We start from the raw sequence: 144179 nt of genomic DNA, 5'->3' as shown, positions 1-144179 counted from the left end.
AGAATTTTGTCTGACAAGTTGTGCCTACACAAGAAGAGAACTTGCTCCCTGTTAATCCCAGAACAACCTTTGGTAAGAAAAGCTCAAAGAGTCCAGCTGTGTCTCGTGTTTGCCCTGTAAAGTATCAGTGAACTTCTCTTCCCTGCTCTGCTCCTGAGAGCTCCCCACTGCTCAAGTGTGGTCATATAGGGCTAGGCCTGCAGAAAGAAGATATGGGAGTGGGGCTACTTTYAGTGATCAAATCACAGGCTGTCAGTCTGCAAGGCAGAGGAATCCACCTAAGAGTCACAGGAGCAATATTATTGAACATGAGAGAGGTCAGTTTGCAGTCAGGTTCCATTTGCAAATTGTTCATAAAGAGCTGACAAATGACCGAGCAAGCTTTTAATAAGTGATTGTGCTTCAGTAATAAGGTTAAACAATTATGACATGGAAACATTAGCAACAAATACTAATTGAATTTCTAATACGCTCATAACAATATGTATTGTAAATGGCATAGACTTATAGAGAATCAGCATTAAATAAAACCTGTTAAACTAAATTGGCTCCTCACTCTTCCAATAGCTTCATTGATGTTACTGTTTTGTCCTGTCAGGAAGACACAGCAAAGTAAGAAAAGGTTGAAGAGGTTGAACCTCTTCAACAGCAAGGTAAGAGAAATGTTGAAGAGATTCCTTTGCCTGTCCTGTACTGTAAACGATAAAAGGTTTCTGGCTTATGTGCACCTTGAGACACATTGCTTTTCCAATATTTATAATCTCAGTGGCAAAGTGTGGTCCAACAGTCAAACGTGCCCTCTTGGTCATTGGAAGCAGAGGTCCGATTTCCTGCTCCACTGCAGAACACCTGTAAGACCTTGAGGAGGTTGTGCTCTTTCTGTAACACCTAAAGTACCGTTTCTCCATGGTGAATCTGCACCAAAATTTTGAACTTGCTTCGATACAGCAAAGAAAGACCTCTGGAAAAAAAAAWTCTTCATTTCAGGGGAAACTGTATTGCTGTTCTTATTTCAATAAGAATCAGCATGACATATTGAAACTAGCATTGTATTTTTTCTTTTATCTTTGCTAAGAAATGACAGAAATATAGRAATAAAAAGTGAAAGAAAGTGCAAACTCAGTTTCCAGCATGTCAGAGGACTGTGTGATGATTCTTCAAATGAAAGGTCAATTGAAACCAACCCGGATGGAATTATAGACAAGTCTGTTTTGTAAAACAATTCTGCATAGCCTCTAGCTGTGCACTGAGTCCAGATTATGTATTTGTTCTTTTCCATCTCAGGGTTCTGTGATGTTATTACAGAGTCCTGAGACAAAACTGTGAAATGCTTGATGCAAAGCCAAATTGCTCTGGGGTAAGAAATCGCCTTTCCCTTTGACAAAAAATAGATGTCTCAGAGAATACAGGAGAGGATGAAAACAACATCAGTAATTGTGACTTTGCAAAGAAAATCTCCAAGGCCAGCTGACTTAATTATGCTAATCACCCTATCAGTCTTAATAGAAGAGAGATTGTAATCCTACAAACACTGTCAGTGAGGCACCAAGAAAATTCCCAGTTTTCTTGCCTTTACTAAGGCCACTGATCACATGGCATTGTTATAAAAGTATCACCTTGCTTSAGATCCATTCAAATGCCCAGGTGGAGATGGCTGGCACTGGCTGCCACACGAGATAATGAGGTGGCTCCTAAAGCTTGTTATGCAAAAATCTCACAGAGGAGAATAGAGCCAAACTTTTGTTAAACTTTAAAAAGGCTGTGAAACCTCTCTTCTCTTACATTCTGCCCCTTTCTGGCTCCCTCGTTAAGTTCTTCCCACTTTTGTGTATTATCAGGTAGTAATATAATTCAGACCATGGGAAGAATATGCAGCCTGAGCCTCTTGAGGAACGGTGCTTTGACTCAAATTTCAAATCAAGAGCTGTTATTAACAATGGAGGTGAATTTTTCTGAAGAGGCACACATATCTCAGTTCTCTGCCAGTTCTAAATGAGGGAAATAGCTGTGAGCACGGAGGGGTTAAAGGCTGCTTTTCCTGCCTGGTAATGAAGGGGGAATGGGAACCTCATTTGACACATGATCAAGGTTGTTCCTAYTATTGCAGAGAGAGACACTGTGTCTGACATATTAATTCTCCAAAGGGATCATCTCAATTTACTAAAAATGCTTGCATAGGACAATATCTGCCCAATGGAGGCTATAGAATGGGGGAAGAATCTCCTTCAGCCCTTGAAAAGGTATTTCCATCTTAGTTCTCTTCTTCAGCTACCTGATGAATGCTGGTGGTACATAAAGTTTTGGCTCCCATCTAATTTGTTCCTTTATCTCTCAACTCTCAGGAAAAGTCCTGCCACTTCTTGTCAGCTCTGATTTGGTCATGCTACAGGCAGCAGCACAATTTTAGCAAAAATTGAGTAGTGTTTATGGCTTTTTTTTTCTTTTTTACAGAATCGGAGAATATGCTGAGTTGGAAGGGACCCACAGGGATCTTTGACTCCAAGTCCTTTTTGAAGAATGGAATGGAATGGAATGCAAAGAGAAGGTCACCAGCAACTATGGGAATGAAGGGATTMATGATAGGTTATATTTATTCTTCTCTCAGCTTGTTTCAGGTTGGCTGTTGAACAGAAGCTCCCAAGATCTTTTTTCCCTGAAAATCATTTTCCCAGATCTGTTTTCAGTGATGTCTATCTTGTGCAAAACAAAATCATCCAACAGCTTTAATTTGAAATTTGAGCATGTCCAAAATTCAATCCACACCAGGGTGGGWGGCATTTAAGCTAAAGAGCTGGAGAGTGTATAGAAGGACTCCATATTTAGAAAATGTATCTCCATTTCTACCTCAATGGTGATAATGTCACACGAACTGTTCACAAACAAATAAAATTAAAATTTAGGATAGGGTTTTTTGATCACTTAGGAGTCTTTTTACTGTCTTGCTCCACCTAGAAGAATCAATTTTGTGCTAATTTAAAACCAAGATAAAAACCTTGGGTTTTCTAACAATTATGTTCATTATTTATGTCTAATAAACTCTACAGGGCACATTCTAATTTTAATAAGGAATGATGATGTTTTCAAAAATGCATGGTGATGTCTAAACAAACAAAAATTTTAAAGTAATTTTAAATTTTTATTTTAAAAATAATGAAAATATGAATGATAAATATATGGACTGAAACTGTTCTAAGTTCTGCACAAATTAATCAACAGTTTTGATTGTCTTGAAATGGATCATATTGAATATTCAATTCACTGATGTCTTCTCTGTGGTGACAAACAGGACATGAAGAAAGGCTGAATCTGTGTCAGSAAGGTTTAGKTTGGATATTAGAAAAAGGTTCTTCACCAGAGGGTGGTTGAGMACTGGWACAGKCTYCCCAGGGMAGTGTGAGCAGCCCCAAACCTGCCAGAGTTTGAGAAKTGTTTGGACAACGCTCTCAGGCACAKGGTGYGACTCCTGGAGATGGTTCTGTGCAGGACCAGGAGCTGAACTTCAATGATCTTTGTGGRTCCCTTCCAACCCAGGATATTCCATGGTTCTRTGATTCTGTGAGTAGAGGTGAAGAGGCAGTGAGAGGAGAAATTTGGCAAACAGAGCTGCCTTAATATCCAGGAATCAAAGCTGCACAGGGGGAAAAACTGGGTTCAGCCTGTGAAAGAGCTTAAGAATCAACTGTGGATATATCAAACCAGGCTTGATCGTCCCTGTCCTCTTTGGAACCTTTTCATCTGGCCACCTGCACACAAAGCAAAACTTCATGGCAATTCACAACTTTCTCAGCAACAGAGAAATACATAATGTTCTCATCCATTGAGTACTCTGAGCTTAGTTAAATTACATCTGCAGCACATACAGTCCTGTACAGGCTATAGAGAGAGCAGAAACACCTTTGTTTCCTGTGGTGCAATTGCAATGAGTTCAAGGTACATTTTACTTGAAATGGGAGAATATTTTCAGAAGGCAACACCTCTAAGAGAGCACTCTCAGCAGAATTCACTTTTCATGTGTAGCTGTAAGCTGTTCTGATGTGCTGACCCAAACACCCTCATAAATTTAGACTATATGGAAGGCACTGAATGTAATTATCTGAACCGGCTAGAACATTTATTATGATAATTAAAGTCAATTACTTTTATGACAGGACCAAAAAATAAACACCACCTTTAATGCTTCCCTCATTTTCCTATCTCTTGCACAATATAATATTGCCACAGTAATTACTGTATCTCACCCCCCTCCTAGCAAATTCCAAAGGCATGGACATCTTAATTCACTTGGCTAGTTTCCTTCCACATGACTGCTTCACTTAGCAGCAGTAGATGGATATCTTCCTTAAAATGCTGATAGCAATCCTGACTTGGTTTGCTTTAARAAATGAGTAGTTTATTGTTGTCAGAACACCTCTGGATAATGAAGGATGTGGTTTGAATTATTGCAAGGAAATTATTAGCTCATAAGCAATTCTAGACACGTCCTAATGAAATGGGATGTCATTATTACTATGGGAACAATTTGAGTCTAAGAATATCCTATACCATTCCTTTCTGTGTAAATGTCTGCTCTGTTTGGAGATGGAGCAGAATAACAGTCTGCTAAAATAATCACAAACTTCTTTTCCTCTTGGGATTATATTCAGGGCCCAATTAACATATTAACCAACTTACTGACAGTGTTTAGAAAGTTTGATTTTCATACTCCTACTGAAATATACTTCATTTTTAAGGCAATAGATGCTGCAGTTATGTCAGACAAGGTCCCTTAGGGAAATGAGATGATGAAATTTGTTGCCAGCTATCCTGTTCAACATCATCTGTCTGTTTCTCTGTTCTTCTCTTGGCTCAGAAACAGTAGTTATGTATATCACAACAAAACCTCTTCCAGGCCTCRTGTCCAAGGTCACAAATCCTTAGCGCTGTGGGCTGAACCTACACTTTCTGAGAAAAATTCCTCTCCAATGTTTCGTGCGGTTTAAACAAAGATTTATGGAAAAAATGAGGAAAAAAAACCACAAAACCTCAAACCAACAAACAAACCTCAGTACAATGAAGCTCAATCAGTGTCAGCTGATTGCGGCTTTTCACACGTAATGGAGTCTTCTGCTGGGAGGGGCATCTCCCCAAAAGCTTTATGAACAACCCTTGATKGACTCAATGATTCAGCAGCACCTGAAGAAATAGACAGAACTCRCTGTATCGATATCCCAGAACATTATTTTAAAAGACAAATGGACACAAAGGGCTGCACTGTTGATATGGGATGATGTAGGAGTATAAATCACATTATGGCAGTGAAGTCATGGGCAGGGAGTGACCAGGAGCTGGAGATACCTGCAGGGGGATGAGTTTTCTGTCATATTCTTACAGGACACTCACACTGGGGCAGTCAGCAGTCCTGCCAAGCACCTGGGATGTGAGAGACTGCTCTGCTGCAGCCAGGGTTGGATTGCCAGCAGTTTGATACCAGCCCTGGCAGCACGGGACCACTGGTGGGAAGAAAGGTGTGCTTTTCTGTAAGCTCAGCACRGGAAGGACAGGATGCACAGCCTGCCTTGTCTGAGATCCCTTTTTTGATCCATAGGAATGAGAGTTTTGCAGAGGGCTGTGGTGCTGGGAGACTGGAGAAGGAGGCCTCAGCTTCCTGCCCCAGCAATGCCAGAGGCCATGAACAGGAGCAAGAACTGAGATGGATTTATTGAGCATGGGGATAATGTAAGCRTGTGGAATTTTTTTCCTCAGGCTGCACTTCAAAAATACATGTGTAAAATAATATTGAAGAGACTCGGGATCCAGGAATATGGAATTGCTGTAAGACCCTATGATTTGCCTGCCTGTTAGAAAGCAAAACTCAGAGTCTTGGGGTCTTCATGTTCCTGAGCTAATAGCCAAAATTAATTAWCAGGTCCTGCTACAGGTTAGGCTGCAGCATTAGAGATGTCTTAGTGTTGTCCACCCTGTGAGCCATTTCAAAGACAGGAATGGCCACACTGTGATGGATAGTGACCCTTAGAATTCCCTCTGATCCAGGCCATGTGCCATTCTATGAGTATCCATGCAAGATAAAAATAATTGGGTAAAAGCCAGTGTGAAGTGCAGTAATTGACATTAGATGATCCAAATTTCTTTTCCCCCTTGACCAGTTTTTCTCTTGCTCATACCCTGCTAGTCTTTTGGTCCCATTATATTCCATACTGGGGCAACTTAATTTGAATCTTTTCTTCCCTGAAACTCCCCAGCCTTTCTTAGGAAGAACTTCTTGGTGAATTAAGCTATTCTCTGCTTATACATCAATATTTTTTTTTAAATAATAGGACATTAACTCAATATATCAATGCCTCTATTTGTAATGTGAATGTGTCAAAAAAAGAAGTGTTCAAACTCTGATTAATGAATTTAATCATTTCCATAGAAAATGTCAGAAAGAATGAAAGCTCATTAGAAAAGAGTCTGTGAAAGTAAATATTTAGCCCAGCAAAGTTTCTTGGGGTAACTCAAGATCTTAAGGACAAAAAATATCATAAAACAGACTTAACTCCAATTACAGTGCTGTGTTTGTTGCTGTTGCTTTTACTACTACAAAGCTGTGTTTTCCAAACTCATACAGGAAAAGATACAGCTAGAAAATGTTATCTTGTAATTGCAAACTTGTAAAACACTAAGAGAAAACCCAAGTCTGGCCCCCAGTTGTCAAATATTTTCAGTCAGACACAGCAAAACAATGAAAACCACTCCCTATAGTGATGCATCTCCTATATTTTATACCGTTCACAGGGACCAACACTTTCAGCATCAGTTATGACCGCAAGGCAACCATTCTAAGACTGATCTATGTGGCGAATTCTCTGTCTTATTTTTGTGTTTTTATTTCAAGGTACAAAAAAATTTATCAAACTAATTAGAAAAAATCAAAACATAAACAACTAATCTTCCTATATCAAGTTGTCACTTGCTGCACAGCAACAAGATAACAAATTGTACTCCAAGGAGAAGAAAAAAATTGAGTTTTTAATTGTCAGCCACAGTGTAACCTGGACTTATTTCCTGATTTCAGTCAGCTGAGCCAAAGAGAATGTACCAACTGGCCATTTCAAAATGCCACCTAGGTGATGAGATTATGGAGAGAAAAGTAAGGGAAAATTTTTAGGCCACTGTGGTGCTTTAACACCAGCAGGAAATGAAACTCATTAATACCTGGTCACAATGCAGTTGTTAAAAAAATTAGATCCTTCCAGAAGAAGTTGTCAGAGCACATCAAAGTCACAATTTAAAGTAGCAGCTTGATGGGAAATGTATTGTGAGCTCAGGCTTTTGGCCAACAGTGTTGCTGACACCGTACCTCAACAGAAAATGTGGCATTTGACACATCCCAGCTCTTCCTGCCTTTGGACTCTCTGTTTCAAGGTATTTTCAGGCCCATATCAGTGGTTTTAAATGAAGCCTGCCCCTGATATTACTGTGAGGACAACGAGATCATAGGACAGRTGGAATGGATTTTAAAAGTACTGTGTCCCCTCTCCATTTACAGGGTCAATACTTGAACTGAGACAGGTTATTTTCAACAAAAAAAAAATTAAATTTAGTAAGTTGAGGGCTGTCAGTAAGAGGCCATTGAATTGCATGAAAGGTTTACCCACATTCCTAGTGAGCTTAATCCTTGGAATTTAGAATTGTCTTGTCCCTCCGGACAGAAGTAGCTGCAGTGGCTCCATAAAACAAAAAAAAGAGGCAAAACCTGCTGAAGGTTGATCACTCAGTATTAGACATCAAAAATGGGAAGAAGAGACTGCAGATGGCACTTGGTAACTTGCTGTGATTCTGGTCCTGTGAAAGGAGGTTGTAATAACATCAGGAACTTACTTCTCTACTTACTTTTTTTTTTCTTCTTCTTCATTTTCAGATAGAGTGGTTCACTTTATTACTCCCTCCAGTGGAAGACAAACACTCCAGAGGAAATTTAATTCAGATCTTTATATCTAATGATAAGGGTGGGAAGATGTTTTCAGATAGTGGGGAAACAACAGTGTTTAGGGGACTTGTAATCAGAGAAACTGATATGTTTTGAAGGMTTTTATGCTTCTCCACACAGAGTTTACACCCCCAGTGAAAAGAGAAACATTTCCCCTTAAATATTCATCTTGTGTGGATTGAGGGTCAAGCTGCTTTTCACCAAAGAACAAGACTTGTGGAACAACATAAAATCTGATTAGTTAGCAGTCTGAAATGGCAATATTTTTTTTTTTTTTTTCTGGTCAGAAACTGAATGAATCAAATCAGATTAAAAAGAAAGAAGAGTTGAAAGAGAGGTGAAACTTTGCCCACCAAAACTTGAGGGGAGAAGAAAATAATCACACTGCAGRGAAGCCAGGCAGGGAACATTCAATTAACTGGTTGGCATTTATGCAGGATCCTGGGATAAATGTCCTTTGCAAGCTCTCTGGCAGTAGTGTACAGGCTATTTCTGTTTGAAGGGCTTCAGGTTCACAGGGGCTGAGGGTTTAGTGGGATTTTTTTTACCATTTTCATGCAGTCAAATAATGATGACAGAAATGTCAAGAAATGAGATCAAATGTATTTTGGGTCACTACTGCTCTTTCACCAAAGTGCTTCTGGTGTTTGGCACCCAGACCAGCTCAACAACACATATCAGAGGTTAAAGAAAATAATAGCCTGGRCACTGTGGAAAATGATAAGAAACAAGTAGCAGGGTGGCAGATAGCACTGTCTGAACCCGGTGTTATTTCCAAAGGTTAGGAGAGAATGAGTATTGCTCCTTTTTTTAAATGTCAATTTAATCTGAAAGACACCGAACCTCAAATAACATTTCAAACTAATGTAGAACTTCTGAAAACGAAGTAATTGCTGATCAGGCAGACAGGGATTTCATCTTGAACTGACTGTATATTTCAATACCCTTGTTGTGTTATAATGTAAATATCAGTAAAAAAAAAATGCTGTAGGAAGAGAACGGGGAAAGATTTGAGAAGCTGCTGAGCACTTAGAAATGGTGAGCTGCAGGAGCTGATGGGCTGAGGTTTAAAGAAGGATGAACTACTGTCTGTCTGAACATTTTGTGATCTTCCCTCACTAAACAGAGCAACTGCTACAGTGAAAGCTTTTTGTGCCTTTTTGATGAGAAATCAGACACTTTAAAGAAGTAGGGCCTTGCCCAAGGCTACACGGGAAACCAACAGTACAYCTGAGGAATCCAAATTCAGGGCTTCAGTGTTGGATATTTCTTTTAAATGTTCTACCTACACCATAATCAACAATCATATAACTTTTTAAATGTCTTTAAACATGCTCTGCACCAGGGCTGAGACACAGTTATATGCTTCAGTTTTGTTTTRTGAAGCAGAAGATGATGAGTTACAGAAATTTTCACTATCAGTTGATGCAGCCAGAGATGTTCAGCTTCAACATTACAAAAAAATTGGCCAAGGAACTGCAGGGACAGGCCATGCAGAGGGACTGTGGAGTCTCTCTCTGGAAGATTTTTCAGACAGGGAGACAAATATTTCTGTAAAGAGACACAATTATTCCTGCTCTAGGAATGGAGATGTGGACAAGGCAGAGCACTGAATCTGCTGATGGTTCTTTCAAATAATAAGAACAACACTCTGAGTTCAAAGTTCTCACTCTAACTTCATGCTCTAGATACCTATGCAGGGTTTCAGGCTCTAGCTGAAAAGCTTTCTTTGCAGAACCACCATCTGATTAAGCCAATATTTTTTTTAAGCTCCAAATCCTTTCAGTCAAGCTAACATTTAATAATTAAGTCTGTCTGTAACTTAATAGTTGAAAAAGCTTTGTTGTCTTTTGTGTATCAGCACAAATTTAGTATCAAATCCATTGCTTCACAAATAAATTGGTTGACACATGTAGGGCTACTGCTCTTGTAGGTTCATGCTTATTTTGAATATCATCTACAAATTAATGGCTTGCAGTACATAATCCAGGATTCAGAGAAGTGTGTGTGTGGTGACCTTTTCCTTTCCCACAATGAAAAATGGCCTTTATACAGAAATTAATGTAACACTTTCACCAATATTAGTCCTAGTCCTATTTAGGCCAATAGCAYGATGAAAGGAGCTATTTCTGTTTGGGAGCATGGGGGAAGGCATGCAAGGAAGATTCAAAAGACTAGAGAGATGCATAATGCATTGGTACAACTTTGATGTATAACTGTGCTGCAAACCCATCTGAACATTTTTTTATTTCTGTATTAATTTAAGTTCTCTGGAAGTGTTGATTGTCATCTTTAATAGAAATAAAAAGGGCCCTGCCTTCATCCCCTAAATCAATGTTGTAAGAAGAAGTAGCAGTGCAAGGTTCTGCACAAGCCATTATCATTCAACATGGTCCAAGTCCTGCACATCCCGTGAGGCAGAAATCATCTGCTGCCATATTTCAAGAGAATGATCTGCATAATAAAAGGGGTAAGTGATGATGGCATTTTGTGATGTATGCAGTTCCTCAACAGGAAATATGCTAGGATTCCAGATCCARAGCTTCACATGAATTTTTAAATAGCCCTCACTCCTTCAGGGACCCTGCATTGGATTTAGAATGAAAATTTAAAATGTAAATGCACCTCCTCTTGCATCTCCTTTAGGGCTTTGAAGGTGAATTTTATTCTGTGTTCACATGCTTGTGAGTATTGGTTTAGAACTGCACATGCACTGATAAGAAATCCTAATAAACCCCCTTGATCAGAGATGGAAGTGATACATTAAAACCCTTTGAGAAGGAGAATGAGTACAAGATCATCYGAGCACTCACCATTCTTTCTTTTCTCCCTCCTACAAGATAAGYAGCATGAGAAAATGAAGGAGTTGTTTTTCTGTTAGTTGTGAAGATTAAAAACACTCCTGTGCACTGTGCTCTGAAAATGCTTTTTTTTTTTTTTTTCCCCAAATATATTTTTAATAAAGACTGCATGTACCTTTTCAAAGAAACTGGTGGTAGTCCAGGAATCATTTTGAGGACTCTTYGGAAGAACAAATTTACATTTATCAAATCTGAAAACCAGGAATCTGATCAAAGTTCCATAGCACCAGGATGAATTTTCCTATTGTCTTCCACTGAAGTTTTTAGAGGTTTTAGAGCTTGTCCTAAGCCCGTCTTCAAGGCATGACAGCCTAGCTAYTAAAGTTTATGGGGCTGTATCTAGGTTCATTTAGTTAACTGGCTTTTAAAATTTTTTTTTTATTTAATGACAGTTGATTGATTCTGGTCTGACACGTGGAACAATCTTTACCTCCAACCATGTGAGCAGGAAAACTCATGCTTCCATTTTGGTCACAGATAGCCAGTTCTGAAACAGGCCTCCAACAAACCACAAAGCATAGATTGCATGGACAAAATAGGAAAAGTTGAAGGCGAAAAAAAAAACCCCAAAAAACAAAAAAACAAAACCAGGTTTCCTATGTCTTCTAAATACAGTCTGACTTTTCTGATCTAGAATTCAGCATTATAAAATGGAGCTTGTGACAAAAGTAAACCCACAAGTGAGCCATGAATCAGATGCCTTCACAAATTATGAAAAAGTCACAATCAGACAGAATCAGCTTTCAGTAAGTGGATCCCATGATGAGATTTTAACCATAAAAGGCACCTTTAGAGTTAGAGGATGATATAACACATTATGCAACATGCTGCAGCTCTGTGTAGAATCAGGGAGGTAKTTCTGAAGGGGTAGGAAGTGTCTCCTCTGGATCCTGCAGTTTGAAGAGCTGACATCTGATCGTACATGAGTAGCTCAGACTTTGATCAGATCTTTAACTGTGTTTGTGTTTTGTCTTCTATGAGAGGCATGTTTGCTAAGTGCTTTATTTACACCGTACAGCAGGAGATAATGCAGAACAGGAATTGGATATACTTGGCACCCTCTGATTTGTGAACATGCTGTCTGTGCGGAATATAGCTACAAAGTCTGCAATGTTGTATTTATACCACRGAAAAAGCCAGCTTCTATTTATTACTTAGGCTGAATGCTGAGAGCTTCCCATGTTAGATCCACTCAGCTATAAATTCTGAAAGGTACAATGGGAATGAGTTAAAGCATTATGCCACCATTGCAAAAACCTTATTGGGAGTGAGTTATTGATACGTCATCCATATACAGTTTATTAGATATGTATCARTGACAAATGTATACTGCTGATAGTCTTATAAATGGATCCACCCTGCAAATTCTCTGTTATCTCTTTTGAGATTAGCGTATCTCATCAATACTTTATCCATGTATATGCACATACTCATTAATAACTGCCAGAAGAAGAATAAGATTATGGTGTCTTTTTATACAAGGAGAATATTCCCAGAATTTGTCAGGTTTGGATCAAGCATTGGTCAAGCATTTTCTGCTCTTCTCCACGCAGAGCAAATTCAATGCCTGATGAAACACTGGACTTTTAGGAAGGCTGTTGATAAATTTCTTCCTATGTCAAAATGCTTGGCAAAGGGAGAAGCTTTTTGTCCCTCCTTTCTTGTTATGAACACACCACACCCCTTTCATTTCAAAGGTGTTATTTTTAAACTCAGGCTCCCTCTCAAAATATCTGTTTTCTGGTTAAATAATGCACAGCTCCCATTAAAGATCAGACCAAGAAGCTGAGATTCCAAAGTATTCACATTTCAAACATTTTTATGGGGTAGGTTTTCAAGGAATGCTTCAATCACAGCAGAGAAGTTTTGGTAAGTCCAGGAAAAGTTGTACCTCTATATACATATTTTTGGATGCATTTCCCCAGGTTGTACTGTATTCCTGCATGTAGAATGGAAGTTTGGCAAGAGGACTTCCTAAGGAGCAGCAGGGAGGTGATTTACAGGAGAAGTAATTTTTTGYATTTATTGTTGTATTGCTGTGACAGCTTTATGGCCATTTTAGAATAATGTGCTTGATTTGTCTCCTAAATGCAAATATRGTCACAGCCCTCTGCAATATTTGGGTGGTAGATTTTGTGGGTAGGTTTTTGTTCCTGTACTCTGCATAAAGCTGARAAGTCTTAGCTGAATGCAAGAAAATACTGCATCTGAATGTTAAATTAACTGAAAAAATCAGTGTTGAACATACTGTCACATGGTAGAAAGGTGAGCACATGTTTTAGCCTCTTACTTTGTGTTGTTGCATTCCTGTTGAAAAGAGAAAATCTGTGTTCCAACTGAGTTACAAAGGTCAGGGACTGGCAAATGAAATCGTAAAACAGAAGCAAATTCTTAAACTTTTTTAAGTGACAAAGAGAGCACTGACTGAGAAAAGACAAACTCATGTTTACATACCTTGTACGTATATATCTCAAAATATAGACAGTGTTATTTGAAGCTCTAGAGAATGACTTTAGGAATTGAAATTCAGCATGTAGCCCACTTCCTTAGGAATCTCACAATACCAATCCTAATATCGCAGTTAAAAACCCATGCAAAAAATCCTAGAAGTAGCAACCTGCCTATATGTGAAAGAATATCTGACTTTGGATCTTAACACTTGCACATTTTCATCTATTTATAACCCTGCCAAAAGATTTCCTTGGTATCTCATTAGTCCTTTCATCATTATCACAGCACACATTCTCTGCTACTCTCTTTAGATCAGAAGACAAAATAAGCTACTTAGAACTTGAAGAAAAAAAAAAAAATATTTAGGAAATCTGGTGCTTAAAGTTGCCCTCTTCTGCAACATGAAGAGCACACAAGCGTATTTCCATTGCTGTTGGAGTAAACACTACCATAGGTAGTTAATTTAAGGTTAGCAATGCACCCTGGATCCAAGTACCAGAAAGAATGAGATGCAAATAACAATGTAAACAAAGCAAGAAAGCCAACTGATTGTCTCACTGTAGGAAGTTACATGATTTCCAGAGGGAAATATCTGAATTCAAAACGAGGAGGTTGTTATCCTCAAGCTCAAGAATGCCCAAAGACATCCGGAACTTTTCTATCTACTGCCATAACCAGTTCAGAGGGCAGATCCCACAAYGACAATTAGGAGAACGGAAAATTTTCAGATTTGCTGGAATTGTGTTAGAATTATGACCAACAACCCTACGAATTACATGAAACTATATAATCCACAGAGTATGATCCATTTTGGCATTTTGTGTGGTGCCTTTTTGTCACAGTGGCTCTCCACTACTCTGTCCCTTAAGCAAGGAAAGCTGTGGCGTTCAATCATTTCCAGCTCTGAGTCTGGTTCTTTAAAAGGGTTATGATTTTACCYTGTTCATCAAACACTGTCAGCACCTTAATTTCCCTGGAGTATGACACAAGTAGCAGTACACRGGCAATGAAAGTTTTGATTCATTAAACTCATTAGCATTTTTTTAGTTTCTGTTGAGCTTGAGCAATTACTAATAAAAGCAGAAAKACTGTCCTTGACAAAAATTATCCTGAAATACTGATGCAGCCAACAAACCGATGGCATGGATTCTACAATGGCAATAATCCATTCTTCCCATTTATTGAAATTCTTTCCACAATAATCAGTGTGGAAATAGTCGTGTGTAATACGTATTTTTGGAGGTTGGCTAAAAACCACAGATCTACATTAAAAAAAGCTCACAGAAAAGAATCAAATTCAAACAACCTAAGTATATGTTCCGTGTGAACATAAATTTAAGAATGTCGGATTTCTGTGGGATTTAAACTTGTACACCAATTCTTAACATTCATATAAAAATGGAAAATATTTTATAGAATGAGGTTTTTCATGGACAAGAGACAAAGAGTTTTGGATTTTGATAGGGAAAAATCCACAATAAACATACTTTGCAATTTGTGTAAACAATTACTACCTCTGAATTTGCTTCTTTGGGAAGGGACTGGTAGATCCCACCAGCCATTAAAGATTCGTTAAGGTATATGGCACCATACAGGCAACTCTTAGTCAAGCAAAAACTTCAGCCTTTATGAGGATTGCTGTCCTAAGGTTTGCAGGACCACAGCCTTTTTCTTCTGGTCGATTTTAAGGTACAGCAGATCCATTACATCAGCCTGAGTCTGCCCTTACACTTGAACAGGATCAGTGATGGAAATCCAACCCAACCACACTTGAGAGAATCACACATTGTCCYGATTTTTCTTCTACTCAAAGTATTTCCTAATGTAAAACTGACATTTTCCCAGCAACRCCCTAAATCTATTAGCCTTGTTCTGTCCTTGATGACTCAAGAGAATAATTGGTCTCTCCTCTCTCTACTATCCCTTTATCTATGTATAGACAGTTATATCTCCTAAGTGCTAGATGTTCCACCCTCTTTATCACCCTTACAATTTCCATTTTCCAAGTCCTTTATCATTTCACTGCTATTCCCCTCTGGACTTCACTCCATTTGTCTGCAAGGTCCTCAGTAATCCAGCACGTAGAAAAGAGCAGCCCTGACACCTTTTTCTCTTACCAGATGATGGCTACAGGAACATGCCATGTTTCACTTGCAAGATGGAAATCACCTCGAGTGGCTACTTCATCCGCATTCTTTTAGAAGTCATTGAGGTGTTCTGGGTAAAAGCGAAAAAACACCTCTTCCCAAAAATAAAAAAAAACCAAAAAAAAACCAACCCACTTGTTAAGCAGATTTCCTGACTTTTTCTCTTGCCAAACAGCAGTACTATGTTGAGGCAAGGCAGCTCAGRCTCACAAGCCCTCCTGTTGCAAAATATCTAAAATGAAGTTTTACAGCAAGCAGGAAAAGAACAGGAATGACACTTTCTCACTGAAAATAAATATGCCGTATTAAGGAATMAATTCTCCTCTGTTTGTGGGTGGTTAACTATGAGTTTTAGTGCCACTCTTTTCCAGTTCTGAAGGTCAAAATCTTTGGCTGACGTCGTCACAGCTGAGAAGTGCAAGCAAATGCATTAACCCACATAAAGGAGTTAAACTGCTCACATCATATTTCATGACCAGACCATAACACAAAGCAGCAGGTTTTCAATTTTTACATATTCCTGCTCTTGCATTACTCCCACCCTTTTCTCTAAAATAGCTCTAACCCTAGGAAAWCATTAACTCCTAATTCTTCCCCAGTGTGAAACACAAGTATTTATCTGCCACACAATTAACAAAAGACTTTTCTCATTGACAGTGGTTTAACTTTTGAACAAAATATGCAGAATTAGGCATGTTTACAAGCTATTCTTTAATTTCAGTGGACCATGGACTAACAAGGCATTCAAAGAATTAGTAACAACTACCTATTTGTGACAAAGTTATTCCAGCATGAAAATAGTTTTATTCCTTTCATTCTTATAGCAGATCTCCCACATGCTCTTCATATTTTCCAAGTCATGTTTCAGTTCAAATGTCAATGTAGCTACACTACTCCAATRTTACCTTTGGTTATGTTAGAAAGGCAACAACTTTGAGAAAATCTGTTTTGAAGAAACATTTTTTCAGTCAAAGCATGTGGAACATTTGAAATACTTAATGAGTAATCAGCCAGGACCTWTTTAAAAACATAAAATCCTTTTGTTCATGGGGTTTACAGATTACCAGAGACTCTGGAAAGCAGCGTTTTACCACATGAGAGGAAGGACTGTGAGTCTCAGCCTCCTGTTCAGCTACAATGGTCATTGCTACTGTATTACATAGACAACATAACAGGGGGACTGAAACATAAAAGATGAACAGCACTTKCCAAAACAGTTTCTCTGGTCTCTTTTGGAAAGTGAATTCAACAATCACACAAGGAATTATCTGCTAAACTATAAATCAATGGCAGTTACATTCTATTAAAATAAAAAGGAGATATTTTCCTTGCAGACACAAGGAAATAATGGAGGTTGTCTGTAGGATTTGCCTTGTRTTTTATAAAAGACATTTGATGACATAAATAACACATTTGAAGCATTTTGAAGCTAGCCAATATTCAGTTATAGCAATAGGATTGAGCAGGAAATTAAACATGGCAAACTGCAGRAATGCACTGGGATGTAGATTAAGAAACTTGGTCCCTAGCTAGTTTTGTTCMTCATATTTCTATTAACATAAGTGGACTGGTGTTTTTTAAGTTTCTTTGGCAGAAGGAAAAAAGACTTATTAAAGTAGCACTAGAATTTAAGAACCTTTCTCCTTGAGGRAGAGTTTGTTTCTTTGGAAACACGACCATAAATCATTTTTCATGGAATTCATTTAGACATTCGTGAAATAGCTCATTAATAAGACACTTTATCAGAGGCAATGAAATTAATACTTTTAGCATGTTAGATTGATAATAGCACTCCACATTTGTAATATCCCCTTTCCTGCCAGGATCTTCAATCATCTTGCACCTCTTTATTAAGTCTTACACCACATTTGGGAGTCAGGTATAGTGTTTTACATTCCTTGTGGCCAATCTTCAACAGGCCACAGAAAATTCCTGTCCCCAGAGAATGTTTCCTGAGGATGTTTAGACTTTCTGCTAAGCAAGGTACAAATATAGTTCATCCTTCTCTCTGTAAAGAGTCACTTCAGTTAAATTAGGCTGTGGATTCCTTTTTCTTGGTCTACCCTTCTGTTCCTCCAAATCACCTGGTCACAAAATCCTTCCCAAGTGGAACATATGTRACAAAAATTATGGTTGCTTGGCCAAGTAAGTTTCTCTCCCACATGAAAGTTTTGTTGCGAAGAAGTCATGAAAATGGGGAATTGTGTGGACATCTACCAAACCCAAACACACAGAAACTCTTGGGTTCAAACCCAGAGAAAATGAGTATTATTCATTCTCTCTCTTCCRGTATGTGCCCTCACACCTTTGAAGCTAAATAATATAGGAAATAGATTCCCATAAATAATAAAGGAAATAGATTCCCCGGGTTCTGCCAGGTGTAATCAGATACTAGCAAGAGCAAAAGGGCTCTGCAAAGCATTTTGCCTCATGTACTAGAAATGTACCTGCTAGGGCTTGAGAACCAGTCCTTAACCCCTCCACAGTAAGGAATATTCCTGACAGAGACCCCTGGGGCTCCTTTTGYAAACAGAAACTGTGAGAAGAGAACAAACCTAATAAGAAGTGCCAGTAGAAAYAAGCAGTGATGAACATTTCAGTTCCCTAAATATAGTTGCTCTTTCCTAAGCTACAAATACCAATTCTTGCACAATCACAAGTGCACCCTCACTACAAATATTGATATTCTCCTTGTAGGAAACTGTGAGAAACCCAGAGCACCTTCGCCCCTGCATCAATACCTTAGGACCTTAGAGAGAGTAGGGAGCATGGGGAGTCTCTAGAAATGGAACTGTAGATTACCCTGCTGCTAGGAAAGACGTCCCAGTGATATCCAGTATATAGGTAGGTTCCAGCCTGAACCACAAGATTCTCAAAATAAGTTGTTACCTATTTAGAAAACCACTTAACCTAAAATCCACCTAAAATTAAGATTGAGCTTTTAATCTCTTAACATCTCACGATTGAACTAAATAGCTGCTCATCCTTTTGCTTTCCACCACCCTTCAGCTCCATCCCTCTCACTAAAGTGTTGAATTTCAAAAGAACCTACAAGATTTACTGTGATCCTAACTCCAAACTAGCACATACCTTTCCTTTAAAAAAATAACTTTGCCACTAAAAATGAAAAATCACTTAAGAAAGGGGACTTATATAGGGTCCATGCCTYGTGTTCCAGTGTATTATGGGAATTGGGAGGCTATAAGTTTCAGATGTTGCTAGTTAAGGCTTTTTGTGCTTGGTAACAGCTGTGGGAGGAAAGGAAGAAAGGAGCAAGTGGGTAAGTAAGCATGATAGGTACCAAGATAACTACTTGCAAATATAGTTTATTATCTAGTGAGAATTTATATAGAGAGAAAGATTTATGCCTGTTAGAAAGCTGAGGTTGTAAAGAAGATAGGTAAGGACAAGCAAGTGGGTTTCATCAGTAAGAAATATTTCTGAAAAGGAACATACATGATTTTGTGCAGTGTCAGGGGGCTGTCTGATCACTTATTGTTGTTTGYAAGCTTGTGTTTCAATTTATTCTGAGATTTATAAACTGTCTTACCAATACTATTCAGTACCAGTAAATCTTTAAAAAGAGATAGATTATCTTGAGAATCAGGGCAGTGTGAGAAATGCACAGTGATGCCACTTACACATTCTCAGTCATAGCTCAAAGAAGGTAGAATAATTTCCCCCTCAAAATAGGTTTTATTACAATGAATTATGATGAAGCAATCTTAAGGAGTGTTTTCTATCTGCCTTACCCTAACCTATAGGTAGAGGTTGATTTTGGACCTTCACTTTCTCATCTATACATTTTTTACCTTAACTTTCCTGCCTATGTATGTAGGAAATGATGCATTTCTCTCTGAGGACAGCTCACAGGTGCCTGGTGACTTCTGCATCCAACATTATTACTTTGGGGTGCTACATTTTAAGCAGGAAGAAAGGCTCAAGCACAGCAGTGTGTTGCCTGGACTGTTTGCTTTCTGTGGAATATTAGTTGTGCACAGTTCTTGAGACGTGGGTGTGCTTTCCACAGCTCAGCTTGAAATGGGGGCCTTTATTTCTGTGTGGAAATAGTGACTTACTGCTATTATAATAAGACGTTTTTCAAATGAGATATATCTGGAAAGCTGATTTTATCAGGCTCTCTGTAAATTCACCTTTGACAACCTTTTCGTATCAGGTAAGCATGCAGAGTATTTCAGAAGAAGACTTAAAAAGGAAAAAGACAAATTCTCCAATTAAGGGCTCAGAGAAACAAAGTGCACTGTGCTCCTGGCATAACCATTGATGCCTCAGAAGGGTTAAAAGGCAGCTAGARGAGGCTTTAAGAAAATGGCTTTAATATACAATCCTCAATATTTTCTTCAAGAGAATCACACTTGATATTACACCCATTGCACTTGAAGCATGATCTCCTGTTCCACAGCCCATGATCAATCCCTTTTCCAATGCAAGGATCAACACACCATAAAATCCTCCTTTTCCAATGCAAGTCCCTGTAATTTCTGCCCTGACTTCCTTCACAAGCCATCCTGAACCTAAACATCCTCTGCCTGTTACCTGTGACAGAAACTGGGCTTGGGGGGAGCAGCAGGATGGTGGGGTGAGATTAGAAGGGGAGCCTCACGTGATGACAAGAACCTGCCAATTTATGAGTGGTGAGTGGTGGGTGTGTTTGCAGCCCTGAAGCGATGCCTTTCCATGGCAGTTTATTGCCACCTGTAGGGACACAACCCTTCCATTRTCGCAGCTCCTGGTGCTTATCCTCAGCAAGGTCAACAGTGGTGTTTTGTAAGAAAGAGCCACTTCCTTGTGGCTCAGGAAGGAGTGATCTAATCTCGACCCCAGGAGCTACATGCTGCTCAGAAAATGTTTAGCTGATGTGTTTTTTGTGGCTTAAGGAACCCTTTCTGGGTGCACTTATGCTTCCCACTGTATTTCCCACCTGCTGTCTCCTCTCTGACATTTAGCTTGCAAACCATTGGGGACAGAACACACTCTGGTTTTGTGAGTTTGCACCAGATAGTCAAGGGAGGGGTCTGGTCTTTGATTAGGAGTCACAGGTGCTGCAGAAACACAGGTACACAAATTCTGGCCTGTTTTCTTTTTGTGTGTGTGACTGAATTCAGAGCTAGCAGTACTACCTGAATATTTTGGTTGGAAAAATAATTATGTGCAAATATGTTGAATTTCAGACAGGACAAAAGGTGAATGAGCTGTAGTGTGAGTGGAAGAACTGAGCTGCTCTTCCTGGAAGCACAATAAAAAGGAAGGATTGATGTGTCCCAAACTCCCTCTCTTASTAAGCAAAAATCAGGAACCCCAGAGCTTTCTTCAATCACTTTTTATTWTCTCCCTTCTTTTTGTGAATGATCTAGTTCTTCTGTTCTCATCCATTTCTTCTAAAACCAGGACATGAGATTTGRCTATTGTCTTTAGACTGTTTTCAGAATAAACACATTATTACATAAGCTCTAATTTTAGGAGCTGTTTCTTTAAAAGTTTAACGTTATAGATTCCTTTTTCTTTGAAAATCTAGGTGCAGGTATTGAGTTAAGATGTGCAGAGTTTATTGTGGGTGAGGAAATGAAATTTTAAGAGGTTTAGGCCATAAAAAAGAATAAGTTTGTCTTTGGAAATTTGATTTGGTTTTAGACCAAGAGAGTGTGGGGTGAAAAATGAAAATGAAAAAAAAAATTGAATTTTTTTCTGAGGATAAAAAGCAAGGTTATCAAAGATACAGACTGAAGAGATGCATTTTATGACTTCATCTGCCCCAATCTGAAACAAAACCATGACTTCCTCTAGAAACTCTCAGATTTATATGTTTGTCTCTAAGATGTGTTTCTCTGGACAGCAGTTCCAGAATGCAGAGCTTGCTGGGTCCCTTGGTGGAAGAACAGGATTGATATGTAATGCAGATTTCCACATCTGCAGTTAAAATGAATTTTTAAAATYCTAGTATTATAATCTTTACTCTCTAACTTGACAGACAAAGTCAAATGCTCTTACCCAGAAACACAAGTTCAACATTAAAAGGCTTAACAGAAATGTCAGTGCAGGAGATCAGGATAGCAGGACAATCCTGGAGGGACACAGGTCTGAGAGCAGCCCTCAGGAGAAATTTCTGCAGCATCAAATAATTGTTGTGAAGTATTTTCCTGCAGCATCCCCAGGGTGTATCTGCAATAGCAATCCATTTAAACAACAAGAGCTGCTGTAGAGCAGAGCGGCGCAGTTCAAGGACCTGTCATCCCCAGTGATCATTTGTGCCACCTAGGGCTAGGCTGCTAATCTTATTTCAAAGTCTGATTTTGCAAACTGGGATATGGGATATTGCAGTCATGGTCTTTGCCTGCCTGTTAGGTTTGCTGGTGTTTGGCTTCCACAGAGCTTTCTCTGGGGAAGCTCCAGCTGAGGTCAGGCAAAGCACAAACTAAAGCACTTCAAAAGTAGACAGGAAGGAGGTTTGTGTCAGAAAAGTACTGACAACTACAAGATAAATTGCTAAGGAAGGTGCACCCTCTTTCTGATAGTTGTTTCGGTTCTTTTCCTGRCACATTGTAAGAAAAGTATTTTATTTCATGTGTTTTAGGGCTGTGTAGGGGGCTATTCAGTTGATGTGGTAGCTGAAACTGCAGCTATTTTCTCAAAAGCCTTTTAAATGTTGCTTGCTGCATGCAGTAAGCTGGCTGCTTTGACTGATTCTCTGGAGCTGTCTCAGCTTCTTTTATGCTCCTGCTGGTTCTCCCACTCAGGTTTTCTCAGTCTCAGGAAGARCCTGTCCCTTGCTTCCCTGCCTGTGGAAGGGCAAAACCTTTGCCAGGTGTTGACAGCCCCCCAGGTTTGTGTCACACAGATTGGGCAGCCTGAGAGGGCTTACAGGTTCGATTCTGCACTGAGGGTTGAGGTGCAATGCCAGGATGAGTGGAAGTGTTAACATGAAGACTTTGGTCATAAATTGCTGTGGAAACATGGTCATACCCCTAAGATAAAAGACCTTCTTTGGAGAAAGCCCACAATGTTTATTAATATTTCTTTCACGAAATGCACACTCAATAGTGATGCAGTTGGCTACAGCACCTTGACATTATTTAGCATCATCAGTGGATATTTCATTACTTTGATGTTTAATTCACTCATCAGTGTCATTTAGACAATAACATGGGCTAAGCAGAAAAGACAGGTCTTTGTTTCCAGAGGSTGATCTGTGCAGTGATGAGCTGTGCCTCCTCAGTTATTCAGATGTTTTCTGGGTGACACTGACACACCAACCTCCTRCTCTGCTCAGGAGGGCAGAGCTGCAGTGCCACGTTATGCTCAAATGAGCAAATGCTGCCATCCWGTCACAGGATTAGCCAAAAGAAATCTTCTCAACTGCTTATTAATTTATAGCCTTGCAAGCTGCTGTTTGTGTAGGGATGGGCTCCCCATTACTGCCAGGGCTGGGGCATGGCTGCCCTTAGAAACTTTCCCTAATTGCCTGCTTGCTCTGACTCCTGACTGGACTCGTTAACTCTCCAGCGAGATGTTCACTGGGCTGTTATTTTGTCATGGTGTTTTTAAGAGCTGTAGCTTGTTCTGCAGACTGCAGTACAAGGAGACAAAAGGAATCGCCCTACCTCAAGCAATTTTCAGACTACATGTAACACAGGATGTCCCTTGACTCTTTATGTAATATGAAAATACAAGTTTAACAGTCAGGGATTAAAAGGAATAGATTGTCTTGTACAACAGTTTCATGTGTAATGTTTCCACAAAAAGAACTGATGCAACTTGGAAGTGCAGTTTATTCCAGCAATATAAGTTTTTGACTATGTGTCCTTTTATAAACACCAATTGCTTTAATATCCTGTGCTTGAGACTGGAAAATCTCAGTCTGTAAAGTTAATAATTGTTCCTTGAGGCTTAACTGAGTTCTGGTTGAAGAAGCTGAAGGAAATAGGAGGGTTGAGAAGAGTCAAATACAGAGCATTTYGCAAGGAATTACCTCTTAGATTTGTCCACTTTGTTCCATCCTGGACCTTCCTTTTCTCCCTCTACCCTGTATCTCCTCTGTTCCMCTGAGCTCACCTGGAAAATGCTTGTGATAAAAAGGCAGATTTTGCTCAGGAATGGGGAGATCGGAGGAGTTATTGCTCAATAGGCTTGAAAACATTCAAGATCTCTGTGGCACTAAAACAGGAAACAATTCCTTTGGTCTGCCTGTGCTTCACCTTGGCTTGGCTGCTGCAGAATCCCCCAGCTGGACTGAGCAGAGCAGTGACCCTGCTGCTCTGGACTAAAGCCACTGCACTGATGAATTCTGTGAGGCTCTGGTGGTCTGTCTCCCTTCCAGCAGGTCCCTCACATCTGTCTGTATGAAAAGATGCAGCAGTTGCTTTCTGGTATTTTTGGGGGAGAAGGGTCAGTCTGTATTTAGGGTTGCCTACTGTGGTGCTGTGCATTTGCATTTCACAAGTGGTTTGAAAYTTGTTTAAATGAAACTATCCCATAAAGTTTTGCTTCCATAGCTGCAAGCTTTGCTAAGAAACCAGACTTTATCTCTGAGGTTTGCCAGTGCTGGTTCTTGCTTGTCTGATTGAGCAGGGAGGAAAAGGGAAGGTTGCAGTCACTTTTATAAAAATAAATWACAGTTTGAAATTCCAGAACAGGATGCTTTTAATGGCATTCCTTGCAAGAGCTAAGCAGACTCCAAGATCAAAGTTATCTACCCACTCATGTCTTTTTAACAGCAGACTATAAYCACTTTAATTCCCTCCTGAGCATTGATTAGATGTGGTATAAAGCCAAGTGACAGCCTCCTGCCTCGTGAACACTGGCAGAATGTGCAGTCACAATATTCACATAGGGTTTGTCTCCAGGACTCCTCAGGATGAACTGGAAAGAGTGGCTTTCCACATCCTCAACAATATGCAAATGCTGACTTTGTAAGGCAACACAGCTGTTTTTAGGCAGAAACATAAAACAAACTTCAAAACCATTTTAATATCCAGATCTCAGTACCCCAAGTGACTCCCAATTAGGCCTGGAAATAGGTGACCAGATGAGGCATCTGCAAATGCTGCAAGCTGATGGTTGCTGGGCACTTTGAAAATCTGCTCTGATACAATCTGAGAACTTTTCTTCACTCGCTTTTCGCTGCCAAGGATTGTGGGTTGTTTTGCTTTTCACAGGCTCTGTTTGTCACTTACCTCAATGAGAGCTGARTATTAAAAGTAGTGCAGTAAACCCAGAAATAAAGATTTCTGAGAAAATAATGGAAACCAGTTGCTTAATGTACAAATCAGCTCCAGGACTGGGATTGAATTWAAAAGATTTCGATTTTAGTATTTGAAATAGATTAGTTATTTATATTAATGGGGACTCTGACTAAATTTTTCAGCTTTGGAAATCATTGTTTTGATTCTCTCAGCTTTTAATATTCTGCATTTATGACATTTGAAGTTCCTCAGGTGGGATGCAGACACACAACAGGAGTTAATATATCCTCCCTGACAGTAATGAAATCTGCCAGCAGTGGGGATGCTCTAGTGACCATATTTTCAAGGAGTTGAGGGAGAAAGATGCTCTTTGTTGTCCTGTTATCAAGACCACTTCATTGCCCACATTTGCAGAGTACATGTAAGGTCAGGCAGACAGCTATTCACTAAGCAGAATAAAATGTGTAGTTAAATAAATAAAATCTGTAAGTGACTTTTTACACTGACTGGATAAACAATGTGAAGTTGATTTATGCAACAAAGGATTCGTGCTTGGCCAAACCAGCATTTGTCATGTGTGGTTTTTCTCTCAGTTGCCTGCAYGAGGAGAAAAGCCATCCATGGTGATCCCTCTTTATCCGAGGGCTCAGCAATGCACTCTGAAATCTCTTACACCAAAGACCTGAGCAGAGAGAGCACAGGCAATTGCAATACACTGCCTACAAAATCACAGCTGAGGATTCCTCACACTGGAGATCACGACTGGGAGGGGTGGTGAGAAATAGAGAGGGCAGAGGACCATTCCCACTGGGGCTGCTCCTGATTAATTATAGCCCTGAGTGTGCACTGTGGTGCCAGGATTGTGCCCTGGGGTGCCCAGGTGAAGGAATTGGTGATGCTCTTGTGATGAGAGCTCAGTTTTTGGGCAGGCTCAGCCCTATGGGGTCTGTGGGGTCTGTGCTGTGCAATGAGTGCTGTGGGCTCTGAGTGGCTCCTTCCTGCACAGCCACACTGACCCCAGGAAAATGGGCACAGAAACACGGGATTCAGTAAGGGCTAAACCCCAACCTCAGCTTTTATGTTTCTTCTTTAGATTCCTCTTGTGTTTGATAGTTAGCTTGTAATCTTTTAAACACCSTGCTTTAAGTAAAAGTCAATTTTATTGAAGAGGGAAGAAATACAAACTTTTCAAAAAAGTATTCTGTTGTGATCCCAAATCTCCTAGAAGATGAAGGCAGAAATTTGCCTGCAATTATTGTGCTATGTGGAAATTTTGCATAAAGGCATTTATATGGACTATTCCTTCAAATACAAAGAAATAAATTATGTGAGTAAATTACTTGGATCACTWAAAGATGCCAGTTAGGATGATTCCCAAAGATTAATCTATTGCTCTAAAACACCAAGAAGACAATTAAAATTTGCATTCAGCATTTAGCAATCCTAATTCTTTGGCTAGTTCGACCAGAAAATAATCAAACAAGAAAGAGTTTGTCACAACCATCATTATGTTGGAACAAACAAACAAACAAGAAGTTCTCTTTAGCTGGTTTTTTTTTTCCCCAACATCCCTCAAAGTAGGGGAAAAAATGCAGGACTGTAAGCTTCGGCAGTAATTAGTTTAACAGATGCCTGAAGGAAATACACTGGGCCAATTTTCAGTGCTTTCCTTCAAGTGAAAACAATATTCCTTCAATATTGAAGCAGAATGAACCGTATCTTTTTACTGGAAGCATAACAATGTTCCATATTTCAGCTGAACAGAGATAAGTATGTTTTCTACAGATGTAAATAACTTTCACTTCTCTGGTCTGGTAAGAGTCAAGAAAATAAGTTGTTATGTGATGTTGGAWGTGAATGAAGTTCAGAATTGGATTAGAGGTGGACTGGAAAAACAGAATGGCATCATGGAAAATTACAGAGGTTTTGGAATTCCAGCTGGATGTGGAGTGAAAATGAATGACAGTCTTCTTAAAAAGAAAATAATTAAAAAGCAAGCTCTGCCTCAGTCTGAAAGGTTGCCTGATGATTAAGTCACTCTTCAGACTGATTTTGGCGTCTAGACATAGAGAAATTCTCTAAAAATCACTAAGGATGCCTGTATCTAAAATCTGAAAGAACAACTCCCTCAGCCTGTTGGTGATCAGTGATAATAGGACCAAAATGGCCTGAAGTTGTGTCAGGGAGGKTTAGGTTGGATGTTAGAAGAAGATTCTTCACGAAGAGGGCRGTTGGGCACTGGAACAGGCTCCCCAGGGCAGTGGGCAMAGCACCAATCCTGACAGAGCTCAAGAAGAGTTGGGACACTGCTCTGAGGCACAGGGTGTGACCCCWGGGGACAGTTCTGAGCTAGACCTGATGATCCTTCCAGCTCTGGATGTTCTATGATTCTGTGATTTGGGAATGTCTGTATTAATGTGCAACTTGCTCCAYTGTTTGTTAAGCATAAACCCCCATCAAGCTCTGGGAACAAAAGCTCTTTTATGGGATCAGTGCTTTTTGCTTTAAAYATAAAGGCTTCAGCACTTTAGGTAACAGCAGGAGTCCATTATTTTGCAGCAGCATTTTTATCCTACTTATAAGTACATGTTTCTGATCATGCTTGAAATGTCAGTTTAGCTGCCTTTGSTGGTGTCTGCCTGTGATGTGAAGTGACAAAGCTGTGGCTGTGGTTCAGGTCCCTGTGTTCACAGCTCTGTGGGTCCAGGGGTTGTGGGAAGGGAAGGCAGCGCTGGATGAGCTGAAGGGGGTGGCTCAAAGTGGTCAGGGGCTCCCTGGGTTTTTTTAGGGCTTCATACTTCGTACCATGGAGGTCTCTGAGGTTTTTCTTCATGGAACAAACAGCAGTGCTTTACCCATTTCCCCAATACACTCTTTATTTTCTGATGCTTAAGCATGCTCTAGAGCCATGGTGAATTCCTGCCCTTGTGCATTAAGGGGACTTCTCTTGTCACCCCGAGCCCTCAGAATCATATCAGGTGGTAGTTTTGTGTAAGAAAGTTACAGCTTTTTGCAAGGTAATGTTGTATTTTGGGTTGCGGGTTTTTTTGCCAGTTCATAGCAACTAAGGGTTCTCATTTTATTAGGACTGTCTTTACAACAAATWGCTTTTTCTTTCTTTCCTTATATCATATTCTCTTAAATCTCAGTTGTTCTCCCCTCTGCCCACAAAAAAAAAACCTTAATACAAAATTTTCTGTTTACATCTCCCAACAGATAAAAAATCATGGGAGTTGCCACCATCTACAAGTTTTTCTTCTGCAGTGGTGCAGTGTCAGCTGTTACAGACAGATTGGATGTTTTCTATGGGTTAAAGAGAAGGTATGTGAATTTATTCTACTAGTGGGTGGCTCTGAAGGAGAACATTGTCTCCTTGAACTGTCTGAGACTGCAATGAATTTTTTTTTCTAACATTTAGTTGTCAAAATAAGCTACTCAGGATTTTCCCACAGCAATTATTTCCAATCACATTTAACTGGGAAAAGAACTTTTTGTTGGGTCACTGACTCAGTTCAGTTTCTGCTGTTACTTGTATCTTTTTTTTTTTTTTTTTTTTGTGTGTGTGTGTAATAATCTCAAATTTGTACACATCTGGAAACATTTACAAAGCTCATTCCTATACATATTGAAATCCACTGTGTATTTTTWATTTCACTGAGATGTCAGCGACTTATCTCCTTCTTTGCAAAAACGCATTTTAATTCTGACTTGGAAAATTCACTGCACAAATCAAAATCAATTCCAGCTTCTGTAACAGTTGGCCAATGTAGGCATAAAATGGCATATGAAGTGGGAGAATACTGACTAAAGAAAACTAATGATGTTATCCTCTTGTAAAACACTCTGATGTGTTTTTCAGAGTGGGGTGGTATTGGCTGGGGTGAAAACACATTTTCAAAATATTTTTTCTCTCACTTTTCCTTATTTCCTGCCTAAATAGAAAAATGCTAAGGAAGCTGAGAAAAAAGGGATGATTTTTCTAGGAAAACACTGTCTTTTTATTTCAAAACAGTATTTGCTTTCCAAAGCCTGGGAATTGCACATGCTTTAGAAGCATACTACACTTCCCAGAGTTTTTGACCAAAACTGATAATATGTTTTCATTGCCTTGTTTGGCAGAACAACTAAAAATGTCTTCCTCAAAGTGCTCTGATGCAAAGAGCGGTATGAGGAACCATGCCAGAATTGCTTGCTTCTCTTTTCTAAAAMATGGTGGGATTTGTTGCTTTTTTTCTTCTTTTTTTTCTTCCTATTTTTTTTTTTTAAGAGGGGGTTGAAGTGGGCTAGCTTCACTTTTGCAGTTAGGAAAGGTTTCTAGATTATTGCTCTGCATTTTCATCCTGTTGAGTATGACCTTACAATGTGCTATGGAACTGTGAGTAGGGACTCTCTCCTGTCACAGTTTCTCTTGTTTTTTAGGTGTTCACCTTAGCATAAACCACTGGGTAGGATTCAATCTTGATTATGGAAAAATGCTGTATGAACAGGGTGAATACATTTATTTGGCCAAAGGTTGTTTTTTTTCTCTGTACAGAGGATTCTTTCAAACACAGTACATCTCTCCATGCAGATGCATTTTTATCTGAGTTCCACTCTCGTTTGTTCATAGCAGACTTCACCTCCTGATTCTTATTTATTTGGGTTGCACTGATGGCAGAGATGAACTAAAGGAAGGGGCTTTGTCATCATATCTGTCACTGAGTGATGGATTAAGGGAGTTTTATTCTTTCTACTTTGACTCTGATTTTGGATATAAAGAAGATTATTCACTTTGAATTGGCTTCGCTTTGAGACAAGGTGGAGAAAGAGCAAGAGCTGTAACATCTTCCTGCAGTCCCAGGAGCTGGTGAGGTGTGCAAGAGTAAGAAGGTCTGTTTCAGGACCAGGTAATAAATTCAGTATTACAAGATTGGATGCATTTAGGGAATCAGTTTGACAATTTGTTCCTTGCTCTTTTCCTGGGGTGATGCAGAGAGTTGTATTCTCCTTAGTCATGGTGGATTTCAGCTCAGTTTGTCACCAAGTCAAATAATAAAAAAGTGACAGTTTGCAGAACTCTTTAGCATCCAAATCACTTTTTGGAGAATAAATCCTGTTGATGTCTCTTCAAGAAAAAGAGATTTGAAGGAGAATAAATGTGCTGGGAAATTTTTGCATAATACTGTTTGATCTTCCAACCAATTCTCCAAAGGCCTCTGAGTTAGATTGGAGCTGTTAGAAAACTCGTGTGTTGTGCCAAGAACTGTTTTTCCTTCCTCAGAACCATTGCTGTCATTTCACACTGAAAGGAAACTTGAAACTTGTATGATTTAGATATCACTTATTGCCAGGTGAAAGGATTTTGTTTTGTCTTTTTGGTGTTTCTTGGATTCATGTTGCCACAGAAGTTCACATATTTTTACAAAAGGTACTGTTGTGATCAGTTTTGGCCTTCAAATGTAGGAGGAAGATGTTATCCAGGCATTTAAAAGAAAAAGATATTGCAAAGTGTATATATATATATATATATATATATATATAATGGTATTTGCTCAGAAAAAAAGTGCAGCAGATTAGTAGTAAACATTTATTGTTCTATTCTTCCACTTTCTGTACATAACATAATTCTCTTTATCATTAATTGATATACACTTATATTCAACAAAGAGGAGAATCCCAAGGAAAGCAATAGAATTTCTCTGGTTTTCATTGAATTTTAAGGGATTTTTGGTTTTATTTAAATAAGATACATTTGCTTAGCATGTATTCCCTAACAGGTCTGAGTAATTGAGTCATTCCTCACTGCTGTAGTCTCAGATCACTGTTTCTGAAATTGCTGAAAATGGGASTTTCTGTCTTGAATGTCTGAGAAGGAATAAGCTGTGAGAGTACTGAARTTATTATTGGCCCAGAGGAGGTCCACAGCTCTGCTCAGAAAAGGGCAGCAGGTATTAAAAGCAACCTTTTTCATATTCAGCAAATAGTGAAAGAACACATTCCATGAGAGGAACTATTGTTTCTGCCATACACTTTTTCCCCACTGCCTGGGGTACCCGGGGAGCCCTATGCACTCACTGTACCTGTACCCTTTATGTGCCTGAAGTGAAAAATCACTTATAGAGAACCCACTGGAGAGGTACAGATCAATCCTGGCTGCCACAGAGGTCTTTTTCAACAGCTTTTTACCAGTAAAACCTTCCACACTGTGATAATGAAGACCTAAATGCATGGATAGTTTATAAAGCAGTACCTAATTCTGACTTGACTGATCAAATGCAGGAAAAAGAGTTTGTGAGAAYATGGATCAGCGTATCTCTGCTGCACTTACAGCTGGGAAGTGTAAAGTCCTCTCTTTATTTGTATACCTGGTTCTTGCTCAAGTTGCTTCTCATTTTGTTTCCATAGTCTAATCCTTTGAAATGAAGTGTTTTCAGGAGGTTAGTGCTCAAGATTAGCAAAAACCAATTTATCAGTCGATACAAAAGGAGTCAATTGTGTGAAATAGTTGCTTTGTAAAGTATTATTCTCCACCTCCAGCCAGGGTTCTGCCTGTAAAACTGAAATCCTATTGCAGCTTTGTTTCTGACTCCTTCAGTGCTTGCTTAACCACTTTGCTATTCAAGATAATTTCTGAAAGTTGGGAAGGTGCATTATCCATTGTCAGAGCAGTGTCCCTGTCCCAGAGAGCTGCCAAACATCACGTTCCAGTGGCACAGGGCTTTGCTTTTCCCTCTCACCTCCAGCAGCTACTTGTTGGGTAAAAGCAGAGCTGCATACATCACTTCTCTTTGTGATGTTTTAAATCTTCCAAAGTAAATAATTCTCATGGAAACATTTGACGGAGTGTTTGACAGACAAATGTTCCAGGGTGGGACAAGAGCAAACTGGCATCTCTAAATTGCCATCATTTGGGCTAYCTGGAGATTTTTATTATTTTCTCCTAAACACTTTGGCTTTTCTGATTGTAGTTTTATACTATTTTTCACAGACCTACCCTTGGTAAGTTGATGAAGTCTCAAAGCAGTAATGAAAGGCAGTAAAGCTGAGTGAAAAACAGGCTGTCTTAAATGCAGTAGATTTTGTTTATTAATTAATGAGCACCACAAAAAGAACTACAAAACAGCCTGTGAAAGGTAAATGGATTTATGCTTGAGTCAGAAATATTTGAAAGACAGTTTACCCCAGTAGAAAAAGTCACTCTTTTAATATATAACTAATCCTTCGAAAAGTGCTGGRAGGACTTTTCATAAAAAGAGATGAAAATTGCTGAGATTTGAATTGCAAATATTTGCGGCAACCACTGTTTTCCCAAAATATATGTTAAGGTGGTTTCAAATTTTGACTGTTCCTATTTATTTCCACGTATGACAGATCAGCCTACCCCCTCTCCCTGCTAAGTCTAAATCATGCAAAATGTGTTTCTCACAAACCCTGTATATCTGACTGCCCTAAACCATTGAGATTAGACCACCCAAGGGGTGTGGTTGCCAAAACTCAGACAATTAGAAACTAGCTCATGGTAGCCAGGCAGAAAAGACATCTGTAAAGTATTTTTGCAGAACTAATGATACTTTATTTGTTCTCACATAATCCCCTTTTGTCACAATTCACATTTATTACACCTATTCCATTTATCTACAAATAAAACTCGACAGGCTGCTGTTCTGCTGCTGGATTTTCTATTTTTTTTTTCCAGTGGGCCTGAGATGTTTGATATTTACTTCTATCTGAATCCAGCAATTCCAGTCATGTTATATTCAAGGGATCACATCTTTATTTTCATGATAAATGAATAAGATAGTCTGGTTGCCTTGATTAAATTAGCTATGTGACATGGGAGCTGAAGTGAGCTTTCTATATCCAGTTTTATTTTGTCAAAGTCAATGGGCAGTACTGAAACAAGTGGGAGATAYTAATTTAATTAATACCTTACTGGGGGACAGGTAATTGATCATCTGTGTTATTTTAGCTACAGTTATTCACAGCCTGGTGGTATTCACTTAAATAATGAGTGATTCAGGTTAAAAGGGCTATTATTTCAGGTTATTCTGAAGAGCAAGGCTCACTGGGGTGGGAACTGATATTCCAGAGGGGGAACAGGAGTGTGGGCACACAGGCCAGTGACAWGGGTCTTTATGAGCACTTTGGTTTGGAACAGAAAGGCGTTTTTGGGATCTTTCTGCTCCACCTTGGAGGCAATATTGAACCCAGAAGACAGCACAGACCACCAGCAATTTCTAGTCCACCCCTAGGCCACAAAATTTTACCAGACTTGAATCCTTAGGGAGAAGGGGAAGTACCTAAGGATTCATGGGTCTTGTGAAGAAAAGAACAGTGCTGTCCCTCAAGGTGGAGAGCAGGTGTGATATCAGAGCAGGCTGGTTTTATTTCACTGGCTGGATTTAGGTGCTGAGCCTGCTGCTAATRGCTTCCCATTACCTGGCCATTTACAGCTCCTGTGACACRAAATCTTCATTTTCCATACTGAAGGAAAAGTCCACAAACCATTCAGATAATGACCAAAGGAACAAGTAAAAATTTGTCAGCAATTTAAGCGTCTCCTCGGTGTTAACATCAGGAGCACTAAAGCYCTTTTATTTATGTTGCAATGTTAATCCAGCTTCCCAGCCTATATAGTAATTATATGTTTCTTATAACTAAGTCTATTGCATAATTGCATTTAAATCATGAAGTTAAATCCAAAGCAACTGTATTTAACCTATAACAAGATGCAATTAACAATATAAATAGCCCTGCAATTAAATGGGCAACAATTACTTSCCTGTATGAACACACTTTTTTAGATACTGAGAAAATGTAATTTTTAATTCATTATAATTTTATTGTTATGCCCCTAACTTTTGTGAAATTTGAAAAGACTGTTAGTCAAGTCTGGCAGAAATGGATGTGAATRTTAAATGAAGTCCTGTTCTCAGTGAGAGTCAGCAGCTTTTGGACCCCTGCTCCAGATTTCCTCTGCTCCTTTCAGTTTACCTACACTATGCTGGAAACAGCTGAGCTCTAATCCAGTGAAAACAGAAAATACCCTCACCTCCTTCACAGATCTTCCAGCCCACTGCTAATTTTCCATTAGAGGTAACATTACAGCTACTCCTCAGCATGCAGTGATTTTCAGACCTACTTGACTTAAATTGGTATTTATTTAAGGAAGATGAAATCTACTGGTAATTCATCTTCTGAGTGYAATTGGTAATCTGCTGCCATATCCCAGCTATGGAGTTGAAATAGCTTTAGTTGTTATTTTTTATCTACTACCCTCAGGAACCAAATTAGATGGCTAATAGACTGGTCAAAATAACAGAAAATTTGTTCATAATTGCTTAATCAGATTTAAAGCCAGCATGTTTGAACCCAAATAAGCAATYGAGAAGTTATTTAAATGTTATATTATTATCTAATTATATCAAAAAGCATAGCCTCCTCATTTTTTAGAAAGAGAAGGTCTGTAATAGATTCATTGTACAAATACTCATTTATGAAACTATCTGACTGCACAATTGTAATTTCTCTGGTACAAGACCACTGATATTTAGGGACACATTCACTGCCATTAGAAACATATTAGAGGCATTAAAGTCTGGTGGTTTTTTTATTCTTGCTTGGCAAATGCAAGAACATTGTTAATGTGTGAAGTGGTATAGACTTAATTCTGTTAAACTTGTGTTATAAAAAAAATAGTTTCTCTCTAATTGCCTTATTTTCAACTCAATATCTGCTTGCCAGGGTTAACACTTTTCCTTGCTCAAATCATCTAGCAAGAATATTTTCTCCCTTAGTTTTTTTTTAACCTTTACTCTTCATATATAAATGCAGCCACCGATAATGTGAAATGCAGATTTCTACTAGACATAACAGCCAGACTGAAGCTGTTAGCTTGGCAAAGGGACATTGAGTTAAGGGAATTGGTGTTAACAGTCAAATATCAACAGTTAAAAGCATTCTCATTAGGGGCTAAAAATGATTGACAGAGAGACRGAGCTACCAAGTGTTTACTGGAACGTGTGAAGGTTTATTAATATTGGCACGGGGATGGTCGCACTTGTCTAGACAGTCAGAAAATCTAGTATGTCTGGACTGTGATTTGTGGGAACCTTTCCCCTTTGTAAATCGTATTTTGTTCTCAGTGATAGACACGGCCCCGAGCACAGTGCAATATTGGCCTGGAGCTTTGATTGAAACCTGCTAGTCACAAATAATGGTGTAAAACCATTGCCTCTTTTTAATTCCTTTTGAGCTGGGGATCTGGAATAGGGTTTCAGGAATTTGTTGAAAAAAAACATTACTTTTCTGATACTATCATTTTAGAACCTTTAAATTTATTTTTCATTTTTTACAAAGGATGTCTGGGATTGCAGTGTCTGGAAAAAAGGGAAATAAATACTTGAGGGAAGAACATTTCCTAAATCATTGTGTAACACTTTGTGTCCTGGGCACAGTTATTTCTTTCCCAAAATGTCATAAAATGGTTAACAAATACAGAATGCAGAAAAAGGCCAGAGCCCCTGGGTCTTTGCCATTCACCTTTTTACTTGGTGAAGTAAATCCTTTAAATTCTGCAGGCATCCTCTYGATAGTCTTTACCAGCAAATTACTGCTTTCAAAACTTCTCTACGCCAAAAGACTACAAACATGTACTCCCACTTGGTATGTAGGTATTTAATGTTTTTTCTCTTTTCTAAACCACACAAGTGTTTTCCAACTTAAATATAGTATCCATGATTGATGATTGCATTGCCAGTGCCTATTAAAGTCATAATGTCATAGTAATTTTGTCAYGAACCAGTACGGCTCATTTGACAGGAAACCTTTGGCTGTGGAAAACTGCAGCGTAGGTTTGAGCCTGGCTYGCAAACAGCTCAGGGGGGATGGCTCAGATATGAAGCCATGCAGCCTTTATTCTGGGATCTGTGCCTCAAAACAAAGCACAGCCTCAAATAACGGGGTTGTGCCTGTTGCTGTCTYCTTTGGAATCCACGTGGAGATATGCAGCAAAACCAGCATAASTGTATTTAAATAGACCTAGGCCAGAAAAACAAGAGGTGATTTTCTTGTGATAAATTGCACATTTTTCAGAGCTGTGGAATATCCTTTGTTTGCCTTCCCTTTGCTATACTCAGCTGGGACAAACAAGGAAATTTTACCAGCTAGGCTATTTCATTGATTTGAAGCCAAYCAGAAAACTCCAACAGCATACACATGAACAACCCCACCTTTAGATGATTTAACACATGAATTTCTTTAAATAGTRTAAAGAGCTCATCTTCAGGGGTTTTTGTTGGCTGGTTGGTTTTTAATTCACAGAAACAACTTTGGGTTCCCCGCCAGAGGAAGGCTCAGACCTGTGGCATTGAGTTCMGAGGAAAGCCACAAAGATGATTAGAGGAATGGAAGAACTCTCCTAAGAGGAAAGGCTGAGATAGTTGGGATTCTTCAGCCTGGRGAAGGTTGATGTGATGATTTGTGCTGGTTTTGTTGGATTTCTTTTGTTTCCAGAATGTTTTTTAATGCAAATAAATAGAATTTGCTCTTAAACACAAAATCAGATTTCAGGAAAATTTGTGTTTTCTGGCAGGTTCTCTGTCCTCTCAGAACTGGACCTCTTCACTCACTGRAAAGATTTGGAGTTGCTGTATTTCAGTCTGCCCTACTCACCAGTTTTCCTGGCATGCACAGACAGGAGAGGGCTCTTGTGCCATCAAGAGGCTTCAGCTTTGGAGAGGCCTTGCATCACAGTGAATTTCYTTTGCTGTAACAAAAGCTGCAGGTGTTAAGGATCAGGGAGATTTTAAAAATGGTCCACTCATTACCACTTCCATTCTGTGAATGACACACTGTGCTTTTGCAATTTTGTTGTCAAAATGGATGGTGTTTTATGGCTGGTACATCTCATGGAAATAGATTGCACAGCTCGCTGAAGAAGCAGTTAGTCAACAAAATGCACTCTGGCACTTGGTGTAGTGACTGCAATTATTTGACTGGTGGCCAGCCTAGGTAGCTCTTGGGAGCCATAAATAGTATTTAGAGGTTGCTGTAAAAGCTTTTTAATTTGTTACACCAGAGTTCATTTACATTGTACACCATATGTCATGGCAAAAGCACCCTCTCTTTGTAGAACATTATGCACAAAACAATATGTTATAAACACAACTTTTTAATGGCCTCCAGAGTAGCTGTAGATGGCTCATCCAGGACGCTGCCTAAAGATGGATCTGTTATGTGGCTGGAAACCTGAGGTCACTTTGTTTTAGCTAATGAAATGAATCAAGATTCACTCTGCATCTCAGATGAGAGCATGGCCCACTAGCACTTTAATCTCAATAATGTGAAGTCATTCATTACAGATTATTGCAGRAGTTGTTACTATAATTGGAGGAAGCAGAGGAGAAGGACCTCKGTTTTGAAGGGAGGAAGTCTCTGGGTGAACCTGAGCCCACTGCTGTGCAGCTGATGTGAAATAAGACGTGCAGCCCCAGCAGTGTTTGGGAGAGGCTGTAGCACACGCAGGGTGAGCAGTGCCATCCAAGGCCACGTGAGTTACTCCATGATTTTGTCACTTCATGGAGCTGAATAGGGGAGAAGGGCAAAGAGAGACTACCAGAGAATGGAGCACGTGTCTGCAGGAGAAGATGAAAAGAGCTTAGCTGGCTTAGCAGTTGAAGGCTGCAAATTGAAGGCTGAGAGAAGATAGGATTATTCTGAATAAATGCATCGGAGAGGATTAAGCATGAGGGAGGAGGAACTTTATAAACTGAAGGACAATGATGGTGGGGAAAAGAAAGGGTTAGGCACTGCACATTAGCAAACTTAGTCCAGCAATTGAATGATGATTAACCTTTAAAGGAGTAATTTCCACCCACCCCTCCAAGATGCTGATTATGTGATTGAGATGGTAAATGGAAAACGTGCACTAACCTGATAAAACACACGGAGCATGGTGATGTTCAACACCTAAAACAACCAGGAATCAGAAACAGACCTTTTTTATAGTCTAAACACAGATTTTTATTTTTCTTTCATTTTTTTTCCTTCTCTTGCAAAGGAAATATAATTTCACCAGGAAACTCTGGACTATTTAGGATCTATTGTACCTGTCTGCATCATCCCAAGCCAACTGASAAAAGAGTTAGAGATTTCACTCTGAAAATTTTATTTCAATTGATTGTCTCTTTTAGGATGTCACATTGCTTTGAGCTTTTCTTTTTCTTTCTCTCTTCACAGCTATTTCTAGCTTTTACTGGCCAAAAATAATTTATTTTTATGTATTGGTGCAGGGCCCATGCTTGGCTGAGGGTATTACCATAATGCTGGTAAACATCATTCTTATGTTAACAAGCATCTCTCAATATGTTTCTATATAYTTGTATTTGTCTCCACCTCTGTTAAAAAACTCTTATTCTCAAGTCAACTTGATTTTCAGAAGATTGTTGACTTTCTGAAGAACTTATGACAGAAAAAGTATTTTTGTTTTTAGTCAGTGTTTCTTTCTTAGTGTAATTCTGCTCTGACAGAACTGTTACTGACAGAATTATCCTGTTTGGTCCTGCCAGATAAGATATCAGAGGGTTAAAAAAAGAAAATTATATTCAGTTTACATGTAATCACATCCCTCTATAAGTTTTAGTGGTTTTGAGGTTGTTGCAAATTAATTGCAATCAGACTTATAAAACTTGTAAACACGGTGTGTGTCTCAGAAAAATCAAACAGCTGCTCCTGAAGCCAACCCACTATGTCAGGAKGGGTATTCTCATCTCAATCCCTTTTTCTTTGTGGTTTAGCCTTCCTGTTACCTGTATTCTTCTAAGAAATKATGAAAACATCATTCTTATTTGCCATCTGTGGCACTGGGCAGTTTATCACTGTGAGTAAAACTGGATAACATCACTGRAGAAGCTGTTTCCTTGTCATCACCATGGCTTCATGAAGCTTCATACTTGTGTTCCTTGCCACCAAAACTCTGTCTGCCTCCTGAGCTGAGGAGATGCCCCAGGGGCTTCTTCCTTACCAGGACACTCCAAAAGGGGTCAGAGAAGTGTGGCTTCACTGCTCCAGGAAACAGGGGAGAAAGAATGTGTGCACTGAGACAGCAAACATCATAAAGGGCTCATGTTTGCTACAGTACAGTCTCCTACATTCCCTAAATCTTCCTTTTAGTGGGGCAGCTGTTCTGCCTTTCCAGAGGTGAGCAGGAGGCAGCAAAGCAAAGGCTGACTCTATCAGCCTCAGGGTCTTCCTGTGGCTTGAGGTGGCCCTGCACATGACCCATCCTTTATCAAAGACTGCACGTTACATCCATTATAGCTTTGGGTTTGGATATTTCTAAAAAAAAACCCTTTTACTAGGCGGGAGAATGAGGATTTGTACCATAATGCCTTGCAAGAACTGGCTGTACCTTCAAAGGCAGCAGTGGCTCTGATCATCCTGGTACGCAAACCAACTTTGCTTGTAAAACTTCCTTCCCTAGAGAAAAGGCTTTTGTTGAATTGCAAGGACTCCCTCCAGGGATGTGTGGCTCTCTTCTTCCAAGGCAGGGAAATAATTAACTGCCACGATCTCTCCGCCATGCTGTGCTTCTCACAACACTTAGAAGGAGCTCGTTAATGCACATAACTTACCATGCTCGTTCCATGTTAAACCCTTCAATTGCTAAATCCACCTTTTCAATCTGGAGACAGAGCCAGAGGAGTGAGTCAGTCGTGGAGCAGGTGTGGCTTCTTGATTTCATTAATTTAGTTAATTGCAGCACTTCTTCAACAGCATCAATCTTTTCTCTGTCTTATGAAGTAAGTCCCTGGTTTATAGATTCAATTGCTGGGGCTGCTCGATGATCAGTTTTGAAAATTCTGTGCTTTCCCTCACGAATGTTGACTCTGTCTTACTGCCCACTCAGCCAATCAAGCYCAATTTCTATTATAATGAACTTCTGGAGATGTGATGAAGTTTGAATGCCAAGGGCTGGCAAGGAATTACGGTATTTCCCAACTTTACTCTGTGATTCTTTCTTTCTCCAAGGCCCTCATTACTGCTGCTCTAAACAGATTTTGATTGTATAAGGAGGAGAGATGCAATTAGTAAAAGTAAATAAATAATTACTGAGGGAATATGGATGTTAGGCTGGTTAACRGTGGTGAAAAGAGTGTTGTGATCTGATTTGGAAAAAGGAGAATTGGTATATCCAAGGACTCAGTGCCCTTAGATCAGGTTTACGGATTATCAATAACTATCTCTGCTTTCATACAGGAGGCTCAGGAACACCTTTGAACCTTGGTTTCTTTAACATCTTCATCAGTCCTCAGAGTTCACTGGCATGAAGAATTTTGACAGTTTTTTTTCTTTTCTTTTTTCCCAAACACTGATAAAGTCCTGAAATACTGCACTTAACCAAAGTTTTCAGATGTGTAAATCAGAATTCTGAAAGGGAAATCCCATAGAACCAACAGCTGAAATGTTTTTAAAGGATTTGTGCATACATAACCCAAAGGTGTGTATGTTTGTGCAAGCAATATCAAACAATTTAAAAGGAAAGTATGATCTTATATAGAGCTTTTTTAAATTTTGTTTGTGCCTTGAAACTCCAGATCTCTGCACAAACATGTTCATTCTAACAAGTTCAAAATTTTTCACTGTCACTGTTAAATTTTGATTTCTTTTTCTTAGWCTTTTTGTATGGGTTGCAAATTTCCTTTGTGTCATTTAACACATTTTCAGATATATGCCTGCATTATCTGTGTGTTTTAATCAGGCAAATCTGTTACATAAATATAACTCCTAAATTTATTCTGAGAGATTTTAAAATAGTAATAGCACTACTACTACTACTACTACTACTACTACTACTACTACTACTACTACTACAAAAACCAATAGATATATGGAGCATTGGAGCTTAGTGAATTCTCTTTAAGTCACATTATTATTTTACCTTTTTTAGGTTATAATGTCATGCTATAGCAGTGGGACAGCCATTTCAGAACTGAGCCTTTAGTTTTGTTCTGTTTAAATGTGAACTTTGCAATATCTCTGAAAACACRCATATGTAATAATCAGAGGTGCTTTAGTCTGGTAAAAGAAGTAACAGACCTAGGAATAATTGATTGATATGATTAGCTTTTCCCAGAATGAATAAATGCCAAGGATTTGGCTGTCAGCTGTCGTTGCTGAGTGTCTGAWTTCCACGCGGGTTGTTTTAGAGGTCAGCACAATGTTCCCACAGGAAGAGCTCTTTCTCCATTCCCATGGATCATATTCTCCATGCCCTGAACCCCCTGCAGCACAGTGGATGGTGCTTTACRAGGCCATGGGACACTGTGGTGGTTTAGGTGGCTCAGTGGTGACAGTGGCGGTGGCAGCACTGGGCACTCCCGAGTCACAAATCAGCAAATCTGCTCGGATGCTCCATCAGCTCCTGCTCAGCACGGGAGAGATTTCACCAAGGGAGGCCAARGCCCCTTGCAGGCAATGTGACAGGAAGCAGGATAATGTAATGTGGCAGATGCTGCGTGAGGGGAATTGGGGTCATTTTGCAYGCCCATGTGTAATGCAACCTCCTGCCATAATTAAGATGCTGGATAGAAGCAGTTGAGAAGGATTAGCTACTGATCCATACATTTTATGTTTCTGTTTATTTAAGATAAAGCTTCATGCTAGACTGATTTTTTTTTAATATTAAGCCTCTTTAAAGCTTTAATTTCYTTTATTTTCTTTGTAGATGTATATTTTTTTAATGTCTTTATCTCTGTTTTAGTAACAAGATGGATTTCTAGAACGTGGCCTGGCTTTAGAAGTTGGCCCATGAAGCAGGACAGACATCTATAGAATCAAGCCATAATTCCCATGATTCATGGCAGCACTATAGCCAAGGGGAAGTATGTTTCCTTTTTTTCATGGAAAAGTGGAGTAGTCTCACTTTTCAAGTATATGGAGGTCATTGTGTGTGCTTTCTTTTTAAATAATGAAGTTCCCTATAAATTCTTGCTCCTCCTGAAATGCTCTTTCCTCAAAAAACATAACCTCCTATCAGTGAACAGCTATGACTATAAAATATCTCCTGTTCAGATTCTGGAGAGAGAAATGGGAAGGTGTGAAATTTTCCTGCAGAAGGAAGTTGTGGACTGAAGGCCAGGATGGACATGAACTTTTTGGACCCCTGTTGGAAGTCAGCTTAGATAGAGGAGATCGGAGACAGACAGAACCAGGTTACACTCAATTGTTCAATTAATTTCTATCACTGGCTATTTCAAATCTTCAAGATGGTGCTTAGGAATAAAAGGCTGGGGCAACCATCTGTTTGAAAAGTGTGCCAGTGAAAATGAGATGATCAATTAGCATTAAAGGTGAAATTTTCATCTGACATAGTAAGTGCAAAAATTGCAAAGTTATGAAACCCTGTGAGCAGATCCCTTAGAGTTTAAGGTATGTTTGAAACTGAAGCATTTTTTCTCTAGCTAAGGAAAAATAATCCTGTTTCTGTCTCTTTGCACTTCTTCTCCTTTTCTCTCTTTGCCTTTTCTGTKCTGTTTTCATGCTCTCAGCAAATCTCCCAGTGTATTTCCAAGTTAGATAGTTCAGCTTTATCAATTTTGTKCTTCTTTGGTCCTTTGCAATTCCCATGGTACTTCAGTGGAGCTGAAGGTCTTTGAAGACCCTCTCTGTAGAGTTCTGAAGATAGTTTTTTTCAGAACACTTAGCCTGGAGGTTATCTTCTTCCCTTTTTTGGAAAAAGATAGGAGAAAAAAAAAACAAAAAAACCCCAGAGACTGTGTTAATTCTTGAGAGCTACATCATATCAGTGCCAAGTTCCCAGAGGATCAGACAATTTTTACTATGGTGGGTAGGACCAGAGGCCATTCTGCTCCACAGATGAAAATTAAACATAATAACCCCATGTTGATGGACAATCTGCCTGTAAGGTAGCTAAAAGTTTGTCTATATTATCTATCTATCTCCTTTTGGAGATAGCATAGCATAGCTATGGTTAGGAAACTTCAAAATCTGGAAAAGAGCCCTTCTTGTTACTCAACTGAAACAAGGCTTAGAAATCCAAAAAAAATCACAAGAATCTTCCACTGGGAAAAAACTACTCTCAGAACCAAAATTGTGACAAATAATCTGACATGCAATCTAAATTTCACCAAGCAACATTTGTTGGCCCATTTGTAAGCACAAAATGTGAAACTTCTTTTAGAAAAAAAGTTTTAAAAAATAACCATGCCTTTTAAATGCCTTTATATCTTTCARTGCCCCCAGTTCAGAAAACAGATCATCATTCATATTTATGAGGAGTAATTTGTATCAATTCATAATTATCTTGTGTAAAATTCATTCTCTCAGTGCCTAAGTAAAAKATTCAAAAGGCAAAATGGAAGGGCCATAATAGAAGCATTTGTCCCTCATCCCACACTGCAGGACCTTGTCTAACCTGGAGTCTTGAGCCATAAAACCAGTAACTGATTTTCCTGCAGTTAAAATTCAAGGTTTGGTTGTTTCCAATGCAAGCATTTTTMCAGTCCTGGATCCTTTTAAAATGAATTTGGAATACAGATTTCTCCGTGTTGAGACTGCCTTGTGTAGAATATGTGGACTGAGAGCTTCTGGGACCTGAGCAAAGGCCAGTTTGAAGAATAAGCAAGCAGCAGGCACAGTTCAGCTTTTGCAGCCGCTCTTCCCCTCTGCCCCTTGCCTACCTGTGTGCTGCCATATATCTGCTCCCAAGCACAGCTATTTATAGTGTTTTCCAGCAGACTGATTCATTTCCCTAYCCTGGTCATTATGGGCACTCAGTGACCTTTAGCAGACGAAAGCTGGAGGCAGTGCTGAATGAACCTGCTCCCTGCAATCAAAGCAAACTCAGATTATTAATTACATTAAGCTTTAACCATTGCTTTTAATTGCAAATTTACTCTTCTGTTTGGTTGGTTGGGTTTGAGTTTTGTTTGTTTTATGATTACACCCAGTGGCACCCATGACAGGACTGTGCCATTTTGAGCTGTGAACAGTTCTTTTTCCTTTTTAACTCCCCCGCCTGAGTCCCAAAGAATTCAGGAAAATGTCCACTAAAGGCTTTTTCTTAGATTTTTTTTACCTCTGGCCATTAAGAGGGGGGCAATTACATCAGCCTTTTTATAGCTTGGCAATTTGGGAATCTGCAGTGTGTTGTCCATGACATGGAAATGGATGYCTCCAGGTGTGAGTGACTGGAAAAYAAGGTGTGAATTTATGAATTCAGCTGGGCAAAGTGGCCTTCAGAAGCAAAATGTGCCAAAGCATCTTCCCTTGGAGACTGTATCTGGCATCGTGGTAAATTCATAACATTCGTTAGATGCAGAAATACAATTTTGTCCCACCATTCTCAGCATTTTTTGTTTGAATGACTAATTATCTCCAGTTTTAGATTTTCTTTTACATATACCTTAAAACATCTCAGCACGTGAGAGCACATACACACCAAAAGCATTGATTTTATCTTAATGTGATGACTATTGAAACAGTTACTAAATTTAGCAGCACAAAATAAGAGACAAATGTTTTGTAAGTATCTAAATGGTAATTTAGCTCCAAAAGGTTCACTGTATGGCTCAGCCTTTTAAAAAGTAAGGGATATTTATATCACTGTCTGTTTTTCCTCTGCACAGTCTCCAAAGGCTCTTGATATGGGGACAAACCTATTTTCCATATATACCTATTTTTCCTCTGAGACTCCATTCAAATCAAATTTYCCCCTTCTATGCTTAGGGATCCACATAATAGAGTTCATGATTTACTGGATTAAAAATATCAATTGTCTCATTTCCCTAACAGGATAATGGTTACCAGTTTGTAGATGCTGCTGCTGTCCCTTGTGTGGTGACAGACAGTAAAGAAAAGCCTTTACAGAATGCAAATGAAAGCCTGAGAAGTGATGCAGGAGTTAAGTGGCCTATAAATGGATAACTACCCACAGTAAATGAAGAGCTCTATATGAACTCCCTCAGTGGGGCTTAGAGCTCCTGTAGCAGGGCACGGAGTTTTCAGAAGGAAACACAGTCAGAAAATGTTGATTAATTAAATCTACCAACAAACCTGGATATGTTTTGACAAGTTTTGTCTGGAAATGTTTCTCTCGGCTCCAGCATGGGAAGACTGTTTTGAAAAGGGTACAGCTCAGCAGAAACACACTGTTGATTTTTCTCACCAGCTTTGTAGGAGCATCAGGTTTTACTTCCTACTATGCCACCATGCCACATTTCTTACACTTTTKGCTATTCCAGGCCTATTCTACTACAAATGTTCTCACTCTCTGAATAAAAAGATATTCAATGGAGGAGAGGAAAAAGCTGCAGTGAATGGGCATGCCCTCTGTGTCTTCATTTAAAAGACAAAACCAACTGAATTTTAGTTTGCAACCTCTCTAATCAGAAAGATCTTTCAGAAAGCATGTACTAGCACATTTATTTGCCTTGCAAAAAGTTGCCTAAATTTTTACTCTTCTGTTTTAGGCTGGTTCAGCCCAAAATTATGTAGGTTCAAACACAGGAGATGTGGGGCAGCMCAAATCCCAGGCTCAAACTTTGCAGACAGCTCAGAAGATATAGACCTTGGACTAAGAACCCAGAACACTGAAAGTATTATTAKTTCAGAAAAACTCATCCCTAGTCCTCTGATGTCAGTTTTACTTAGAATTCTGTCTCTTCTCTTGGTCTTTTTGGTGCCCAGAGTTGAGACTCTCAGTGCCAAATTGCCAATTGGGTTAAAACTTCCTAAGGTGGCTGTTCATTTTAACTCRTAGGTGAGACCATAAATCACCAGGACAAAATCAGATTGCATCAGCATCCATCATTAGTTCTGCTGCATTAGTGAATTAGCAAATTCCCCTCCCTCAGGCAGATTAATCACACTGTTAGCAGGTTCCCACGATAACATCCCACAGCAACCATTCTCTACCCATTATAYCCTGCACAAAATACCACCAGCCCTTCCCGTACCTTCATCCCACTGTCCAAATGTTTAGCACACCAAAATCTCTGGAACAATCCGCCCAGAACACAGAGGGACACCACCAACACCTGGGCTGCTTTTAAACTGTCCAGGCAATCAGCACTGGCTCCTTTCCCTGCATGGGAATGGGCTCGGAAAAAGAGGGAGACTGTCCTTCCTCCTGGGCAATCAGCACTGCCACAGCCATGGTGGGCAGAGTGCAAGGGAATTGAGGCTGTGTTAACCATCCCCATTCTCAGAACAGTGATGAGATTGTGGCCGTATCACAGCTGGCCATTTAKGGAACAGGCAATAAGAGAAACCATTTCCCTCGTAGGTGACAGATGGGATCAGGGGATAGGGACTGRTGGATATCACTAAGATCTCTCCATGAATATCCATACATCTTATTGATGCTAGAGCTAAAGCTGATGCAGCTTGAAGCAGAGGAAAGGCTGTTTCTGACAACATTTGGGGAGCAATATGGAARGAGCAAGATACTTTCTCAATAAACAAACAAACAACAAAAAAAAATTGATACATTTTTTAATCAAATTGGCAAAGTTATTAGGTTGATCACTCCACTAATTTTGCTGGAAGCCAAAGTACAGCAYTCCATCCCACTGGAAGGTGGAAAACCATTGCAGATTCAGTCCAAGAAACATTCATGTCCATGATCTGAGCATCACCTGGGGTGTCCCATGTCTGGTAGTGGTTGGTTTGCTTGGCTTTTGCAGGAAAGGATGAAAGGCGTGAAATCTACTCCTCCAGAGACAGAAAAACTTATTTTTTTATAGATCTGGGAGCAATTTTTGTTTTACTTTCACACGGAATCCAGCTGAATTCTGCAGAAGCAATACCTCCTTGCCTCCCATCCGAGGGCTGGAGCTCAGAGCTGATGGCTGCTTCAGCTGCAACTTGCAGCCTTGCCCTTGGCAAATACAGTTCAGGTTCAAAATGTATTTGCTCCTCTGTAGYCTGCTGGAATGGCAGTTCTCCAACCCAGAGAGCTGCCTGCAGCTTCAGAGAAAACTGAATGCTGCAAATGAGTTTTAAATGGCAGAAAGGTGGAATATCTCCTATTGTGAAACCACTATGGGAATGGCATCTCCGTGACTTGGTGATTGAGAGCATCGGGTCATGCTCTGCTGCAGTTAAGTAAAACTGGATCTGAAACTGAGGAAATTCTGTTCATGTATGTATTTTCTCCTAGCAGATGAATGTTGTTTCCAGGACAAATAGTATGGAGTTTGGAGGGAAGGTTAACAAGGAAGGAGGAGGATGTATCTCTTACTTGCATAGTCCAGATGTCTTGTCAATTAATWTTGCTGCAATTAAATCCACAGCAAATGCACCTAGGGCCTCAGAAAATGCAACAGTTTTGAAATTTTGGCAGTTCAATTTTATCTGAGCAAATGGAGGCTCAACCCATATGAATAATTTTGGAGTTTTTAAAAAGTCGCTTCATTTTAAAAAATGAAAGGTAAATGACTTCAGATGGCAAACTGCATCAGGAGAGCTAAATAAGGAAAAAATATTGTTACAGTGACAGTAATATTAGCTGCCACAAACAAAAATCAGTCAATAAAAGCACTTTGGAAAGTTAAAAAGCCGAATGAATAAAAAAGCCTCTCCCCAAATTCAATATTTTGTTGTATAAAATATTAGCACTCGAACTAAAATTACCACTTGAGTATAGTATTTTTTTTCTGTTTTATCAGCAATCTCTCTCTTCCCCCTAGTAAATTCATTTATTMGTTCAAAACTGCAGTGTGTTGCCAGCACTTTCCCCCATAAGTATGTAAGATAATGCACTTTCCATCCACCCTAAACCTCTCATTCCACAGATTATTGATTTATCCATTCTGCTGTGAAAACAAACAGTCATATTCTCTGGCTCAGACGACCCAAACTTCTCTTACCTGATGAAATCTGCCTCATTATGAGAGGGCATGGGGGGCTGTGTTTGCCCATGGCCAAGCATGGAGCCAGTGTTGATATTCACTTGTCCCCYACCCTGCTGATTCACAATTATGATTGTGCTCTGGCACAGGCTCAGCCTCATCTGTGGAGAGTTTCTGAACTGGGAAATGCCAATTTTTGTCCATAGACCCAAGAAATTCATCACCAAGAAGAATTAGAGAAGTAGAACCAGGGAAGGGCTCTTGCCCAGCACATCCATCCCAGCTTGGCTTTTTCTGATCAGGTGAAGTCATGAACAGCAGTGTTGGCTCACAGTCAGCAATGTGGGTGATGARAACAAATCCAGGGATTGGAATGCTTGGGTTTGAATCTTGTGTTTCTTTAGGAGCTCAGAAATCCCCCTCTGCCTGCAAACCAGTGTTGTGAGGAGTCAATGCTGCCTGCATGAAGATGCAGATTTYCTCTCATTTCTCCACCACTGTTATGTGATGTTGGGGAGCCCTTATCTGCCAGTGACACCACCAGGGTTTGGGGTCAGCCAGCTTTTCTGCTTTCCTGGGGCTCACATGTTTCATTGCCCTGAACTCCTGCTCTGCACGAGATCCTGGGGTCTGTACTTTCATGCACTTTTGGATGTACTTGGATCAACAAGGCTTACCCTACGCTTTCTGTCTGCAAAAACACTTGGATCTTGAGCCAAGTTTGACCTAAACAATTGGGAAATTTTGACCCTGCCTTCTAGGTAAGAAGCCAGGTCAGTTACCCAGGCTTCCTCCACCTCCATGGAATGTTCTGTGCTCTGTCTCAGCAAGCAAATTCAAAATCTCAGTAACAGATATTTTGACTGTGTCTGCAGGGCATCTTCYCTTTTGTGAACCCAAAACACTGCCGTGTCACCCAGCTGACCTCTGCTCATTTCTAAGCCTGCTAAAGCTGTGATTTACCAACTCTCTGACAGTCACCTGGAATTATCACAAATGAGCAGCAAGAAGTAAGAGAAGAACAGCTCCCAGCTGACAGCCATAACTGGGGTTTTTCTCTTCCTGAGGTAAACGTACCCTAAATGTTTAAAAATACCTGCAAATGTCATGGGATGGGGAGGGAAAGCCAGGGAGGTAAGAGGCYGTRGCAYTTTGCTTTTCCTGGCTCTCAGYACACACCAAAARCTCTGATKCCTGAGTCCTTYACAGCYAARGAAACATCACAGAATCMCACAGGAACACASAACRTGCTGAGAKGGAAGGGACCCAYAAGGATCACCGAGTCCATGTTAATGTYCCTGTATTTATGGCTTTGTCTCCACTCCTGTATCCAGAGCCCCATTAGCCCAACCCTGTAACAACCCAGCAAAGCAGAACTGTTTGCAGTTCACTTCCAGCTACCAGACAGTTACCAAATTTGATGGTTTTTAGTTTGTTTATTTTCCCTGACAAGGACATCTGTTTACTAGAACTCATCTGCAGCGTTAGTGAACATCAAAAGGGACGTCTGTGAGGCTGCAGCTGGATTTAGATGGTACAAAGCCCTTCAAGTGACTGTYTAAATCTCTTTTTCTCTTCTGCATCCCCAATCTCCAAATAGAAATGGCTAATTTTAAATGCATCTCCAGCTTTTTGCCAATTTATTTAATGTGTCTCTCCTAACTTGTGCTTCAGGATCACCTTTGGGGTGAAGTGTAGCTTTTATTGATTAAAAAAAAAATAGGAGCAGAAAATAATAGCTATCCTAAAATGCATGCATGCATTTTTTTTTTTTTATTCAATAGAAGTAGGTAACTGGGGAGGTGGGGAGAAGTGAACAAACTGAGGAGGACCCTTCTTTGTTATTYTTCTCCTGATTTCAACCATCATACACTTAAACTCAGGAACACCTGGTTTAGGAGTGCATTCACGTTGTGTGCCTATATGACTGTTTATTTAGTTGTGAATTGATTGATTAGGAAATAAGTGCTTTTCAAGCTGACAGTATAAATAATGAAACTTTATTAGTGATATATGTGACACATTTAACAATGCTAATTTTCTGTACTGCTCTGTGTAATTCACTTGCCTTTTTCAGTAGGCTGTAAACAATAGAAGGTTTGAGGGAAATCACTAATTTGTTGGCTTTCTAAAAGGCAATGGAAAGGAATCCAGAATTTAGGAATATTTCCAGAGTGCCATCTAGTGGGAAAAGAAATGAATCCACAAGAAAATGGAACTCAAAACACAGCTTTGGAAAGTATGTCTTAATATACAGAACCATCTCTTCATTTTCCTCTACAGCTGAACACAGGCAGCCACTAATGGATTTTATGCAGTTTGGTAATAACTGGAAAATGTTCTTTGTTACGTTTTTATTAAGTATATGTGTGTGTATATATATTTATGGTAGAAATAATTAAAATTAATGACTTCTCTGCTTTTAGTTCTTGAAAAAAATAACAAATGTCCAGCCTAAGCCCAGACTTAGATTTTGTTTAATCACCTCRTGTCCTCATACTTCAAAAGCTTTGTCATTAAATCTTGATTGCATTTTCACTCTTTTAATTAAGTTACAGACCTTTGCATTTGAAACGGTGATATATAGAAATTGAAAAACCACTGTTATTAAGGAGGCTTCAAAACAAAAGAGATTTAAGAAGTTGTGTTATCACCTCATTGCTCCCAGGTGTGGTCCTGTGGTTAYAGCAGACTCATTGCTACCTGTAAAGTAGGTTTCTATAACCATCTAACATCTCATTACAGAAGTCATTCTCAGGGTGTCCAAAACCCCCCAGTTTGTCTGTCTTTGCACATGCTAATTTTACAAGGGTGGTGCCAGATTTAATGAGGAAAATACCAGGAAATCAAACCAATTTTTTCTTGCTTGGAGGTGCCTGGGAGATGATCTGGGCTTGTTTGGGGCAGTTTGGGGCAGAGCCAGAGGGAAGGGGAGAGGACAGACCAGCCTRTGCCTGTGAGTACTTTTGCATTTGTTTGCCTGTGCACTGGGGATGGATTGAGTGCAGCATTTTGTCACCCAGATGCCTTTCTGAGGAGGGGTCACATCTGGGCAGGTGTGGCCATCTCTGATAGCTGCCTCCTGGAAGGGGAGTTTGGTGATTTTAAAATAACAATTTATTTGACATTACCTGTCAAAGGATGCTGGTTCTGTGTAGGGTTCATTATTTTGGTAAAGATTCATGGCAACTCTGAGAAGTTCACCAGCCAGGCATTTCTGTGGTAGATGTTTCTGTCTTTCCAATCAAGAGCAAGAAAATCAAGACTCTTCACTTTCTTTATGCCTGCTTCTTAATTAACGTTCCTCAAATTTATCTTCAACATATGGCCTATTGCAGGGAACTATTTATGTCAGAGAAGAGCCATAGTTAGATTCACAATGACTGGCTTTGGGATTTAGAAATGTTTTCAGCAAGCATGTCATCTGCCTGGGCTGCAAGCCTTTGAAAGGCAGAGATTTTTATCTGTGGTAAAAGTAATATTTGCATTAGAGAGGCTAAATGTAGTTCGTTGTGATGTCCATTTTGTATACAACACTGGTAAGTTTATTGATCTCAAGATGAGATAAAAGAGGGAAATGACAAGAACACTGATGAGAAAAGAAATGTGGAACTGAGGCAGGAAGATTTTTTTAATTCCTTCTGAATATTGCATAAGCTGTGAGGGAGAAGACTCTTACAACAGTACCAGTGAGCAATTAGCAGGGAAAATGAGCAGGGAGGATGTGGTGTGCAAAGTACTCGAAGTACTGATTCCTGCTGAGTTTAACCCAAGCCCTGCTTCTGCCTTTCCTGAGTTGAAAAAAAAAAAAATATTCCAAATTATCTAGAGATCACCCTTGTAGCCTGAGTGTTTGAAATGCCATAAGGAGAAGAATTTGTCAAAGAAAAGGCTTTAATGGCAGCATGGAGAGTCCTCTTTCCTCTTAACTAAGCTCCTGACAGCAACAGTGAGAGAGAAATAGGGATGGGAAGGATCAGAGAGGAGGTGCTTTGGTACTCGGGAAGGAGTTTTCTAACAAGTTCAAAGAGCAGATTGAGTATTTGCTGTAGAGTATGTCAGCATTACAGGTTGGTATTTCTCCACACCRAAGGACTCTCACATTCTCCTGAGAACACATTATTTCTCTGTTTGGAGGTGTCACGTAGGAGAGCTCTGGTRGTCTTTTTTTCTGCAAGAGGAGCCCCAGTACAATTACTCTGTATTTTTATGGTGCTKTGTAGGGTTTGAGATGTGCTCATAATTAAAAGCTGGAATGAAAGGAAAGGACTGGAATGGCAGCCATGAAGGGTGCAGACCTGTACTCATGAGATTCAGCAAAGGGCTTCAAATAAGCMATGAGGATCCCAATCTCCTGCGAGTCCCAGGCTGGATCTGCTCCTGTGATGGATGTTCTGGCTGCAGATGGGCACCAGAAATAACTCCCTTGTCACAGGAACAGCTCTGCAGGCAGTGAGAGCGGCAAAGTTGCGCTTTTCCTGCGTTCCTATTTCACTCCTGCTTTCCCCACTGAGGTTGATTCATTCTGCTGTGGTTTCAAACAGATGCATTAGATCCTTTTAGGCTGAGCTTTTTAGAGAAATGTTTCCAGTTTTCGCCCTTATTGCCAAATCTCTCCTACTTGGATTTTGCCGTGTTCCTGAAGAAGTTGTGAAGGCTGACAGCCAGCGGTCTTGTAGAATTAGGAACTCAAACTTTATGCCCTGAAAAAAAAAAAAAAAAAAAAAGAGAAATTTGTAGTTTTAACTTAGGGATAAAACTGAACTCTTGAAGATCCTCCAATGTTTGACTCAAAGTATTTAATGGTTTTTTCCTATGGAAGGAAAATATCCTAATTCATGTTTGGAGATGTCTCCAGTTGATTAGTCGTGGGTATTTTTACTCCCTCAGAGCCTAGTTTTATTTCACTCATGGGAATCTTTATACAAGCAGAAGARCATGCATGCTCTTGAATTATTTTTGTTTAGCTAATACCTCTGAAGTATTTGTGTAACTGTTTAAAATATGTGACCTGCACCAAAMCATCTGTGAATACAGCATGAAAAAAGATATTTTTTGTGCCACTTTTGCATCTGAAACTGAGGAGGACAGAAGGCACTTTCTAGTGCATCAGGTACTCTCACTGTTAGCCTTCACCTTGCTGGTCTCTGTCAGTGCAGTGAGAGTTGAGAATGGGACTTGCATCCCCCAACAGGTCATTTCTGCTGTTTTCGAACATTCTACTCTCACCAGATTTAACAGATTTTTGTTTTTCATACTGAGATGGTCAACACTGCATTTAAGAATCTATTCCTGAATGCGATTCTTCAGAGCTGTCATTGAAGAACGATGAGTTGGGGCCAAAACACCATGAAGTTAATGAAAGTCTTTGCATTGATTTTCATACTCTCCAGTGYCTGTGCTACGTATTCATTTCAGTGGCTGTTGGATCAATCCCCTCAGAATGCTCTGTAAGATTAGCCAGGARTGGCAGAAAGGTACCATGGAAACAAAAGGCTCGAGTGTAATCCATAGATGAGGATCTTGTTGTCACAGATGAATTTACTGAGTTGACTTTCATATAAACACAAATACAAGAAAAAAGCACGTCAGCCTAGGTGTTAGTTTAAGGATGGTGTCTTTTTAATTAGTCTGGTAAATATTTCATTAGCAACTGTAATAAAATATTGATTTCAGTGTCTCCATTAATCCATATTACTTTGGTTCTGTACTTTTTTCACTTTTAATAATTTAGCAAAATCTTTTACTGGACACTTTCCCCTCTAACTATCCCAGGATGGGAAACTAAATTACTGTGGAAATATAATTACTTTTTCCCTTGTGCCATCTCTCCTAATTCAATTAATTACATATCATGTCATAGCCTCTGGTTTTATTTTATATTTTATATATTAATATAAACTAAACAGTTAATATTTTCCTGAAGAAAACAYTCCCCTCACACTCCTGGGACTCTAAAATGACTGTTTATATCATTAGCATGGAGCAATATTTCTGAATGGATGGTGTACAAAACAACCTCAATCCATTTCAAAGCAGAAGAGCAAAGAATTCTTATTTCAGTGAGAATTTTGCCTATTTTGGAGAAGCCAGAAGCTTGGGGGAAAAAAAAACCAAAGCAATAGCTGGATACAAAGGAGGAAACAGAAAGTAAAATATCAAAAGTCCTGTTGCTTTGCCTGTTTACCTTGCACACAGGCTTAGGCATTGAGGTTAACAGTCAGGACATCTAATTATCCTCACAAAAATCCTTCCAATAATAAATGACTATTGTTTTYCTTAGAGCACTTGAAGTCAAAGCAGTGCTTTGACTAAATATGCTGACCACTTACCACTGTCTGTAGCTGCAAAGTATCTGTTTAATCTCCTAWTATTTCAGTAGTACATTAGCACAGAACCTGCTCATGGCTTCCTATTTCTTTTCTTCTAGAAAGTTGAAGTATAGGGACCCTCTACCATGTCGTCAGTGGCAGTGTGTAGTTGCATTTTAACATATATTGGTTAAATACAGGTTAAATACTGAWTAAACACCTGCAAAATGCATACTCAGCCTGATCTTTTAAAATGTGGTGTAAAGTGGTATTTCCTTTGCATTTAATTTCCTTGAAAGTATCAAGATTGTTCCTTAATTCCTTTYAGTGCTGTAGAAATCTGCTGGCATCTGAGCTATTTACAGTGGCAGCGTGATAAATATGGAAACAAAGACATTAACTTGCACCAAAGTCTAACTGGCAGAATTTTGGCATAGCATTTATGGTATGCKCTTGGTCACCAAACCAGTGAAAGCAGAGGATAATGCCCAATGTAGCAGCTAATTTCTGTCACATGGATATTTGTCCAGGAAATTAGCCTGGGTCTGAGCCAGATGGAATTGCACAGTTTCAATAACTTTGCAGCTCTATTAGCTTGAAGTCAGGAGAGCAGACATGGCCTTGACAAGCATATGATTCYGTGCTGCACTGCCTGTCCTGGGAAGCTGTTCAGCTTTTCTATATTTAACAGATGAAAATGTCTCCAGAGCTCCTCAAACACWTACTCAAGATATCACAAGCTGCAGCTGGCAGCTGGGAGCTCTGCAGTTCAAGGTTAATGGGACACTAATTAGTAAGGATATAGGGATATGGGCACGTAACACCCACTTTTTGAGCGAGTAGGAAAATGAATTAACAGCCAAAAGAAGGAGGGCCCTTCTCCAGCTGYCTCCAGCTCCCTGCAGCTCTCATTYCATCTTCCCACACACTTCCAGGGCAGTGCCACAGTGAGGTCCTGCAGGCACAGCTGGGAGCACCAGGGAGCCCTGCAGGGCTGGGGAGAAAGCCAAGGTACCCTGGAGAAGGTCAGAGACAGCCTCTGCATGGCTCTGCCCCTTCCATCTGCTCMAGAMTCTGTGAAAGYCTGGAAATGTGGCAAAAACAGAGCYCCAGGTTATGGGAACTGTCCTAATGCCAGACAAAACCAGCAGAGAGAGAGCAACACCCAGCTGGCAAGCAGCTTCCCTCCTGGTGTCAGCAGAAATCGAGGGTAGGAGGGAAGATAGGATTGAAAATTGCTGGAACACTGAGTTGAATAATAACCAGGGAATGATCCTTCTTAAAGTGAGAAARAGCAAGATTAATGTGCATTTTACCAAGAGATAACACTTTTGCAATTACTATTAAGTATCTAGAAGTCTCTAATTCAAAATATGGATAATTTACTGTAAATCTTGCCACTGACTGCCATATTTTCAGTATTTCTTGGCTGTAAATTTAATAGCTGCAGGAAAAATCTGGTTCAATGTATGTAGCATCATACCCTTCTCAAATCTTTTCTTCTTTATAACAGCCATTCTTTCAGGACTCAAAAGCACATTTCATTGGTTAGGAATCCCATCTGTATAATTTTGAATTATCCAAGATAAGCCTGGGGGATAAAATTAAAAGCCAAGTTTGATGAGGTTGGTTCTTAACTTCTTTGTCATTTGGCTATCTGGGACATTGATTCTTTAGATGGCTTTATGTCTGACAGCCCATATTCCTAGTAAATTCAAAATTAGTGACTTTGTGTTCACAGAGATCTCAAACTAATTTTTGTCAGAGACTTTTGAAAATGTAGGTTACACAAACTCATCTGTGGTTCAATAGCTTTGCTGCCTCCTATAACTCAGCTTTTCATTTTTACCCAGATCATTCTCGATTGCATTCCTCCCATTACAATAAATTCTCCTTAGTTTGCAGTCAGGCACTGGCAGYGAATGGAAGGTGAAAGCTTCATGCATCACAGAAGTAGCATGAGAAGGAATAAGTTGCTCAGGTGTCAAAGCAGTATTAAGTCTAACTGAAAGGAAAGTACAATTAACTTGGAACATTCAGGGAAATGCCCTGAAAATGACAGCTGAAGTTCTGTGGATATGAAGAAAAGTGAAGCTGCCTTGCAGTGGGGGAAAAGGCAGTAATAATGACTGGACAGTGCAGCTAAAATAATGTTTTAGGAATTATTTCGTGTTGTACTGTTAATGAAGGAGACAGCTCTACACTTTTGAGGCTTCTTTCTTAAGTCAGGAGTAGAATTTCTCCTTCTCAGGAGACCAAAAAGTTTTACTGGTGTCAGCTGAGATTGCTGCAAGCGAGCTTGAATCTTCAGACCCTGGAGAAGGACTGCTCTGAAGAGAATTGCACTGAGTCCTGCTCACTTAAAGGTGTCTCTGAAAGGTCCACACTGACCTTTTCATGGTGCTACAGAACATAAACTCACCTGAGTTGTGGAGCAGCTGACACCAGGCAGAGCCATGCCATTCTTGTGTGGGCAAAGTGGCTTGGAGTTKGAGGTGAAGATGACTTTTAGTCCAGTTCCTGCAGTTCCAGTTTTGTCCTAATGAGGTTTAATCAGCTCTCAGAAATGCAAGCAGTGAAACTGCAAGGCTGAGATGGTTGCTTTATAAACCTTTGGTGTGCTGGGATTTGATAACTGGAATGACCCAGCGACATTACAGCAATTTTCTTTGTTACAAAAACACAGCCATGGTATTCTCAACTTATAACACCGGGTTGCTCTTCAGAATGTCTCTCTAGTTAATAGTAAAGTGCAAAAGTGATGTTAACCAAGATAATAAGATAGCAAATACTGATGGAAATTTGATTGCAAATGAGCGATTTGAGCAGCAAATAAGAATTAGATACCCTAATGTGTTAACCAAATAAGAATCAGGAAACACTTGGGAAATTAATGTGTAAAATAGACAAAATAAAGCATTCAAGSCATGCTGGTCCCTGGATGTTTCTTTTTCTTTCCCAATTGTCAAGCCATAGGATGAAGGTTAAAAGTAAGGGAAGAGATTGCCCACTTCTTTTGCAACTTTGCTCACAGGAAACTGTTTTTAGTTTAGAAATAAATGGTGCCTGGATTTCCAGAGTGAGTCTGTAGTTCTGGTGACCCTCTCAGACAGATGTATTCGTTCAGGCACTGGCAAACATCACCCCCACAGCTGAAGGTGCTGCTGCAATGTTTCCAGCTGCGTTGCCCAATGTAGCTCAGAACACTCTGCCTCATCTGAACACCTGAGACACTCTCCACAAGCACAGTGTTCTTGGTTAGAGATYTCATTACCTGAGTATTTTCTCTGATAGCCATCTTTTCTTTACTAACTTTGTCCTGTTTGTGCTATGGCTATTTGGAGTCTTCTGAAGCGTTTTCTCATGTTGCTCTTTGTGTCTTCAAATAAGAGAATCATGTCATCTTTTAGCTAAGCAAAACCAGTGTCCTATTGCTATAAGCACTGAATAAATGCTCAGAATGARCATTATCTGACCTCCCTAAACACACTGCAGTTTGAAGGGACCAGGCAGAAAGAAAATCCCACCTTTCTTAAGCTGATTACAGTATAAAAAGTGTGGATACATAAACCAACTGTCCTACTGCTCCTAGGAACCCTCTGTCGAGATGAACACTGCATGTGAAACCTCCTGAGTCCCTGTCTAATATTTTATTTACTCTTTCGTTGTGCACCTCTTATTACCCTTTGTCAGGGGTCTTTGTTTCCTGACAAAAGCTGGGAGGAGTTTACTTGACAGAGAAGGCAAGTCATAAGGTTTAATTTATAGTTTCCCATTTGTTATTCTTTTYCCTTTTACTTAATAGTATATAAAAATTGTTTTAGAGCCTCTTAATGAATCCARTACTTTCTATAATGCTGTAATTACTTTGATGCAAGTGTCTAAAACCACAGGCAATCTGYCTTTTACATGGTTTAAATGCAAGTGAAGCACTTACTTCTCCAGTAAATCTTCTGCAGTTCTAACAGAAACTGATTTTAAAATAGGGAAGGAAAGGGAAAAATAATGTCATTGATATTCTTACAAGCTGTCTACAAAGCATTATTATAAAAATAATTGCATTTCAGCTAATCAAAGATGTGTTTAGGAGTACTTGTGCTGCAGGAATTATACATTCAGAACTTAGATGGAGCTTTCAAGAGCTGCATGCCTGAATCTCCAAAAGAGGTTGGGATATGCTGTTCAGTACAACAGATTCCTATTTTCTGAGCATACTTTGAGGGTTGCTTTCTGCAGTAACTCAGTCCCTTTCCTTCCACACCTCTCAGTGCCGGTCCTCAGAGTGCTGGGGAATTCAGTGATGGATAAATGTAATTTAATTAGTCAGATAAAATTAATTTAATCCCTTGTGATATCTGGCAGATGTTGATCAGCAGGTAGACGACCCAAATTTCGTACTGAGTAACTCTATCATTGTTTGGGTTTTTCTTTTCCAATGTTTTTGTGTTTAGCTCCCTCAACACTTGCACACCAATACCAGGATAGTCCAACAGAAACTCTCCATTGTTTCCTGGGCCAACCTTTTTCAGAATAATGCTGTCACAGGATTTTGCATGGCAGTAGCTCTTCAGTTACTTGTTCATTAATATTAATCAGAGATAAAAAAGTAATATATGCTGATCAGAAGTTCATTTCCCTGTTGTTTGCTCTCTGACAGTCTAACAGCAATGATAATCCGAGTTTAACAGGCATTACAATGGAAATCCTCCAAATGAAACACAGAGATTAGTGACTTCTCAGCAGCACAGCCATTTCCTGTGCTTGTTAAAGTGACTCTTCCTACAGAAAGGGGAGTGCACATTGAAGTTCAGCACTGCCACTTGTTGCCCTCAAGAGCAGGCTTTGCTGACAGTCTACTCAGTCTGAAATGTTAAACTGTAAATCTGTTTGGACGATAAGATTTAATTTTATCTTTAATTTTATCACCATCAACATCATCTTTTGCATTTCTGAAGGGCCTTGGCAGTGGTGTCCTTTGCCATGMTGCTTGAGATTTCTTACTATGCTGAGCTATTCCAGTGTTGCAAAGCACCAGGAATATCTAATAAGTGAATTGGAAAATCCCTTTCATGTGATGTTAGAACATGAAGCAGATTATTTCTCAGAGACAAGGTAGTTTAGCAGAATTACTGCTCTCTGGGCTGCTACCTCCTTCTGGTACAAGAGGATAACAGTCATATTTTGTTCTCTTTCGTWTGAGGCAAAGTATGAGAGCACTGAGAAATGGTAAGTGCTCCCTAGCACTCTGCTCACAGCGTTGTGAGAACTGTAAGAACCCTTCTTCTGGTTTCACAAAAATTACTGAGTCCCTGGAGTAACTCCAGATGAGATTTGTGCTGTGTGGAGTGACTTTTCCACAACCAAACAAGCCTGAAAGGATGATCCTTCCTTCTCTTCTTCATGAATAAGGCAAAATTTATCTCTGGAATCAGAGAACTGAGAACCAAAGGCATCAGGAAGGGTTGAGAGGTTCTCTGCAGTGTCTGCAGGCAAGCTGTGAGCTGCTGGAGCTGTGTGAGCAGGAAGGGACGCACAGGGCTCTGCTCTGCTCCACATGSAGCCCCTCAGCCCATGCCCTTGCTGCATCACTGCCCTGCCTGCTCCTGATCCTTGATGTTTGGTGGGTTTGTTGGTCCAGTGGAACATGAAGCCACAGAGCCCAGGAAAGGAAACAGCCAGAAGCAGAAATCCATGTAGTCATTAGGAGAAATCAGCTGGAAACATCTTCTTTAATGTATAAGATCCTCCAGGTCTGGCTCTTGGGGGTGGATTATGCTCTTTTTTGGTTGGTTGGTTGGGTATCTGGTTTTTATCATTCAGTTCCTTTTGTWGCAGAGGGACATCACAGCTCAAAGACCTCCTCCATGTCACTAAGCTAAAGAAAGAACCTCCACGAGGGTTCATCTGTCTCCTTACTGATTTTCAAGACAGTTTTCAAAGTGAAGTTCTCAGAATGGTTTTCCAAGTGCGTGGCAAGAAATCAGAAGGTTGGCTGTCCCAGCTTTAATCTTCCATCTMATCTCCCATGGAATGAAGTATTTTATGATGAATGTTCGTGACTCACCTTMTTCACATTTTGCTTGTACTTCTTTATAAAAATACAGGGCACATGTATTGCTAAWTAATTAACAATGACTTTATTATATAGATTAACTTTAAAAAGACTAGCAGCCCAAAAATAAGTGTCTTGTAGATAATTATTTAATAACTATTTTATTTAGTAAAAGTTAGCTAGAAATGTATTTTAAGGGTCTTTACAGAGGGTGGGGGGGGGCACAAATGGAAAGATGCAGTGTTCCCTTTTAGTGTTCTGGTCTCAAGATTGCTTTTGCCATGCCGGGGAATAGTGAAAAAACTTAAATATATTAAAAAGCTATATTCTCTTTTACTGTATCAACTGACCCACAGAGGCTTTATAAGGTTATAGCAGGAATGATGAATGATCTTGCTTTATATTCCTATATCATTATTTTTCTTAAAATAATACAATATTTCCCTTAGTTACAAGTTGTTCAACATTTGAGGCTTGCAAGGCTATTTCTCCTAAGTGGAAGCACTGATGTTATCAGTCAAATAGCCCTTCAATATTTACTTTTTTTTTTTTTTAATTGACTTGAGTGCAGTATATGTGAGAATAAACAATGGTAGACAATTTTTTGAGCAGAGACCCCCACCTGTGTGACTCATGAGCTCTGTGCCAGATGAAGCATCCTTCCTTCTTCCTGTCCTGTTCTTCCTCACAGCTCCTTCTCTGTCATCCAGCCTGTTCCTACCTGAGGTTACCTGAACTGCATATTTTGGTCCCCCCAATAATCAATCATTCATGCCTTGAGCAATGATCTCCTCTTTGTAGATTYTTCTAGTGAACACAGACTCTGAGCCTGAAAAGCAGAGCTTACTGGATTTTTAATGAGGTCATAGGAATTTTGCTTCTCTAAATATTATTTATTTGCGTAGAGGTAAAASGTTCCTATTACTGGTTAAAAACAGTTGTTACATTCAGCAGCTTCCAAAACAACAAGATTTTCACATGCATTGTCTATGCTACTTGTGTGAGACATGGTTTTAGAGCTGAAAATATTATTCTGTTAAAACTGGATGCGAAAAGTTATCTTGAAAGGTGCTACCAGGGTATGACAAATGTTTATGGGATAGTTTGGGGGATTTWAAATATTTGTGCTGACAAATACATCTGAATGCATAAATGAAACTACAGTCCTTTTTGTAGTGCTTGCCTAAGTTTTGAACCTCTTTGACAAAAGACTAATGATAAACATTATGGGATGTTACTGTGCTGGATGTAGGACTGGTTTTCTAAGGTAATAGAATGTCTGTACTGATTTCTCCTGAAAAGTCTTTTTGTTGGTGGTGCTGCTGCTATTTTGTTCTTGTATATTGCAGTTACTGCATCTCTAAATTTGCTGATTTGATATATAGTGTTGGAGCAAAACTGGAAAAGCACAGTTCTCACAGAAAGCAATGCATTTCCTGGTGGGGAAAAAAAATAGCACAGCAGCTCTTACGACAAACACAAAAAATTTTAAAAAACAAGAAGAGCTTTCTCTGACCTGCATGTTCTTACTTTTCTTAAGAGCCTTGGAAGCAAGATAAGAGGCCTTTTCTGAAAACTAAGTCCCTGATTTAGCTGAAATACCTTGAGTTCTGACATTCTCAAGTAGAGGTTCACTGCAATACTTTTCTCAAGCCTCAGTCAAAGGAACATCACAGCATACCACTTATGTGGTTATGCAGTAAAAAAGAATCAGTGTCTTTTTATGAGTGGAAGAGRTATTTTTAGATTTAAAAGACCTGTGCCTTGTATCCTCTTCCTTGTAGATGAATCAATAAGTAATTTGAAAACTAAAACACCAAATCTGGTCAAATGGTTTGTATAAAACATCTGTGACAAAAGACAGAATATGGCTTGGAAACAATCAGCTTAGAAAATCAGTGACAGCAGTTGCCCCTAAATGATTTGGTTGGGTCCCTATTTGATATTGGTTAGTGCTAGGATGATCCCAGGAAATCTCTCACCTTTCACAGCATGTATTTAACCTTACACACATGAGTAGCTTGCAGAAGGACAGGTTGATGTGCAGAGACTGAAGAGGAGGACAAAGAGGAGTTCCCTGCCACAGGCACAGTTTCATCTATTGCCTGTTCCTCAATCCACACTGCATTTGTTACTGGTGACCTGCAGATCACCAGCACCCTAAAAGGGGCAGGAGTATGGATTAATTCTGGGTCTGCAACTGTCACACCTTGGTATTGCAAAGCACAAACCTTCCAGATGATGGAGGAGCTTCTATCATAAAGGGGCCTAAAAATCATGAGTTTTCAAATGTAACAATGGATTCAAAGTCTCTTTTAATTTGTCTCTGCCTGGTACAAAGTGGATGAGCCTTCTGCTGGCACTGTTTGTTTTCAGGTTTTCCTACAGGTCAAGCAACCTCAGAACAATTCAGTGGGTCATTTTTTAAAAAGAGGACAAGTTTAAAGTATTGAACCACATAACTCAAAGAGCTATTGCTTGGGGGGAAAAAAACCACAACAGAAAACAAAAGACCTCTGTTCCACCCAGGTAATAAAAAGAACTGACTACATTGTGGGCACTTCATGCCAATTTGGCTCAGCCATATAGCACAAAAATTCTTTAAAAACAGAGTAGGAAACTACATTGCAAATATGTCACTAACACGGAGGAGGAAAAAATAAATTCAGCGGAAGAGATTGCAGTGGTATGTCTGTGTTTAACCTGACAATCTTTCMGGATATCGCTGAAGTCTCCTGTACTAAAATTGATTTGAATTAGCATAATCCCATTTTATCCATGAGCTTACTATTCTTATTGCTGTCTGTCAGCCTGTCATTCATTAGTTCTGCTCAGGAAGAGCCGAGTTTGGGACTCCTGATTCTGGGTGGTATTGGATTATGCTTCTTTTCCCTGTTTTGGTCTGTCCATGAAACGGAGCTTTATGAAACAAAGCACGGGGATGTGTGATGATGACACAAAGGAGCTGAGATCCCTGCATGGCCCCAGAGCTCTGCAGAGAGGGGTGGTGTCAGCCTGGCTTCACAGGCAGGGTGTAGGTGCTCCTGTTTGTGGATTGCCTTGAGAGGTTTTAAGGGAAAAGCTGAATAGAGAAAACCACATCCCATCTGTACCCTTTGTACTGGTCCTACAAAACCCTATTACAGGAATTTACAATTTTGAGCGTAATCTATTGGCAATTTATCTGTAAATGAAGTACTTCCAGAGGGATTCCCCACATGCAGAGCACACCTGTTGCTGTGCAGCACTGAGTACCTTTTTGTCTCTAACATTCTGTGGAATTCTTTGAGAGTCTTGTAGCTGTTTTTGTTTGGTTTTCTTTTTAATCTAAAGAAAGATTTATTTGGTGAGATTTGTCATCAGTGGCCTGTAGGACTGTGATGAGGAGCATGGTGTTATATTCTCTGAAGAATGCAGTAGATGCATCTTGTGAGTGTGATGGATTCAAAGGGCAAGGATAATTCAGAGATACTTCACTTTCCTCTGCTGTAAGAGTTTTTAAAAAGCCTTGATGAAATCTGTCAGGATTTTTGATCTGCATTTTTCTGGGGTGAGACGCGTGATCTGGTGTTCCTTATCATGGGAAATATAGTGACTTTAATTTCAAAATGAGCAAAAAAGTGGGTTTAGTGATGGAAAATAAATAGTGTGGGTGGGCTGGTGTTACTGCTTTTGTCGTCTCATTCCCATTTCATTTTCAAAARGCTGACATTGGATTTTGTTTTGCCTCTTCTGTGCACTTTAACACACATTTGTCTTGGAGTCTGATGCTATAAAGATCTAGGGAACGATCATGGATGTAGAATTTCCCTTTCCATGGTTCAAATATTACAATTCACAAGATCCATTTGCAAAAGATAACTCACAGCTGGGACAGARCAGAATGCATTTAAAACAAATGTGGGGTAAAACTCTTCAATAGTAAGGAGGAGGAGGAGGAAAATAAATCATATCATGACAAATTTCAGGTGTTGTTAGAGATTACTGACTGCATTTGTTTTTGTTTTGTTTTTCCCAATCAATATGATTCTGTAAATCCAGGAAGTACTTAGAAGACAGATTTGCTGCAGATAGAGATCACCTTCTCTTAAGTGTGTAGGTGTCTGCTCTTTGCTAACAGGGACGCTAATAAACACTTTTACTTCTCCACAGAGAGTTTAATTCCTCTATTTATTTATTTTGTAAGTAAATTTTATTTTAGTGGCTTCACCATAAATCCAGGCCTGTTTGAACAATCCATGCTGATTAAATAAAACACTCAGAAAACTATTAGCATACCTGGCATAYATTAGTTTTGAGACTGCTTTGGCTTTAGGAACTTGGACAAGTCTTGTTTGAGGTGATCTGTTCCAGTGGTTTAAATCTTTCCCCCTGTAAAGCTGCTGTCAGAAAAGATTAAACCTGTGCACGGACTAATGAGGTGGAAGAATTATGGTGAAGCTTAACACCGGGTCAGAAATGAACCTCTGGCCCCCTTTAAAAATTCTCCTTACAGAGCAGTGGTAGAAGTGTGAAAATGTTCTTTGTTACCTCCCATGTTGGTTTTTGCTACCACCTATCACCACTAACTGGTAGACACTTTTTTTCCCCAATTATTTTATTTATTTATTCCCCAATTTTTTATTTCCCCAATTATTTTCCCTTTACCACCCTTATCCTTTACTGAGAAAAACTTAGTGACTAGCATATATTCTTTATTTCCTYCCACTTTGCACATCCACCTGTATTCACCATTTTGTTGAATCCAGAATAATCATGAGTGGAAAACAGACGTCTTGGGAAAGGAGTGCTAATGCTTCCCTCAAATCATCACTCTTTTTCACCTTCAAAGCCACAGCACTATGTAATTGTTAGGAGTTTTTAAAGCCAAACTGTTCTCCTGAGTGAGGTGTTGGAGAATGACTCGGCAGCCATCATTTTTCCAGCATTTCAAGGGTTTCTGGGATTCCTGCTGGGGTGATGGAGGACAGGCTCATTCTCTGCAGACCTTTGCTTGAAGATGTCAATTTGAGGATGAATGTTAACATTTGGCTTGCTGATGTAAATCCTGTGTTTGCAAGAGGATGGAGTTACACTCCAGAAAGCACAGCCCTCTGCCTCAGACTTGCTTGCCAGCTTGCAGACTGGAAAAGCAAATTTGGTTGGTGAGGAATCCACAGGCATTTCTCCAGCACAATTTATTTTTAAAACCACTTCTCTCTCCTTAATGTCCATAACTCTGAGCATATGTGGGCAGCTCATCTTCAGTTAGATGAAAATCATTGTCTAGCTGAGGCCATTTTTTCTTTTCCTCCCTCCCTTTTTTCCATTTTCTTTTTTTCCTTGGTTCTTCCTTTCAGTGAATTACTGGCTGGCAGCCTGCCTCTGCTCCCCTGTGCTCTGGGTTGAAGTTCAAGAGTGCCCTAGAGCTGCTTAGCTGAATTGCTGAATTAATGACATCCAATACKACCTGCTAGTTTGAGGGTGAGAGAGGGAATTTTCCAAGATGATGTATACCAAGCAGGCTCTGTTCTTATGTAAGTGCCCCATTATTATCTAAATTAAATGGTTATAACATCCTGACTTTAAAAAAAAAAAGTACCCCATTACTGTAAGTTAAAGATTATTCCTTCTTTATATCTCCATTACTGGGAAATGCTCAAGAACTTCCCAATTGCTGACCTCGTAGGCTCATAAAGAGCAGCTTCTCCTGACTCCAGGGAAAAGGTGCAAGCAGTGAGCCAAAGGTAGAAATTATTCTGTCCCATTTTAACATATTATTTTCCTCTATGTGAGGTGATGGCTTTGGACATTTTCTCATTGAAAGAGGTTATGCACTGGAGAGGGGTGCCAGGTGTCAATCTCGGTGTCATTCACCAAGATATATCTTTTAAATTTTAGGGGCAAAATCAGTAAAGAGAGAGAGGGGGGAATAACTGATAGCTTTCAAATTCATGACATTCAATGCAATGGCAGTGAATGATTAGGAAGTCAAGATTTCAATAGCAGTTAGGGTCCCAGCTTTAGGAGAAATATGAATCATGGAATGCTGATCTGGAATATTTGCATAGACATGAGCAAAGTACAATGGTCTTGCTGGGTGCCAAGTWATTCCACCTCTATTGACAGCAGAGAACTGCAACACCTGCAGCATCCACCAGCTTTCTTCAACAAATTCATGTATGAATCACCCCATGTCAACATCAGATAAAAGACGGTAAAGTTGGCTTTGGGGTTTCACAAGATGGGGGTCAGGGAGGCAGTCTAAAATCTCTGGACTTTTTTTTTTTTTCTTTTCTATTTTTATTTAGTTGAGTCCCTTAGCACCATCTAAATTCTGTCCCCACAAGATTCTCCATTTTATCCCCTCAATGAATGAGAAGTGTCTTTCTCCTCTGAAGAAAGGGTATCGCTTCCCTATGGTTTGAGATTGACCAGAGTGCCTTTGCAACATGAAAAGTTAACCCTACAAGGCTTGTTGTCACAGTGTGTTATAAATATTCTGCATGTGTTTCATGGAGATATTTTTCTCTGACACTTCCTGTGAGACTTTTTTTGGAAATCCACCTGCAAGTTACTGGTGTTTTCGATCTAAATCTGTAAAGAAACAAGCACGTTTAGTGCCACTGTGACTTTTCTTTTTTTCAAATGGTGTGCGTATCTGTATATGTGTCTGTGCAYGAGTAAATAACAAATGATAGCAAAGTAAATTAATGAAGCTTTAGTTGGTCATAGTTTACCTCCAGGCCTTGCAGATATTCAGTCTTCCACCAGGACTGTCGTTAACGAGTCTTTGTTATTTCAAGTGAYAAAGCTGTGATTAGGTACAGAACTTTATCTGCTCCATGTGAAAATAACACAGCTAAAGAGCAGCCACATGATTGAACACATTATCTCTCAGAACAGATGCAAATTTGATTCTTTCCTTTTGTAATATATGTGTTCTCTATCCCTTTGTTTTAGTTGTTTCAAAAAGATATTGAAGCAGTTCTGGTGATCTGTCTTTTCAACTGCCTATTTYCTGACTCTCATCCCAGTAATATTTGATAATAGGATCTGATTTAAAACTCCCTGACATTAAAAGACATCTTTTCCTTGAGCGGCTCCTTCAGCCAGCTGCAAKGACTGAAAAGACCAAATTCCTGTAAACAGAGCAGAGCCAGGGCAGTAGATCTGCCCAGAATCCCACCAAGGCTCAGTGTCAAACAGGTTATAAAATTCAAGCTCGMGGATAATTGTCAAAAATCATGAAGCTCTGCAGCTCTCAGGTAAGCTCACTCTTTGTGTGGCAGTTCTGAAGTTTCCATATTTGCTGCTTTCCTATCCTTAGTGGATAAAAAAGGAATAAAAAAAAATCTTTTATGAAATAAAATTGAAAAAAACCTCCATCAGAARCTTCACATTAAACATCCAAACAAGCTTCACTGACCTGCCTCTACCCTCCCTTCTTTTTAATCGTACAGAGTAAAATGTAATGATGAAAATTAAACTCAGCAGAATGCTTTTTTGATAGAGCAATCAAATTATTTAATGTCAAAACTGCTGAAGCAGGATGTCTTGAGATTGCTAGGCTTTCCTCCCCAACACAGGGGAGACACACACACAACCATACACACACATCCTCGTCCAAATACAGTTCTGGAAAAATATAGCTGATTTTGTAATAGGAGATAGTTCTTTTAAGGAAAGTGATTTTGTTCATGGATATTTTTTCTTCTCTTCTAAGTAGCTCTACTCAGGCAGAAAAAAAATTGTCTTAACTTTCCCTTGACTAATTGAGCTTGTTCCATGATTTCAAGGCCAATGTTTATGAAAAGCTAACATTTATCAACAGTTCTAGACTCAGCATGGATCTGTGTGCCATTCCCTTAGAGAAACAAATCCAAGCGAGGCCTGAGGGAAGTACAAGCCAAAGGCATTAATATCAAATGCATGAAAAATTTGACTTCAGAGGGGCTACTCCTTGCCAGGCAACCAAGTGACAGTCCAGCTTGGCCTCTGGGGCACGAGAGCTCCAAAATGAGCAGTAACACATCTCCACCTTCCATCTACCAGTGCAGCAAAAGTTCTCTCCCAATTAATTTTCCTTGAAAGTCTCCAATGTGCCCGTACTCTCCTCAGCTCCAGCAGGAGAGATCCATTTCCACCCAGGAGGGAGTAATGAGAAGCATTTCCCACCACCCTACACACAGATCCAGCTGTGGTCTCTATCATCTTTTCAGATGCATCCAAGGACGATTATGTTCCACGGCTTTCTTGGCAGATCCATGGGTTGGGAGTAACAACAATAAAACCGTGACTAATACGTGTTCCATTTTACAGCTTTTATGGTCTCAATTGCATAATTGCGGTGACCATCTTTATTCTTCCTTTTGAAAATAAATCTTTAGCTTGCCCTGGACTTAAACATTTTTATGGCTGAGGGTCTGTGTATTTAGTGTGTGCTGCTCAGTGCTCAATGCAGAGGAGTGGCAGTGTGACTCACTGGAAGGTTCTGGTGTCATCTGTGTGCCTGCTCCTTTTGCTCTCTCTTTGTGTCTTGCAATTGTTTATAATGTGTGCAGGAAAGCTTGGGGAGCAATTAAGCTACTCCATTAAAGAAAATAACATAGATTGTGTTTGTGTATCTTATTTAAATCTTTGAAATGTAAGATAAAGAGACAGCTTAATGGCTACTGTGTACTTTGAACACAAAGCTCAACTAATAAGACACCCCCTAATCACTGGTTTTAAACAGAATTAAACCTGGCTATTATTAAACTAAAACAGACTTTAACCTGACTTGATGTGGTAGAAATCTCATTTTGCAGGTAATCCAATACAGACAGGTAATTTTTTCTTCTTTTCTTGGATTTATTTTGAGGACAGCTGAATGAATTTTCCCTTCTTCTGATCAAAACAGTCACATTAAACAAAGCAACTTCCTGAAGTCCAGAATTTTGAATCTGCTTCCACAAGAATTGATTTTTTCCAAACCAATGCATTCAGTCTGACTGTGAAATCGAAAGATCATTTTATTCTCACAGATCTAATTTGGGCTGCTGGTTGCTATTACTAAGGTATCTTATCACTAATCTTTCCTAAACTGCAGCTGATATGGGTAGCAGCTGTTACAAATGTCAAGAGCCTCCATACAAACATCCAGAATGAGGGGTCCTGGAAGAAAACCTTAGAGGGAAGCTCTGACTTTGCCTCATTCACTTTCATTTCACCTTAGAGAAGTTTCTAAGTACACACTTCTCTGAAAATCGAGGCAGTCATCAGCACTTTTTTGATTAAGGATGGATTTGTATACATGCAGTTGCTTTCCYATAACATGACATTTTTGGGGTTCAAAAATTCCATTATCATTTCTGTTCTTTCAGAGGCCTTTTCATCTGCAAACAAAATTACATCTTTCTCTCCTAGTGATGGAATAAATATGACTTAATTCACAGATGCCCGAGCTTTGCAGTATATTAGAAGATACTGTGAGGCCCCAAATAATATGGGTTAACACTTTTGAAATCTACAAAGGATCAGAATACAAAAAAGATTGAGTTCTTTTGCCAACTTGGATTTCTCCTGCCCACATCAATTGGTCCTGGGGACATTCAGGCCTTTTAGAGACCTGAAGTGGAAGGTCAAGAATAACAAAGGTCAGAAATTAGGAGGTTAGCCAATCTGTGCTTTACATTAACAACCAGGATTGTTTTTCCATCCAGGTCTATCTGGTGGGTCAGCTCCACCCTTTTATCCATAGCCAACCTGGTGTGAAAGCTTAAAATAAAATCTGTTAGGGAGAAAGGCTGAATAAAGACCTCCTTTGCTTTCTGTGAATCTTTGTTTCCATCCACATGGAAGGAAAACAAGTTTAGCCATTTCTAATATATTACATGTTGTWTTTAAGAGCCTCTGTGATTACTCACATTGCAAATAAAATCCAGGCATTATTCCAGGCTGGTGTAAACCCTGAAATGTGTCCTGTAAGGCTTCTGGGCTTCTGTCCCCAGATTCCTCATCTCTTCACAGAGAAAATCCCTTCCCCATCTCTTCACAGAGAAAATCACTCTGATAATCCTTCTGCAGGTCTGGTGGGAGCAGGGCTGGGACCTCTGGGACCTCAGTAGCCACCAGTGTGAGTGTCCTTTCTGCAGAGAAGGAGTCACCACCTAGTGAGGCCATAAGGGAACACCAACTTTACACTGTCTTGTGAGGAAATTTAAAAAGTTTCAGGCTGTGTGTCCTCCTCATGTTCAAATTCTCTGCATCCTTTCACACAGCAGCATTTTCTCCACTTGGCTGCATTGCTTCTCTTCTGCTTAGGTGTTGGTGTATTTAAAAGTTAATGGGATGCTCGGCTGGGAAGAGAGGAGAGGGAAGAAGATGGGGAATGGGGAAAAAAAAAAAAACCCAGGCACAGATTTTGAAATCYAAATCCTACTCTCAGACTGATTTTTCTCTTTGTTTGCTCAGCTGCTTTTTGCAGCCGCTTTACTGGCACAGACAAATCTGAACAGCTTTCAGAACAAAATGACAGGAAGATGGAAGGATAATGTGTGTTTAAATATCATTGACCAGCCTCTTTCTTGGCACTCTCAGCATAGGGAAAGCTTGTTACATACTGCTTCCTTTAATCATTTGAGACAGGGCTTTTCCTCCTGCCTATCTATCAAGAGGAGAGAGGATCTTCCTCCAATTGTGAGYTGCAGTGACGGACAGGTGAATTATTAATGTTGTTTGCCACTGACTTTCCTTGTTATTCTTATTTGTTGAGTTCCCAGATGATGTGACCCATGATTTTTTCAGTCTGCTGAAAGCCTGACCCACTCAATCACATCCAAACTGCACGTGATCTCCGAATGGATTTGAATTTGAGGGGTTTTTTAAAAAGCACAGGAAAAGGGAACAGTTTTGGTACCTGGAGCCCAGTGAAACAGAGCAGAGAGGAGCTGGTGGATGGCTGATAATACACAGCCTCCAGTTAATGAACTTGCTGCCAAGAAATTCATCATCTACTGTCTCCCTGGGACAGCGATGTGTGTGTCAAAACAAAAACCACACGCTTTTGGTGAAAGCAGACCTTTGTTACAGCTAGCATCTSAACTGATTAAAATTTAAGCCGATCAAGGATGGCGATAAAGAGAAAAATGATTCTTCCCTTAACTGGACATTGTGTTTTTTCTTGGTTCCTGATGGAGGAGGTTGTTTATTTCCCCAGGCAGATTTTGTCTGTGTGTTTCTCATGTGTGTGTGCGTGTAAACCCTGTTTGAAAAGTTGGGGTGCCTGGCTATAAATCAGGACCCCGTGGCTGAAGATTGCACAAAGATATTTCATTTCTCTCCTTTCAGACCAACCWGAAGGTAGGAGTTTTCTCCCTATTTAGTATTGGAGCCAGTTAAAATTATAAAGTGCTTCTTTCCATGGCACRTTCTGGAGTAAGAGACATTGTAATMTCGAGTTTATKGCAAAGGAATTGAGGTGCAGGGAAATTGTTCACAATTTCATTTTCGAAACAAATGAAGCTACCGATTTTGAGTGCTCAGGTTTTCAGAGCTGGATTCCCTACCTGGAATTTGCATCTGAGGCCCTGGRCTGAGCTCCCAGGCTTTCTATTCAGAAGGAAAACATTCCAAGAGGATGACTGGCTTAGCAATTAAAAAAAAAAAAATAATCATCCTCCATCAAGGGAATACCCAGGTCATCTGGGTAGGAAATGGGGTAAATGTGCAAAACTCTAAATGGCTGTTCCAGAGATTTGGGTCACCACAATTCCCTACTTAAGAGGTTGCCAGAACTACTGTATTTTAATTTTTATATGAAAAGAGTGAGCAGTTGCATGTAAGTACATGTGTCTGTGAAGGGGGAGGCATCCTTTCACAATCCTTTTTCATCAAATACTGTCTCAAAAAAATCAGTTTGAGGCAGATTCCCAGCCTCAAATTTCAACCTAAAACATTAAAGCAGCTGAACAGAGAAGGTCTTACCCCTGTCRACATGAAAGAAAGCATTTTAGATAAAAGTACCAGCCAGCTTTAACAACTGCCTCTACCCAGGAAAAGCACTTAGGAAGGCTAATGTTAARCGTATGCTTATGTAACTCACTGAATGGGGGACCATATGCTGTAAAAGGCATGTGGTACAGGSATGGAAAGTGGGTAATAACAATAATGAACATTTACATAGCCTTCTGCACTCTCAAAGGGATGTGGGAGCTGTAAGTACAGAGCATCAGCGACAGCAGGAGATATGAAAATGCAAGGTGGGTTTGCCTGGTTAAATCCTACCTTCAGTTACAAAACTTCCCTGCCCGGAAAATGCAGTCAAGCTGGATTTACTAACTAGGCAGGAAGAATAATTCAGCCCTGGGTCTTTTATGTGGGTAAAGGGCTGTTTCAAAAATAAAAACCTCCTCTCTCTTATTATTAGTGATTTCCATTTTCCTATTAACTCACTGCAGAAAATATTGCTTTACTGTGATGTGTTCTGAGCTCTAAAATAGATCGATCAAATCAAGCCAGCCAAAGATGGTATTCCTGGCCCTGGAGACTGATTTACACAAATCCACAGAGGAAAAAATCTGGAAGTAGAGGGGAAATAAAAAACAACTGAGATTGTTAAGGATATAGATACATAAATTTGCTTCCTTCTGGACAAGTGGCTGTATGGGCCTAATCTTAGAATCAGCCTGTTAATTAACCTTTTTRAAAAACCAAACAACACCAAAAAACCCAACATTAATCCCACTGATGTGTGACAAACAGGCAAAGGAATGAATGTTTGGCAGGATGCCAGGCAGCATCAGAGCAGCTTTAGGAWAATGAGATTGAAATTAAAGAGAGAAGTTTGAGTTAGAAAAGTACCTCGTTCAGGGGTCCTGTTTCATGAGCATCCTAAACAGGAGCCTGGGRGTGGTGGAGCCAAGCCCTGGCAGGTTCACAGAGTGAAAACATTGCTGACAGCCCTTCAGTCTGCCCAGCACCCATGAGGGCAATGAGGCTTTGGGAAGTGTTCCCCCATTCCTGGTTGAAGGACACTACAGAAGACAAAGGACTGCACAGCTCCATGCTCTGCWGGGCAAATTAATGAAAAATGCATAGACTGATTGTTATTAAATACATAGTGACTGTGTCTGGCTCAAAAAGGCTCCAGCCCTTCCAGGTGTTTGGAGACTGGAGATTATTTTGGGAAAGCACTCTGTACATACTCGCTCTTTTGCTCATCTCCGGGTTTCTGACCAGGGTCAGAGTCTAGAGAGCGGTCTGCGTGGATTCTTTCCACTTTCTATCCTTAGGGTCTGTCCCAAAATACTGCACTGAATTTATCAGACAAAATTTGTTTTGTTTTGTAAAGAATAGGCTGTGTCTGCCCTGAACATCAGTGGGAGATGTTCCCCTCCAAAGTAAAATGAATTTTAGCAGAGACATCAGGTTCGGCAAAAGCATGGGCTAAACCTTCACATCTGGACATGCCCTGGGAAAAAAAGAGGGTGATCAAAGAGAGGAAAAACCATCTGCTGCAGACCTTTAGCTCCCCAACATTGCTGTTAGTGAAACCATGAAATGCACAGSAGCTCAGCAATGCCAGGGAGCTGATGTCCCCAGAAAAGGCCACTGATCCAGCCACTGCCAAGGTTTGGATGGAACCACCACCAGCTGCATTTCACACAGACAGCACACTTGTGCCTTTGGAGCAGAGAACCTCTCTGCTGTGATTTGATCTTTTGTCAGCGTGGAAGGAAATTTTCCAAAGGAGACAAATTAATTAATCAGGTTAGCCCTGAGACGTCTAATGATGAGCATTATTGTATTTAACCACCAGCGAATCTGGCAAATACTAAATTAGCACTTGAGTTCTGTTTCTTTAGTGACTGTTAAAAAAAATAAAATAAAAAAAAAACAAAATTAAGGGGAGTTAATTATGTCAGGTTAACAACATTTAATTAAAATGGAGGGAAGGGGTAGGTGTAATTTGCAACCACCACAGAGAGGAACTAGATTGGAGGTACTGTGCAGCTTGAGATGGGTTGCAGCTTTTAATTAAAATTGCTCTTCTTTAAGATAGCCCTGTGTCAGATGGATTCTGTTTAATTGCTGTCACTCCTGCAATATTGCCAGCAGGATTCTTCAGTGGCTTCATGTCCTTAATAGAAATCTGTGTGTCAAAGGACATCTTCATGTCAGGTTACAGGCTGGATCTGTCATGTGAGGTCCTCATCCCTCTCTGAGGGTGATATCACACGTGAATGATGGTGCTGTAGCTGTCTGTCTCTTGGGAATGGACAATCTCTAGATGGGATAAAAGAGATTCTGCTAGACAAGCAAGATCCATGTCCCTTCATTTAAGGACTGATATTTCAGTTATGAAGGYAAAAGACATTTTGCACTTTGTCGTGATACTGATGTTCAAAGAGCTGTCTGAAAGATTTTGGCAGTGATGTGTGAGCCAAAGACCTCAGCTCATGGCTGACCCATTAATTCATTGTCACTTCTCAGCCATTTCTCTTAACTTATCCACATCCCTKTATTATCTGCTGGGAATCCATACAGCCTTGTAGTGGTGTTTGAGACCAGCACATAAAACTATCATCTTGGCAAAACCAGCACAGCTGCAACGTCCTACTGGCACATGCACACAAAATGTGAGGGAATCAGGTAAATTCACTGTACAAACAAATAGTTCATGAACAASTTGCTGTGTCTGGAAAAGTCAGAGATGTCAAAGGTAATGTTTAGAAATATATTCACAAAACTGTAATAAAGGCAAGAAAGAGATGGCATCTGCTTAATGCTGAGGAACAGAGGAATGAACCTGTCTGCAGACATGCACGCACCTACTTGTGTTAATACATTGTTTCCTAAACTACAAGCATACACAAACATGCTTGGAAAAAGTTAATTTGGAATTCAGAAAATACATACTCAATATGTTAATATGRCTGTGCTGACTCAGGCAAAATACGAATTTTGGCTCATGGTATCTTCCATTAGAGGTGGCAGCAGTCTCTCTTGAGGTATCATTAGTAGTGTGTTGGTTTTTAAAATAAATATCCTAGAAGTTTTGACTTYAATGGTTCTAAAACCTAGTTCTTTGTCTCCTGTCTCTGTGTCCTCACACTTTCACCTCCTTGGTGTTCTGTTATGCACAAAGATATGAATGTGGGGTTTTACAGAGTTTGATGCTCTTCAAACTGCTGGAACAAAGGAAATTTATTGTTGCCAGAGGATGCATGAGAAGTATATTCAGTCATTGCACTGCCAGACTTCTTTAATTATTTTATTTTTCTGTGAATCAGAACACATTTGTGAAACTATGATATTAGGGGTATCCCCATATTATGTATTTGGCCATTCTAGAAAATAAAATCTTATTATATACAAGAAGGATATTTACCTATTGTGGCTTTTATCTCAGTTCAGTGCTGCAAAGAAAAAGAGTGTTTCCTACTGCCTAACTGACATTGCTTGTTTAACAAACACCTAAACAGCAACAGCAAGTCTAATAAGTCTACCATATTATTTAATATGCCCAATTAAATAATGAGGGCATAAAGTGTGAAGAGCACTTCTGCTGCAGAAATTTATTTTCACTATATTGTTTCACACATTTTAAAAGCTTTTTGTTGCTTGGGGTTTTTTTTTAGAGCGAATTTCTTTGAGGTAAAACTAGGCTTTTGTTGTTTATCATAAAGAAGCCAAAAAGCAAAAGTAGAGCTACATCTATCTAAATTTAATTTGCTTGTCCCTTTCTAACCAAAGTTTTTATATATATTTATTTAAATAATACATTTTCTAAGGAGCTAAAAATTCACACACTGCTCTGGGATAACTTCATTAGACTCAACTTTGAAATCCCTTGGTCAGATTCTGCTCCCACACACATGGCTGTAAACATGCTGTAAATCCACTGAAGTGCCTGTTCATTTAACTCCATCTCAGAAAGCTGGAACTGGCCACCAGATTATTTATTTATGGATATCACAACCCCATCGTCACTTAAAAGTAGATGTTTGTATTTCATGTTCTTGATTTTCTTGATTTTTAATCATTCATAGTACGTCATCAAATATTGATGCTCCATCTATTAAAAATGCCATAAATAAATAAGCTACATACACAGGCCTGACCAGAAACAGCGTGGTCCAAGATATTCCAGTTCTGTGTGCCAGAAACTGTCTTCTGTTTGATGATGTATTCAGCTGAGCCTGCAAGGTTGTGGGTAGATATCAGACCTCCACCTTCCTGTCTGCTGTACCATAAACATAAGATGACATTTCTACTGGTTCTTGGTTAAAATAACCCAGGCAATCTCTATGAATAAACATACCTGGGTCGCATTTCAAAAACAAAAAATAAAAGGTACTAATGACCTTTTCTTACTGYCTGAGGTCTAAATGCTGCATTTTGATACACATCTTTGGGAAAAAAGGAAATCCAAGAGCCATTAGATCACTGAGGCTACTTGGATCTCAAATTCTGATCTGCTATAATTTTTAAAATTACAAACAGAAAGAAAAAAAAAAMCCAAAAACCTTAGTTAAAAGCAACCTTTTATACACAGAGATTTTTACTTGAAATTATCCTCTTCTAAGAAGAAAGTTTATTTCTATTTTCAGTTCAGAAGTCACCTTTTTTAAAAAAAAAAGAAAGGACTAATTATATACTCAKCACAAACATATAGGCTAATAAGTGCTTTGTTCCTTGAAGGGGTATTAAGAAAATGGATCCACTCACAGTCCTGGTGTTTTATTGTTTAATTGAGTTTTTGCCTCCTGCAAGCTGCCGTAATCCAAAGGACCTGCCAGCTTCTCCATGAGCTTCTCTGTAGGATGAGGGAGATGCTCTTGTGTTGAGCATGTGGTCCCTGGGCTGGGAACCCCCTGACCCTGCAAGGGGCTGGAACAGGGCTGGTGTGCTCTGCAGTTGTCACCTTGTCCCCCCCAAAAAATGGCTGTGCTACAGCTCCCACTGTGCCTGCATCCCAGAGAGGGGGGGTTTGGGGTGAGGAAAGCCCATCCCCATGACACAGAACCTGTCACACCCCACCACTTATATGGGACCATCTGGGAGCTTAAACTCTTGACTCTTCTGCTGTTTTGGTTTAKGTAAAGCCCAGGCTCTTGGGGGAAACTCTGTGACTGCTGGGTCTCATTTGACCAAAAAGGGTCATGAGAGTCGCTGCCATTGCCGTGATTCATTTGACTTTTAGGGTTTTGTCCATGAGTGGAGTCTGCCTTCAGTGGTGTGGCCAGGCTGCTGCTGACAGTGCCTGTGGGAGGAGGGCACATGGGGACAGSTGATGGGAGAGCAGGCTGGGAGCCCCATTTCCTCGAGGAGGACCAGGCAGTCACACCGTGATGGTGGTGATGAATGTTTTGACATCTCTCTTGACTCTTCTTCCCTCCTGCCCTTCCTTTATACTAATGGAGCTGCTGGGCAGTTCCAAACGTGCTTGACAAGTCTCGAAGGATCAATTTCTCATAAGCCTAATGCCAACAGGCAGCTGGGCAAGGCAGGGAGCCCACAATGTGTCTTTCCATCGCCATCCCCAAGGTGGTCACAAACTGGGTCAYCCCTGGAAGGGCACATCTGCCAACGCACAGGCACAGGAAAGAGCAGTGCCWCAGGCTTTGAGGTGCCCTCAGTTTCCCTCTCCATGGGCTGGCTCAACTCAAACACTGGTGAGAGCCTGTGGACACGGGGATTTTCCCTTTGGCAGGTTCTCTGCCTTCATGAGATAACAAGTTAATAAACCCATGAAAATCCAGGCAGCTGGCTCTGTGGACCCTCTTTGTGCCCTTTGATCTGTGCACCCAGGGCTCTGTGGTGATGCTTACAGCTGCTGACAGCCGAYTTGCTGGGGTCTCTGTTCTTTGTTGTGCTTGGTCTTGGCATGAAAATTTCACAGCAGTTAATGAGATCCATTGGCCACAGCAATCCATCCCCTGTGCATTGAGTGCTAATTAGTGTCAGGCTGTCACAATGGCAAGATGAGTTGCAAAATAAAACCATCAAGTACACTCTGATTCTGATTTATTACTTATTTTTCTGTCACTGTGAGTGAACAATAATAAAGAAAAAAAGAGAAAAGTCAGTCTGGCCTCTTCTTTGGCTTCGTGTGCAGTGGTGATGATTTCCCTGTAATTAATGAGGTGCATTATCTAACTCCCTCACCTTGCAGTAGGAAGAAAAGTCCCTTTTTCACTCTTTCGTTGTTTCCAAAGAGAAAGTCTCTGAAAGCCTTGGGAGCACACAATCGTTCAGAGTGAATGGCCTAAAAGGCAGGCTCCATTCATGGTTCTGCACATTCCAGGCTCCTTTTGTTCCTCAATTTAATTAGATTTACTGTGGACTGCCTACCCACACAGTAAAGGCTGCATTGATGTTTCAGGTCGATGCAGAGCAGGTTGTTGGAGAGGTTCTTGGGGCCTGATCCTTTTCCATCTGAGCCCCTTTCTACAACCCTGAATTAACTGCTGCAGTTTTCTGAGGTAGCACAAGTTTTGTCCTATTAAAGTTAAATTCTAAATAAACTATGCATGTGGAAAAATCCTGGAGAATGGGTATTTATCACAGTACTACCTAGAAAAAGCTTGGTGACAGCCGTCTTGCTCTCTCAGATTTGAAATGCTGAGGATCAGTCTCACGTGGTCTATGCCTTASAGTGCAGTCAGTATTTCTCCCACAATGTTCATCTGCCTCCAGCAGTAAATTTTTGCAAATGGCTTGATTCATATTTATTGTATTTTGTAGACTCTGTCTAGAGAGTAGCAATTGTGATTAGAGTAAGTGTCCTACTATTAATAATGAAGCAGCAAAATGAGAGTTGACATAAAACTCATGTATGTCCATTTGTCTGTGTGTGACTTGAATTATCCAGTAGCACTGGGAGAAATACTTTCTTTAGTACCATCTCTTTCTGTCTTCCTTTTTTTTCTCTCTCTTTTTTTTAGCAATGTTTATGAGCCGATAAAGTTTTACAAATGTTGTAGGAGGGAAAATAAGAACGATCTAGGTCAGGAGAAAATGGTGAATTACCTTTCAATAACATTCTCTACTCTCTCAGGTTCTTTTCAGGGGTTTTTGCTTAGCACCATTGGAAAACCCGTGTTCTGGCTGAAAATTATTCTTGCAATTAAAGACTGATTCTTACACAGGTTTGTCCATTTTACACCACTCGCTTTTGTACTCAACTCAGTAGGACAAGTCGCTGGGGTACTTTCTCACACAATAGCTTAAAATGATCCTGAGTAACAACGTTTTAGCTGTAATACACTAAAAATAAAGCAATAATAAATATTCTATAGGATGCCCCATTTCAAAGCAGACCTATTAGCCTAGCACGCTTTTGCTTTCCCTGTGGCATTCCAAAATCTAAACTAATGCTATTATTTTTAATTTGTTTTTAATTGTAATAATTTGGTTTGGTGTGGAACCTTTYCACACAGATATAATCAGGCATTTTGTTGAAAAATTTTCCTTTTTCTGTTGTCTGCATTGGGTTATTGGCTATGATTTAGACCAGTAACAGAGAGGCCACATGACATTTTCCCCAAATGTTGCTTTTCTGCAGTTTTCTGTTCTCTTCTTGCTTTGCAAATAGGTCAGTTCTCAGTCATGCACCAGCAGGCTGTCAGCAGCAGCAAAGGGCTGTGTTGAGCTTCTCAGATATGGAGACAGCTGAGAAAAAACCTCTCTGAAATGAATGAGAACAGCAGAGTGGAAGACCCTCAAACTCATCAGACCATTTCCAYCTTGCCACCACTCCCCACTTTGGTCCCTTCCAGCTCCTTTGTGTTGGTTTGTGGATTGGGTTTTTTTCTCTTCATATTTGATCAAACCTTGGATACATTGGGGTTTTTATTACTGATTGTTTGGGGTGGCTGTTTGTTTGTTTGCTATTTATTTTTCCCCACAGAAGGCAGATTTCATCCRTCTCATGTGATATAATAACTGGAAGTGCCAGTGTGTCCACGAGCTTTCTTTTAATACATTTTTTTTTCTTCCTCTTGCTGCTGTGGTAGYAACTAAAGCAGAGAAAGGCTTGGAAATCTGGAAGCTCTGTTGCTCATCATTTTCTGTCTCTGTTTTAAGAGAGAATTTTATTTATTAAAGGACCTAAAAGCCTTGTCCTGTTCCATGAGTTTTTCTTGGTGTAGACGAAGTTCTTCAGGAAAGTTTCCTGAAACTCACTGTCCCCTGCAGAATACAGTTTTTGATGCGATCTCTTTTGTTTTCTTTTATTAAACATTTTGTACATAAATAAATGGGAGAAATGGGTATAAAGTAGGGTGCTGAAGTAATAGTAGAGTAAATGGAGTAATTGGAGAAGAAGCAGATTGGAAGCRGAACATAATCAGTGAGATCCGACTGTTTTTATATAAGCTGATGTAAATAAGGTTTCAAAAGTATTAAATTTTGTAAATTTTTTTGTATCTATTTCCTCTTAGCCTTAGAAAACTGACRCAACCAAGGTGATACAGGATGCTGTAGCATGGTCAGGTCATGAACTGGGAGCTTTTAGGTCACTCTCTGCTGTTTGATCTGCAGATTCTTGCACCTTCAGTTGGGTTTTGCTATTGTGCAACCTCTCGTGATCCTGATTTTTAGGATCTCGTTGCATCATTAGCTGTGCGTTTAGGATGATTTTGCTTCCTCAAAGTGTTTCTCTGAATCAGAGTAGTTTAGATTGGAATAGATCTCCAAGACCATCAAACCCAGCCACCACCCCAGCAGTCTCAAGTCTGCTCACAAATGATGTCCCTGAGCTGCACATCTRCACAACCTCCAGGTCTGTCCCAGTTTGGTGGCCCAACCATGACCCCAGKCAGCCTCTCCCAACACCTGACAACCCTTTTAGGGAAGGAATCATGATGACAAAATGGGAAATGAATGACTGAAGGTCCATAACTATTTTTGTCTGAATTAGACTATATTTTGAATGAAAGTCTGGTCACCCTGCAGGCTGCAAGTGCTAGTTATTTTATATAATATTTCATATTCAGGGCTTCGGGGTGTACAACAGGTGTAGAATAAGCAATCTTATAGAAGACATCTGTGCAAAAGAATGGCTTTGCTGAAATGGTACTAATTTTTTCCATAAGTAGGTCATAGGAAAGAGCAATCCAATATGAGAGTCTTTGTTCATTCAAATGTCTGAAAACCAATCTAACTAATTAAAAAATGAAAGCATACTAGAAAAAAAATCCCACATGACAGTATAAACGGCATTTGAAAGAAGACAGTTTTTTTCCTAATATGTGCTTTACTTTTTATCAGTTTTGGCCCCCAAAATTGTATCCCTTTKAGTTAATTTAGATTTTTAAGAATGTAACTTGCTTTGTTAATTTGGCGTGGACTTAGYCTGTTTACATAAAGCACCCTAGCAAAAGAGATTGGCAGAGCTCCCCTTGTAAATACAGAGTTCTTTTCAGTTAATTATATGCAAATCAGCTTTGTTAACAAACACCTAAATAACTCTGCCTTGTCTTCATTAGCCTGGGAGATACAGTACATTTCTCAAGGAACTAGACAAGGAATATTAATCAAAGCAGCTTGTAAGTTTTAATGAGCTTATTAATTGTTGACCTCTGTATTTCCAAGAAGCGGTATTAAAAGTGAAAGATAACTRAGATATTTTTGTGCAGAAATGTTATGCAGATATATATGGGAAAAGCATTCATGGCCAAATTTGGGTCATGCAAAATAAAACCTTAATCTAGCTGCTAGCATATTGATAACTCCTGTTTTTCTAAAAGAATATACGCCAGCTGCTGAGAGTTTAACTAAAGAAACGTTCTTCTCTCACTAAAAGAGCATTCAGTGTTGTAGAGGAAGATGAGAATAAATGATGAGAATAAATGATGAGAATAAATGGAATAAAGTTCAGGTTTTTGTTTCCTAGAGCAGGTTTTTTGACTTTCCAAACCAGTAGAGATATGTTCTGGATTTGCTTCCCAAATGGACCTCCTGGATGTCAGGTGATTCTAGGTTTGAACAATTTCTTAAGGTAAAAATAATGAAAAATGCAAACACATAATGGGCATGGAGGCTCCGTGGGCAGCTGACCTGGTCACTCCACACATCAGCCCCATTGGGGATAAGTGGAAGGTGAAGCCCAGCCTGAGGAGTGTGGGGTGAAGTTCAKCAATGCCTTCAGAGTGACCCTCAGCAGTGACCGACCCTCAGTGCCCTCCCTGCTGGACAGAGGAATACTCTTCACACAGCTGAACCCAGAAATGAGATGGAACCTGAAACCCAGCTCTGATTATGGCCTTTAGTGCTGTGTGCAGGAGCTGACTTTGGTGTAATTAATCCTCTAATTAATTTCTAATAGCTGTCTAGCCATGTGTCAATAAACAGGGAGGATACATGACAATAAAAACATCTGTCAGAGTGAGTAATGTGCAGTGCTGCTTCAGAGAGAGACAGACGAGAATGAGCAGAACAAGAAATAAAACAAGGCAAAGCATGGACTGGGATTAAGTGGAGTCTAAGCAGGAGAGACAGATTCTGAGTTGCCAGCTGATCTTTCCTAATTTGATTTGRCCAGTTCCAGTTCTGAGGGATAAATGAGTTACCAGGGTGGGAGGATGGATAGCTGATGATTGTCTTTTGGTACCTGAGTTGCTCTGGTCTCCAGCTCTGACCCTTCCATGGCAACAACAGATGATGGTGTTTGCTTGATTTGTGCCACTGCTGTCCACACCAACTGTAAATCCTTATAGATTTGCACATCCCAGGCACTGTACCTGTGTAGTAGTGAATGGCAAAGCTGGCAAACAAAACAACTGGAAACTAGACTGTACCTGTTTTGGTGCAGCAGAAACAAGAAGGAAGCTTGAGAAAATATTTTATTGTTCTGTAATCTGTACCGAAATTTTTTTCACCAAAATTTTTAGGAGGCTGGAAAGAAATTAAGATTCTGCAGTTCTTATGACTACATTTCATTTTTGATGAGAGGTAGCTGAGTTCGAAATATTTTTATCAGTTCTACTAGGATCATTATAGATAAAGAGAAAAAAAAGCATTGAAGAATTTTTTTTTTCTGATGTATTTCTAATTTCTGGAGCATTAGAAATCTAGGAAAGCTCAAATGGCTATCTGTCCAGAGACCCCATGGTTTAGGGAGAACAGAGCTGCAACACAGCCCATATTCTTAATTAGTCTTTGTCTTCCATATTCCAGTTCTCTTGTGGTTTAAATATCTCCTTGAATTTTTGAGCCAGATATTCATAACAAGTACATCCCATCCCAGTTTCAAATCTGCAAAATGCTTGTGGCAATAATTCTGAGTGACACAAAACAGAGCAGTTGCATGTAGTGGTGGCAGCTTTGGGGGSAGTTTTGTTTTGCTTTGCTTTGCTTTGTTTTGTTTTTTTCCCCTGTGAAAAAAACATTCTGCTCTGAACCAGTCACAGACTCTCTGGAAACTTTAAAAGGGTAATTCAACCCCCTCTTTTCCATTTTAAATCTCTTCCATCAGTTCTTTCTTCCCACCACCATTGGTGACATTGATTTATTTCAATTAAGATTCTTGTRTTCAAGTACCATAATTAGCCCCTGTCATTTCTAATTCTCATCCCCTTGGATTATACAGATAAAACTAAAATCCATGTGGACTAGTTCAGAGGCATCTGCTCACCTRCAAACTGAAGAGAAAGCTCCAGACCCTCTAGTGAGTCTTACCTGGGACCAGGAAAATGTTTCAGTGCCTGTCTCACTGAATCTGTGGATCTGTGTGTTTTGAATGGGTTCCTGCACTTTCTCTCTGATGTTCTTTTCTTCAAATCTTCCTTTGACSTTCTTTAAAGGATGGAAATTAACCAGCAAACAGTTCCTTCCACAAGGCCCCAAAGGGGTCTGATACAGATCCATCACTCAGAAGTAGCTGTGATTTTCAAAAAACGTGCTTTTAAACTGAGTTGTTAAACTCGCTGTAATTTTGGAAGTGAGGAATATGAATAATGCAAGTTACTGTGGGTTTGCAGCTGTTTGCTGCTCTAGGTCAGCTTGACCATTCTTCASTTCACTCCAGATCTTCAGTGGGGCTGTGAGATACCCATCACGTGCCAGATTTCTCCTGGTAACAATTTCCTTGCTTCCACTCCTTGCCTTAGGGAATTGCAGTTTAATTTGTACGTGCAGCTACCTGAAATCTGCTGAGAAGGGATTTTGTTTGGGATTCTTTTTTGCATTTTTTTTCCTCTTTCTCTCTCCCTTCTCCATGCAGTGGGCTGGAGCAGTGCTGGCATGAGCCACAGCAGTCAAATCCAAATCAGAATGCACACTGCTGTGCATAAAAAACACACAAAATTTGATAGAAAAAAAGATAATAAGGACATGTCTGCATGTCTGCTTTTATTTTTCCTCTGGGATGTTTTTAGAGCTTGTTGTCCTGGCTCCACTAGTTGGGTTTTGCCTTCTTTTTGCTTAAAGGAGCCAAGAGATAACCCCAGRAATGACATATTCAGATGAAGAGGCTGGAGACCAATGCCTTGCCTGGTGTGAAAGGCTGCAATGTCTGAGATGAGACCCTTCCACAGCAGATATAAACACAGCACCTYGCCTGCCCTGTAAGAAAAAGCCATTAGAAAGTGGCATGGGAAAATATGCTGCTCAAACTCCTCATATGCACACACACACTGAGTTTATTATAAAATCTGGAGTAAATTGTTGTCGAGCTTTGTAAACATGGAATTCAGYGCTGTTACATCTGAGTCTTGCATAAAATGCTTGCAAAAGGCTCYGGTAGCCTTCAGGGAGAAGGCTGTATACATTATAAATGGTTAATGCTTCATAGGATAGAAATTCAGTGAAGCAGGAAAGTGCTTGTTCAATTACTTTTTTGTAGGGTTTTTTTTTTTGTTTGGGATTCTTTTTCACTTTTTTCCCCTCTTTCTCTCTCCCTGKGAGGCTCTGCTTGCCCACTCTTGCTGGGGACTAAGGAAACTGGAGTTTGCTGAACCAGAACCTGTTTCAGACCTTAAACATTTATCATGGCAGGATTTGGGATTCCTTTTTCTTTAGTTGAGCAGGTGGGATGAGTCTTGCAACCTTAAGATCTTTTTCCAGACCAGTGACTCTACTTAAAGAGATAAGAATCCCTGTAATRCTGATTGGGTTAAGAAAGCATCAAATAACCTTTCACCTCTATCTGATCAGCCTTCTGTATCAAAATATGAACATGAAAATAAGAGCATTAAACTCTGAGCCTTTCCCTCATGCTCAGGAAAGCTTATATACACTAAAGAACATTCTGTATCACAGAAAGCAGCTGTGTTTGAGGCCTGGGATTAAACATCATTTGGGAATATTTGAATCCAGGACAGATATTTTTTGCTTCTCTCAGTGTACAGAGATCTGATTTTCTGATTCAGCTGAGGAGAAAGACTCCAATTTTTCTCTAAACACAGCAATGTTTAAAGAAAAGAAGTAGAGAAAGCCTCTCTGATTTACATGTTTCAGGGTAGTTTTCCAAGGTATGAGTTAAGCTGAAATTAATTGGAAAATTTAGTCAAGCAAGAGAAGTCTAAGTGTCTATACTGCTTATATGCCAGCTTCATACTGAAGCCTCCAGTCTTCTATTGAAGTAAATTCATTCAAAATATACATATTACACATGTAGAAAAAAAAATATTTCACATTTTAAATTGAGAAGCTGCCCATCCCAGTGAGTCAACAGGCATGGGGTAGCCTGGGCTTAAATTCAGCTGGAGCCCTTTTGGTGTGAGACCACTTCAGTGCTTGGCAGAGAAGAGCAAAGCGTGTCCTTAGCCAAGGGGGGGAAGAAAGAAGGGGTTGAGATTTTTTCTGTGTAAATGGTTAAGTGTTCAAGGACACGTGGGTTTAAAAGGTATTAGAATAACCACAAGTGAGAAACCAGGAGACCTCCTTCTATTGAGAAAGATGGAAATCTGTTCCCTGGGGGGGGGGGGGCTGGAAATCATCATCGTTACAAATATTAAAGAATTGTTTGTGCTGATATTTATAAAAAAAGCACATTACATGAAGTTGATTCTTGCTTCCTGAAGCTGGTTGGGTGACGTAATCATCCTGAGGTTTCTTTTGACTGTGTTTTCTATATTTTTCGTAATTATGTTATAGAAAATGACTAATTTTCTGACAGCTAAACTTAGGTTCATGTGCACAGGCAGACAAATATGAAGAGTGTGAACACAATGCCTGCGGTGCTAATTTTTAGAAGTTTCAAATGGAAGAAAAAGTCAAGCATCCTCCAAGATAACAATCAGTTAGGCTGTCTCATCCAAAGAAGCATCTTAGTGTTCTGTACTGACAAATAACTGATGGGAGGAATATTAATAAAAGAGCAGGAACACCAGGGCTATTCAAAGGGACTGAAAAACCTTGAACATGTCTACTTTCACTCTGTCTGCATTGAAAATGAATGCAGTGGGGGAAAGAGGAGAGAAACTTTATCTGTCCCATCTGTGTGCATTTCTGTTTGAGCAAATRCCCAGAGCTGTGGTTGTTGCTGGACTCTGGGGCTGGGTGGTGTGTGAGAGCAAGCAGCACATCCGTGGGATTTTGGGCTCTTCCTCAGTTTTCCTCCATCAAAATGCACTCACCACATCACCCCTTTCAATCACCGCTTTGCATCACCCCCATCCCAACACCCCCCTAACCCCCATCTCATCCCATCCCATCACCCCATCCCATTACCCCATCCCATCACCCATCCCATCACCCCATCCCATCACCCATCCCATCACCCCATCCCCATCTCATCCCCCACTCCTCTCCTCCCCTGCCCATCCACGGTTCATCTCCCGCTGCCGTAGCTGCGGCTGCAGAGACCCCTCGTGGAGCTGCAGCAGAAGCCAGGAGAGGGAAATGCCTTTTTTGTTTCTTTATTCTAAGKGTTCGTGTTTAGCAGTGTTGATTCCTTCACGACCTTCATTCAGTGAAATGGAGAAATCCCTTCTCCCTAGAGAGAGAGCAGTCCCCCGGGAATTTTGCAATGGGAGTCTGTGRGTGGAGCATTGCTGAATTTTCTATATACATAGTAAAAATAATCTTTGCAGAAATGTGTTGTGAAGGGAATTTAGATTCTGCTCTCGCTCCTAAATAATTTTTTTTGTTTGTCTGGGTTTTTGTTTTTGCTTTATTTTTTTTTTTTTGGTTTCTGGTGACAATGAATGTTTATCTGAATCTATCGGAGAGGCAGGGAAGGCTAATTGGTGGAAAATTCAAGTCCTCTCTTTCCCACCTGAAACCGAGGGTCTGAGCCTGCTATAAAAGCACATGGTGCCAGCTCAGTGATGCCTCTTGTCAGCTGTGGACCAGTATTTTCTCTGGCTTTTCCCTCACTGTGAGTTTTGTCCTATGCCCTCTCTGCATGAGTGTGTAGAACCCTCATTTTTGTGACTTTTGTGAAATCTACCTTTGCTGTAGATGTTTGCCTTGAAACCATTGGCTTCCAAAAAAAAAAGAAAACAAAAAGATCAGTTCAGTGCATTAGCAGCAGTTCCAAGCCTGATTGATGCACTCAGGCCCAAGGTTCACACGTGAGATCTCCAGAGCATCTCAGCACCCTTTTACAGCCTCTGGTGTAGCATCAACTCCTTTCCAGCTGAAGAAAYTAGATTTGTTAGCTCAACATGTTTGTGCTCGTGCTTGCCTTCCTGCTTGGACCAACTGTGATCAGATGATGAGACAAAATGACAATATCTTAAATACAATGATTTTTTTACCTGCTTATGTAGTACAAGCAGCCACAAAGGATAMAGAAAATTCCTCTCAAAATGTGAGCATACAGACAATCCAACTGGAACAGTTCCATCAAATCATAATAACTCATCTGTAAAGCCTTTGGTATTATATTTGCTCTATAATCTTTTGCATGAGGAAAACAGATTTTACCATAACTGCAGAGCCTTAATGACAAAAGTTCAAGTAACTCTCATTTTATTACATTATATTCTTTAATCCTCTCTGTTGGGATTTGAAATGTGTACATACAGACCTGTACAGATATTCAGGTCTTCTTGGAATATGAGTACCTGTCACATCACCCAGTGACATCACAAGAACTGTCAGAATGTTGTCAGAGAAAGCAGAAATAGTTATTTTTAAAAATTTTCCTCCCTAATCTTATTCTGAATGCTCTGTGTGATTGCAGTGCAGTTTAAGGCAATGGGAGATGGGCAAAATGAGCAAATCTGAAGTTCGACCTTTCTACTTCTGAAAATAGTAATAAAATAAAAATTTAGTGTGAACGAGTGTGACATACACAAATTCAAAACATAAATACCTCCTCTGAAAGACTGCTAGCCTGAAATTAGTGTCAGATCYTCACTGTGAGTCCTTAGTAAAAGGTAACATGAACATCTGTGCTTCTGCCTCTTGTCTAGAGTTGCAACAATGTCATATTTTCATTTCCTCCTTTGCTGTCTTGGCTTAGAGCTCAAGAAGAAGGCCCTGTCTGGAATTTATTGGCAATTATAAAAGGTGAAAGTTTTTTAATCAGCTATTAAAATGCATATTAATGTCAGGGTTTTAGAGAATGTGCTCATGTGATGTGTTAATTCAGTTTTAATGTGGAAAATTAAGGGGGGTTTATTAAAAAAAAAAAAAGTCTATGGAGCATTGCCTAATGAGTTGGCTGGATCTGCTTGGTCATCAGATCATTCCACCTTTCATGTTCCTTTTCACAGGGCTGAATGTAAATGACAGAAGTTGASGTGCATTGCCCTGGTCATGCCAAGGTCCTCGTTCCCTGCTCCAGCCCTGCTATTGCAGCCCAGGGTACACGAGCTCTGACCCAGGGTTTGCTCACCCAGGTGCCACAAAGTCGTACGTGATGAGTAAGAAGTGAAAAAAMTCTTGTCAGAGGTGTCAGTAACAGCCAGAGAAAGATGAAGATTGATGCAAACATTATCCCTTGCTTGAATGAATCATGAATGAATGATCCACAGTGTGGATCTCTTCCCTCTGAGCTTTATTTCTGATCATGATAATGATTTAGGTAACAGCAGAAGATATTTTGCCTTTTCTTAACATCATCTAACTCCATTACCAAGACTGGTTACTTCAGCTATTTTTCTTTCTATTTTTTTTTTTTTTTTTTTTAGTTACTTGGTTTTAGAAATGATCCCTATAGGACAGCCAGGAAACTTTTGTTGTCTTCACACTCCAGTGAAGCTGAGACTCCCATACAGACCATAGGCAAAGTCTGTCCTTAGGTGAACTTACCTTGGTTGATGCTACAAATATTAAAGTAACTCTTTGGAAGAAAAAACATTCCTTCAAGAATTGGATCCAGCAAGTCATAAACAAATAACATAACTTTGATTGTTGCTTAATATTACCCAAGGAGAATAACTGGGTGAATTTACAGCATAAACCTTGTTTGATTAGGTTTGTGTCCTTTAATGATATTTAAAAGTGCTTTACACAGCAGTGTTGTGAAAAAAAAACCAAACCCAAAACTCTAAAATATTTCAGGAGCATGAAAAACAAAGCAGAATGTACAGAGCTTGCAACAGAATGAATCCTAATGCTACAGAATTAGTGGTTTGATTATTAGATTTCATTCATTTTAACTCGTGTCCTACTCCACCTCCCAGCAATTCATCCATTGTCAAATGTCAATATTAATATTGTTTCAGCTGAAGTGATACAGTTGTACAGGAGGATTATGGGCTTGTCGATAGACCTGGAATTTGCACTCCCATTCACATGCATGGAAACCTCAGGGATTTGATTTTCAGACCACATGTGATTCTAYTGACTGGAGTCTACAGGGGTCAAAGAGTGATCTCCAGTTTGTGTCTCCTGTGCCTGCATTTGGGGCCTGTGCATTGTAGAGAGGATGGTGGGGGGTAAATAAATACAGCAGCTGGTAGAAAATGCATGAGATTCTTCCAAGTTTCTTGTTTTATGGGGTTTTTTTGTGTTGTTTCTTGTAGCTGGGAGATGTTGATCATGTCCAGATAGGTAAGCTCTCCATTTTCTKCAGAACCATAAGTGATATGGTAATAAACTATATATTTAGATTGGCCTTATGTGGAGAAATGTCAAATGAGAAAATAGTTTTCTTCCTCAACAAAAAGGCTAAGTTACCTCGGAGCCTTTAAATCTTATCTTTGCTGTAGCAAAGGTGCAGACCATAAAAGTTTAGGTTCTGTAGCTCAAATTGCTCACGCTGTGCTCTCACCCCATCTCATATGCCTAAGTAGAGTCAGAAAGAGTCTGTTCCTTGTAATGGAGGAGCTGAAGGGAAAATGCACTGATTCAGAGCTCGTTTCTCTTCTCAGGAGCTGAGTGTTGAACTAAGATATCAACCTGTGGAACTGGAGGCCTCTGCAGGGAATGATGTTCATCTGATAGAAGGATGTAATGCTGCATCCCTGCCYGACTCAACTATGGAAATGCTCCTCCAATGTCTCCTTCCCAAAATAGACTTTGCCATTTGGGGTAATGGCAGAACCTAATTTCTCTTCCACCTTGAATTTCAGTGGTGTGTCTTCATTCCTGCTGCTCTTTACATATACTTTTYTGCCTAGTTCCACCCTGGCAATAGTTGCATTTCTGTTTTTCATTAGGGCTTTGTATTATGCTTTTTCAAGTAATAGCTGTGTATTTATCAGTATCCCAGTGAATAATGTGACTCATTACTTTTGTGGGATTTTTTTCAGCCTCCTACTTGGTTTGTGCTTTGTTGTCTTATTTTGATCATGGTTTGAAGAAAAAGGAAAACTTTTTTTTTTTTTTTTAAAGTAAAAAATCCATGTGGCTCTCAATTTATGTTAGAGAATGATAATGTCAGAGCGTGAAACTGTAGAAGATGGGATTGTTTGCAGCAGTCCTCAGTTTCTAGTATAGTTCATTAATGCAGTCTTGGTGCAGGTCCTAAAATAATTGAGTTCTGTGCAATAACAACCTTTGCCCTTTCGAAAGAATCGCTGCAGTGGAGGAAATGTTGCTGTAACTGTGGATGTGAGACATCTATTAGCTGTGTCTCTCTCTCTCTCTTGGAGTTAAAGCAATGGACTGAATTGTGACTTCAAAGCGTCAAAACACAGCCACAGCCACCTGATTTTCCAAGTGCTGAGAGAAAGCCATGTTGGGGACAGATTTATTTGGAGTTGTGGTTACTGTGTCCCTAGTAGGAGTTAAACTAGGAGCATCACAGAAAAAACTGGGACATGGCAGCAAAGCTTCGGTAATTAAAAATATTTATCTTTGTAGGTYTCTTCTCTGGAAACAGAAGTCTTAMTGGTAYAGGTATATTCCATTGATTTGCCCCAGGAAAGGAGAAGGAAGGGATTCTAGTCTTCTATGGGCTGGAGAAGAGTGGAGCTGTAGGTCCTGTCAGATATAGACAGGGATATGGATGAGATAGAAGCCTCTGTGGCAGCTTCCTTTCTGCTAAAACAGAGCCAGAGCCTCATTTTACCTTTGAGAAAACATATCTTGTTCAGTTTCTAGATTTTAAAGYTGTAGAGCTCTTGGAGTCAGTGGAGGCCCTGGCCCTCCTGTCCAACTTYGTTATTTCAATTCAATGGAGTAAGGAAGCATGGAAAGAAAAACCTGGGATCTTCATTCCTTGCTGGTGCTGCCCTGCTCTTGGGACAGAGGGGATTGAGATGGGATTCTTGAAGCATGGAACATTCCATCTCCCCAGCATCAGAGAGAGCTGGGAATAAGAACATCCTTGAGCYCTTCTTCAGAGAGAGATTCCCGTAGCTCACTGAGGAGATGCAATGTGAATGCAGTCCCTGAAGAATATTTAACAAACTGCATTCCAAGACTGGAAAATTAAAAAGATCTTTCCATCTCTTTCCCTCCATCCTTAGCCTTCACTTGGAAATAAATAACCCCAGACCATATTTTTAGAATGAGTTTCAATGGAGTTTTTGCTTCTTTATATTCTGAGTCACATCTTCACAAAAAAATATCATCATTCTGAGAGACTCCAGTGGTTTATCTTATTTAATGCTGCTCCATCAAGGTTGCCACATGAACATAATCTTGTAAATGAGGGAACCAATGCAAACATGATCAGTGTCAGACTTTGACATACATTATGTGCTTTTCTGATCATCCTTCCTTCATGGAGATCAAAGGCTGGAATATACCATCAGATTAGCAAGGACCATTAACATTTTATTCAGTTATTTATTTATTTACAGAGATCAGGAGGAAATGAAAGGTTGCTTTAAAAATGGCTATAAAAGTAATATGAGCACACTTTTTTGGCTGGTATTTAGGGTTTGGGTACTCTAATATGAAATGCTAATGCAGGATTCCCAAGTCATGGGGAATGTCCAATAAAAAGATATTTTATTTCCTTATCAACACATTTTTGCTTACATAAAAGAGAGTACTGATCAGCAATCCCCCTGCATCCTGATGTTCCAGCTCCTGGCTTGCTGCAAGTTATGGAAGTTTGGGGCACTGCCCCACATACTGGAAATGAAAATGCTTGAAATACTTGGCTATATCCACACTGGTAATTATAATACATTTATTGCAATTATGTGCACAAGAAAATTGCATAGATATATCGCAAGAGTAATGGCAAGAAAATCTTTTTATCAGTACAGCTCAGGGAGGTACCTTAGTTGTTTCTGTAAAGGTCTGCTGACTTGTGTTGACTTTCTCTTCTTGCTTTCTCTCCTAGGATAAGTATCATCCATGCTAAGAGAGTTTTTTAGGATCACTTTCTTTGAAAAACTTATAAATTCAGATAAGTCCTTAGAGATGCATCAAAACTAGATACTGTGAAATGTACAGCTTTTCACAGAATCAAATGAATTCATTACAGTACACACAATTTATACAATATCTGAGATGCTCAAAACTCTGTACAGACATTAACTCATTAAATGTGACAATGGTTGCAAGCTGCCACAGTTCTGATTTGTACAACTTGAAGCCACACTCAGTTTAATTCTAAATAGACTAGAATTTCAATTTCCTTCCTTTGTGGAAAAGATTTTGTGTGAGTGAATGGTACAAACAACACATGATTGTGTGTGAGAAATATGACAAAATGTTAGTGGATTAAGAGCATAAAAAAGTAAATTAAATCCTAAAATGACTGTTAGCAGCACACTGTCTCAGCAGAAGCCCCCACTGTATTTTGTTTAACTGGCAAAGCATTTATTGTCAAAGACAAGTACTGTTCCCTACTTGCATCCCGTGCTTTTGGAAACAAAGCTTTCTCACCAAGCTGAATGTGATAATTTCCCAATTGGAATCAGTTTCTCTACTTTGTTAGTGCTGGTCACTGTGGGTGCAGCCATAAACAGTGAGATCTCCGCTGAGCCTGTTGTACAGTCAGAGAGACATTGCTGTTTGAAGGAGAGAGAAAAAAACAGTCTRTGTGTCTGTTCAAGGTTTACCTCTGGAATCATGTTTTTCTCTGGGTTTGCATCCTGAAAAAGTATCAGGATCCCTGGCGATCATGCCACGAGAAACAAGAAAATTGCAAAACAAAGTTACTGCTATTATAACTATTGAAGAGGGCAGAGGTGTGTTTCAGCAACACCTGCGAAAATAGAAATGTCTGATACAGATAAAACAGCTTTTTTCTTCTTGTGTTTAGCTCAGAGGACAGGACACATCTACACACTCATCTTATCTGGAAACTGATTTTGATTTTGCTTCTGCCTGCTTGAGGATAAACTCCTTAAACCACCTTTGTTTCCTGAGTTGCTTTCAGCAGCTGCTAAGTATTCCCATAATCTTGTATTTTAAAAGCACTCCACACTGCCCGTGAGCAATCTGTATCTTCTGAAGTTCTGTCTTCTCATGTGTGCCTCATATCTCAGCATCAGCGAAGGGGAAAGAGTTATCTGCACTGCTTTCACACAGATGCCTCTAACTGAGATTTCTGGCTATAGGAYACAACAGCTCAGATATCACAAGATGTGTCTGTTTTTTCCAGGCTTGTTTTGATTTRTGAACACAAATAGAGACTTGTGATCGTTTAAATCCTCAGAATTATTTGTTCCTCCCAGCTGCAGTGTGGAGCACAAAGCGAGGTTCCCCTTTCCACAATGAATTGTTCRTGATCACTGCTATGGAGGAAGGATCCCAAATATTTACAGCAGAGCGGGGGAGGATGGTAGAGGAAGATAATTTATGGTCTCTCCATTTGTGCTGATGCTTCAGAGTGTTATTTTGGTCAGGCCTCATGCAGGCTGTGCTCTGCAGCTCACTCCTGGTGTCACAGAGCTGCTCCCTCAGCCCTCCTGACRTCCTTTCAGCCTGACTGAAATGTCCCAAATGGAGCAGAAGGTACAGAATGCTGGCACTTCTGGTCTGGTCTGGCTAGAAGTGGGGAGAAAGTGGTGAAGATGAGGAAAGGATGTCCCAGATACATAGAGTCTTTCCCAAGTACCCAAAACTATAAACTTTCCAGTTCAGGGCAGTGAAGCAAAACTCTAGTGTGGTTTGCTGTCTATCCTATCCATTTTGCTTGCCTGTGGGGTAAAATTCACTGTAAAGTTAATTTGCATCTATTCTTTTTCTGTCTCTTTTAGATGACAATCAATATTGAAAATTTACTATGTAGAGGGTTGCTTCAATAAACTCAGGTGTTTTGAATATCTGGCCTCAACAGTGGGAATTCATAGCACGGAAAACTGAGCCTTGGGTGTTCAGAGAGGCCAGCCCTCTGTGCATGTGTCCATTAATAGTTCATTTGATCTGTCTGTGTTCCTTCATTAGGTGTTTAAGCGCTGGGTATTGATATAGAGTCCATTTCTAGTTGAACTTGAAAATTAAAAAAAAAAAAAAAAAAAAAAAAGCAAAAAGAGAGTGAGGGAGAAGGAAGGATGTGCTGACATTGATCTTGTTTAACATTCTGCAAGCTTCTTCTAGGCAGGGCTTCCGCACCATTTGACCCAACAACAGGGAATTGAGTTGACTCTCTGGCCTAAAAATATTCACAGAAGGCTTCCCTCACACTTCAGGCTCCCTTACAATAATATCAAATATTAAAGCACCAAAGCCAGAATACAGCAAAAAATAGTTCTCCCTCTCCCCGTTAGGATTGTCAGACCCGTTTACAGCCTCTTCCTAAGCTCCCCTGACCTCATCTGGTGGTTTCTGCAGCCACTGTGGGTTTGCAGAACACAACAAAGCACATTCCCGCTCTGACACGGGTCAATCTGTGAATATGGATGTGTGGATGTGGATGTGCCTCTCTGGGATTTGGCAGCCAAACAAAACCTGGAGTGTTTGCCAGCGTTTCCTGCGTTGTGAGAGATGAACACTCGCCCCATGTTCATTAAAATCCCTGTTTTGGGATGAGGGCATTGTTAGGAGCTCAGCACTGCCCTGGCAGAGTCAGCAGGGACGGCACAAAGGGTCGGGAACAATCTGGGCACTGCCAGGGATCCCACACATTCATGCTGGGCCTCTGGGGAACCCTTCCTTAAAATGGAAACAGGATTCCTTGAATTTTGATAGAAGCTTCAGAAACCTGTTTGATTGGTGTTTGCTTTCATTTTGTTACATTATATCATGATTTGTGTACATGGAATGCATACTTTGTGCTTTAGCTACATAAGAGCTCCTTACCTTAAAGTCCAATATTTTCTCAATATTTAAACTCTGTTGGAAAATGTGCCATGGTGTTCATTTACATAAGTTTTACATGAACTGGGTTTCTTTGCTTCCAATAGTAGTGGGTAGGTGATGGATAGASCAAGTGTGGATTTCCCTGTGGCTCCTGTGAGGAGACCCAGAGATCAAAGCTAACGTTTCCCTATGTTTTCAGCTGTGCAGACTTCTAAAGTTGTTTGATATGTCAAAATATACATTACGTTCTGAAAGAAAATTTCAAATGCATGCACATGAACCAACACATACACTAACAAACACACGTACAAAAGTGCACCTTTCTGGAGTTTAGTTTTTTTTTTTTTTATATTTTATTAATCAGTTTTTTAAAAGAATTATGATTCTCTGCAGCAAATTGCTGTCAATTTCTGACTAGCTTGGTATAACTGAAAAACTCACCAAATTCATGCCTCTCCACTGGAAACTGGGCAGTGAATTTGCTGTGTGGCAAAGCTTCCCTGCTCCAGCCTTTCAGTCAGGCCAGAAAAAAATCAACTCCAGATTTTCCTCTCCTGTTTTCTCCATAATTGGAAAAGGTGAACAGGGAAATAACAAAACAAATGCCAATTTCCCCTAAGCTGTGTCAGCCTGGTTTGACTCTGAAGCCAAAATGTGCACCAGAGCTAGCTTCTGAGGTAATGCAAATCCAAATAGCTTTAATGAGTTCGGTTTACAATCTGGCCTTCAGTTATTATTTAATCTGGAGGAGCCAGCTTGTCTTTACTAATTACACATTACAAATACCTTGCCATGATTTGTTCATTAAAGCAAAGTAAGAAATCCAATACATATAGGTTAATGACTTTTGGATCTGTGCAGGAGCTTGTCCTACAAATGCTTTGAGGTCAATGGAAAGTTTCTCTGTGCAATCAAATTTCTTGAGCTTAGGCTCTGTGAAGTAGTAAACAGGAAGAGTAATTAACAGATTATTTAAACCAGCAAAAAGGGGGCAGGTTCTGAATCTGTCCTTCTTCATCAGAGCAGCGATGATTTGGCAGAGGTTGGAGTCATCGGAAAACGGCTCCACTTTGTCATCCTCTGCTGATGCTTTGCCACGTCAGACCTGCTGAGCAGCAGGCTTGTAAACAAACATGTTTACTCTGCCACCTTGCAAAACAAAATGCTTCTGGCTTCAATTTAGATGCCTTTAAATCTTCAGCTGGAGACTGCTGTGTGACAATTTTGATTTTGCATGCATAACGTGCTGTAACTCAATGACAATGAGGGCTCTCCCCATCATTCCTAAGCAAAAGAGCTCTCTCAGCCAGGAGAATTTAGATGACAGATGTTTCAGATCAATCACTACAAAGAGATAACAGGACTGTCTTGGATCATTACAGGACATGAATCTTTAAAAGTAATTACTGGTGGTAACAACTGGTCTGACAATTGAGTCCCTCCAGCCTGAGTTTCGCCTCAGCTACTGTGGGATATTTCCCCATAGGAATGTCCTGCTGATGGCCAGATCCTGCTGATTCCATGYGAAATCATATTGTGCATGCTAAAAAGGAGGAATATTCTTAGCACAAGTTTCTTGTTAGCACAGCAGATCTAATTGGAATTTAARGAACCTGGCAATGCACGTGGATGTYGATTTTCTCCCTTTGGATAATTAAAAAAATAAGTATTCCTCTCTTTGCGGGTTATGCTATCAAACTGTCATACTTAGCACACCATATACCTATTTTGTATTTTATATAATCTTAACAGGGTTTGAGAAGCCAGCCTCCAAATATGTCATGATGTTTTTATTGCTGTTTAAATCCATTTCTTTTTACCAGGTAGACTGTCCTTGGAAATAAGGAAAGATGAAGGTGGACATGTCCTTATACACAATTGTGTTGGTCGTTATCCAGTGGCTGGCCAAATTGAAATAGATCTCTTTTTTTTTYCCCTCTGGCCAGAAAAATTAAATAAAAAGAATGTTCTAAACCTGATTCTGCACCTGAAATGCAAGCCATTTATCCCAAAACTCAGTTTCTGATGCTGTACCAAAACCCTGTACCAAATGTCTTCCGTCACAATATCCTTTCCTCGTTGCTACCCAAATAGATATGTGTCACCTCAGGGTATATTGTGAAATAATGAGTCAGCCTAAAGGAATAGTTTCCAAGARAATACAGCAAGCTGATGATGGACAGCAAATCAAGCCTCTGTTGGCAGCAGCCCCCCGAGGTGCTCTGAGATTTAATYGTCCTGGGGCTGAGCTCTAAAGAAAACTTTCTAAGCCTTGTGAGAAGTTTCCTTTTCCTTAGGTGACGTCATGGAAAACATTTCTTGGAGTGTTATGACAAAACTTGYAGGGCCACACTGACCACAGATCTGCAGCTTCAAGCCTGTTTATGGCTGTCCTTGTGAGAAAGGTTTCCTGCACTTCACTGAGTTAGGGATTTCCTTTCTTTCTTTGCTGATTTCCCATGACACGTCAGGCACAGAATACATTAAAATAATTAGTTCSTTGCAGTTTGCCTCTAAAGCTCAGCGGATGTTTTATTTTATTTTACCATTCGACCAACATCAACTGAAGATCATTAATGAGCTTATACAMAATGCAGGAGGCAATGGAAGAGCAGTTCTCATCAACGATCCCAGGCTCTGGCTCAGCCTGCAGAGCTCAACCTTTAATTTGCTTCATAGCTATCAGAGTAAATCTTCTCATTGCCATGCTCCTCAGTGAGTTTCTGTAGATTCATCTTGCTCAAAAATATTCCTTCTCTTTCCTCACCCACACAAAAAAAGGCTCAAGAGGGCAAGGGCAGCTGGCAGCACAGCTGGCTGGGTTGATGTCAGAGAASAGCTCACTGTCCATTTCATTTCCCAGCAATTTGCAAACACTGTGACCAGGAATGGAAGCTGTAGACAAAAAGGTTGTCTCTGGAGATGAAGTGAATCAGAAGCTCTGAAAGAAGATGAAAAACAGTTTTACACGAAGTTGAGAGCATGTTTCTGGTTAAGTTGTTGAGGAAACCAAGCTTCCTTTAAATTGATCAACTGTTTCCAGAGATTCATATTATTATGTCTTGGGAAAGGAAGAAGGATAGAGGGAAAAAATAGTGATTTCTGAAAAGTAAATTAATCCTAATACAAAGAGTTACTAACATTACGAACTTCATAATCATTGTCACTGTTTTTTGCCCATCCAATGYCCTGAGAGTGGTTGAGTGTATTATTTGGGGATTAGCAACAGGTAAGAGCAGGTTTGTTTGAGGCTTGCAAAACAGGCAGGTCAAACACAGATTAGAAATAACTGGTCACTTTAACAAAAACGAGCTCCACAAAACAATTTTCAGTGTATTCTTGAACAATTGGGGAAAATGAATCTGAAAGCCGCAGGAGATTGAGTGAAAGGCAGTCAGCTTAAGTCTTTAGAATTGTTTGAATATGTTTTGTTTCTTTTGTTCTCTTTATCTGAATGCCTGTTTTCTGACAACAGTCTTAGAAATAAGAAGTCATTATGAGACAAAAAACAGTCTCTTTTGTTCCAAGCTTTTTCCTAAATGAAATTTCAGCTATGTAATAACATCGAAGGAATATTCTGACGTTGATGGTCAGTTCTTTAAAAACAAGCAAACAAAAAAAAAACAAAACAAACAATGCCCAAATTCAATTAAATTAAAAGAAGTTTTGACTACCTTAGAATTTAAATTTGTCTTGTAAATGCCATGCTCAACAGCTGTTAGGGTGGAGTGTCTGGCTCTTGGTGGGCTTTACTTTTTCTTTTTGCTGAGCAGTTGCAATTTCCTAGAATTATGAAGAACCAGTGCAATGTTCAAATGTGAAGATCAGTACCAATAGGGATGTCAATTGGCTTCAGTTTTAGAAGTTCTATTGGATTTTAAAAGAACTGCTCTGCATCTGTTTAGCATTTGTAATTAATTGTGCTCCTGTTTGTGCACTTTTTTTATGGAATTGTTTTAGAATATCCTGGTGCTGTGTTTGGTTTCAGAGCACTGTAACTCAGTGTCATCATGTGTTTCTGACAGCCCCATGGATATTCCCTGTTCTGTTCTACTGAATTGAGAGGTGGGTGATTTACAGCCTCTGGGTCATCTGTGCCCTGCAATGTTGTGTCACAGAGCCCGTGGCAGACCATAATTTTATACTGGATAACACCATGTTGAATATTAATAGAAGGCCTATCAAAGACATTTGAGAGGCAGGTCTGGAGGAGGAAAAATGTCCTCATCCTAATCCAAAGTAGCATTCAAAGGGGTAATAACGACCGGAAAATAAAAATCTTGTTTTGTGCCATCATTGTGTTTAGAGGTGGACAGTAAATTTCCAAGTATTATCTCCATGGTCACTTAGATCCACTTTCTTTCTGCTATGGGGCTGGGCTAGAAACGTGCCCTTAAAGGGACTTTTGGGATGTCCTTGAATCCCTTGGCTGGTACCATAATGATAAATGATGACTCTGTTGGCTGYCAGGTTGTGTTGCCATTGCTGTGTCTCTCACAATCTTCCTCCCGTGGACTAAATCTGCTGTCACTGGTTTAGCATAAATGCCACTCYGTCCTCCAATTGACACAACATATGAGCTTCCTGCAGATAGAGGAGGTGCCCAAAGAGTCTCTGGTAAGATTAAAGGATGAAGCAATGCCAGGTACCCCTGAAGGCAGTGCTGGCAGAGAGGGCCACCAGCGCTGGTGTTTATCCCCATGGAAGGCACAGCAGGGACAGTCAAACCCCAGCAGCACCACGAGGAACAGCAAAACTGTGACCCCTCACCCTGCTTCACACACCCCCAGAGCAGGCTGTGGCTGGAGCCAAATCAGAATTAAATTAAAATCCCTAAATTACCCGTCCTCTCACTTTTTGTTTTATTTTCTTTCCCCTGTCCTCACGCTCCTCCCTCCCAGCAAACCCAGGGGAAGCTGCTTCCTCTGCAAAAGCAGCTGTGAGTGTTCCAGGTCACAGCAGAGCAGTGGGAAGGAGCTCCCAGGACTGACACAACACCTTCCCTACAATGACTGCATTAGGGGGTATTTTTGGAGCAAATCTTCCCCTACAATGACTGCATTAGGGGGTATTTTTGGAGCAAATCTTGTGATAAGGACTGGAAGCCTGTGGTTCAGTCCTTGCTGCTCAGACAAGTGATGGCTATAATTTCCAACCCCCCCCCCCCAGCAATTTCTAGTAGTAGTAGCCTAGTAGTAGTAGCATTTCCAGCTTCAACAGATGGTTTGGCTCATAGGAAACCTCTGAAGAAAATAACCCAAAYTTCACAGGTTATTGAAGGAAGTAAATGCCACTAGCAGATGAATATTAGGGTAGGTTTAATAATTCCTTTTCCTGGCAGCCATTAAAGCACTTGCTTTGTTCCAGCAGTTCTACAAGTTTCTTAATCTCCTAAATTTCTTTATCTTAGCCATTTTACTTTCCTAAAACTCTTGGAAAGACTCACTTCCCTCCCTCCCCTGATCTTTTTCCTTCCACGGTGGTGCTGCACTCTCCATTTGTGGGTTGCAAAGCKGAGTGCTGTAACTATCTGTGCTCAGGGCCTGAAAACAGACAATTTGGTGCATTGCAAATCAGCTTCAAACCCCATTTCACCAGCAACACCCTTGGACTGCAAGTTATAAATTATTCCAACAATCCTAAACATCGAGARTGCTATGAATTATGAGCTTTTCATCAGAAAAACGTGTAGGATCAATAGGAACAGAAGGTGTCTAGATAAGCACATTTCATAATTACTGCTTGGAACTGCATAAATCAATTTACCAGCACACTTCAGGAAAAAAAAAGTTCATTTTTTAAAAGATGTATTAAAATAATGRTAGCTTGATGGAAGGTTACATTCCATCTCCCTTTTAATAATACCTCTTAAGAAATTTAATTTCAACTTCAAAGGGAGCTAAATTAAATATCAATCCTGTGTAAATGGATCTGACACATTTATGTTTCATTATTTTATTTTATACCCTCCCCTCCCCCAAAGGAAATGAATCAATCATTTTGTTACTCTTCAGTTCATCTTACTCTTTCTTGTGCAAAACTATATCCTGGAAATAATCAGGTTTCTTTGACAATCAGTTAATAAACAGACACTTAAATATTCTTTTCTTGCAGCCTAATAGGCAGGCAATGAGGTTGAAAGACATTGCATAGTGCACATCACACTTGTTCCTTTTCTCAGATTAATTGAATAAACCCTCCAGCTCTCTAGTACTTTTAAGGAGATTTATTTYAACTGTCTAATCCATCAGTTAAAAACAAAATATGAAAATTTGGTCATTTTGATGCAAAGTTTCTTCTCTTAGTAGGTCTGATCATTCTTTCTTGGGATAAGTACCATATAATTGGCTTCAAAATGGGGGGGAAATCACTGTTATTTCTCATGAGAGTGGCCATGAATGAAAATAGTTTTTCCAATGCATTTTAATTTATGGAAAGTTAYTTTCTTTAGGCTGTTGTGTTAGGAGATGATAGTGCAAGACTGAAGAACAAATAGCACATAGTTGTGGAAAATGATGATGCAGACTCATTTTTTAGCTTCTTGTAGCCTTCAAATGTTTAAAACACTTTGATAGAAAGGGTAGTTCAAGATGTCAACACAGCTGAAAAATGAGATCAAGTAAAATATGGACTTTCCAATRGTAGATCACACAATCTCAGTTACTGCATTTGATAAGGGAATTTTTCTTGCAGAAAAGGTAGGTGTTCTTGCCTTTAAAAAAGCATTTTAWAAGTTACAAACTGGAAAAATAATAGAGAAGGAAAAGAAAATTGTAGGATCTGAAAATTATTATAATGGAGGAATAATAACTTATGAAATAAGAAATAAAAAGAAAGATGATAGCAGGCGGTGTTGAAAGGCGGTATATGAAGCTTGAAAAACGTAACTTATATGGTTCATAAAGGTCACATTTTGGAATTGATTGTACCTAATATTTTCAATAATAATCTTGCATTAACACAGTCCTGCTCCTTGGGTCAATCAGCTGATGAAATGAAGATGGAAAGCATTGCTAACACATATGGTCAGATTGTCCTCCAGAAAGATTCATGGGCTAGAATCTTAGTGCTGGGATGGAAATCAAGAGTACAAAGTATATTAAATATGTATTTACAATATATGTGTTTAGAAACTAAGAATGGTAAGAGCAATTGAGTTTTTCAGATGGAAACAACACGAGAAGAGTATGGATGCACTCAAAAATCAGGAATGGCTGTTCACCAAAATGGTCACACACATCAAAAGTCAAACACAATCCTAGGAATATCAAGCTAAGCATCAGTGCTGTTGTACAGGGGATGCTATCCAGTCCAGGGACAAAATTTTCCTTGGTTTTTTTGGTTTTGTTTTTTTTTGCATGCGCAATATAAAAGTATATATTGTGGACTGTGGGGCTTTTTTTCCTTCTTTCCTTCTGTGACTCAACAAGTGGAATGGGCTGTGTTGCTGAGGTCCCTTCACAGCTGAATTCACAGCTGCTGACCCTGTGAAGGAAAAGGATTGAAAAGGATTGTTTGAGGTTTTTGCTGTTAAACTAAACTTTATCACCTTGTACGATATATTTCACTCCTACAAGTAAGAAATCCTCAGAGGAGGAGAAAAAAGAAGGTCTCTGTTGCCATTTTTTGTCCTCTGGCTATAATGCCCTGTTATTAAATCTCCCCACAGGTATCTGGCTATGGTTTACCACTAACATTTACAGGCACCTATAAAATGGGATTAAGAGTAATATTTCAGACTATTCCTCTTCAACAACATATTGTCCTGAGTCACCCTGACATCGCCCATGGCATTAAGAAACAATCAAGTTAAAATTGAGATTGGCAGGAAAAGCAATGTCCTAGTGCCTRTGGGGTTATTTGTTCAGTATTATTATTCCATGGAAGGTTGGAATGCAATTGGATTAGACCTATTTCCAGTCAACCAAAGTTAAAGTAGACTTTATGAATTGCAGGGCCCCAGTTCAGCTATGAGCTGCATGGCTTTTTTGAAAGGCTTCTTGGGGAATCTGCAAGATAGTGATAGGAATAATTAAAACTTGTATCTAAGTCACTTAGAAGTGTGCATAATGAGATCGCTCCAAATCTTGAAAGATTATCTTTAAATTATCACTCAGAAACTYCCTTATCATGCAGTAACAGCCTCTTCTCCCTGACTGCTTGGAGAGAGCTCTTGAAAAAAAAATGCACCACCCTGGAGAATTACACTYTCCTTTCAAACAAGGAAATAACCTGTATATGTATATATATATATTTTAAATGTGTGAGTGTCCTCTGGTCATGTACCTTAAATGCATCTGTTTTCGTAGGACCCTTTTCAGACAGATAGACAGACAAGAGTAACATACCCAAGACATTGCTTTTGGGGCCTTGCTAAGTCATGGGGCTGCTGTGCCCCCATATCTGCCCCATTTTGACAGTCTGGCATCTTTCTGCCTTTCTTTTTCACTTTCTTTATGGCTCTGCACAGCCATGCTGACATTTCCTGATGAAAACTACGCCAGTCCAGTCAAGAGCACCACGCTCTTCCCATGGACACCACCATCTCTTCCTTCTTTTATGTCTTTGAGAGAGACAGTCCTGTGAGCATTTTCAGGTGAGCATTTCAGGGAGGAGCACATGGGGCTAAGAGTATTTTAATTTGCCAATGTGAACATSCCTGAAGCATCATGGCCAGGACATTCCCAGTTTCAAGACCACAAATCAGTTAGGAAAGCTGATGCTTGTCTCACCAAACCAGGCTTGTGCTCAAACCAGGGCATTGTTCTTCTTATGAGTCTGCTTTTAAACAAAAATCTTTTTTTCTGTGGACTTATTTTTCTGTCTTCTTCTTATGCAGTGGGCAAAAGTGGCCCCCTGTTTTTCTCAGATTTGAGARTAAAAAGGCCATTAATTTCCCCAAAGACTGTAGCTCAGTGGTACAAGGAGGAAACCTGATTTTCAAAGGCTTCATCACTAGTATTGACTGCCTGCAAGCAGCACTCAAAATCAGTGTTCTTTCTTGTCATCTATATCATAAAAAAGGCACTACAGAGAAAATTGTAACAGTTCTCTGCAGGTGTGGAAATAATGAAACTGGGCASTACCCTTCCTAAAAGGGCCATTTTCCCCTACAGATTCAGCTCCCATGATGTTTGTCAAAGGGCAGTATGTGATAATTGCATTTCCCGTGGAAACTCTGAAGTCAGAGCAACTGCAGAACAAAGAATTTAAGCTCACTTCATGTYAGATTTTGCTGGTGAATTTGTTTTGGTCTGTTGGATTTTTTTCTTTCCCATTTCAGTTCAGCAGAATACACATGGTTTTATTTGACTATGATTCAGAGCAAATCAACAAACATTATGGGATGCCTTCACAAGAGGAGGGAAATGGTGGAGATTCTGTTTGTGGGTGGTGGTGSTATTTTCAGACAGGAGAAGTTTGCATTCATGAAAGGCTGCTTTACCTCTCTTGTCGCCTAATTTTTGCCTCATTCCAGGTGGAAAATGACCTTTTCAAGTATCTCTTGCTGATGAATTTCATGAAAACAACACAAAGGAAGGGAGGGGAGAAGTTGTTTGCAGCACAGCCAGGGAGGAATACATTTGGTTAAGATTTGTTGGCACCAGTGTATTTTGAAAATATTCTGTCTGAGCAGGTTCCAGCCTCCTGAAAACTTGATAGATGGAAGAAAAACCTGATTTTTAGCTCTCAGACATTCTGGTACAAAAAACTGGACAAGGCAGGAAGGTGAAGAAGAAAGGAGAGCGTGGGGAAAATGAATAAAGTTGCTTAAGAAAGCCAGCAGGATGATGAGTGGAGAACTCAGCACCAACAGACTGAACCAGAGAATCCTCAACCAGGAGAGAATTCTGCAAGCCAGTCAATAAGTTTCTTCTCCAAAAACCTGTTTATGTCAAGCAAGTCCATCCATTTTTCATCAGCTACTGCRGGCATCTATTTGTCAGGAATGATTTAGCTGTTCTGAAAGACATGCTGATGCATGGGTCTCAGATTGCAACTATTGGCACACCAGGATGTGCCAGAATCTGAAACTCTACAGCTGATGCTGATTTAATGTAGTATTTTCTGTGATGAACAGAAAAAAAAAAAAAAGGAAAAGAAATGGCAGGATGCACAAAACTGACAGCCAGGGGAGGTTGTTCAGCTGCTGAGTGGGATGGCTGTCCCCAAAGGGGAGGGGGGCATGGTGGACAAATGCATGGTGAGATCTCCCTTGGAATKGCTCCCTTGGAATTGTAGTCTTGTGTCAGCTCCCTGGGGAGAGAGGCTGCCTGGGGGAGTGACCTCTCTGAATGATTTCATGGTTCATCACCTTAGCACCCAGGACAAATGCAGTTCTTTGCCTGTCTCTGCTGATTTGAATTCGTTGTGGCTCCTCGGCTCCCCAGTTTCTCAATTATCAAGCAAAAGTCACATGTGCACATCTGTGCATGGTGCCTGTGTGCACATTTCTGTGTATAGCGATCCCTAAATGTGTGAGCATACAGATATACATGTATTCCCATTTTTATTTACATTTCTAGCATTGACACTGTTKCCTGCCATGAATGTACCAACAGTATTTTCAATACAGTGTTTTCCACAAGGTCCTTTGAAAGCCTGTGTGGCTTTTGATGCCCTTCTGGAAGACATATGAATATTTTGAGGAGTTTTCCATGCAATTAGGTTTTGAATATGCCTTGTCAAGCAGAGCTGGTAGCTGTGGTGTCTGGATATGGCTCAGTGGATAAAAAGAGGATTTGAGGCTCCAGCACTGCTGAGTGGGTAACTCTGCAATTTTGAGAGGATCTGGGGGATTTGGATCACCTGTTTACTTGAATCATAGCTTTGTCCAGGATATTCTTCATCCACAGTTTTATGAGGATGAACCAGTCAGTCACTGAGCCCTGAGACTGGGGCCTGAATAACTTTATGAAAAAAGTACATCWTTGCTGCCCAGCCCAGGTCTGAGTGAGAGTTTGTGCTGCCTGATCCCCATTTCACACTCTGCTCTCCCCTTGGGAAGGGTCGTGGCTCTGCCCTGATCCCTGCAGAGAGGGAAGCACTGATGTGCTGAATTCAGCCCTGGGGCTTCCCAGCAATGAACAGCTCACAGAGACAGAGCCCKGGCAGGGCAAGCTAAACTCCTTTCAAGGTTAACACTGCTTTCAGCAGGTCACCCTCTTCTTTGAGAGAAAACTTCAGACCCTGCTGCTTCCCAGGATAAAAGTGCATTGCTGTGTCCTTACTCAGAGGGGCCACACAGGTTTTCAGGCTCCTGAGGACCAAGGGCAGAGATCTGATGTTTGCCACAGCTGTGGAGAGCACATCCCCATGGACATCTCTGTCTGAGCAGCATTCATGGGCATTTAAAATAATTGGGCTTCCAGAGAGACACTGAATCTGACAAGAGTGAATTTATCCTTTTCAGCTTTCTTCTACATAAGAGAAATTCTTCCTGGTGTTGAAAAAAGATGCTTTCTGTGGGCAGCTAAATCACTTGGCTTGATTCTGACATGGGGGATTTTAGTACACAGATTATAGAACTCTTTTTGACCTCAGGGYATTGGTGTGCCTGGTTCTGGGCAATGTTTTACCCTGAACATGAGGCCATAATCACAACATATGTATGGTAATTACCAGCTGAGGCAATGAGTGTTTCCCAAATCACAGGAATGCTCCTGCAAATAAATGTAAAATGGCAATACTTTTGGTCCATCCTGTTGAGAAACCAATATTTWTTTTTTTTTTATGAACAGGCAAGTTTGAATTTATTTTTTAAAATAATTTAGCTGGATAGATAGCTTCTTGACTATTACAGTTCTGCAGCTTTTTCAAGATGTCATGTAGAATATATTTTACCTAAGCACATGTGCAAAATCCTAAAATTTAGAGTATATATGCAATCTAATTTACCTTGAAAATTATAATCTTACTAGCACTAAGACAGCAAAGCTTCTGAGGGACAGGTTTGCAAGGAAAATGTGTCCAAATATTATAAAGCACAAGCCTTTCTTCATCAGCAATCTTCAATCCAGACAGGAATTCTGCCTCCCTCTTTATTTTAATTTTATTTATTTATTTTGTCCTTCATATATTGAGGAGGGGTTGCCAAAAGCTTTGTTAATCACTGGGATGTAGGAGCTAACCTTATCAATCTATTCCTTTGTTCAAAAGAGATATCATATGCCTGAAGTAATGAAGTGTTATAGAGTCCATTTCCCTGGATTGAAATATGGTATGTAACCACAGAAGCAGATCAATAAAAGCAAAATGATTTTGAAGAAAATGTCTATTTAACAAAACAGATTGTTGCTTTTCTAATAAATCAAATTTTAGCTAAAACTTATCTAGTTTCAATCAAAACCCTCACAATTCTTCTCCTTCCCTTCATCCCAAACCCAATCTTAATGTGAGAGAGAATATCTTCAGAGATTGTTGATAATGAAAACTTATTTGGAGATAATTTTAATAAGAAGAAAATCACAACAATCACAACAGTCACTCAAGCATTTTTAAGGAATTTCCTTTTTGCATCAAAACCCACACYAGTGATGTAGGTAGTAAAGAGAAAGTGGTCAGCTTAAAGCACAACCTGAATTTAAACAGTTATTGACTTGAATTTGCAAACTAGGCCCCATAATTTTCAGCCAAAACTTTATGATTTATATAAAAGTGTAATGCAATTTTTGGTAATTTAAATACCAGTGAAAATTCTGATAAAATCCATATTTTACTAGACAATACTTCACTGTAAATAAGGTAWTTTTTTCCCATTTAAAAATAATACTAAATATAAAATTGTTGATAAAATCCAACTAAACTGTTTTGCCTGAACTTCAAGACCAGATTAAGTTATTGTTTTTTAATTGCGTGGCCAAAACAATTTTGAAATAAAGATAAATGTTAGGCTAAGGTAGTGTCCTTAATAGGACATATTACACCAGTAAAACACCCAGGTAACCTCCTGCACCACTTAATTCTGACTTTTAATATTGGATGGTGAATTTCAGCTGTGTTACACTGTGTCTTAAGGGGTTTACAAAGACGCAAATTGCCTGTATTAGCTTTTGCYATAAACAGTGGCTCATCAAAATTCTGATTTTATCATGATTAGCAGARGCAGGAGTTTGAAAGTCCTCTCTCCCCTTCTGGCAAGATGCACGTAGCAAGAACGAGCCAAAAGTCTCCTTTATCTGCTCTGTAGTCTGGGAGAAAACTGACCTCAGGCAGCGTGATTCTCTGTGAAGTTGAGCATATTTCTGTCGATTCTGTTYTTTTCTGTCTATCACTGTAATGGAAATGATCAGGTTAACATAGCATTTAAAAAAAATAAAAACAACAACAATAAAATATGGGCAGTTTTTAGACTGACAGAAATATGGATATTTATTGATCCAGATGATGCTGGATGCTTTTGAAAATAGTTGTGTTATATCTCTCTATTTTCTGAAAACACTGAAATAGAGGTTACATCCCTATTAAAGAATTTAACAGGTACTGGGAAGTCTATATCATATTTAACATCTATTTTAATCCATCAATACTTTCAGGCATCTGTAAAATACTGTGTCAACAAGGTCCACAATTTAGTTACATCTTACTGGGAATTGTTTTTCTCTTCTGTTTTATGTGCTCTGACACCCARTAATGATATTCTGTGTCCTCTGCTCTTAGACTGCAGAAAGCAGCAGCCCATCGTCTCTTTTTCACTCTTTTTACACAGTTTGTGATTTTTGAGAGCTRACTGTATACTCATGATCCCTGTCATCTGTCCTGCAAGCCAAGGATTTTCAGTCTCTTTCCTGTCTCCTTGCACAGTTGTCACTCTGGCTTTCCTGATGAAGCTGTCACTGTGCCTTGTGCCCTTCTCCAGGGGCCCCTTTYTGGCAGAGAATGAGAAGAGCTCCTCTCAGGAGTCAGGATGATGATGCACCACAGCTTCACTCAGCCTTCATAGGGGTTTCACTTTAGGGAAATGTCCACATTTTCCAATATTCCACAACCTTTTTATGCTGAATTAGGAGCAATTTTCACTTCAGCAAATCCATCTCGTTTCTCCCTTCATGATCCCCTTATAAGCTCTTTGATTTACCCCTACTAGAAAATGCGTCCTTAATTATTCCAGGTCTATGGAATACTTGGAAGGAAAAACAAGTACACAAACCCTCTGTGACTGAGCTATAAAACACGGGCTTTTTTAGACTGGCARAAAAGAGGAGGTGGATGTGCTGAGCAGGGGGACAGTCTTAAGGCTCTCAGATTTGCAATAGCCAAGATAATTTGTCAGAAGCTTCCTGCTGGGCCAATCATCAAATAATACAGCTACAATTAGTGTCCCCAGCTGTGTTATTTTCTGTTGGCTTTCGCTGGGTGTTTTGTCATTGTCCTGCTCAGTGTCAGGAGATAGTCTATAGCTCCTCGTGTTCTGCTCCAGTTTTAGCTGCCTTAGCCAGTCCTAATTTTGCATTATCATCAAACTTTGCCCCTACATTATTCACTCAGTTTTCCAGATGACTTGTTAAACAATAAAAGTCCCAGTGCAGATTCTGRTGAGAATCCCATGGTAACTTCTGGCGCTCTCCTTCAAAAATTAGCATAATATTTATTCACTTGAATCTTCTCTTAATTAATACAAGAGAATTTAATAATTTGTAGAGGACTGAAGAGCTTAATTTAAGCCACCAGGGATATGACCTTCAGGGTGTTTCCTGTAGGCATAATGAAGAAGGAATATATACTAGATAGGCTCAACAGATCACGRACTTGATAATCTTTAYGGGTCCTTTCTRACTCAAGATATTCYATGATTCCAGTTGTAACTGAGATAAAAAATTAATGTCCAAACAAGAATTTCTTTGATATCATTATATTCTTTTGATCTTATGAGTCTGTCACCTTTTGCTAGGTAGATTTCTGGAGAAATTGTAAGATTTTTTTTTAATTGAATTTTCATGAATTTTTATGAATTGCCTAGAAATAACGGATCATGGATTGAAATTTTTTTTTCTAGATAAGACCTSTAGGAAGTGTCAAAGGGAGTGGAGCATTTCTGCTTCTTGGGTGCTGATACCTTGGGACATCAGACTTGACAATTGTGCAGGACAAAATTTTATAATCTGTGCTGAGAATCTGAATAGGAGTCAATGGTGAAATACAGCAAGAGGTGTAAAACTCCCATCAAAGCTCCAGGTCTTCAATATTGACATTTGTCAGCTTCCCTAATTTTTTTTAATTTTAGTTTTTTAAYAAAAAATAGAAAAACACAGAGAAGACCAGCCATAATGTCTGCACACAATTTTAGGCCATGACATTTATTTGTCTGTTTCTTGATTTTTTGGGCTCTTTTTTCCTTTCAAATTATTTCAGAAATACAACARAAACATGACTTCCAAAGAGAGGAAATCTAATTAATGTACACAGATTTTCTAGTCCAAGAATAACTTCATTCTACTCCCATATGCAGATTTAAAAYGCTTAGATAGAGATGGATGATCAGATTAGACATACATGACAGACAGACTGATAATTAATAATAATTACCGCAGTGTAGCAATGAACATTTTAGCCACCCACTGTGTGACAATTTTGCAGATGAACTCCTGAATTTGATTTTGAAAAAGGAGTTTTCTTGTTCCCTCTCCCCTGCTGCCACCATTCCACCCTCCAACTTAAGACCAATGGGCACGAAATGATTCTCCTGTCTGAAACGAAAGCAGAGCACCTTCATCCTTGAAACCACTCATAAGCAAACATTTAAGATTTAGACTGTGTTTACCTTGAGAACTAGAAGTAGTTAACACAATTCAAGGACTTGAAATAGAAACCAAAATTAAATGTGCTGCTTAAAGGATTAGACAATCATCTTCCTGTACAAACAGCATAAACAAGGAAATCGTATTAGCTCTTAATGTAATTAGTTGAACCCAACAGTCCATGGATAAAACCTTTCTATGCACTTCTCAAAAAATAAAAAAACCAAACCAGGGCAATCTTGGGAAGGCTTAGAACTTGACAATTTGCATGAATTTCTAATGAGGCAAAATTCACTGAACTGATTAAATGAAATTCTTCCTGYTACCTAATCCTCATAACTGCTGCCCAGAAGAGATGAAAGCTTTACCTATTTCCACACTGACAAAAAGCACTAAAAAAAGGAAAAAAAAACCTCATAACCACACCATGACCTCAATTTTTTTTCCTCTTCTGCTAAGTTAATATCTGGAATTGAATTACTTTATTTCTCATTGAGAGCWGCACAACCTTGGGAACATTTCAAGCTAGATAAACACACCAGGGACCTGATCCAAAGGCCATTGAAGTCAAAGAGAATTTCCAAATATTTCAATGAGYTTGCGTGAGAAACACAGTTTGTGGTCTTTCCTTACTTGTAAGATAGCATCACTCATTAATTGCTATCAATAGATGTATTTGAAGAGGATGATGTAGACCATGAAATTATAAATAAACATGTACAAAGATGTGATTTTAAACTATAGAATTACAGCTAGCCTAATTCAGAAGTTGCATTTCTTCTTCCATATAAAATTTTAATATTTTTATTCATGTTTRATCCTAATTGGGTAGAAATGAGAAAGCACAGAACTTCTTTCCTGAAACAAAACTGTTTTTAACATAATTCCATTTACAAATGTTTGATTTTTATTTGAAGTAGGTCCAAAATTAAATTGTTTTGGCTATAAAACTGTAGCTTGTGGGGAAATCTCAGCCACAATGATTGTTCATAAGACAGGTAGCATGGCCATAAAATCAGCTCCATGAAGGAATATGAGAGAAGCATTTATGTGTAATACAGTTTCCATTAGTTTAGGCATATTTAACCCAAACAAAAAAAAATGTTTTGTGTCCATTTGGCCTTCCTGCTCAAGGGGAAAATTGAAAATAGGCRTAACTAACACCATTGACCAAAATTAAACAGCAATTTTGCAAAATCCAGCATTCATAATAAACTAGTTCCTACATGCCTTAGGCCTAACAAGGTCTGTTTTTCTAGGAGCTTTATATTTGATGGTATGACATTGGATTTCCTCCTACCTCCTCTACAAGCCCACAACTTCCCCAAGCCAGTAGCTTTATCTCCTTTAAGATTATCAGAATGCTCTTGGTTTCTCTGATATGAAAAAGCCTGACTGAACCAAACAGATTTGTATGATGTTCAGGGCCCACACAATTTCCCCTTGAGGGTATTCTTGTCCTGCAGCCTACAATAGTGCTGAGTGTATGAGTCCTATTTCTCATCAAATTAAGGTGAAGTTGGCCAGCTGAACAAAACTTAGGTAGGAACAGCARAAACAGGTGCTCTGTCACATAATCTTATTAATTCCATAACCCTTATCAGGTTTGGGCACCTGAGTTAAAAACAGATTCTGGGTGACAAATTCCTAATCCAACAAGACAGGATTATCCACTGTTATCCACTGTCTTGGAGAATGCACACATSACTCACCATGAATTACCAAAGTGAAGAGCAGCACTGTAAATCAGAATAAGGCTGAAACAAATATCATTGTTCCAGACAGGTCTCCTTGGTCAGCAAAGCAGGCTGGAAGCTGCAGAGCTCCAATTGCAGAGAGACTGATGGTCCCTTTTTTAAATAAGACAGATGCTGAGCTACCACTGCCTAATGCTTTGCTTTTGTAAGGTGCTTGGAGTAGGAGCGAAACAAAGATCTCCCTTGTTTTATAGGGTTGCAGTTGYTTACTGTGCACAGGTACAAACATCATATTTCAGGGAACCAACAGCAGCCCAATGGTGTGTGAACATTTATGTGGGGGAAGAAAAAAAATGATGGAAGCACATTTTGCTTTTACAGCCCAGTCTTGTGTGTTTGACCACGGACAGACAACATGAACAAATTCTTCCAGTTTCTTGTTCCCCCTCGTGATATATGGTGGACTTGAATAAGCCTAAAGTGTCTTCCGCRTCTCTGCAAAAACAGAAGGACAGGAAAAAAGGAGTAAGTCACTCTTACAGTGGTGAAGTGGGGCCAGGGGCTGCTGTTTAGTCTGMGGGTGAGAGGGGACAGAGATAGTGGTGACTTTATGTCATCAACCCCAATCTGTCCCCATAAACTTCCAGGCCTGGCCTGGCTAAGTGAGACAAAGCATTCTGTACATCCTGTACAGCCCCATGGCTCACCACAGTCTCAAATTCAGCATGGTTGGAGACAGCTGTTTTTTCTTCCAGTGAAAATCAGTCTCATCGAGTGAAAGAACTATTAAACAAGTTTCCATTCCAATGAGTAATGACTAATTAAGAGCGTTACAACAAGGATGTAACTCTAACTGCTAAGCTTGGCATTGAAGTAATTTTATGCTCTGTGGCAACTATTGTGTGAGAAAAGTAATTGTACATCTGAAGGAAATAAACACACGTATTTTAGAAGGGCAGGAATCTTCCCCAGTTGAAATGGCACTGGCTTTTAATTATCATCACAAATTGGATTGCAACAGGGACAACACGGGGAAAAAAAAACAGTAAAGACATCAAATGGAGTTCTTTGGTATAGAATTGTGTTAAATCRTGAAAGATGCAGCAGCTGTCAGTTGTGATGGACACATATAACTATTTGCAAAGATTTAACTCTGAGAAAGAGCAGAAAGCAGCAATGCACAAACACTCTTCTGTGTGCAGCTCACAAATGTTCACCTGAGCAATTACGTCAAATTTTCCATATTTGGTTCTTTGGGGTCCTTTCCTGCCTTTCTGCAGAAACTTATAATGGATGAAATCAGATTTGAACAACACTGAAATCCTGTCACTGCATATCTCTAAAGATGTTGGGACTAATAAGTAGCAGGAATCTCGTATGTGATCTTCCTTCAAGATTAAAAGTAACAAATCCCATCTGGCAATTTCTCCACTCTCCCACCCTACTGAACCATAGTGCTGCCAATTCAATAAATACATCTYATTGAAAAAACACTCGATTTAAAATTTTCAAGTGATGGAGTATCTGCTCTGTTCGTGATGAATTSTGCAAATGATTAGTTATCAAATCTGTTAAAAAAATCAAGGTCTGTTAAGAGAGTGAATTAGTCTGGTTTTCACTGCCAGTTTCCAACTTTTGTTTTGCCTTTTCCAGGGTATCTTAGAACAATGTCAGGTACAAGAAATGTCATCTCTGTATGTGGCCCAATTTCTTGGGTAATTACTGTGTGATYGAGCACTCAAATGTACCAGAACCAGACAAACACTTAAGGGAGTTTATCTTGTCTARCAGTTCAGATCAGTCTGAAGAGCAGACTCCTTTGGAAGTAAATTTGGGATTTTAATCAGGGGGAAAAAATTCCTATTACATTATTCTTGAACTAACAACTATTTGTTTCCAAACTGAACTTGTGTTGTGCTCATATCTCTGCTGTGGGATTTCTCCAGTGTTCCTGCTGAGAATATCAATTGTACCAGCTAAGAACATCAATTCTTTTCTCAATTCTTCTAAAATTCTTGAAAGAAAAGTTCCAAACTGTGGACCATGAAGCATTTGGGTTTAGCCCTTCTCCTAGTGGGTCTCCCACAGTTATAATCTATAACCTTGGATTGATCATAGAATCCCTTTGTCTCCTCTGGTGTGTGAAGACAATAATTTTTCACTGCATCCTGAAGTKGAAATGMAAAMATTTCTGTAATTAATCCAGAGCTATATATTAATGAGGCTCATAAGAGAATCTAATCAGAGATGCATGAATATTTCAGATTCAARTGAAGAAGTAGCTGTTACTGTACACACAACATTATGTACAAGCTCTTTAAACTGCAGTCTGTTCATAGTCTTGATAATTCTGATGAAATTGGTGTAACTATTGGTTTCATGTGCAGTTTTACTGATGAGTCTTGGAGAGGGTATTTTTCTCATTGCAGTGGATTCTCTGTGGAAAGAATTGGAGAATTCTTAATTAAAATAGCTCAGATGCAGCAGGACAGGATATCTGAGGGCTCCCTTAAGCCCAAAGTCTTGTCTGAACTAGGCTGAACTAGGCCATGAATTTGGATTTTCTCTATCCTGACCTAAAAYTCTCTCCCAAATCCGAGAAACCTGCATGTCCAAACTGAAATTAATAACCTTGCAYGAAGTTTTAACTTCCGTGATTTTGCACACTCCAGCAGCCAGAAAAAATATTTCTAATGGAATTTTCCATCTAGCTGTATCCATAGACACTCAACTCAGTTTTTTGTTCAGAGCTTCTGTCCATCTAAGGGGACTTAAAATTATACAAACCCAGTTTTTTTTTTTTTTTCTTCTTTAAAGATAACTAAAGAAGAAAGGAGAAAAATCTACTTCTGAATTTTTTTTTAGCATTATTCACATTTTGTCAAGCTCATACTGTATTGTAAGAGGATTCTCATGTTATCAGAATCAAATAATTCACATCCTTGTTCAGCACAAGTAGTGAAGACTACTGTCTATAAATCCCTTTGGATTACCACATGGCTTTGAGCTTGCAATAAATCTTTTCCCCTATCCCGTCACCTCCTAATCTGCTAAAAGTCTTCCAAAAGATCAGAACCATTAAGATGTCATTTTATAATGGAGGAATTATAGCCTAATTTAACAAACCTTGTCCTGAGGTCTATAAACTAGGACTCAAAAGTGAGAAAGAAATCCTGTGCTGAATTCAATCACTGCTTGAGTTTCGTTGCCATGAGAGCCYATTCAGTGGCTGAGTAGCTGCCAGCCTTGCAAACTGGCTGATTTTCCCTACCAGGTTTGAGCTGCTCTGTTTCAATAACTCTTCTTCCTTACCTTAGCACATTTTTGTTGTTGTTGTTCCACTAATGACCCAAAATGCGGGATATCCTTGCAAATTTATTATTCTATTAAAATTATAATAATGATAATGATGATAATGATGGTGATAAYGGTAATAATAACAACAATAATAGTATCAATTAAAAATAATAATTACAATATTCCCCATGCAGATCAAGTTTCATTTTCTTTACCTGTATCAATGTCCAAAACTTTTACACAAAGGTTTTTAATTCTAAAAAATGACAGCCAAATCATCAGCAGGCAGCATTCCAGCTTAGAAATTCATAAATCTGACCTTTCTTCTGGTTCTCCGTCACTGGAGAAAAGGAGGTGCCTCAGTTCACCAGAATGTTTATGTGTGGCATACAGGGCTGGCTCAGCCCCAGATGCATTTTGTGTGTGCAGCTCTCCTTACAGAACACCAAAAGGACTCAAATATATTTCTGTACCCCAWGATTTTTGTGCAATCTTTACCCTGGTCCACCTCTCTTTGCCATTASTTTGTTGACTCAATGCAGTGTAATTAGGATAAAGATATCAGGGGTTGCAAAGGGGGTGGCAAGCCCCTGGAGAGCTTAGGAAAACAGATTGCTGCATTATTYCTTCCTCACACACTGCTTTCATGCACACTGGCATGTACAGTCTGACASGTTTCCATGGAAATTATGGAAATTGGACCAGCAATAGCTGTTTATCAAGTCYGATTTCCTGCCATTTACAGGTGCCTTTGCCTAAGGTGGCAAAGCAGTAAAGATTGGCCTTTTTTTCTCTCTCTGTATCCTCCTGTTTGGCATCAACCTCATCCTTTGAGCACCTGAAAGGAAGATGTGCATGTGTGAGGGGACTTTCTGCTCGAGGAGAATCAGACAGAAACCTTTGGTGGCTYCACAAAGGGTTGGGCCATGGCTGTGGTGCTGCTCAACAAATGGAAGGGTCACTCTGTCCACCCTCAGCAGCAGCAGCAACATGGGGGAGGTGSTCTCAAATTCCCTTTACCCATGGTAGGTTTTCTTCCAAAATATGGAAATTTCTCATTTGCTCAAAGCCTGCATGACTGTAAATATGGAAAGGATGATATATGATTAGTGCCCTCCCAGCTGTGTTTGACTAGCTGACCTCCYGTGAGACAACAGGGAATTATTACACGATCCAATGACACAGGGCACAGCGAGGCTCTCCTGTTAATCTCCTCTAAATTTCCTAGCCATTAATTCCACTGAGTAACTTCTTTATTACAGTATAATCTCTCCTTAAAATTCTTGGAGCAAAGGCAGAAAATGAAATCATGGCTTCAGCCTGAAAGTGGAGGTGCCTCCCTTCCTGCAAGCTCCTTTTCATTCAGGTTTCTCTGGCCTGTTCATGGCCTGAATAAAGCCTTACAATAATTGATCCCCACTTTGTGTAGGAAACTCAAGAACATACTTAGAGAAACAGCTCAGGTGCTGAGAATCCATGAATTCCTCTCTGTCCTATTGTTTTTTTTTTTGTGGTCTTGTAAAGTGCCAAAATCTTTCGCGACACCATGTGCTAAATTAATTTAGCCCCATAATTTCTTTTCACAAACACTTCCCCTCCACCTCAGCAGTGCCAGGGCACTTGTGTCCTGGTGACATGCCTTTCCTACAGGACAAACTGCTAAAGCCGCAGGGAGCTGGAGCAGAGCTGGAGCTCTGCTGCTTCTCTGGTCCATAGTAAAATAAATTGACTTTCCACAACATCTAAAAGAAGTTCAGCTTTGGTCTGAACCTGAATTAGAGGTGTTGGGTTAATTATTACTGAGAGTGGTCTGACTTATCTTGTGACATCACCTCACTGCTTTACTGGGAAACCTTTGAAATTCTGTGGAAACCCTTTTGTTTTCCTCCTGCTCAACAGAAGGGAGGAGCAGTGCAACATAAGATGTCAATTCAACTCCAGTGTAGCAAATACAGCATCATAAGAGCAAATGTTAATACTGAACTCTCAGAAATGTCAGAAATGGATGGCAAAGACAATATTCATCTCTCATTTCATCTCTCCAGGTCACATAGTGCTTGGCTTGCAGCTTTTTCTCATTGCAGCAAACCAGGTCCACCTCAGAAACTTAAATTCTGATTGTGAGCAAATCTGGGAGATTTGCTATTAGTTCTCCTTGTGCAAAGTAATATTTTATAATTAGGACAGCCACCATTTTTCTCAGTGCACAGTGACAATTCAAGGGAGGCAATATTCACATCACAGCTCACTGACAACCTTTAAATAAATGCATCTAAAAAATAAAGACAAGAGCTTGTAATACTCTTCTTAGCAGTGTGAAGAGTAGAGTCTGATCCTGTTTGCACAGCAGGAATTTRTTCAGGGTACTGTTTAATTATTGTCAGGAGCTGCAGGGTTGTTCTCCCAGAGAATTAGCAAAAGAAATGTCACAGCTGAGGAGTCACACTGAGAGTTCGATGAGGATCCTTTCACCACTCTAGWCTTGAAAAAGTACATTTGCCATAACGAACAAAGGATGGCTGAGAACAGGTTACATGACTAGAGGTAAGAAAACCAGATCTCCTTTTGCTATTGAGACAGCTGTGGGTTTCTAATCTTAATTTTTATTAGCATTTGAGAARCATCCTAAAATAAAGAGTATTAGCCCTTCCCTGTCCCCTGGCTATAATGAGGAATTCAGTGTTGTACTGGGTTTGTATGGTGAGAGTTGAAATTGTGATTCCCATTCTGCAAATCAGCCAGAGGAGAAGTTTCATTTTGTGGTAGACATAGCTCAGATGGTAAAATCTCACTCTTGGAAAGAATTTGATTTGAGACAGGTCCACTGTGAATCTCATGGGACTTGAAGTATCATAGATTGCCTTTCCTTGACYGGAAAGTGTAATTAATGTGTCAGTACAGTCCGGCTAATCAAAATATTACCCTCTGAGAAATTTGAAAATACATTAATTTTGTTTAGTAGATTAAATTTTAAAAAACAAACAAACAAACAAACAAACAAAAAAACCACCACATTTTCTGTAGGAAAATGTTTACTCATAGAACTTTTCCATCAACATTTTTTGTGTCTCAAATTTTCCAGCAAGTTCCATTGCTCAAGCTTGTGATTTAGACTTTTAGGTAAGCCTCGCTGAGCAGCTGTAAGGTTGCAAATCAGCTGCAGGCTCTTCTTGGAGAAGGTCCCATTACTGGTTTTGCTCTGACACCGCTTATTTAGGGAACATATTTTGAACCAATCCTGAATAAATCAGTGTAACTCCAGCTGGGACTCTGCTGATGGGTCCAAGTGTACCAGATGAGCTTGGTCCTGCTGTCACACATGACACTTCTTGCTTTAAATTCTTTGCAGAAATTTGTATTCCCTTGTTTCTGTTTTTCAGGAACAATAGCATCAGCTAAGTGCCTTGACCAGAACATTTCAGTGCATTTATCCTAAATCCTTTGTCCCCTGATAGTGCTGCAGATGAAAGCAATGTGCCCCCAGAGCATGAAGGCATTTTCTGGGATTCTCCCTCTATCTCTGGGTCTCGTATTTGAAGTCTGGAGTGCTCTTGTCCCAGAAGCCCAGGATCGGAGCAGCTGGGAAAAAACACATTCCTCATTGCTACAGGACTGCTTCTGGTGGATCACAGGGATGRACTAAATGTCCTCTCAGAGTCCTGTGAGTTGGGGGTTTTTTTGGTAGTTCTAGCCAACTTTCTGTTTCCCTTTGACCTAATTTTTTTTTCCTACCATGCTTCTTCAATTTCTTGATACTTTTCTATATAAATTATATTAATTGTAACAGGAATTTACAGTCCCTGTGTTGTTAACACACAAAAATAAGGGTTATGAAACCCATTCCTAACTTCCTCAAAAATTAACAGACAGAACCAAGGACTTCCACAGTGTGCCTTGTTCCACCCTGGGGCCCTGGTTTAAGGATGAAAGAAAAAATTGCCCTGTGGGGATATCTACCACTCTGACTGGGGAGAATGAAAGAAAAAATTGCCCAGTAGGGGCATCTACCACTCTGCCTGGGGAGTACTGCTGTTTAACTTCTCGACACCTATCGTTAGATGAAACCAATCCTCACCTAAACTGATCCTCTGCACTCTCTCTGTAGTTAATGGTGGGGACAAAGCAAAGCAGTATTTGTCAAATGGCTTAGTTCTGAGTCCTAGAACAGGAAGAATTGCCTTCTGCATGTGCTTCACTCTTCTCATTGCTTGTAGAAGCCCAGGTCCCTGTTTCAGACTAGCTATTTCCAGTTTTGACGGCTGAAGAGAAATACAAAATCACACAAGCTAATTACTGTGTTTGTAATCAAACCAAAGAACATAATTTTTAAATAGTTTTAGTTACCAGACCATAACTTCTATCATCTCACACCTTTTTTCAACAACGCTGACTAAGCACAAGGAACAATTTGTGATTGAGAGAGAGGTTGAAAAGTGGCCGCTGAGGGCTGTGAGGAAAGAAATAAATCCTCTGCCTAAAAACCAGACTGACAGCTGCCTTTAAAGGCCTCTCATCCCTTCATGGAACTCGATGTCTGGCTTTMCAGGCAGTGCTGATAACATCCCTGCACCCCCGTGGTAAATGGGCACACTCTGAGCAGCCTCTCCCCAGAGCCCTGCAGCTCTCAGTGGAGCTGAAAATACTTTGTGTTCAGGGATTAATGGTTCCCTTACTTTTTAATGCTGGTGAACCCASTTATTTCGGCTCTCTTTCTGCTACTTAACTTATTGTTCTCCGAAGAATTATTCATTCATTGCTTTCTACAGRCCCATAATGCAGTCTCAGAAAACATTTCAGAGGATAGGGATTTGATTAGGGTGATGCATTTGAAATGTCAGAGGTCTCTCCACCTCATCTAGAAGAAATGGATAGAGCTGACAGATGTGCTCTGTGATATAATGGGAACAGCATTATTCTTACAACATTTTTATAAACTACTTCTGTTTATTCTATCTCTCCCCCTCTCCCTTTATTTTTCTCTCTCCTGGAATAAACACTAACACAATACAGGGAAATAAACAAGGAAATAGACTTGACCTGGGTCACCTAACTTGGTTTTTTATTATTATTTTTTTTAATTTACATAATCTTTTCTTCAACCATTCCTTTGGTAGGACCACAGAAATGTCTACACACATTTTCTGGAATATCTGTTGATATGCAGAGGTGAAATTCTAAATTCTGCATGAGATACTAATAGTTTTCTCTTACTGTTCCTCTGAATAGCCAAAATCTGGATAGAAAGTAAAGTATCAGGTCAGAAAAGYTGGTACTGTTCTAGAAAAAGATGAAGTCTGGAATTTCTGGGGAGAGTATTTGGAATGACTGGAATTTCAGGGCTGAAAGACAACTGTTGTGAAAGTTCTATTGCCAAGGCAAAAGGAGATTTCTGCAGCAGGAAAAGCTCTAAGGAGTTTCAGTTTTTATTTTCCCATTTGTTTTTCCAAGGGAAATCCAGAGCCCATCTGATGGCTTTGAAACTTCCAGCACAACAATCTAATCTGTAGGAGCAAAGATGCACATATATTTAGACTCCTAATTCCCTCTGATTTTTAAATACCTCAATACCACCAGGGACCTGGGCTTAATAGCCTAGCACTAATTCTCTTAGTGTTTTATTAGGCTCATTTGTCTTTCATGCACCTGCCAGTGGCTCCAGGCTTCCTGCAATTCCTTGGCAAGGTTACATCTGGGCTTGGGAACCATGTCATTGTCTGCAGCCCTGCAGAAAGGACAATCAGAGGATAGCAGTGACCTGGTGAAGGCTGAGACTTTTATCTTCTCTGTGTTGACTGATATGACAATGTAAAACTGCTAACTTTCTACAAGAGAAAAYATGGGAGCAGCTGGTTTGCCTTTGTAACTTTTCTTCCTCCCCACAGCAGCAGCAGAACATTTTCCTGTCATCTTGTATCCTTTCGGCAGCTCAGAGGAAGGAAACTCCACACAGGCTCCAATAATAGTGGAAGGAGTTGAGTAAATGTTGATTCATTTCCAGCTTTTCACTGCTGCTGTAGCTGYTAGCCAATAGCCTATATTTAATGCTCAGAATTCCCCATAACCCTGTGGCCTGCTTTTCTGAGCCATTTATCTGGTACCATGGGAAATAAACTTTAATTATGGCCTGTTTCAGTAAATTTAACACACCAACTCTTCACTTGGAAGGCTGACCACGGTAAACCAACACTGTAAGAGGTGGGTACAATTCTGTACAGACATTGGGTGTTTTGCAGCTGCATTAAGCAGTTCCACAGGTGTGTGTTAGGAGAAACCATCACCAAGACAATAGATGTGAATTCCAGACTGATAACAGGGAGCCTCAGCCCYCAGCAAGGGGCTTGGTAAGGACAGACACTCAAAATTAAATGTTGCAAGTGTTTTGGAAAAGGACATTTTAGACTGCCAGGTAAGCAATAAGCTGTTGTGCTGTCCTCATTTTGGATGGAGGTTTCTCATCTATTACTATGGACTAGGCTGGATAAAAGCCTAATGTGCTGCAGCTGCAGACTGGTTGTAATTTGTTTGATAATCAAACAGATAATCAAACAGCCCTTCTTTCATCTTGCTCAGGAGGAGCTCCTAATAAACATTTGCAAAACTGTGTTGTAAACCTTCCTCAGACTCTTTCCTAATCCTTTCTTCTTGCTTATTAAACAGCAAGAATAGAAAAGATTTATTTCCCAGATTTTCATAAAAAGCCTGTTTTAGTATATCACAGTGACTGGATTTACAGACAGTGTTTGTTGCCAGAGCTGCACTAAAACACCTGAGCAATGATGACAACATTTATTCCYCTCTACCTGCTCCTGTGTCTCTCTCCTTTTATTAGCTACTAGCACCTGTTGTGGGAGGGYTCTATAAAATCTAGGAAAAGGGGTAAAATTTTTCCTGATTTGTTTTTGTGCTGTGTGAGCCCCTCTCATACTTCTGTCCCTGGAGACTGAGCCTTCCCGTAGCTAGTGTGCTATATTTAATTTTGTGTTTTTGGGGCACTTGGCTTGTCGGTTGGTTGTTTTTTGTTTTGGGTTGGTTTTTTTTTTCGGATGAGGATTTCTATTGCTTGATCCAAACATGACATTTGGGTGTTACAAGAAAGGTATGTTCTCATCTTCCTTTTCTTGTATCTCTTTAAGGCTTCCCTTCTGGAAAAGGTTCCTCTTTATTTCTTTCTGTTATAAACCTGTGAACTGGAGTCTTTAAAGGTTTAATGTTTTAAATACTATGCTTTACTAAAACAATAAATGATAAGATTTCAAAGGCAGCACACATTTCTAAGACAGAGKAAGCACATTACCTCTCTGGAGAGCAGGGTGAGGATGGTTGCCTTTTATTCAGCTACCTCAATTCCAAAACTCAGAAAACCTTGAGAAAATTTTCAATGTAACCTTTAAGTGAGCTTTTTCTCTTCTTGGTCCTTGCTTTGACCATTTTTTCATCTATACTGTACTAATACCTGAGACTTTTTGTGTGATGAGACTTTTTCTTCTCAAGGGTATTTTCCCTCTCAAGATTTGCTTGACTTAGCATAAAGTTTAGGTAAATGTGAGTGTTCTGGGAGCCTAAATGGCAGTGTTATTGTRGCCAAGATCATGTGATGGTACAGGTAAAGTCTGTTGGTAGAGGAAAGACGTCTTGGTATATCAGAAAAATGAGACAAACTTCTGGGTGCACAAGCATTTCTTTAGGCCTTATWGGAATTCAGGTATTGATTATGATGAAGTGTTTCTTAATTCTAGTCCTGTATTCCTTGCACTGTTTCTGTTGGTTTGCCTTTGGGACAGGTGATTTTTGCTGGTGCTCCACCTCAGAAACTTCTSAGCACAGTGGTGGTAGTGGAGCTCAGCAGAGCAAGGCAGGGGACATAATAAAAAAAACTTTATGGTTCATTCTATTTTCAAAGCTTATGCTTTCCCTGGATTTTTATCCATTTGTGGTTGCTGTGCAGATGGCTTTAATTCATAAGGGTTTATACAGTTTGTTTAGGGGGAGCATTACCTGATATTTTGAAAACCAAAAGGAGGTTTTTAAARCAGAAGTCAAGCTGCCAGGATGGTCCAGACAAATTTGCAAGGCTGGTCAGAGAGAACATTTGCATTTCTCTATTTCACTAGAACATACAACGCTCCATTAGGTAACTGCAGCCCTGGGGCTTTCACTCTGCCCCCTCTGCACATTAAATGCATTTCAAGTGTGTGTATTCCCCCTACTAAAGCACATAAAATTGAGCAACAGTGTGTAACATGCAATAAATGTCTAGCAGCCACTTCTGAAGTAGCTGCTGGCCAATTTAATAGATATTTAACAGGCAAGGAACGGGAGAATAGTATTAGTTTCGTATTTTAAAGGCAAATTTAGCTTTTATTATTGGACTCTCATGTGAGAGTGTTGTAATTATTTCTGTAGCGTGATCTTTGGGGAGATTTGCTTTATATAGTGTTTGTTAATGGGAAACAAACATAAAATGCAGCAGAGAGAGGTGACATAGTGACAAATGAAGGATATTTCTCTTGGATAGCTTCTACACCCATTTTTTTTCAAGCAACTCCTGATCAGGTTCCCCTGCAGGTGACTTTGGAAAAAAACTTCTTATGATAGTGTCCAGACCCTCCTCCAACAGGGCTTAGGAACAGAGAGTTTAATGAACATATGTTTGTAGCTGTTTGTCAATGGTGCTTAAATCTGATTTTATCTCCAGAGCAGAGGTAAGAAGACAGCTAGATTGATTACTGTGGTCAGAGGTTTACTGAGGAGGGTGTTGGAAGGTTATCATGGTCTGGTACTGGTGCAGTCTTTGTGGGGATGATGAGTGGGTTCTCCAAACTCCCTCAACTGTAAGGAGCAAAACAAAGCTTAAAACATCATTTTTTCTTCCTTATTTATTTTCTTTTTTTTGGCGTGTTTTTTTTTTTTTTTTTTTTTTTTTTTTTTTTTGGGTTTTTTTTTTTTTTTTTTTTTGTTTCTTTGTTTGTCGGGTGTTTTTATTGGTGACTTGACAAACATATTGGTGTAAGCCCTTTAGAGCACACATAAAGAAAAGGATGGAGTGGTTTAGAAAAGTAAAAAACAGGTTATGGTGGAATACACTGTTAAAGTGAGCCTTTTTCTTTCTTTTCCTCTAGTGTTTATTGGACAGCCTGCATTCCTGCAAGTCACCAGACACTAAATTTAAGTGTGAGAAAAAGATGCTATGAATACTAGATGGAAATCATAAATGAAAGCCTAATTAATATTATTTCTGCTACTGATTTGGSCCCCACACAGACACCACATACCAGGGCAGCCAACCCACCAATTTCAATYGACTGCAAAGGGTGGGTCACTTATTTGGGGTTTTCTCCTCAATCACAAAAAGGAAACAAATCTTACTCCACTTCAAACCCTCCTTCCCCCCTCCCTACCTTACAAAAGGAGTTGGATTGTTTTGAAAAATGTATTATTCATCCAGCTATGGTAGAAATAAAAAAAAGAAACCAAGCAACTGCCAGTTTCAAGCAGAGCAAAAAGCAAAATGTCACARAACCCGCATCAAAATGGATAAATGCATTAGTTTGATTACATACTTTCCACTGGGATAATAGAAAATGATACTAGCGTAACAGGAATGAAAATAATTTAATTCTGGTTCAAATTAAGATACAGCTGGGGATGCTGGAAAATAATTCCAATGTGTGTGTCTTAAGGAAAAAGGGATTTTTATCATGCATATTTTTATTAAAAAGGCCTGTTTTCTAAGATGTTTTTTTCTAGGATAAGTGTCCAAAATGTCTAGTTTTTCTTTACATTCGCTTGCCTGGATAACATTATCAGCTTCTCAGTTTGGAGTGATTCAGCTGGAGGGGCAATAAATGCTGGGGTGTCACTCCCCTGGTCAGAGTGATGGGATCAATATATTCCAGGCTGTGAGAGATGAGAGCTGACTGGAGCAGGACTGCAGGAGATTGGTACGAAATAAGGATCCAGAATAGCACGGTCTGTGTCTTGAAAAGACCAACAACACAAATGTGAGGAGGCAATAGGTTTTTGTCCGCCAGAAAAACAGTGCTCACATGTCTTGGTGTGCTTTGTGATAAATATGTCTCTTTAAAGCTTGTAGACCTCTGTTCACAGCTGCCAAGTGAGGATTTGCTGTTGGAGACCTCTGCCAAACAACATTTRGAAGTAGGGATATAAAATCTCCTGGACTTGAGGAATACTGGTGTTTGGATTTCTTCAGGCACTCCGGGGCCAGCAAACTTAATGTACCATCTCTTGCAGCTATAAAGCTGGATAGATTTATTCAGCTTCCTAAATGGCCCTATAGGTAGGAGRAAGATCCTAATGATGTATGACAAGACTTTCATTACAAAATAATTTCATTTGCTTCGTGTGCGTTAAAGCACCTTATAGCTGCTTTGGAAACTTGAAAATGGGCTTTAAGCAGGTTTTAAATTAAAGGAGATGGGGGATGGGTTATCTCAGCAGTGGAGCTTCTTTAAAGCCCTAATCCCAAATGCCCTAATTTTTCCTTCAGTTGATGGAATCCCTTATGCTAAGAGAGGAGAAAGGCATTTGCATTAAATACAAATTGTAGCTGTATTTACATGTAGGATATGGATGGTGAGTTTGAGCAGAAATAGTGTGGAAAAATATCACATTTGGCTGCAGCACAATTTCTTCAGAATCTTTCAGAAGGGGAAGCTCTGTCAAACGTGGTTGCTACAGCTGCTTCACTGAAGGAAAAGGGGAGGTGCAGGGTCTGCCAAGTTTGTGCTGGAGATCAGCAGCAGCATCAGAATCAGCACCTGGCCCTTGCTGCTGCAAAATTCCAKCTCCCCTGCCTGCTGCCCCCTCTGCTCTGACATTGCCATGTGCCAGGGAGGTGTAATATCACTCAGGAGGTGCAGTTTCCATCCCATACCTGGTCCAAGGAGCTAAAACCAAGCAATCATGTAAGCGATAAAGGACGCACAGTCTTGCTAAGAGACAGAATAAAGAGCAATTTTTAAACCATTTTTTTGGCTACTTGGAAGGCTAACCATGTGCTACACTAACTGGGTTTTATGTGGAAGAAACATTTTGAAAAGAGGATATTGATCCAAGAACAAGGAAATCTGAATTAACTGTAATGATAGAATTTTTTTTTCCTCAACATTAGACCAGGGCTGTTCTGAAATACATGTCCCATAGCGGGGGAAAACACATTGAATTTAGAGTTGGCCCATAGATTTTGTTTTTCCTACAAGTAGAGGAATTAGGCTAGGTGTTCCATGAGGTGATCTTTTCCCTGAAAAGTTCCATGAGGTGATCTTTTCCCTGAACATAAACGAAAAATTGCAGCCAGCACTTCCAGGGTATCCGGGAGGCTGACATGCCTCATTTCTACACCCAGAGGAGGAGTTACTGAGATGTTAACCCCCCTGGTGCTGTTTGGGCAGGTGGGACCCAGCTGCTGCCCCAARGATGGCTTGGGAGGATGGATTTTAATCTGGCTCTTCCCTGTGAGGTGCCCCAGAGGGCATTTCTTGTCAACAGAGTGAATAAATCTGAAAGGAACTRGTCCAGCACTTCAAGGCTGTGGACTTTTCCATCCAAACACTTCAGAGGCAGGGAAATTATGACCAGTTAGCTAAAGGTCCTGACTATGATGCGACTTCTTGCACAAAAAGTGCTTTTGTGGRTCAGAAGAGAATTGAATCTCAGTGTCCTTGGAAATGAGGGGGAATGATGCTGTTGCACAGGTGCTTGAAGAGCAATCCAGGACAGACCTAGGAATGTTTTCAGTTATAATGAAGCTGGGAAGTAGCTGCATCATCAGTCCCATGATTGCTGGAGTGCTATCTTTGCTTAATTAAAAATAGCACTCAACAAGCAGCACTTATCTTCCAGTGAGCTGACACGGAGCTGCTCCAGCAATCCTAAATAGYTTTGTTTAAAGGGCAGCCCTGATGGCATCGCTCCCTCTGGTGGCTTCCTTGCAGGAGGAGCCATCCCATGGAGAGAAGGTCCCCATGCCCAGGGACCCTTCTGCAGGAGTGAGTGAACAAATTGCCCTGAGCCTGCAAATCATGGCTTGGAATCCTCACCAGAAATGCAGCAAAGGGTGGTGTGACTGTGAAGCTCTGGGAGGAACACAGGGAAGGGGTCTCACATGGAGTTTTGTTTTTGGTGCCATATCAGGCCTGGGTCATCATCCTCAYGGGGAGGAGTTGTTTGAGATCATCCACTTGAGAGATTCACTTTGGGAAAAAGGGATTTACAACGTGCTGTGAACACACAAAGCAAAGGGGTTCACCACAGCYCTTGATATCTCTGGAATGGGCCGACCCTTTTCTGGCCTTAAACCCATGTTGGTTTCTCTGGGCAAGACTATCACAAGGATTTGCATCTGGAGTTCCAAGGGATGCTACTTAAATGCTCAATTTTATTCATTTACTTCCAGCATCACTCTTAAACCTTTATGTTTATTTGCACTTCTCAGTGCTGCCACTCCTTTTGGTCCATGGTGCATTCATTTGCATTGCCATCACTCAACAATAACATAATTATGGAGTTTATATTGTTAATATAGTCAGGCTTTCCAGGTATCTTATCAAAATGCTCACTGCTCTAACAATCTGGGAATGAGCCTATTTACACAGCAGTCTAACATAAAATTACATCTTTATAATCCTATTCTTCAAATAGTGTCAGGTTATGCTCTGTTTCTTAATTAACAAAAAACTACATTACACTGTATGAGTAAAGCCAAACTGAAATCAGCTTACCCATAACTCATTTATTTATGCCACTGAGCTCTCTGGGAAGCCTAGTAAATGAAGAGGTTGTCTGTTGCTCTTCTGTTTGCTTTATATAATTTGGTTTAATTTAAAAATCCTCCAATGCTACCTTTGTTATGATACATGCACTTTCAAAATGTTTTTCGTTTATTGACACATATTCCATGGTAAAAATAGCAACAACATTGTCTAGGCTTTGGCAGTAGAGTCAAGAATGCTAAAAATTCACTGGAGAGCTGTTTTGATCTTCACTCTGACACCTCAGAGCAGTTCTGGTCATCAGCAAAGCACACATGGTAGAAAGTTCTTTGATCTCAGGTGAAAAACTCCAAGGATGTGGCATTTGGTTTAACTCGGAATATATGGTTTGCAAATTGTAGATAATTTCCTCTGAAGTGCAAAAAAAAAAAAAAACCCAAAACCAAAAAACCACCAGAATTGGTCTGGGTTTGCACAGCGAGTCTGTGTCAGAGCAGAGAGTTCCGTTTGGAACCCTTGAGAGAAAAGTCGTGAAAAAATTCAAAATGGTGCAGCTGTGTCTTGATTTGAGGCTAGGAGAAACATTCACAGATGAGCTTTAATTTTGCCTGAGACCATTTCTCTCTTGGGTAGCGTAATTGGCAGAATGTCCCTGTTCTCTCAGGAAACTTTTTTTTTTTTTGTCAAATAAAATGAGTACATTTTTGAATCAGATGACTATTTTTTTGAAACATGCTGCATCCTAAAGAAAAATTAAAAATAAATGTTCCATATTTGAAAGCTTGAAATCAAAAGGAATTATTTCACTTGGGATAAAATAAAAAGCCCTGTTTTAAAATTTTTGATTTAAAGAAAGTATTAAATATTATCCTAATATTAAAGCAGTTTTCCCTCTCCATTGAGATAGTGAACCTCTCACACCTTTTGCTTTATTGTTTATAACGTTGGAAAGATTTCATTTTCAGTTATTTTTCACTTTGCTTTGAATCTTGCAGTGGAGTGAGTTGGCCAGTCACGACAGAAATTTTGTAGTATATTTTCATGAACCTGAAAAGTACTTTTTTTTTTTTTAGTGAAAAAGAAATTTGTTTCAGCTATTAAGAAAAGGAATTCAACAAATGTGTAGTGAGCACTTCAAAGTTTCGTATATCTGAGCCACCTATAGCTAAAAAGAGGAGAGTTTCTGCCAGGCCTCATGCAGAAGCTGAAGTCCCCCAATGTCATTGAAGTAAATCAAATAAAGCCTTGAAAAGCTGGCAGGGAAAGTTGGGCATCTTTTCAGGGCAAATGAAAGTCTGGCTCAAAAGAGACTCCTGGAAATGAATAGTTCATTTTCTGAAGGCAACATATATTTACAGAAAATGAAATCTTGGTTAAAACACTTTTTGAATCATGTTGAAGTGATCATTGTAAACTCAAAACCTCTTTCTTGATTTACTTGGCTCAATTTCTGAACATTTTTTTTTTTTTTGCTAGTAATGGCAGCCCATTGATCATTGGAGTTGTAATCAGATTTTGCAGAAGGCCATGGGCATAATTTTCAGTCATTTAAGCTTTGCCAGCCTGCCCCCATTTCTTAGGAATCATGGGAATTAGTGTCAAAGGATTTTTCCCCCTTAAAAAAAAATTTCAAGTGTTGACTGCATCTTTCTTGTTACATCTGACCCACTTATCACCAATTAACAATTTCACTGCTCAGCAGGCAAATGGCTGCCTGAGAGAAACACTCACATCCAATTCTAACCTCATCTCCTACAAAATCATTTATAGGTCAGAATCTGAAAGTTTTTTTCAAATCTCTGAATGTGCTTTTGAAATTAATGAGTAATATTTGCCTAAACTTGATAAATTTGGTAGCAGACTTGGGTGTGGGTGAGCAGTCTGAGTTCAGAGCAGGAAGTAATGTGATGTCCTGTGTAAAATCGATGCCCAACAATATTGTTGGCAGTATTTGTAGCAGTGGTAATTTGCTGTCAGCTRCTTTAGGTGTAACTTAAGTGCTTTGCTTACACCTTTGTGTCATTGTAAACAAATCCCTGGAAAATTACAATCACAGCCTTTCTTCACAGCTCAGTGTAACTCGATGCTACTATTCCTTCTAGATTTGCTGCACAACCACAGTTAAAGCCATCACTGTCAGTTTTAATGTGATGCTTATGTTTCRCTCATGATAATGATGTTATCGTCCCTCCTCAAAATTCAGAAACAACATTGTTGAAATAACATTGTCAGATGACCCTCTTTCAAATGCCTGACAGCAGACTAGTTTGTACAAATGGTGATGAGTGGTGACTACTATCTTTTGAATGTGATGGATAGTTTATTCAGGAAATAGAACAAAAATAAATGTACAGGGAAGTACTTCGAGTGGTAGCTGACTTTAATTTTTCTGAGCATGAATATATGGAYGCGACATTGCTAAGATTTGGTCTCTTCAGGCCTGTTTTGGAGGTCACATTTTCCTGGTTTTATCTCTGGTTTGGAAAAGAGACAGCATGGAACGAAGTGAATGATATTCCTCAGAAAAGAAAACCAAGATGATATCTCTGTTTAATGAATAGAAAGTAGGAGGCAAAGATATTGTGCTGTATTCTCTACATTGCCATTTTCATCTGTTTAAAGGTCTCCCTGTTCCAGCCCTGGGTCAGTCTCTGGGGGAGTTATCCAAAGTCCTTTCTCCCAGGTGTCCAAAAGCACAAGCAACTTCCAGTGGATCTTTTCCTATTCTGCAGAGAATACACCAAAGTTGTTATGAAATAACTTTGATATCCCCTGCAAAAAATGGGGACTTGCCAACATTTCTTGTTTGCGGGCTGTTTCTGTTATAAAGCAGTCTTCKGCAGAAGCAGGACAGCACAGGCAGGGACAATATATGGTTTATTTTCAGTATATTACACCAAATAACTTCCATTCAGTTCCTGATATATGGCTAAGTTTAAGCTCTCTGAATAAAGATAACTTCTCAAATCAGGATTTAATTCTCCCAGTTCTACAGGGATAGTAAGTTTCTGCCCTCAAAGGTAGATCTTTTTTATATTTGGTTACTCAAGGTAAATTACAAGCCTTTTAAAACTTCATTAATTAGCAAGAATATCCAAAAATCAATTATGTAATCCCACACATTTTTACCAGGTTTTGCTTTTCCAATAAATGTTCCCCCCAAGTCACACACGCTGTCCTTTTAAACCACACTCCAAATACAATCTTAAAATGATAACCTGAAATGCTTCTTTCCAACTGATGCGTCTTTAAAGAATTTAAATCAGATGGCCTTTGCACTAGTGGAATGAGAAAGTWAGGCAGTCAGCTAAAACACAGCTCTTTTTTTYCTGCTTTTTCTTTTGTYGGTGCGTGTAGAATTATGATTGCACAGGTAGAATATCAGCCGCACGTGTCGGGACCATCGGTCACACAATCAAATGTGGGATCATTCTTTACCATTAATGCATTAAAAGGGAATCAGTCACATAGATTTGGCTTTCCACAGAGCAGCAGGCTGCGTTCTWTTCATAACAAATCAGCTCACGCTTTGGGGAAAGCTACAAATCACTCCCACAGCATTATTCATTGGATTGTCCTTTGCATTCCTCCAAGGAATTCTCGTGTATTCTCTTTGCTCCTGGGCTAACAGTGACAGAGGGGGAGGCAGAAAGAAGGAGCAACCTCCTTGGAAGGACAGCTCTGTTTCTTTTTTGGGGGGTGGGTGGGTGTTTTTAATAAGCAGGTTTTGGTATTTGTTTTTCATGGCAGGCAAGCATTCTAATTGAATGCATGGGAGGTTATCCAGGTTTAGGTTTAATGAATTTCTTATGATTTAGCTGGAAATATCCACTTTCTATCAGTGTGAATCCATCATTAGTATTGCTAAGGCATAGAWTGCCTAAGTAGTTGTATATAAAATTCCTTGCTGAACTCAGAACCAGTTGTACCGAGCTCCAGACCTCCCCATACAGAAAATAGTAATAAATATTCAGGAGAAAACTGAAATGGTCAGGTCTCAGCCTATGCCTTAGGAGAGATAATCAAGAGAATTTCAAAATTCCCCCAAAAGCCGTGGTTGCCTAGGAACATATATACCTCCACCTCCAACAAGCAAAAGGATTATATTAATTTACATCTTGTAACCAAAGGGGCTAAATTCCTTCTCTTTCTCTTCCTGCAGTGTCAGCAGGGGAATGCTGATTCTCCCAGGTCAACTGCAGCCCCAATCAGCTTAGAGGAACTGAGGAGGAAGATGAGGATTTTGGTAGCTGCTCTCTTKGGCTCCTGCTGCCTCTGTTATTGTTTTTGCAGTATTTTTCAGCTCCGTTCAAGCTGGCTCTGGTGTGGCAATCCCTAAAAACAAGGGACCAGGTGGTGGCAGAGATGTGAGTAGGGGGAGCTGCTGGGGAGGCTGTGGGTTCAGTGCTGCTGCTCCAGAGGTGCCCATGGGCATTGGACAGGACTGGGGCACTCAGACCCTTCACCACAGCAGGGCTGGCATCAGTTTTTGGCTCAAAGGAGTGACTTTTGCTTTTGCTTCCACTGCTGAGAAAACTTGACATGGCTTTGTGAGCCCTGCACTGTCCACTGCAGGGATGGGGGGCAGATTTGGGCACCTCTCCAGGTGGATCCCAAAGTGAACACATCAAGGTTTGGAACTCAGTGGCTCGGAGCTGGGCAAACCATTCCTTCTGCTGCCCAGAGAAGAGGGAGATGGAGTCTGGTGGAAATGCAGAGTGGGCAGCAGTCAGCCCTGCTCTCGTGCTCTGTTTCTGTGCCAGCTGCCAGAAGTTGCCAGGCTGAATTCAAGTGTGTGTGTCAAATACTTTACAACAGACTCATCAAGTCATTGCATGGAATTTCTCTCAGTGCTTTCTTAAACCATACATCTCCTCCTCTCCAGGTCTTGACCTCAGGTTTATGAAATGGTCCTTGGGAGGCAGCCTGAAAACTCTTTCCAGCAAATCTGCTGGCTGAGAATCCTTCTCTTTGCCTACAATCTAAACACAGCTCTCAGAGACATCCACTGTTGGGAGGAGAGGGATAAAAACTGAAGATTGGTGAGAAGGGGTTGGTTCCCTCAAGTGACTTTGCAGGGAATATCAAGGCCTGGAGAATATCAGAGTGGGAAACCCTATATTATTCCTACTGCTGTTAATCCTCTGTTTTGAGAAGCAGGATTTCTGATGGTGCCGATGTTCTCACTCATGTGTCTCTGCTGCCTGGGTGCTGTTACATGATCATCCTCTTTGGAAGAGTAAATAAATCTACTGTTTGCATTTCAGCCATAGTTTTTCAGTTGTTCTGGTCACCTGTCTGTCTATTCACACGTCCACCAACCAGGGTGYTTGATTTCATTGCTGTTCTCTCAATAATCTGTGAAATAGTAGGAAGGATAAGTATCTACTTTGTTGAGTGCATTTATCATGAGCCCATCCTTTTCCAAGCAGTTCAAATAACTCCTAAAGCAAAGATCCTGCACTTTAGATTAATCACAAGACTCAGACAGCAGATGAAATGAGTAAAGCAATAAGCATCTCATGCAAGAGAATCTGACCCATCAAATATGTGCCATATGCACGGAGGATGAGGCTTCAACTTTATTTTCTCATTAACTCTCCTTACAGCAGCAATGAATGTGAAGCTAGWGCAAAAACATTGTTGACTGACATGAGGAGGCCATGGGTTCAATTATTAAGCAGTGCCCCCCATGAACTTCTGGAACCTGAACTTTATGGAAAGCAGCTGAAGGATTTGGTAACRTTAACATAAATATGAGGTATAAATCCATGCACAGGAAATTGTCTTTSAGCATCAAAACATGGATTTTCTTCCAGATGGTTCCTGACTCATCAGGAAAAATGGCGGTATCAGAAAATCAGGCTACAACTCCAAGTTGATATAGTTTTGCAAAATAGGCTGTCAGTTAAATGTCAGACTTCCTCAAAGGTTAATTTGTTGGAACGAGAAATTTAAATGACATATCTAGATTTGGGAATAACAGAAAGCTTAAATGTCTTTGGTAGAACTGTTTTGTCATTTCCAAACATATCTTTTCTAAATATGTTTTTATCAGCTTTGTACAGATACTTCAGTTTTTATACCCACACACATATGCATACACACAAATTAGAAAAGAAAGAAAAGCATATTCCTAAATGTTTCAAAAATTAGAGGAAGTAAAATGGTGATAGTTCAAAATGTTTCCTGGAACAAAAATTTCATTTTCTGCTTTAACATAGCATTAGATCACTGTCTGACCCTCCTCTTTGGAAGCAGCTGATAATTTCCAGGAGAATATCACCTCATTTTCCTCCTGGCATTCACTGGCATAAAGACAACAGTTGTCAATTTTTTTTTTTTTTTTTGTAAGGTCTTTCCTTCAAACATTTAGAACTAAGAGCCACATGGAGCATACCAAACACTGATTTGTTATAGCCCTTCATTTACACAGACAGGTGAAACCCTGCCTGCCTGAGTGTATCCACATTCCCTACTGAACACTTAGAAAATGCTTCACGATACAAAAACACCCAGWCAGCAGTGCAATAGAAATACTCGGGTAGATAATTCAGTTAGTGTCAGAATTGCTTCTCAGTTTAATCTTTTTTGATGATTTCCATGAAACATCTGGGAATCTTTAAATTTCTTTCCTCAGGCATTGAAATTCAATTGATCACCTACTGTTTCAAAAGAACTAATCTAATGTTGTGGTTAGTTAAAAATCTTTTACAGGAAAAAGTTGAAACAGAAATAGATTGAAAGCATTCTGGCATCTGTAGGAATTAATACAAACTTGCTTCCCCTGTCTGTGATTCCTAATTGAATTCTGYATGAAGCAGGTTGTAACCTTTCTTCCAGCACCTGATGGAAATATTTTGTGTCTTTGTCCTACCTTCAAGATCAAGACACCCACCTTCTGCTTCATGACTCAGTAGTGAATATCAAGGGGAATGAGTTATGAAGCCAGAGTAGCTGGCTTGACTAATTAATTCTGTTGTTAAAGTGCTCCTTCCAATGTGGAAAGGAGCAACGAGTGAGAGAGGCATTGGAGGAAGAAGGAGCGAGGAAATGGGAGCAAAACAATGTTTTGCTTTATGAGGAATCAGAGTGGTGTTATGGTCCATATGATGCACACTTTAAGCTATCTTGTGGGGAGTAATATATCACTGCTTTGGAAACYGGGTAAGAGAAATCTTAAGAGGTCCTGAAGAGTCTGGTGGAGGGAAAAAGCAAAGAGATGATCATATCACTTCTGACATCAGTGGGAAAATAAATAATGTTCATAGGTAAAGAAATTCCATCTGCTTAACCAGTTTAACATTTTTAGGCCTGCGCATGACTAATAATACTCGTCAGCAGGATGTCTTGTATAGATGAAGGTTTTATGAGCAGTGRAGAATAATTGTTGTAACAGTAAAAGTGAAGACCACAATTGTGTCTTCATTCCATCCATGATTTATACATTTAAGTCATGTTTCAGTAGCATAAACTGAGCTCCCAGGACACTGCCTCTAACATGCTCAAATGTTCCTCAGAATGGTTTCAGACACTTCAGGCCAATGCTTTTTAAGGCCACAAATAGAGCAAAGTGGATCTGTGTGAAGTAYCTGTCCAGCTTTGCYCACAGAAAGGACAGACTGCTCTGGCTTCCATCACAACACAAAATACCAGCCTGCAGCAGTTCCAAAGCTGAACTGGATTTGCCTGATCCTTTCTTCTTTTTGCCCTGTAACTCAGGAGACAGAGCATTAGAGATGCATGGCCAGCTTTTTCCTATCCCTTTCTCAGATGTTCTTGTGGGTGAGGCTGCTCCAGGGCAGTAATTTCACTGTGAGCAAACTTGGTCTGTGTTTTGTGTAAGTGCTGCCCAAACAGCACCAGTCCTTTTTTTTGTATTTTTTTTTTTTTTCTGTGGACAAAGGCCTAAAAGAAGAATAGAACAATGGAAATCAAAGCAATTCAGAGGGGATTTTTCCTTCTGCTTCTCAGAAACACATCAGGCAGGTTATTGATAACAAAATGTTGCGGCAAGCTGAGAGAGGCTCCCATTTCTCCTAAGCTTCATACATCATATGTGTTTAAATAAATAATGAAGGGGAAAAAAAGCTGAAAAAAAACAAAACCCCCATAAAGATCTTGTCATTGAAGTTCATATCTTTCTAAGCATATTCATTATCCTACAACAAGTGCTGAGGACACTTACTTGTGTGCTGAAATGAATAAATCGATTTTTCTTCCAATACATACAGACCAACAAATCAAAGGAAAAAATCAGCTCTGATAACATTTAATTGGGGAGAATTATTACTGAAACAAACAGAAAAGCATTTTTGTTTCAGATTGAACAGAACATTTTGTAAGATATGTCATTTTCTTATCCTAAGCTTGTAAAGAAACCTAAGGAAATGTTTTCTGTGTGTTAATTATCCATTGGAATTCTCTGACCTGGTACCACAGTGGTCAGTACAGTCACACTGTAAACTCTGTTCTCAGGTTTAATCCTTCCCATCCCTACCTGGGAATATTATAGACAGGAGATAACARATCTGATAACTTTTCATTTATGGTAGACAAACTGTTTCTGAGTCCTATTTGAAAACCCATGGCCAAGAAAAGGTCTCTCACAAAATAAAATGGGAAATCTTATTCCAAAATAAGAGGAAACTCTGTAATAATAAGATTTAAAACCCTGTATCTAAATTGCTGTGTCTTCAACATTCCTTATATCTCTGCATTTTAAATAGTTAGCAGTAATCATTGTGTGTATCTTAGGTTTTGAGGGCTGGACTTATACTTTACGAGATCTTTTGTGGGACTAGAAAATAYCCCAGACATCCTTTTTATCCAGCTAGGCATTTCACATCTCTTTCCTTGAGGCTGAATGTGGTATGGTGCTAAGCAATCCTTCTTTTCAGTGATTTTTTTTTTTTTATTTTCAAGTGTATTCCACTTCAAGAACAAAGAGTTTTTTGAAGCTGAACCCATATCCAGGTATTCAGTGTATTATAATGAATTCAAGATATTATCTGTAATGTTTATCAACTGACAACTGTGCACTCAAGTACTATTGTAACTGTGACTTGAAGAGGATTGAGAAAGATACTGACTTTTTGAAAAGAATTTRGGCTTGTTGTTTCATAATGTTGCTATTCTACTGGTTGCTGGTAAACTTTCTTCAGTGTCAAATTTTTGACTTTTCCATCCTGTTGAATTACACCATCCAGGTCCTCAAAATTACTGACAAAAGTTGCTGTCTGCAGTGCATTTCCTATTAAATCCCCACTAATCCTCAAAATCTCTTGAGACTTTGTCCTTTTTACCTTCTCTCTCCAAAAATACTGCTGAAGCCAGTAGTTTGATAATTGAGGATTTTCTTTCTTTTCTGAGGAGTGTTTTACTTTTGCCATCATAACAAATGAACTTTTCAGATAAGTGCTGGAAACAAACTTCAGGCAGGTATTGACCAGGAAATTCTTTCAAATGTGCTTCACTGTGAGCTGGGTCTTTGGCTGGTACAAATGGAAATGCTTCCTGCAAGGCTTGCACAGCTGTAAAAGCTGCAAACCTGGAGCAGAACGAGCTCCTGGTGAATGAAGAATTGTTCTCCACAGTGCACTCTGCAATGTTTTAGCTGCAACTATTCTTCAATGTCCCTTTTGTGCTAGGACTAGTTTGATTTTTTGTTTTTTCTCCAACTCCCCCATTGATCAGACAAAGTGTTGCTTGTAATTAAGTTTGGTATCTACAAGAGATATGCAGCAAATGGAGCATTATTTGTMATTTCTCCTGATGAGGTGAGAATGTATGGGATTTGGAGGCAGTCATGAGGAAAGGACAGCAGAGTTGTACTGACGTGCTGCAGAGGAAAGAAAGAAGATAAAACAGAAATTCCTTACCAGAATTTGTTGGCAATAACATTTTCTTTTTGATTTTACCTTTTCCAGAAAGCTGATCCTTACATTATTTCCATCTAACATAATTTTCAGCTCTTAGGACCCTGGATTTTAGCAGTAGTTTATTTCGCCTTGCTCAGTTTTTATAATGATTTGGGTTTGCTTGGGGACTTTTTTTCTTCTGTGGTGTTTTGAGAAAACCTCCATTTGCTATAGCATGTATTTGCCTGTGTGGTACCTGCTTTACAGCTAATTGTACATGGAGAGGCTGGAGTTTGTAGGCTTATTTTAAATGATGTGTGGAATTGCTAATTCAGTTTTCCCCTGTGCTTATTTCCCATATAATTCCTCATTACAGGGGTCAGGTATTATTGTTCCCCTTTGCCTGTTTTCCTCACAGCAGACAGGAGGTGGAGTTCCTGCTCAGTGGAATTGCTCTTTCAATTGTGGTTTTTTTTTGTCCATTCTAAACCTAAAGAATTCAAATGAAGGAGGCAAAGGAGCCATGACTTTCTCCCTGCTCCTCCCGGGCCAATGCTTGAGATTTCTCCAGTGTGGGAGAGAAGGATTTCCTTACAGCTACCTAGGTCTGTCGGAGTCTTTATGATTTTTTACATCCTTTGAAAACACAAGTTTTTGAACAGGAGGCAACTTTTCATGTCATCTGCCCCATTTGCAGTGAACACACTAAATGTTTTTGTTTTTTTTTTTTTTTTACTAGGACCATTTGTAAACATCTAGCACAATCTTGTATCAAAGAAGATGTGGTTTCAACAGTTCAAACCAGCTTCCTCAAAGTTTTTAGTAGGATCCCAGAATGGTTTTGTTTTGTGCAACAGCACTGTAATTCCTTTGTTCCTTGGTCCCATTTATCTATCAGGGGTGTCTGGGAGAGCCTCAGAAGTTTCTTCTCTCAATTTGTGTTTAGGGTCCTGAAATTCTTCATTAAAAGCTGCATTGATCTTCTGGATGTAATTATATCTGTCTTCCTGTAATTATTAATTTCTTAATAGCTTTATGAAGGGCTCCTTATTCCATCTTAAGTGCCATTTGGATGCCCTTTTTCCTCTTGCACAGATTGAATCAGTAATAATAAAGCTTACAGAAATTCAGCAAGTGCTCTACAGATATTGCCTGCAGTGATGGTTTCAGTCACCTGTGAAATGCAGCCATCTCTGGAGTGGAAGCCACTGAATATTTTAACAAAATCTTTATGAAAAAACAGAATTAGAAGCGTACAAAAGTAGCTTATTTTTGTACCAAACTTCTGAGTTTAAGAACTTAAATTTTTTTTTGTTCCCAACTTTGGAAATGTAACTTGAAGGGTCCTTTTCAGAAGGATTTTCCTCATGGAGACATCCAGCAGTTTTTGTGTCTGTGACCAGGCCAAGCAGTTGATTGTACCTACCTAATCTAATTATTTTCTGACATTTGGCAAACTGAAAGCTGCTTATTCTCTAAATGGGGAAAGGGGAGTTGCTTCTAACTCTGACAGAGGGGAATGTTCCCCACTCTCTGCCTGCAATTTGTAGGTACTGCTTCCCTTATCAAATAACTCGGGTTTTTTAGCTCATAACTACTGGTTTTGCCACATCACATAAAAATTGTTTAGGGCACCTGGAGGATTATAATCAGTGTTCTGCATAATTTGATAGAAAAACACCTATGGAATGATTAAGAGGGTTCTTTACTTTCCTTGTCTTCAAATTCCTTTCTGGATTTTTGTGGTTTGGGTGGTTTTGGTTGATTGGTTGCTTTTTRCCTTCTCAAAACAATTCCCACTGATTTCCACTCTGTATGTTGCTGCCTAGGGGATGAAAGCAGTCAGAGAATCTGCACTGCAAACTCTGCATTATTGCTGCCCAAGCTGGCACAGAAATACAGYGACTGTGTCTGCTGCTCTGCCCACTAAGCTTTGGGAAATGTATCTGATGTGCATCTGTATAATAAATACCAGTTTTAGTGCTTTGAACCAGTTCAAAAATTTGGCAACAAAGAGTTCTTTGAAATTTTCTTTCTTCTTCTGACTGCAGTAATTATACCAAGTTACACACAAAGGAAAAGTATAAATACTCTTTTAAAGTTCCTGACCTGCCTTGGGACGAATGGATTTCCTTTTGCATCCCTACAGCCTTTAAACCAACAGAACTATTGCTTTGCCTTTGTTTAGCTTCCCCTGCTGATATTGGTTAGGTTTTCATCTGACTCTGCTTTAATTTCCAGTGAGATTCTTTCTCTTTAAGCTGCAGGGAATGCAAAACCCCAGTTGTTTACTGATCCATAGCACAGTGCAAGGGCAGAGTTTTCTGCCGTTCCAACAGTTCCTACTCAAGCAACTGGAGTTATGGCAGCTTCTAAGGATCTCCTGCCTCTTTTGTTTGGGTTTTTTGTTTTGTTTGGGTTTTTTTTCCCCAGACAGATGCTTTGTTTTTTGTCTGTGCTCTAAATACCTAGAATAGCTTTAGGGAAGTGGCACCCAGGTGAGCCTGGAGTAAGACACCCTGCCCTTCACGGAACTTTGTTACCCTAAACACAGAGCAGCTCTTCAGCACCCGAGCTCAAGGGCACACAGGGAGAGCTTCTGTCCCAGGCAAAGAGCTCCTGGCCCTTTTAGCCATTCCCAGTGCATTCTGTCTTACTGGTGCTCTTTGGGCATGGATTCAGGTAGGAGCACAGTCATAGTGTCTTGGTGCTAAGGTGTATGGGAGAACCAGCAGCAATTTTGAACCTGTCCTTGAAATGGTATTCCATTCCACCCTTTTGACCACTCCTTAACTCACTGGAATTGCTTTTTAAAAAAAAAAATTTTTGTAAATCATTCTAATAAATTTGTGGCTATTTTGACTTTGAGGATTGTTTTGTTATTATTGCCTATTTCTTTCTTTTTCTTTTTATTGCAAAACTATTAAGCTATTTCAGTAAGTAATATGAGGCTGTTGTTGGATACTGCATTTTTGGACGCTCTTTTAATTTTTTCAATCAGGGAATGCACATAATATTTTTAGTATCTTTAATGGGCATTCAGATGCTTTCAATAGCCACGACTTACACTTGGGCTGACACTAAAAATCAAGTGTTGCTCTGCTTTGCATCATGTATATCAATGTTATTCTATAAAAGACGGATGCTTTCTTCTGATTAGACATAAGGCATTGATTTCAATGTGTATTTAAATTAGGAGTGTGCCTCTGTGTGTTTGAGCAAAAAAATGACTCAGCTCCAGTGGCTTTTTGAGTTCTGCTCCTGTTTCTGCTGTTGACCCAGACTGTGCACACATAACCCATCCTCACCCACACCCTAACACCTGTCTGATCTTCCAGAGGGAAGGACAGAGCAGCACTGTTCCAAACATGTCAGGAAATAGGGGTTTGAGGGAATGACATTTACTTTTCTTCTAATCAAGACTAAAACCAGAAAACCCTGGGGACAAAGAAGGAAAATTACGTTATGCTTGGATGGATTTAAAAATGTATGGGAAAAAAATTCACATGTTATTTCATCATTTGATGTTATATTTAAAATTTGCAGAATATATGCCTAGAATTCAGTTTGCAATGAAAAATCAAAGGAGCTTTGTCACACGTTTCCATTACATATTACCAAGCCTTCCCCAGTGAAATCTCAGCTGAACAGAGCGTAAGGTAATTCAGTGCAGATATAAATTCTATTCCCACAAAACTACATTTTCCAATTCCTACTTTATTTCATCTGTGGTTTCTTGAGCAGAACCAATCTAATCACAGCACTTAGATTGACAGGATCTACAAGTATTGTCATAGTAATAATAATAATAACTAAAAGGACTACATCAAGTGTCTCTGCTTGTTTAGCCATACATTTTTTATGTTATGTTTTAATCCTTTTGCTGCTGTGTCAGTGCTTAACAATGCTGGAAGGCATCATCTGCAACTARATATTCCTCAGTCCGAAAATCAACTTCATATAATGAAAGTAACCCTGGAGATAGCCACTGAGGTCATTCTTCAGTGTTTCATCGCAAAGCTTTTTGTATTTACTCCCAATATTATTTTGCTTTATTGTGTTGTCATTGCACTTATGTGCTTCACATATTTCCATTGGAATATAATCATCTTCTATGTGGATTTGTACAAGCTGGCTTTGGCAAATGCAATTTATTTTTCGATTGTTTTATCAAAGAGCRGAGTCATCTACCTGGAATAGATGAGCTCATTAAGAGATGAAAACTTTCAGCCTTTAGAACACAGCTGATATTATTTTTAGTCAACTCTCCCTTTTCCTTCATGCCAAACTCWTCATGSAATGCAATGAATTATGCACAGAGATGATGAACTGGTACCAAATCACCTTTCTTCTGTGTCACAGATGGTTTTAGTTTGTGCATACAGTGGTCTGYCTTCCAGTTGATGTATCGTTGGATGGGGAAGAAATTTATGACAGTCCTGCTGAAGAGGCTAATGGAAGTCACAAGCATTTTCCTGCCCTCTGGCAGGTTTCTTGGAACCAAGAATGAAATTGGAAAGTGCCCTGTGTTGTAATGATGCATTTAAAGTAAATCCCTAAGWATTTTCAGCCATTTCATCTCTGAAACTTTGATTGATTTCAACTACTGCAGAAAAGTGATTAATATAAGGAATTTTTAACAAAACTTAGGCAAGTGGAATTTTGGAATTAATTCATTAACACAACTCATCTCATTTAGGAGTTTAGCATATTAATCAACTCAACATTTTACCTCCATTTTTTTCCTATTCATTTCCACTGTGGTATCAGTGTACTTTTGAAACTCTCCCTAACTCATTTTTATCTTGTTAAATTTCTTCAACTCTAGAGAAAAAAATATTGGCTCTTCAGTTGTAATACTGTGTTTTTAAAGAAATKGTKTATRTTTTTCTCCCAAAGCTTCTAAATGTTTCACTTCTCTTTTCCTTTTAATGAAACAAGCCAACTGTATCTTATGATACCTGTCTGAGTGGAGTTTGAGACACTTTGGCAATGTGATGGCTGAATCTGTGTTTAATATTACCTGGTGTGTTTTTCTGGACCAGGTTCAGACTGACATCTGAGCACCTGAAAGCCTTGATGGACACCAGGCAATGGCCAAAACCAAAAGTTCAGATGTTAAGAGTGTTTCGTTCACCATAACCTTGGTAAACACAGCTATGTCAGATGCATGGTTCGAGTGTCCTACTCTGCATCAGGAAACGTGAATTTAATTTTCACTTCACAGTTGTTTGAAGAGGAAAACTCAGCTGCTTTGCCATACATCTACTATTGGGATCACTGGGATCCCAAAACATCACAAAGCAATTTCAGGATTATGACTCTTGGCCCATATTTGCTAAAATAATTTCATGTACTTACAAAATTGTACAAGCATATTAGGTGCCTCCACATTACCAAAATCAGTTTGGTGCTGAAGGGCTAAATTATTTCATGATCTTAGTCTTTTTTTTTTTTTCAGTCCTTCAGCTCTCTTTTTGGATTTTTATTTTTATG

Source organism: Malurus melanocephalus, unplaced genomic scaffold (assembly GCF_030028575.1).
Source record: "Malurus melanocephalus ecotype Western Australia unplaced genomic scaffold, MMel_1.1 scaffold_12, whole genome shotgun sequence".
NCBI classification, from domain to species: Eukaryota; Metazoa; Chordata; class Aves; order Passeriformes; family Maluridae; genus Malurus; species Malurus melanocephalus.
This window is presented reverse-complemented; position numbering follows the sequence as displayed.